The sequence below is a fragment of the Muntiacus reevesi genome, chromosome 5, assembly GCF_963930625.1.
Source record: "Muntiacus reevesi chromosome 5, mMunRee1.1, whole genome shotgun sequence".
In the NCBI taxonomy this organism is placed as follows: domain Eukaryota; kingdom Metazoa; phylum Chordata; class Mammalia; order Artiodactyla; family Cervidae; genus Muntiacus; species Muntiacus reevesi.
The window spans coordinates 1,287,051-1,408,946 of NC_089253.1; the positions used below are offsets into that span (position 1 = coordinate 1,287,051).

Consider the following 121,896-nt stretch of genomic DNA (forward strand, 5'->3'; position numbering starts at 1 on the left):
CTTATGACTGGTACATAGCCATCTACAACCCCCTGCTTTACACCGTTATTATGTCCAAGAGGATTCGCTGCCAACTGCAATTGGAGCATTTCTGGGAGGCACCATGAGTTCAATCGTCCACACCACGAGTATATTTCACCTATCTTTCTGCTCCAGTGAAATGAACCATTTCTTTTGTGACACCTCCCCACTCTTCTCTCTGTCCTGCACTGACACTTACATCCATGACGTTGTACTGATGGTCTTTGCTAGTTTAGTGGAAGCCCTCTGCCTTCCGACAGTTCTCCTCTCTTATATCCTCATCATAGCAGCCATTCTTAAAACAGGATATGCCGAGGAAAGAAGAAAAGGATTCTCCACTTGTGTGTCCCATCTGACCGTGGTCTCTATTTACCATGGTACCCTTCATTTATTTGCGTCCTGGCACTGGCCATTCAATGGCTATTGATAAAGTGACCTCTGTGTTCTATACATTGGTTATACCTATGTTAAATCCCTTAATTTACAGCCTTAGGAACAAAGATGTAAAAAATGCCTTCAGGAAAATGATTAGCAGGAAATTTCTTTCTTAAGAAACCATGAAACTGAGGCTGACAAGTTTTCTACCCTGTTTCTTGACCTTTGTTCTTTAAATTTTTAATGATTCTGAGAGTTGAAACTCTAGTACTTTGACATAAGTTCCTATAACTCACTAGTACAGCCTTCTGAATGTTTCCCATTATTTTCAATTGTGTCTAAATTGAGTATAGGGAGCAGGCCTTAACGATCTTAACCTTCTCTCCAAACTAAGGAAGAGTAGCAATAGGGTTTCTTTTCCGTTTTGCACAAAAGGTATTTTTTTACATCTGTTTTCTCTGTTCCTGGGAGGCCCTAGTGAGGTATCATGAGAAGAGCAACTGCTTTATTCATGTCAATTAAACTGACTTCCCTAAAGGCTCCATTTTTTTTTTTAAAAACAATAGGCTTAACAGACTTGCTCAGCCAGGAGAGAGTGTTACTGTGTCAAATTGGTTTTGTTTGTACCCTTTTTATGTACTTGCATCGCCCTGTAAATATTCCATCATAACACATAGAAGTAAGTAGTAAATAAATAAACAAGAATAAATAAGAAACCTCCCTCCATGTATAAATATTCCATAAAGCATGACACTTACTATCCTGTTCACCATTTTTTCTACTATGCCACTTACAGTGTTTGAGCCAAGAATTCAATTCAAAAATACTTATTGAACAAATGAATGAGTGTAGCCAGAACAATTAATGTAAAATTGAACCTTTGTAAATTGATCAAAACAATTGCTCTTTTCTTTGATTTTATCCTACCATGTTCACTTTAGGTGAAATCTATTTGCATATGCTTTCTTCTACCCTATACAGAAATGAGAGTTAGAGACAGGAATTATTTGTTGTAAAACTCTCCATTTTGCCTTAATTCCTCTTCAATATGCCTTAATTATGTCAGCAAACATCCCCTGATCCTCCAAAGGTCACCAAAGAGGACGCCACACCGCCCCCGCCACCCCCCCACCCCCCAGTTCATAGCATTAAACTAGTTAAAAATGAAAATAGATAAATAAATAAACTGAAAGGCCCCATAATATAGTTTAAATCATAAATCATATATGTTAAATCATATATTAACACAAATATAGTTCCCTTTGTAGGGGAGGAACAAAGTATTAGTCATATTAGCTTGCTATATATAGTGATTATGTTATCTATGAAAGTATGAAATAAATTGGAATAATATTCTAAACAAAATTGTAACAGTGGTTATCACAATTGTGTAGTGCTAAATTATTGTATGCTAGTTAATCCCTGAAATATTTTCCAAAAGCTTAATTAATTGCATATTCTGTTCTGCCTGTATTCAATTAGCAATTAATCTAGTTGTGAAAACATAACACATTTTTTCTTGTTTATTTATTTATTTATTTTCATTTATTTTTATTAGTTGGAGGCTAATTACTCTACAATATTGTGGTGGTTTTTGCCATATAGTGACATGAATCAGCCATGAATTTACATGTGTTCCCCATTCTGATCCCCCTCCCACCTCCCTCCACTGGGAAAACATAATACAATTTAAAGTTCTCAGAAGCATTTATTTTGTCTAGGTTGTAGCCATGAAAGGAACGTGGAGGCATTGTTTATAATTTTAGGAGGAGAGAGCAGTTGCTTATGCAGATTTTTTTTTAGGTTAGGTCCTGTTCACTTATTTTCAATATCCCTTTGGTGCTGATGAGTTTGTAATCAAGACATCACTTGAAGGAAACAACATATTAAAGAACTTAGAATTTTCAGCAGATTATTTGACTGAGAATTCTAATATGAATTGGAATTTTAGACAAAATTATTTTATTGTTTCTTCAATATTTTCTCTCACGGCTTCAAATTATTTATAATTCATAGAATATAGCACATATCAGGAACTCTCAATCACTGTCTAAAGCTCTTCACAACTCAATGAAATTTATTAAGAACATGTGAACGTATTTATATCTGCAAAAACTAGGCTTCTCAGGGGGTGCTGAGGCAGAAATTTCTAGACAGTGTAAGATTTTGAAACCTCAATTCCTTTTTTTATTTCAATTTTTAATTTTTTAATTTCAATTTTTTAATTGAATTTTTTTAGTTTCAATTTTGTTTCTTCTCAAGTAAGCATCTCACTCCTTTTTCCAATTTCCAGGCATTCAGAGGAATGCCTCCTTGGTCTGGTAAGTCATAAAACATTCAGACCCAGGACAATACAATCATGAACTGCTGTTTAGTCTGTTGAGGAGAAAAGCTCCAGGTAGACATTTAGCTCCTAAACATATATATCTAGCCCTTAAATAATGACCTGGGATCTTAAGAAAATGTCAAGGAACAGTGTCACAATGTCGGGAAAAACTGAAAAACTTGGGGATCCAAGAAAGCCATAAAAATGAAAAACTTGATGTTGTGAAGTTTAGACTAATTGGTCAAAAATGATGCATATTAAAGTTACAAGTCAACCAGAAATATACAGATCAATACTAGTAAATACATAAAACTCTTGTAATCCCCACCTTTTGGGGGCTCTTCACCCCCTGTCAGTGTCTATGCTAAGGACTTTGCATCTCTATCTTTTAAAATAAACTTTGCGCATTTGTTTATTTTTGCTTTTATTTCCAATATTCTGGGAGGTGGGTTATAGAGAATCCTACTGTGATTTATGTCAGAGAGTGTTTTGCCTATGTTCTCCTCTAGGAGTTTTATAGTTTCTGGTCTTACATTTAGATCTTTAATCCATTTTGAGTTTATTTTTGTGTATGGTGTTAGAAAGTGTTCTAGTTTCATTCTTTTACAAGTGGTTGACCAGTTTTCCCAGCACCACTTGTTAAAGAGGTTGTCTTTTTTCCATTGTATATTCTTGCCTCCGAAGATAAAGTGTCCATAGGTTCCTGGATTTATCTCTGGGCTTTCTATTCTGTTCCATTGATCTATATTTCTGTCTTTGTGCCAGTACCATACTGTCTTGATGACTGTGGCTTTGTAGTATAGTCTGAAGTCAGGGAGGTTGATTCCTCCAGTTCCATTCTTCTTTATCAAGATTACTTTGGCTATTCGAGGTTTTTTGTATTTCCATACAAACTGTGAAATTATTTGTTCTAGTTCTGTGAAAAATACTGTTGGCAGCTTGATAGGGATTGCATTGAATCTATTAACTGCTTTGGGTAGTATAGACATTTTGACAACATTGATTCTTCCAATCCATGAACTTGGTATATTTCTCCATCTGTTTGTGTCCTCTGTGATTTCTTTCATCAGTGTTTTATAGTTTTCTATGTATAGGTCTTTTGTTTCTTTAGGTAGATATACTCCTAAGTATTTTATTCTTTTTGTTGCAATGGTGAATGGTATTATTTCCTTAAATTCTCTTTCTGTATTCTCATTGTTAGTGTATAGGAATGCAAGGGATTTCTGTGTGTTAATTTTACATCCTGCAACTTTACTATATTCATTGATTAGCTATAGCAATTTTCTGGTAGAGTCTTTAGGGTTTTCTATGTAGAGGATCACGTCATCTGCAAACATCGAGAGTTTCACTTCTTTTCCTATCTGGATTCCTTTTACTTCTTTTTCTGCTCTGATTGCTGTGGCCAACACTTCCAAAACTATGTTGAATAGTAGTGGTGAGAGTGGGCACCCTTGTCTTGTTCCTGATTTCAGGGGAAATGCTTTCAATTTTTCACCATTGAGGGTAATGCTTGCTGTGGGTTTGTCATATATAGCTTTTATTATGTTGAGGTATGTTCCTTCTATTCCTGCTTTCTGGAGAGTTTTAATCATAAATGAAAGTTGAATTTTGTCAAAGGCTTTTTCTGCATCTATTGAGATAATCATATGGTTTTTATCTTTCAATTTCTTAATGTGGTGTATTACATTGATTGATTTGCAGATATTAAAGATTCGTTGCATTCCTGGGATAAAGCTCACTTAGTCATGATGTATGATTTTTTTAACATGTTGTTGGATTCTGTTTGCTAGAATTTTGTTAAGAATTTTTGCATCTATGTTCCTCAGTGATATTGGTCTGTAGTTTTCTCTTTTTGTGGCATCTTTGTCTGGTTTTGGAATTAGGGTGATGGTGGCCTGCACAATAAAGAAAACTATAAGCAAGGTGAAAAGACAGCCCTCAGATTGGGAGAAAATAATAGCAAATGAAGCAACAGACAAAGGATTAATCTCAAAAATATACAAGAAACTCCTGCAGCTCAATTCCAGAAGAATAAATGACCCAATCAAAAAATGGGCCAAAGAACTAAACAGACATTTCTCCAAAGAAGAAATACAGATGGCTAACAAACACATGAAAAGATGCTCAACATCACTCATTATCAGAGAAATGCAACTCAAAACCACAATGAGGTATCATTACACGCCAGTCAGGATGGCTGCTATCCAAAAGTCTACAAGAAATAAATGCTGGAGAGGGTGTGGAGAAAAGGGAACCCTCTTACACTGTTGGTGGGAAGGCAAACTAGTACAGCCATTATGGAGAACAGTGTGGAGATTTCTTTAAAAACTGGAAATAGAACTACCATATGACCCAGCAATACCACTCCTGGGCATACACACCGAGGAAACCAGATCTGAAAGAGACATGTGCACCCCAATGTTCATCACAGCACTGTTTATAATAGCCATGGCATGGAAGCAACCTAGATGCCCATCAGCAGACGAATGGATAAGGAAGCTGTGATACATATACACCATGGAATATTACTCAGCCATTAAAAAGAATTCATTTGAACCAGTTCTAATGAGATGGATGAAATTGGAGCCCATTATACAGAGTGAAATAAGCCAGAGAGATAAAGACCAATACAGTATACTTACACAAATATATGGAATTTAGAAAGATGGTAATGATAACCCTATATGAAAAACAGAAAAAGAGACACAGATGTACAGAACAGACTTTTAGACTCTGTGGGAGAAGGCAAGGGTGGGAGAGATCAGCATTGAAACATGTATATTATCTAGGGTGAAACAGATCACTAGCCCAGGTTGGATGCATGAGACAAGTGCTCGGGCCTGGTGCACTGGAAGACCCAGAGGGATCGGGTGGAGAGGGGGGTAGGAGGGGGGATTGGGATGGGGAATACATGTAAATCCATGGCTGATTCATGTCAATGTATGGCAAAAACCACTACAACATTGTAAAGTAATTAGCCTCCAACTAATAAAAATAAATGGAAAAAATAAAATAAATAAAATAAAATAAACTTTGCCTGTGTGAGTGTTTGCTAGTTTGTGGAGTTCATTCCTCGGCTCCATGAACAGAAACTGGTTTCCTGTCTCAGTGTCAGTGGTAAAGAATCAGCCTGCCAGTGCAGGAGACGCAAGAGGTGTGAGTTCAGTCCCTGGGTTGGGAAGGTTTCCTGGAAAGCGGAATGGCATCCCACCCCAGTATTCTTGCCTGGAAAATTCCATGGACAGAAGAGCCTATGGTCCATGGGGTTGGAAAAATTTGGACATGTCTGATCATTATAAAAATGAAGCCCATTCATATCATGTAAAATTAGCTTCACTGACCATTTTTCAAATGTATATGTAATTTAAAAAATCCTTTTCTTATCTTTTCAAAGTTTTGATTTAATAATGTTTACAGATGATCAGGAAACCCGGGTATTTTTTTGTTTGTTTGTTTGGTTGGTTGGTTGGTTTTTGATTTATGTTCATTTTGAGAAAATGATGAAAATGGAAGAGAATTTAGGGTAATAACAAAATTTGAAGTGAGTAGACCTGAGTTCAAATCTGTATACTACCTTTTACTTGTTAGATCTGTGACCTTAGCCAACTAACTCCTCATCAGGGACTAATCTGGTACTGAAACAAAAGATGGTATAGTTTATCACATGATTCTGCAGGATTCATCTTTCACTTTAGAGGCAGCTCACTGGGCTCAGATGATCCCCTGGAGAAGTAAATGGCAACCCACACCAGTATTCCTGCCTGGAGAATCCCATGGACAAAGGATCCTGGTGGCTATAGTCCATGGGGTCTCAAAGAGTCAGACACAACTGAAGTGACTTAGCATGCACTCATGCCAGTCTTAGAGATTCTGGTTGCACAACTCAGCTGCAGCTCATTGGAGTTCTCTGCCCAGAACCCTAAGGACTAGCTTCTCCTGACCCTGCCTTCCCTCCTGCTAGAGCTGAGCAGATATTTCTTCACAATGACCCATGCTGGCCACACCATTTTCAATCTTGGCCAGATGCCTGAAAAGTACCTTAATGATCTAATTTCCAGATGCCACAAGTCCTACCTCACTACTGATTTCTGCAGACAAAACCCTTCTTGTAAAGTTAGTTTCTCAACTGCCATGAGTGGAATTTGATTTATAACTCAGTACACATTTTTATTGTCAGAAGACAATAATTGTTCCTCCCTAATTCATCCTCTCACACACTGTTCAATGGCCTTATCACTGAGTTTAGACTCTCCACCCACACTCTCTTTACTGGCCATGCCTCAGCAGTCACTCAGACTGTCACTGCACCATCCATCTGCTTTAGTTCCCATCTCTGGCCCTCAGAAGATGTCCTTCCTTAGAAATGTTAACCACTTACCAGTCAAGGAATTTCAGGCAATATATTTTTGAGAAAACATGTTACAAGCCAGACTTTGATGAAGTTGATATTTGCAGACTGCATTATTTTTTTTAACTCATCATAGTTGACAATATCTTTAAATAGGCATGTGCATAATATGTGCCCTTCTGAAGAATGAGCCAAAAACTGCAAGAGAAAGAAAGAGTTGCTGCCTATTATGAGCATATAATCTGAATTAAAAACAGTCAATATTAAAAAGAATTTTTTTTTGACTGTGTCTCATGGCTTTTGGGATCTTAGCTTGCCAGCTAGGGATTGAACCTCAACCTCCCACAAATGACATTATTATAAAATATAGTAAGGTTTAGAATATGAGTTAACATCATAATTGAAGGGGATGGCAGGGAAAAAAGTCATGTAGGACTTAATATTTGAGGGAGGTTTTTTCTTTCTTTCTTTCTTTCTTTCTTTTTTTTTTTTTTTGAGAAAGCCTTTTTACCGTGACTGTAATTTTGACAGTTACGCTTCAGTCTGCATGTGGTTGCTGTTGTTTAGTCACTAAGTCTTCTCTGACTTGTCTGTGGCTTCATAGGCTGTACCCAAGCTCCTCTGTCCATGCAATTTCACAGGTAAGAATACTGGAACAGGTTGCCATTTCCTCCTCCAAGGGATCTTTCTGACCCAGAGATCAAACCTGTGTCTCTTGCATTTGGCAAGCAGTTTCTTTATCACTGAGCCTCAGAGAAGCCTCTACCATCTACACATACTGCCATGGAAATCAAAATAATTAACAAAGAATCTCAGTGAATTTCATTTATAAATTTTCACAAAAGAGTGCTGTAATACATAATCAAAAGCTTATCCAATACTGAGTATAATTGCAATAACAAAATGAGAGACAAAGTGTAAGAATATGAAATATAGAATATTATATGAAGGGTAAATCTACTCCTGAGGAAAAAATATAGAAGTTCAAATTTATTTCATTTAGCCTATTTCCTATTGGTAGATATTTAGATTATTTTCAATAGCATGCCCATGACGCAGGGAAAGATTGTAGGTGGGAGGAGAAGGGAACGTCAGAGGATGGTATGATTGGATGGCATCACCGACTCTGTGGACACAAGTTTGAGTAAGCTCTGGGAGTTGGTGATGGACAGGGAAGCCTGGAATGCTGCAGTCCATGGGGTAGTAGTACACAGCAGAACAAATGATTATACACAACTGACCTGAACTGATTATAAGCTCTGATGCAATGAATACTTTGAAAGTGGTAAACTTTGGCAGGTTCAATTGCTAGAAGTAGAATTATTGGTTTAAATAATACTTGCATATTTAATTTTCAAATTCTAGGTGAATTATATATTTCATTCAAATATTAGCAAATTATCTTCCATAAAGGAGACTAATTTAAATTTCTACCAATAATGAATGAGTGTAAATAAAAGTCAACCTTAAAATGATAAAGAATTAGACACATGTAACAGGGCCTGGCTCTGACATTAGCCTCTGGCCCGATTTTGTGGTTGAGGCTTTATTGCCTGTAGAATTAGGGAACACCCATATTAAACTGACTCTTCCATTAGTTAAAACTAAAGGTCAAGAAACAGGGTAGAAAAGTTGTCAGTCTCAGTTTCACCCTTTCTTAAGAAAGAAATTTCCTGCTAATAATTTTCCTAAAAGCATTTTTCACATCTCTGTTCCTTAGACTGTAAACCAGGGGGTTCAACATAGGTATAATCAATGTAGAGAACACAGAGGTCACTTTATCAATATCCAGTGAATGGCCAGCTCTGGGACGCAAATAAATGAAGATCAGAGTACCATGGTAGATAGAGACCACGGTCGGATGGGAAGCACAAGTGCAGAATCCTTTTCTTCTTCCGCCAGCAGGTCCTGTTTTAAGAATGCCTGCTATAATGAGGATGTAAGAAAGGAGAACTGTTAGAAGGCAGAGACCTTCCACTAAACTTGCGAAGACCACCAATACAACGTCATGGATGTAGGTGTCAGTGCAGGACAGAGAGAAGAGTGGGCAGATGTCACAAAAGAAATGGTTCATTTCACTGGAGCAGAAAGACAGGTGAAAGGTATTAGTGGTGTGAATCACTGAGCTCATGGTGCCCCCTAAAAACGTTCTAATTGCAAGTTGGCAGCAAATCCTCTTGGACATAATAATGGTGTAAAGCAGGGGGTTACAGAAGGCTATGTACCAATCATAAGCCATGACAGTCAAGATAAAAGACTCTGTGTCCACCAAAGAGCAGAAGAAATATAACTGTGCAGCACAGTCATTGTAAGAAATGGTCTTCTCATCAGAAATTAAGCCCACAAGTAACTTGGTGGCAATGACTGAAAAGCAGCAGGCATCTAGGAAAGACAAGATGCGGAGAAAAAAGTACATAGGGGTGTGCAAAAGGGGACTGGCTGTGACTAATAAAATCACCCCAAGGTTGCCCATCAGGGTAACAGAGTAGATAAAAAAAAAAAAAAAAAAAAAAAACACACACACAGCATAAAGAACACTCTGCAGTTCTGGGTGGTCACTGAATCCTAAGAGATAGAAGTGTGTCTTCACAGTGCTGTTCTCCACCTCCATCCTTGCAGGGTTCCTAGAGGTCTGAAGTAGTGACAGGGTACTGACAGGGATGTTGATAATAACCTGAAGAGTAGCCACAAAGGAAAATAATTAAAGTAGTTAGAATAGTAATTCTAAATCCACTTGGATACCCTCATAACACTTAGGCATAAGTAAAGTAAGTTTAGTATAAGCATAGCTTTTCAACTGAAATACTTTTTTAAATTATTATTATTTAATTAAAAATTTTTTTTAATGTTTGGCAGAGACATGTAGCTTGCAGGACCTTAGTTCCCTAGGAGCAATGGAACCCATCTAGTTTATACTGAAAGCACAGAGTCCTAACCACTGGATGGCCAGGGAATTCTGTGATAGTTTAGTTAATTGAATTGATTTTTTATACTTTTATTTCTTAAAGCTATATATATATATATTTTTTTTTTTTTTCTCCATTAAATGAGACACCATCAAACCAGCCGGTGAACTCTGAATTTCTTAATATCATCAACTCTCTCATCTGTCACCAAGGTCAAGTGATTGAGGTTAGTTACACTGCTACATAGCAAACTGAGTAACTAGCCTCTGTTTCCCTTTGTGGTGTTTTTATTTACACAACAAATAGATGCATTTCTGTTTCAGTTGAAGCCTTGTACATGTAGAGTAGTAGAAGTTCTCTATTTCTCACCTTGAGCTGAGAATTTGCCTCTGAGGACTAAAGAAACTAGTTAAAGTTTCTTGAAATCCAATGATGAAATAGAAGGAGGAAAGATTCAGAATTAGTTGTGTAAGTGACTGAATCCTAACTCTGTCACTTAACCATTGTAAAGTCTTGGGCAGGGCAAGTAATCACCAAATTTCAGCTTCATCACCTATAAAATGAAAAGGACAGTGCCTTTCTCATCAAACCATGTGTTATATTTCCTTCTAAACTCATTATCTTCACCATCTTGTTCATTCACTATTCTAAAGTTGGCAATATAGTAATTCTGAGGAATTCCATATATCTTCTTTATGTTACCTGAAATCCAAGCTATGAAATACAAACAACTAGAGAAATCCAAATGCTTGCATATTTATTAAATTCATCTAGGCAATGCAATAATAATATTCAGGAATATTGGATGGCACCTTTGTTTAAAATGATAGAAGATGTTATAAATGCTCACCTACACACCTCTCTATGTTATCTCTGCACTTCCTTGTCATTGCTTTAGTCCACAGCTCTGTAAATTGTAGATAACCCATAGCAATGCAAGTGACACTTGTCTATAGACAGGCATATTTTACCTAGGATAGAGATAATTGATTTCTCTCCCTGCTGATGGTAAAAATCCAGCTTTACATCAATTTGTCAGTTTATTTGTGAATTCCTGATTTACAATATTGTGGTTTTTTGAATTATGTTGTGCACATTTTATAACATGCTATGTATTGAATAAAGTAAGTAAAATCTTTGATGCCTATGCATGCTATATGCATTGTTATTGTTGTTCAGTCACTAAGTAGAGTCTGATTCTTTAGGACTCCAGGGACTGCAGCATGCCAGGCCTTCCTGTACCTCACTGTCTCCTGCCTACAAAAGCTAAAGATATGTGTGCATATGTGTTGTATACACATATATATTTTTCTTTAACAATTTACATTATTCATGGCTCCTACAGACTCAGTATTTAAATAACTTCAGATTTGAATACATTTTCATTGTCATCTCATATTCTCTGTCCCAGAACATAATCTAAGCACATTACCAAAATCTTAACCTCCTGTCCTATCCTCAATTTGTTCCAAGTTCTTAACAAAACTAAATGTCTTTATTAAAACCATGTATACATTTAGAGTTAATAAGCACAACACAACAATCTGTGAAGCTATTTTTTGGGTACAGAAAATGAACTACAGACACAATAATAATTGTAGATTCTGTGTTGCTCAACATCTATTTTTCTGCATCTGTTTTGTTTCTAGGTGGATTAGGCAAATTCTGGGTAAATGTGTATATCTGACATTAGTACATTTACATCTTATAATTTTCAAAGTAAGCTTTCTCATTTAATTTAAGTCTCACAGTTCTTTAAACAGTGCTGATCATCTTGCAGTTTTATTGAGAAGGAACTGATGATTTCAGCCCAATGAACAGTCCAGGATTGCATAGCTTTGCAATCAAAGAACAGGTCCAGAATTTGGACATTCTGTACACTGAAATGTTAAAATGGTGGAGCTTGGAAGATTACTGCAAATAATATAGTTATTTCCCCAAAACTCAACGTGCTCACCTGCCAGGGAAGTCCTTAGTCACTTTTTCTTTCCTTCTTTTAATTCTTTAAACTTTTTATTTTGTATTGAGGTATATCTGATTAACAAACAATATTTGATAGTTTCAAGTGAACAGTGAAGGACTCAGCCATACACATGCACATATCCATTTCCCCTCAAACGCTCCTCCCATTCAGGCAGCCACATAACATTGCACAGAGTTCCCAGTGCTATACAGTAGGTCCTTGCTGATTATCCATTTTAAATACAGCAGTGTGTACATGTTCATCCCCAAATTCCATTCTCCTTCCCCCTACTCTTTTCCACTGGTAACCATAAGTTCATTCTCTAAGCCCGTACATCTCTTTCTGTTTTCATAAGCTCATTTGTATAAATTCTTTTTAGGTTCCGCATATAAAGAATGTCATATGATATTTTTCCTTGTCTGTCTGAATTACTTCTTTCAGTATGACACTCTATAGGTCCATCCATGCTGCTGCAAATGGCATTATTTCATTTTTTAAAATTTTTTTTCATTTATTTTTATTAGTTGGAGGCTAATTTCTTTACAATATTGTAGTGATTTTTGTCTAGGTTGCTTCCATGTCCTGGCTATTATAAACAGCTCATCACAGCACTGTTTATAACAGCCAGGACATGGAAGCAACCTAGATGCCCATCAGCAGACAAATGGATAAGGAAGTTGTGGTACATATACACCATGGAATATTACTCAGCCATTAAAAAGAATTCATTTGAATCAGTTCTAATGAGATGGATGAAACTGGAGCCCATTATACTGAGTGAAGTAAGCCAGAAAGATAAAGACCATTACAGTATACTAACACATATATATGGAATTTAGAAAGATGGTAATGATAACCCTATATGCAAAACAAAACAAAGAGACACAGATGTATTTCATTATTTTTAGTGTCTGAGTAATATCATTATTTTTTAAAACATTTTTCCCTTCTCCCTTAAAGTCAGCCCCCTTATCTGCCTGAATCCTTTTACTTGTGTATTGACAGTTGTTGGTATCGATGCATTACCATAAGATAAGACAAATAACATAATATAAAAATCAGTTCATCTTTAGTTGATAAATAACTCATCCATTCTTTAAAAATAAATAATGTATAATTAGCACAGGGTTTAATTCTGATTCCTTATCAGAGTCCAGTAATGGTGAGCTTTGTTTTAAGGTTTGCTGTTGTTGTTGTTTAGTTGCAAAGTCTTGTCCTACTCTTTTGTGACCCCGTGGACTGTAGCCCACCAGGCTCCTCTGTCCTTGCAGTTTCCCAGGCAAGAATACTGGAGTGGGTTGCCATTTCTTTCTCCAGGGGATCTTCCCGATGCAGAGATCAAACCCATGTCTCCTGCATTGTCAGGCAGATCCTTTAACAGTATCATGTGTCAAATGTTAGGCTTTTGTTTCTGCTGTTGTTTTTGTTAGATATATTTTCAGAATTTAAAACCTGTATTACCCTAAGTATGTTTATCCTCAAAGCATCAGTTTCTGTGTGTAAAACAAGTGAGCTTCCCTAGTGCTTTAGAGAAGAAAATACAGGAGACCTGCAATACAGGAGACCTGGGTTGGGAAGATCCCCTGGAGAAGGAAATAGGAACTCACTCCAGTATTCTTGCCTGGCCAAACCCATCAACTGAGGAGCCTGCCAGGTTATAGTCCATGGGGTCTCAAAGAGTTAGTTAGTTAAAAAAAGAGCTGTTAGTTAAAAAAAAAAAAAGTAAGACAAGCACTTAAAATCCCATCAAGTTATAATAGCCTAGGATTAAGGTAAGTACATTTACCAGACTATTCTTTTTCATTCACCTTCTTACTACACTGTTGTCAGTATCAGTTCATTTTTCATCGGACAAATCAATTTTAGCACTTAAAGATTTAAAAAGAAAAGTTAATCCATTGTCTGATTTTTACAACACATTTGGGCTGGTCTTCTGTGTTCATAGAAGAAATCTGTGCCTTCCTTAGGAAGGCTGCAGTTCCTTAGGGTAATGCAAGATCTTTTATATATTGCTTTGAAGCTTTTGAGATTAGCTTTCTAATCTCAGATCTCAGGATCACACACTCTGATATCCAAATTCCAATGGGAAAACTTACCTGAGCATTTAGAGTTCTACTAAGGAGTCGAGTAAACACAAAGGAAATGATGCAATGTGTTTTTCTATATCTTAAGAACATCTCAAGCAAAAATATATTATGACTTTCAAAATGGTAGATTGTTATACATAAAATTGGAAGATGATACTTGCTATCTGATATGACCTGTTCAAAGCAATTTATCAATTAATATTAGTTCTATGTGACAGGACAGTGGTGAACTGAAATGAAGCCAAATATACCCATACAAGAATTGAGAATTAGAAGGTCTTTAAGTAAACATTGTCAACTAAAAAATAATATAGTCACAACCCAAAAGTAGAGATTTTACTTGATGGGAACGCTAAGGACTCTAAGACCAGGAGGCAGTATCTCAGTAGTCATGAGAAAATCACTCCAAGGAGGCAGGAGGGGAGTCAGGCTATATACAAGTTTGCAACAAAGGATACAGGGAATCCGAACATCAGAGATTATTGTGAGGTAGAGAAAATCAGATACCAAGTTAAAGAGTTTATTTTTCTTCTGCATATAGAAAGATGCAAGCCTCTGGGCTCACTGAATTCATTCCTTTCATATGCACTTCAGGTCAGTTCAGTTCAGTCGCTCAGTCCTGTCCAGACCCGATGGACTGCAGCACACCAGGCTTTCCTGTTCATCACCAACTCCCAGAGCTTGCTATCTGGGACCAAATTCTGTCTCCTGATTGTTTGCATCTTTAATTCTTCATTCACCTTAAGGCGTGTCCGATGTGGCAGATGGCTGCTGCTTGCATTCCCTGAGCTCTCAGCAAACATCTGTGCGGGTGGCAGTGTCTGCTGGCTCTCAATTTTAGGAGCCCTCACTCACATTTGGAGGCCAGAAATCACGGGTGGCTGTGGCGTTTCTTGTTTATGGATATGACAGCAGGCATTTCATTTCACCGCGTGTAGGTGGAAAGTCAATGATGAATGATATTGACACCAATATGTGTTATCTGTGCATCACGTTCAAGTGGAATTTTGGCTATCCCAGGTCAGAATTGACGTGATAATCTTAACTCAATACAGACATTTACTCTATGTATGTGTGCCAGCTGGTGTTCTGGTTACAAAGCAGAGAAAGGGAGGATAAATGCAATGCCATATGAAGAATTTGGCAAACAGGGAATACTGAACGAGACACAAAACAGGAAAAAAAAAAAAGAAATTGAGTGGAGATTGAAACTTTCATGGCATGATCGAAGGATTGAAATGAGGTTTAGAGCAATGCTGCCTCTGTGTGTGGGGGGGGGAGGGGAGGGGGCCTTCCTTGGTGGCTCAGTGATAAAGAGTCTGCTTGCCAATACAGGAGCCACGGGAGAGAGGGTTGGGAAGATCCTCTGGAGGAGGAAACGGCAGCCCACTCCAGGATTCTTGCTTGGAGAATCCAATGGACAGAGGAGCCGTGTAGGTTGCAGTCTGTGGGATCATGAAGAATTGGACACAACTGAGTGAGCACACGCATACAGTAAAATGAAGCACAATAAAATTATAAGGGAATGAGAAATTCACATGAATTCCTACAATTTGCAGGTAAGAGAGTGGCCAGATTATTTACGTAAAGCCACTTAAAGAAATACAGAAGAACCTTTTTGTGTTTGCTTTTCAGACGAGTTGGAGGAGCAGTCAGTGTGCCCCCATTATTCCAGATGGGGTAGAGGGGAGCCTCATATTGTGGACGGTGCCCTGTCTATAAAACCAGCCCTCAGCTCACCCATGGCAGTGGGAACTACACTACAGAGAGGGTTCCGTCCACACAGATCAGTGATGACAAAGGCTTGGCAAATGCGGGCTTCCAGTGGGGAAGGAGGAAACGACAGCCTGAGGGTGATGAGAACCAAATGCTTTGTCTTAAATGGTGTTAGGAATGAAATGGTGTTAGCAGAAAATGATGCTAGGAATGCAAGTGTGTGCTTAATTAATTGTTTTTTTTCCTGCACCGGCAGGTAGAGATTCTATACATCCTTAGTCACCAGTATATAAATATATAAATATATTTATTTATATAAATATAAATAAATATATATTTATATATAAATAAATATAAATATATAAGTGTATGTATATATATATATTTATACATAAATATATATATATATATAGGCTTAACAGGAGACACTGGTTTAATCCCTGGGTCAGAAAGATCCCCTGAAGAAGGAAATGGCAGCCCACTCCAATATCCTTGCCTGGGAAATCTCAGGGACAAAGAAGCATGGCTATGATTCATGGGGGTCACAAAAGAGTCACATGTGACTTAGTGATTAAATACCAACAAACATATGCAAAAAAAAGTGATATGAATCACTTTGCTGTACACCTGTAACTAATATAACTTTGTCAATCAACTATATTTTAATTTAAAAAAATAGATTTCCAAGAACCTGAAATTGTGTTTTATTTTTACAGCTGGATTAATTGTTAATTGGATACCAGGAGAACAGAACTTTAAAATTTTGTTTAGAATATTATTCCAATTTATTTCATAGTTATGTAGAGAGATGACATAAATCATTACACATGGCATGTTAACAGAACTACAGCTTGTATCCCCAGCCCACCCCCCACAAGGGGAATATATTTTTATTAATAGCTCTTATTTTACAACTTAAATTAAATCAACAGGGCATTCAGTTTACTTTTTCTTTTTCTTTTTTTTTAATTTTAGCTACTGTAATGCTATGAACCCACTGGGGAGATGAAATAGTCCACTGGAAAAAAAATGCACAAACTAAAAGTTGAGAGTTATATTTTATTTGGCAGACATTCTGAAGACTTAAGTCTGGGACACAGCATCTCAGATAGTGCTAAGAAACTGTTCTGAAGAGGCAAGGGGGAGCCAGGAGAGAGAAAAGATTTTGCAACAAAAGATCAGATAACCAGAACACCAAAAGATTATTGTTAATAAAAGAAAACCAGATAAACTAAAGAATTAAGCAGTTTTTCGGTGTATGGGAAGATGCACCAGTTTGGGCTCACTGACATTATTCCTTTGATATGCACCTTAGCTATCTTGAGAGTCCCTTGAACTGCAAGGAGATCCAATCAGTCCATCCTAAAGGAAATCAGGCCTGAATATTTATTGGAAGGGCTGATACTGAAGCTGAATTTCCAACACTTTGGCCACCTGATGCAAAGAACTGAGTCACTGGAAAAGAGCCTGATGATGGGAAAGATTAAAGGCAGGAGGAGACGGGGACGACAGAGGATGAGATGGCTGGATGGCACCACCGACTCAATGGACATGAGCTTGAGTAAGCTCTGGGAGTTGGTGATGAACAGGGAGGCCTGGTGTTCTGCAGTCCATGAGGTAGCAAAGAGTTGGACACCTGTGAGTGACTGAACTGAACTTAGCTATCTGGGGCCAGCCTACCTTGAGAAAGCCTGTGCTTTCTCATCCTGAGTCCCCTCAGGGCTCACTGACCAGGCAGCAGTATTATGACAGCTTCATGACTGCAACCTTCTTTGTTTACTGATGCGGCAGGCAAGAGTTTTCATTAACAAAGTCCTCTCCAGTGACTGCTGGAAAATCAGGGGATCTTTGATGATAATAACTGAAGCAGAATGAAGAAAAACTGAGCAGATTTTTACATCAAATAATTCTTGTCCCAGATTCTCATTTTTGCCTAAGACAAAAGAGAACAGTGCAGATGGATTTTACCTAAAATGAACAGACTAGAATGAAATTAAGGAAATGATTATTATTGTTTTTTTTTAAATAAACTTGCAAACGTTCAATATTCTATTAGTTTTCCAGGATAATTCATTCATCTATTCAATAAATATTTTTGAATTGCCTCCTGAGGCTAAGCATTGTAAATGGTAGACAACAGTGAACTAGACAGGAAAGACCAAACTTTTATGGAATATTTAGTCTAGGGAGAGAAATTTCTCATTCAGTCTTACTTACAAATTTGTTGCTTCTAAGTGTTATGATGGAGCTTTGTTAGGGTGAAACAAATACATGAAAAGGATATAAACAAACCTAATTTGACCCACTAACACTCTCATTTGACTCAACAAGTTGATTAAGTCTATTGTTAAAAATAAATAAATAAATAGGAGCCTTTAGGAAGGTAAGTCAAGTTAACATGAATGGCAGTTGCTCACTGCATGACATCTCACTGAGACTTCTCCAAGAAAAGAAAAAAGAGATGTACAAAAACCCTCTCTGCAAAACAGAAAGGTGATCCTATCACTACTCTTCCTTAGTTTGGAGAGTTTAGGGTAATGACTGTCCCCTAAGCAGATTTAGGTGAAAGTGTAAGTAGTGGAAAATATTCAGAAACTATACTAGTAAGACTACAAGCATCTATGTCAAAGTTCTTGCGCTGCTTCTCTTAGAATCTTTAAATACTTTAGGATGAAAGTACTGTATCACCCAGAACATAATTTAGTGCTGATTGCTTTTTTTAGGGCACCTTTTACATCCTTATTCCTTAAGCTGTAGATGAGTGGGTTTGACATGGGGATGACAACTGTGTAAAAGAAGCCGTTTTGTCTGTGTCCATGGAGTAAGTGGAGCCGGGTCTGAAATGCATGAACAGGAGTGTGCCATGAAATGCAGCCACAGTGGTTAAGTGCGAGGCACATGTAGAGAAGGCTTTGTGTCTCGCCTCTGCTGAGTTCATCCTAAGGACAGTGTCTGTGATGTAGCTGTAGGAGAGGACAATGATAATGCTGGTCCCCACAACACAAAATGATGCTACAATGAATTACGTAATGAGATGGTAAGGGACACGGAAGCCTGGCATGCTGCAGTCCATGTGGTCACAAAGAGCTGGACACGACTTAACAACTGCACAGCAACAACATAGTTTATCAAAGTCAGATATTTCTTAAAATAAATTCTATGTGGGAACTTCCCTGGGTGCCGGGATCCAGCCTCAGCAGGATCCAGGGGATACCCTCAGGATGAACGGCGTCAGCGAGGGAGAGAGAAGACACATAAGGCCAGCCTTGATAGGGCCAAGTCTGCGACGGAGATAGAGAGAGAGACCAGACTGGGGGGGGGGGGGGGGGGGCGGGGGTAGTAGAGTCTGGCAGAGTCTGGCAATGCTTTATTTTTTACCGTGGCTTTTATACCCTAAATTAGTACATTTCTAAGGGGAAGATAGTTTAACATTACATCAGCTTGTTCTTCAGGAAACCAGGGTGTTTTCTGCATACTTCTTTGTTTATGAGGGTCTTGTACATTATCTTCTGGCCTTGGGGCCTATTGACATTTTATTACCTAGGTGAATGCAAAGCTGTTTTCCGTAATCTATTCTTTAATGAACACTAAGGTCAGTCCTTTTGCAGAAGTTATCAGTTAAATTTATCTAAAAGGTTTACCACACAAAGACTCTGTAGCTCCAGTGAGGCAGCCCCTATTTAGCATTCCTGGTTAAAATTAACAATTTTAAACTCTTATTTTTCTAAATCTTTAACTATAACCACTTTTAGAATAATATTTTTATGTTCTCTAATAGGGCTTCCTCACCCCCGAAGGGCTCTGTGCCTATTAGGGGCTTTATATGATCAGGTTCTTTATGCTGTTTTATGATTAGGGTATTATAAGCAACCATGCGTATTAGTACCAAGAGCATAAACGCATTTGCCAAACAAACTAAAATACCAGCAAAGGAGTTTAAATTAAAACACTCCTTTCATCCTGGATAATCTCATAAAATACCACCACCCAGGAAACTTATTGGTTGAAGTTCTAAATTGATTCTTATTTGGAAAGAGATCGGGGAAGGCCTTCTGCCTGTGTCACAGAAATTAGGGAGTAGTCTATTGAAGCAAGCATCAGAAAGACAGATACCATCTTTAAGGTGAGCGCCGGGGGCAGCTTTTCAGAATCCCTGAAAACCTGATCGCCTTGCCCATCAGGTTTTGTCCCTCATGACCTTGTCATGGGTGGGATCTCATGTGCCAGCTCCCGGCACCTGGGGGTTCAGTGGTAAAGACTCTGCATTTCTAACACAGAGGATGAGGGCTCCATTTGGTGTAGGGTTAAGATCCTACATACCACATGGCAGGCCAATAAATAAATAAATAGAATTAAAATCCTAAAAATAAATAAATAAATTATATAAATGATGTTTAGGAGCAGAGCGTATTAAAATGACTTAAAACTTGTGATTTTTGCTATTTCACCTATACTCATTTCATTATCTAATTTTCACCACATGTTATTATAGATTTGACATATTATCACAAATACCCTAATAGCCTCATAACATGAAACAGAAATTGAAGCCCAGAGAGAATAATATTCTGCAGTTCTGCAGACATTATTTCTTTACTTCCATAGAAATACCTTAAAAATAGACTCCTGAATACAACACAATGAAACAAATTTGTCTTAAAAATATAATTAAGTAGTCTCTCAGATGCTACAGCTTGTTGATGTTAAAGTGACACTTGAAAACTCACAAAACAATGATATGTGGCTCCTAGATTTCTGAGAGGGCTGATGCAAGTCCCATTTCTAAACCGAGGAGGGACTAGGAAGTGCTGTCACACTGGGAGGGTGTCTGTTTTAGTTACATCACGCGGACACAAACATAATCAATGTTGGGGTGAAGAGAAGGTGATGTGGGGGACCACTTTGTTGCAGTTTCAGGAAGGAATAGGAAGTAAAGAAAGTGGTGTCCCTTGACAGTTTTGAGGAGGTAATCTCTGCATTATCCATCTATTGTAATATTCTATCACATGTGTTAGTCATTGCTGTATACTTTTGAGCACAGGTTGCTATTTGCTCTTTAGACACCTATAGGTGAAAAATATTCTCCCCAAATGTACTATAATCATGTATACTACCTCTACAACTTCAATCTTAATGCAGTTAATTTAATTGTCAGAGATGTATAAAAGCAAAATGTGAGCAAACAAGAAAAGACATGCAAGGCATGTACCAATTTATGCATTCCAGTAATTGAGTAATTTTCTTATTTCTTCTGAGCTCTAACTTGGAATAAATACAAAACAAATGATTTTCAGTTATTTTTGTTCATGTCTTCATATTGTTTACTGTTATATTACTTCCCTTTGGTGTCTATAAAGCTAGAATATCCTTCAGACAAAATTCAATTAAATTAATAATTTTCAGAAAAGAGATTTCTGTTACAATTATTAATGCTTTTTCTCAATGTATTTCTCTTCTTTATGTAATGACCTCAATATGAAAATACCAAATGTACTTTTGTGGCAGATATTTACAAGAAAAATCTCAAAAGCCCTATGTAGTTGCTAAAAGTATTTCAGCATGTATATATAAGACAATGATGTATTTGTGGTCATTAAGAATTCATTTCCATTCTCTATTTCTCGGGTGTGTATTTGGAGGGATTGAAGTCAGTCATTGTCACCATAACCCGATTTCTTTCCAGACATATTTTTCTCGGGTGCTTCTCTTTCTCTAAGAATACCACATTTCCTCAGGCTACTCTCTATTTGGACAGAACCCCTTCTTATCATCACAAAGCTGACTGCCCATCCAGGCGGCCATGATGACTAATTCTTCCTAAATCTGTAACATGGATAGCAGTATGCTACTGACAATTGAATAACCTAAATTGCTTCCCCAAAGGTTTGGGTATCAATAGAGAATACTTTTTGAATCATGAGGGAATGGAGAGATTGAAGGTAGAATTTAAAACACAAGATTTTGGAGACAAACAATTGAGATAAAAAATCTGTATCTAAACAAACTTCCTTGATGCCATGATGTCCTTAAACATAATACTGTATAGGTAACTATCTATTTAAAACCTAAAAATAAAATTTAGATTTAGTAAATATTCATATGGCTTTCTGTAAAGTATGTCAATTAGCACATGCACTATGACTTTTCAGTGTGAATCATCTGGGTTTTCCACATCTTGTGTTAGCCACTCAGACATATCTGACTCTCTGATCCTATGGACTGTAGCCCACCAGGATCCTCTGTCCATGGAATTCTCCAGGCAAGGATGCTGGAGTGGGGTGCCATTCCCTTCTCCAGGGCATCTTCCCGACCCAGGAAATGAACCCAGGTCTGTTGCAGGCAGATTCTTTACCATCTGAGTCACCTGGGAAGACCTTCCGCATCTTAGACAACACTTATTGTTGTCTGTCTTTTCAATCCTGTCCATTGTGTAGAATATCTGATTCCCTGATGACACAAAAAGCTGGAAATCAACTTATATGAATATCCGTTTTAACAAAATGTCTCTTAAAGTCAAAATTCTGCATAGGTCAGTTAATTGGACTTGATTGATGGGATTGAGCTTCCTGTAACCCACTGGACTGAAGATGTAATTTTTTCCATCCACTGGTATATATGTGTGTGTGTGTATATATATCTGTATCTATATATATACGCATATATGTATATGTATGTGTGTATGTATATATATATATAGAGAGAGAGAGAGAGATAGAGAGAGAAAGAGAGCCCCATCCCTCTGCTATATTTTTTGAATCATCCCAAATAGAAATTATCGGTAGAGGCATATTGGCATAGATACAGCACGTGGTAGCTGGAATGTTCAATAGTGATTATTGCGTTCATAACTCTCGTAGAAGGTGACAGTCACTGTAACCTGAGTGTTCATACAGACACAATGTTGTTGAAACTGCTTCTCCAGTTTATAGCTTATTTCTAAAGGGGTTTTCAAGCTAAGTTAAATTTGCTGCCACGTACTTATCAAATCAATGAGAGCTATTACAGTTTTGATTTAATATATTCTGCTAACTAGTTTTTCACCAGTATAAGCTCATGGCTTCTATCATTCTGTATGTGACCTAACTACCATCACTGGTTATGCTTATTTGTGGGGATACCAATTGCAGAGTAGAAAGAAAGAACTGTGAGAAAAGAATTGACCTAAGTTGCAATCTCATTACACACAGTTACTGAAGGAGACCATGCAATGGGAGTCAGAGATGGTAAATGAAGCCTATAATTGTTGGGATGATACCTTGATGAGAGGCTGACAAATGACTCAGAGAGGAAATAGGACTGGAAAAAGTAAAGAAAGTATTAAACTCAAAGTTGAGTTTGAGTAGTCAGGGAGATGGTGAACTAGTAAGAGAGAAGAAAGCCTTCAGTAGTGAAAATGTATGCTGTGTAATAAATTATATCAGAGTTGCATTTATTGCAGTGGAAACTATCTTTAACGGTAGTTTTTTCAGAGGAGGGGATAAGTTAGAAGGTTGGAATCAACATAAACACACTACTATGTATAAAGTAGATAATCAACAAGGTCTTAACTCAATATTCTGTAATAACCTATATGGGATAATAATCTGAAAAAGAATAGATACCTGGATTTTTAATACAAATCACTTTGCTATACAACTGAAACTAAGACAAAATTGTTAATCAACTCTAACCCAATATAAACTAGAAATTAAAAGGTAGAATTTTGCCAATACAGATCAATGTGAAGGTAAGGTGTGGGCAATGCTGACTTTAGGTGGGGAAGAATGGAATGGTAGCCTGAAGGTGATGAGAATCAAGTGTCTTGTCCTAAATATGGAACAGGAAATGTCCTAAGTGCATGAGTTCATCACAAAAGATAGATATTGTTTCCTTTGCAATTAAATGTGCCATTTCAACCATGGCCCTTGGGACAGGACCAGAGAATTACATAAGAAAAATACTCTGGGATTTATCAGCCAAATTACTTCTTGGCAAGGTGCAACCAGGGAATTGCATCATTAGTGTGGTTTCAGGCGTTTGGATTGTTTTGGGAATGGCTTGCCCAACATAGATCACTGTGAAGTAACCTCTGCTCAACTCGGACAATGAATGAATGCAGGGTCTGGAAAAACCAGTTCTAAGGGCAAAGAACTACAAACATAATATGATGATGGGATGTGTAGTGAGATCTGAAACATTGGATGACCTGCCTCTGAAGGGGATAAAGATGGATGCTGAAGATGCCACTCATGACCTGGTGCTGTGAGTGATACCATCTCTTTTCAGGGCTCGTTCCTGGGGGACTTATTAAGCTTTGTATGATTGTGGAACTTTATGTAAAACAGCGAGTGGCAGCCTGCTATACAGCACAGAGAGCTCAACGCGGTGCCCTGCGGTGACCTAGAGGGGTGCGGTGCCAGAGCAGAGGGTGAGAGGGAGGGGATATATGCACACACATGGTGATTAGTTTAATGCACAGCAGAACTATACCCCACTTTAAAAAAAAAAAACCCAGATTGAATACTCACCTCTCTCTCATCTTAATCATTATGTTAAAACAAAAATAAACAGAAACAATGCAAAAACTCCTGGTTTTCTTATCATCTTGTAAAGGCATTAATACAGTGTCATTAGATAGAAAGTTAAAGGAACAATGTAAAGTCTACCTTTTTTTCCTTAAACATACAGTGGGTAGATGGTAAAGAATCCATCTGCAATGAAGACTAGGGTTCAATCCCTGGTTAGAAAGATCTCCTGAAAAAAAAAAAAAGAAAAGAAAGGAAGGAAGAAAGAAAGATCTCCTGAAGAAGGAAATCCAGTATTTTTGCCTGGAGAATTACATGGACAGAAGAATCTCATGGGCTATAGTTCATGGGCTCAGCAAACTCAGACACTACTGGGTGACTAAGCACCTCAGTACCTTATATGTAAATGATGGCCAGAGAATCCAATTTTACATAACACAAATAAGCTTATTGTTAATAGGCATGACTATCTTTAATAGGTTTTTAACAAAGTGCATTGAATGTGGAAGGGGTTTGGATAATAATTAAGAGGTGCTGATATATAAAATATACTGAGAAAAAATCTATTATTTGAGGTTATAAAAGAAAATAGGTGGGTCATGGAGAAAGCAAGGGAATTTCCAAAAAACATCTGCTTCTGCTTCACTGGCTGTGCTGCAGTCTTTGACTGTGTGGATCACAAAAATCTCTGGAAAAATCTTAGAAGTGATGGTGTTTTGCCAAAAGTTTTCAATTCTGTCTCAAATTTAAAGGATTTGTTAACAAAGTAAGCCACTCATTATATGCAAATAAATAATGCAGATATTTATTAGAGAATTATCTAGCTTACTTTCAAGATACTAACATTAATAGAGCAGAGGATACATCACTAAATTGGGTTTTGACCAACATTGAGACTTACACAGCGCTGGGAAGTCCCATGTCATGGACATCTGGAGTCCCACCTGGGAAAAGGTCCCAGGCAGGACCTCCTCCCTGCTCTGTGGCTGAGACTTCAAAGACTGTCCTTCTGGTTTCGATTTATAATCCCAGGACAGGCTCAAATGGATATATTCATCAATCTGGGACCAAATTGCAAGCCTGGTTTCAAGATAATGCTGTTGGCTTTGCCATGAAAAGCTTGGAATGTGGTGAAGCCTGGGGCAAGCCAGGCCCTCTTCAGGGGATTAGCTATCTCAGGATTCCTCCCCCACCTTACCTATGGTGCTGCAAGTCTTACACTCACAGCGGTCACTCCCAGTCACTCCCAGTCAGGGCAATGTCCAGGTAGGTTAGAAGCAAGGTCACAGGCCTGCTCTGCTTTGTCGCTGAAGCCTAAACAAGACTATTTGTTTGCTTTCTTTAACAGATGGGAGTACCAGATCACTTTACCTGTCTCCTGAGAAAACTGCATATGAGTCAAGAAGCAACAGTTAGAACTGGACATAGAACGAATGACTGGTTCAAAATTGGGAAAAGGGTATGACAAGGTTGTGTATTGTCACCCTGTTTATTTAACTTATATGCAGAATACACCATAAGAAATGCTGGGCTGGATGAATCACAAGCTGGAATCAAAATTGCCAACAATTTTTGCCAACAAAATTTTTTGTTGATTGCCAACAATCAACAACCTTAGATGTGCAGATGATACCACTCTGATGGCAGAAAGTGAAGAGGAACTAAAGAGCTTCTTAATGAAGTTGAAAGAGTAGAGTGAAAAAGCTGGCTTACAACTCAACATTCAAAACACTAAGATCATGGCATCTGGTCCCAACGTTTCATGGCAAATTTTGTTGTTAACTCACTAAGTCATGTCTAACTCTTTGCAACCCCATAGACTGCAGCACACCAGGCTTCCCTGTCCTTCATTATCTCCCAGAGTTTTCTCAAACTCATGTCTCTTGAGTCAGCGATGCCATCCAGCCATCTCATTCTCTGTTGTATCCTTTTCCTTCTGCCTTCAGTCATTCCCAAATTCAAGGTCTTTTCCAAACATTTGGCTCTTTGGATCAGGCAACCAACATATTGGAGCTTCAGCTTCAGCATCAGTCTTTCCAATGAATATTCAGGGTTGATTTCTTTTAGGATTGACTGGTTTGATCTCCTTGCTGTCCAAGGAACTCTCAAGAGTCTTCTCCAGCATCACAGTTCGAAAACATCGATTCTTTGGACTCAGCCTTCTTTATGGTACAATTCTTACCTCTGTACATGGCGACTGGAAAAGTCATATTTTGACTACACAGACCATCGGAAAAGTGATGTCGCTGATTTTTAATACTCTAAGCTTGTGATAGCTTTTCTTCCAAGGGGCAACCATCTTTTAATTTCATGGCAGCAGTCACCATTCACAGTGGTTTTGGGACGCAATAAAATAAAGTCTGTCAGTTTCCATTTTTCCCCGTCTATTTGCCATGAAGTGATGGGACCAGATGCCATGATCTAGTTTTTTGAATGTTGAGTTTTCAGATATTTTTTTTTCACTCTCTTCTTTCACTTTCATCAAGAGGCCCTTTAGTTCCTCTTCACTTTCTGCCATTAGGGTGATGTCATCTGCATCTTCAAGGTTGTTGATATCTCTGCCAGCAGTCTTAATTTTAGCTTATGATTCATTCAGCCCAGCATTTCACATGATGTACTCTGCATATAAGTTAAGTAAGTGAGGTGACAATATACAGTCTTGACATACTCCTTTCCCAATTTTGAACCAATCCATTGTTCTGTGCCTGGTTCTAACTGTGAGGTTTGACTTGCATACAAATTTCTCAGGAGGCAGGTGAGGTGGTCTGCTATTTCCATCTCTTTAAGAATTTTCCACAGTTTGTTGTGATCCACACAGTCATAGGCTTTAGTGTAGTCATTTAAGCAGAAGTTGATTTTTTTTTTCTGAAATTCTCTTGCTTTTCCTGTGATGAAACAGATGTTGGGAATTTAATTTCTGGTTCCTCTGCATTTTATAAATCCAACTTGTACATCTGGACACTCTGTTCATGTACTGTTGAAACCTAGGTGAAATTTTTTTAACATCACCTTGCTAGCATGTGAAATAAGTGCAGTTGTGTGGCAATTTGAACATCCTTTGACATTGTCCTTTGGTATTGGAATATAAACTGACTTTCATGACAAATAGAAGGGGATAAAGTGGAAGCAATGACAGATTTTATTTTCCAGGGCTCCAAAATCACTGGGGACAGTGATTGCAGCCATGAAATCAAGAGATGTTTTTTCTTTGGAAGGGAAGTGATGACAAACCTGGACAGAGTATTAAAAAGCAGAGACATCACTTTATTGACAAAGACATGTATAGTCAAAGATATGGATTTTCCAGTTATCATGTATGGATGTGAGAGTTGGACCATAAAGAAGGCTGAATGATGAAGAATTGATGCTTTTGAACTGTGGTGCTGGAGAAGCCTCTTGAGAGTCCCTTGGATAGCAAGGAGATCAAAAGAGTCAAATACTAAAGAAAATCAACTCTGAATATTCATTGGAAGGACTGATGCTGAAGCTGAGGCTCCAAAACTTTGCCAACTTGATGCAAAGAACTGACTTGTCATAAAAAACACTGGTGCTGGGAAAGACTGTAAGCAGGGGGAGAGGTTGAGATGGTTAGACAGTATCTTTCACTAAATGGACATGGATTTGAGCAAACTCTGAGAGATAGTGGAGGACAGAGGAGCCTTGTGTGCTGTAGTTCTTGGGGTCCCAAAGAGTCAGACATGACTTCGCCACTGAACAACATGTCACTCAGTGTTCCAGTACATGTATCAGATACACAGAGAGCCGATATCAATCATTGCAAATATAATAAAATTCTAAACATTACCTTGTGTTTGTTTCTTATCTTCCTGTATACCAATACTTAAGATGATAACTTTCTCTTTCATTTAAAAGATAGCAATTTTTTTTAATATTAACTGAGATAATGGCTCACTGGCAAAGAATCAGCCTAATAATACAAAGGACAGGGGTTTAATCCCTCGGTCAGGAAGATCCCCTAGAGAAGGAAATGGCAACTCATTCCAGTAATCTTGCCTGGGAAATCCCGTGGACAGAGGAGCCTGGCAGTCTATAATAGAGTCAGACATGACTTTGTGACTAAAAACAGCGACAGCAAAAGGCTAATGCTAGGAACACATCAAGAGGTGGAGTTGTCTTTTCCAGTGACCTTTAAAGAAGACCCAGGTTCTTCATCCCCTAAGTTCCAATCATGAGTTTCTGTACATCTGTGAAGAGCACCGTATCTGTTCTCTGCCACATGGCAGGATAAAACATCCACAGGATAATAACCAGTCTCTGAAGTGTAATAGCAATCTAGTACATATGATGCTAAGACTACTTAGTGATATTACTGGGGCAGAATTATAAGGAATAGACTACACATGAAGTTCTGTCAATCCCTGTGATCCCTGTCTCTGTCACTTATTCAGTTGAGGCTGGAGGCACGAAATGGAGAACACGTTCTTTTACAGTGAATAGACGCGTGTGCTGTCTCTCCAGTTGTGTCTGACTCTTAACGACCCCGTGGACGAAAGGCCATCAGGCTTGACTGTCCATGGGATTCTCCAGGCAAGAATACTAGAGTGGGTTGCCATGCCCTCCTCCAGGGGATCTTCCCCACTAAGGGATCAAGCCCAGGTCTCTTATTTCTCCTGCTTTGGCAGGTAGGTTCTTTACCACCTGGAAGGCACAGTAAACATATTAGAATAAAGTGAAATAAAGGGAGGGGTTCTTGCTAGTGAATTTGGTAAGTTTACAAGGACTCCTTTGCTTAATAATGCAAGGGGTCCTCATTCATTTATTCAATAAGTGTTTTCAAGTGGCATTCTGAAGCCCAGCAATATAAATATCAAAGTAGATAACGGATGAACAAGAAAAGAGAGGAACCTGCATATATCGAGGTTTGAATTACAACACATGGTTTTATGTTTATTCTTATTTATTTATGAATTTTTTTGTATATTAAAGTGTTTATTCACTGCCTCTACAATTTTACATGCTATGATGACACAGTCATAGAATCTTACAAGTACATAAAAAGTGTACAAAAAAAAAACCTATTTGACTCACTAATATTCCCTATTGCTGAGCAAATTTACTAAACCTATTGTTTAAAAAATGTACTGGAATCATAGGATGGTAAGTTGAATTGACATAGGTGGGGGATAGCTTGGTGAATATTATCTCACAGGAGGCTTACCCAAGGAAAGAGGTATAAAAAAGACCCTCTCTGAAAAACAGCAAATTGCTCCCCTTTTCTTAGTCTGGAGACAAATTAAGATCACCAATGACTACTTTCAACACTCAACTTAGGCACAAAGGTAAGTAATGGGTCATATCCAAAAGACTGTGATGATGAGACTACAAGAATCTATCAGTACCTGAACTTCAGCTCTCAGAATCTTTACATATGTAGTTTTGGTTGAAAACACTGTATCTCTCAGAACACAATTTAGTACTGATTGCTTTTTTTTTATGGCAACTTTCACGTCCTTATTCCTTAATCTGTAGATGAGAGGGTTTAACATGGGGATGACAACTGTGTAAAAGACAGAGGCTATTTTGTCTGTGTCCATGGAGTAACTGGAGCTGGGTCTGAGATACATGAACAGGAGCATGCCGTGAAATATAGCCACAGCGGTTAAATGGGAGGTACACATAGAGAAAGCTTTGCATCTCCCCTTGGCTGAGTTTATCCTAAGGACGGTTGCTGTGATGTAGCTTTAGAAGAAGAGGACAGTGATAATGCTGGTCCCCACAACATAGCTACTGGATATGAACAGCGTTATCTCATTGATAGATGTATCTGAGGAGGAAAGGGCTAACAAGGCTGAAATGTCACAGAAAAAGTGATTGATGACATTAGAACTGCAAAATGATAATCAAAATGTACAACAGGTGTGGATTGCTGAATCTACCAAACCTTTCATGTGGAAAACAGATATTAGCTGGGTATAGAGTCTTCTGCACATGGAAACTGTATAAAGAATGGATTGCAAATGGCTACATAATGGTCATAAGCCATGACAGCCAACATGAGACATTCCACATCTGCAAAAGTCCCCCAGAAATACATCTGTATAGCACACAAGTCAAATGGAATCCTTTTATGCTCAGATAGGAAATCAGCCAGCATCTTAGGAGAGACAGCAGAGGAGTAGCAAACATCACAGAAGGAAAGATTGCTCAGGAAATGATACATAGGTGTATGCAGTCTTGGGTCCACCTTGATCAGCAGGCTCATCCCTACATTGGTAACCACAGTTACGCTGTAGACCAGCAGGAAGAGCAGGAAGAGCCTCTGCTGCACGTGCCTTCTGTCTGAAAGTCCTAGGAATGTGAAGTCAGTAGCCACACTGTAGTTCTCAGCAGTCATCACTCAGATCTGTTGGGAAATTCCTGGTTGTGAAAGAGGAAATGGAAATGGAGGGTAAATATATCATTTTACCATCTTTATAGTTAAACCCCTAGTACTTTTGTAGATTTCAGTAATCAGGAAAAGAGACAGACCTTCCTAGGACTGCATGAGGCCAACAGACTCTGAGAAATATTCTCCAATTTTATGTAAATGAAAAAAAAAAAAAAGGTTGATAACAATACATTTGCAAAGCACTGTATAGTTTTGTAGCACACTTTCATCCGAACTAAATCAGACTGTTTCCAATCCAACTTGTGTGGTATTTATGATCATGTTTGTGGCTTTCCTGATGACTGAGATGGTAAAGAATTTGCCTGCAATGCAGGAGACCCGGGTTTGATCCCTGGGTCGGGAGGATACCCTGGAGAAGGGAATGGCTACCCACTCCAGTATTCTTGCCTGAAGAATTCCATGAACAGAGGAGCCTGGTGGGCTCTACAGTCCATGGAGTCACAGTCAGGCATGACTGAGTGACTAACACTTTGCTACTTCTGTCTAATACTAACAAAATAATGTGCTTTGAGTGAAGCAAGGGTCTGACAATTGGGTGGCTCACATAACTTGTCTTTTGACAAGATTGCTGGGGTTTTTGGTTTGCTTTGTTTCTCAGTGATGTAGAAATGTTTTTATACCCTGTGTTAGAGAAGAGTGGTAAGTAAGAAGCACAGGTGATATTACTTTCTTATTCCCCCTCTGGAGAGGGAAGAACTATAGCCAGTTTCTGAATATAAACAGTCCTCACTTACCCATCAACCTCTCAAGTCCCTCAAACCTCAGCATAGGAGGGATAGATGATTCATGATTCAGGACCCACTGGGAAAGAGAGGGTGGTGATTTTTGGATAAGAGGGTGGAAGAGTTTCTTCCTTCCTAGAAGAAAGAGAATGAACTAAATGCTGAAATGCATATAGAGTAACATGCCAGCGCGGACCATTCTCCTATTTGGAAGTTGCAGTTATACCAGGGAGATGATGAAGAACATTTGAGATCCAGTTGCAGAGATGCTGGTAGCAAGGGTGACAGAGGCAAGAAAGAAGGCTTGGTTTGCTGCATGAGTCCTTTCTGCCCTAACCTACTCCTTCCACACTTTGTATTCTGCCATAACGGTTTCATAAGACACATAACATAAATACTCTCATGGTCACACTTCTGTAAGCTCAGAGACATTCACATCTGAGCTGTGGCCCCACTCCAATTCCCTAAAAATTTTGATATTGTTTGATTATTTTGTTTGAGCCAGATTTCTCTTCAGTATCTCTGAGTTCTGCCTTTATTTGGCTTAAGAATTACTTGTCTTTGGAAGGGCAATGGAATTATATGTCCCACTGTTATATTTTACCCAAATCAATTATGTGATATATAATGTCATCAGTTAGTCAATTCAGTCACTCAGTTGGGTCTGACTCTTTGTGACCTCATGGACTACAGCACGCCAGGCCTCCCTGTCCATCACCAACTCCCAGAGCTTGCTCAAATTTATGTCCATCGAGTCAGAGATGTCATCCAACCATCTCATCCTCTGTCATTCCCTGCTCCTCCACTTGTCCTCTTCTGTTATAGGAGAATTTGAAAAACAGGAGTTGAATGTAGATGAGGGATAGAGAAGAGCATTGGAACAGTGGTCTAGTGGTCACTGTGCAGGTTTTCAGCCCTAGGACTTAACTCATATATCTGCTTAGAAAGACATAATTAAGCAAAAATACTTTCCTTTAAAACTTGAAGCATTTATAGAAATATAATATGTTATACATAATGCATAATATAACAGATAAATTTTTAAAAGAGTAAGAAACATCTGACCATTTCCGTAATGCATGTTTGCTCCTTTTATATTCCCTATTTATATGTATTTAAAATAAATTGTACAACTAACTAAAGTAAAAATGTGTGTACTATTTCATATGTTCCTTTGTTTATATAAAATACCTTCTTTCAAAAAAGCATTAAAAAATAAGGAAATCTCAAATATAAATCAGAGAAACAGCAAAGTTATCAGTACCTGTCCCAGAACTCCTGACTTGTTCATTGCATGCAGTTCTGTCTGCAGGAGGGTTCAGCGTTGCCTCCTGCCTGACCCAGATTATATAATCATCTCTGAGTCTAGTCGCTGGGTGATGAACCCTTGGTCTCTCAGGAATAAGTAACAGATATGATGTAATTTATCATCTGGTATTTCATACAAGTGAGCTGATTGCACATGGAATATAGACCTTTAGAATAGTTTGCCTTTGGTCCCCCTCTACCTTAACGCCCAATATTATACTTATTCAGAAACAGTGAATGCTTCTGATCTGCAAGCATTCCTAATTCCCAGTTCACCAATCCTTATGTGGCCATTTTGTTTTCATTCAATACATTACAAAACAAATGCATGCCCATTCACCCTCACACACTTACACACACACAAACACACTCTCCATTAAACACATTCATGAAACAAAGATTTTGTAAAAATAGCAAAAACCTTAACATATTTACATTCCATAGGGATAACTAGATGTTTTCTATACTATTTGACTTTTAGTTTTTAAATAAAAATGATGTTAGGACTATGTGTGTCAGGGAAGCCTGACGTGCTTAAATTCATGGGGTCACAAAGAGTTGGACACAGTGATTGAACAACAGCAAAGCTTTTCATATTATGTCATAATTACAGTCTGTTAGAAATAATTTGAATAATTATTCAGTTGACATTGGTCACTTCCATTATATGGCAATTCATCAATATAAAAGCAGATGGAGTCACGATGAAATAAAGCCCACATAGAGTGCAACAGCAACTTAGAAAATACTAACTTACAGAAAAATTTTTAAAAAATTAACACATATAAAGACTGAAGAAACACAAATTTGACAAATGAAGAGTCTGAAAATTTTCCACAAATAAGGAGTATTAACCTGAAGTTTAAGATATAAAATGAACCTTGTGGCATTTAGGAAATCACACATATTGCTAGGCTTGGAAGATAGTATAAATACAAACAGAATCATACAACATTAGTCAAACCAATTTTGATTTTCATAAATTATTGTGTAACATTGGGAGGAAAATATATACGAGCAAAATTTCAATGGAACCGTTTTTTATTTTTACATTTCATCAGAGCATCTTTCACATCTTTGTTCTGTAGGCTGTAAATCAGAAGATTTAACATGGGAATCACAAGGATATAAAACAAAGAGGTCACTTTGTCGTTGTCTAGAGAGTAGGAAGCACTTGGCCTGAAATACATGAAGAGCAGAGCTCCCTGGAAAATTGCCACAGCTGTTAGATGGGAGGTGCAGGTGGAGAAAGCCTTGAACCTCCCCTCAGCACAGTGGATCTTTATCACTGCTAGGATGATGTAACAGTAAGACACAAGAGAGACCTGAGAGGGTAATCAGTTCATTGAAGCCAAAAATGATAAATGTCACCAGCTCATTGACCTGTGTATCTGAGCAAGACAGCAAGAGGAGAGGAGGAACATCACAGAAGAAATGGTTAATTTCATTTGACCCACAAAAACATAAGCAGAAAGTTAATATTGTATTTATCGAAGCATCCATAATTCCCACCATATAAACCCCAGCCATCAGCAGGGAGCACAACTTGCCAGGCACCTTGACTGTATAAAGCAAGGGGTTGCTAATAGCCAAGTACCGATCATAGGCCATGACTGCCAACAGTAGACACTCAGAATCTGCAAAGGTACAGAAGATCAGGAATTGCAGAGCACAGCCATAGAAGGGGGTTGATTTGTTCTTGATGAGGAAGCCTGCCAGCATCCTGGGTCCAATGGCTGTGGAACAGCAGAGGTCACTGAAGGAGAGGTGGCTGAGGAAAAGGTACATGGGTGTGTGCAGCTGGCGGTCTGTTCTAACTAAAACGATCATTCCAAGATTTGCAACAAGAATAATGAGATAAACAACCAGAAACATGGTAAATAGAGTCACTTTGATTACAGGGCTACTACTAATTCCCAAGAGAAGGAATTCTTTCAAGGAAGTGCAATTTTCCCCATCCATTCTTCTTTATTCTTCTTGTAAAAATGCTCCAGAAATGACTGAGACAATAACAGATCAATGTTTTCACTCTTTTTGAGACAAAATATTATCTGTAAATCAGATATAATTCATTCCAGTACATTTTATTCTGAGAAAATAGCCCATACACATTTCTTCACTATTTGATTTTAAAAGGTTAAGTGTGGGATAGGAGTTTTGAGAAAGTCTGACTCTAAATTTGGATGTCATCTGTGATGTATGTGACTAGTTGGAAACTTTACTGCTTTATCTCAGCAATCAGTTCTTTACTGAAAGCTCACTGCATGTCAAACATAATAGGAAAGTAACACTTTAATTAAAGACAAGGTTGGAGTAGTCAACCTTATATTTTAAAGATACATATCCAACTAAGTATACAAGTGATTACACTTCTTGAGTACTTAAGAATCATAAGGTGTTTATTTCTTCATTTGCTTGTTCAATTGCTAAGACGTGTCTGGCTCTTTCAACTCAATGTTGAAGCCTACCAGGCTCCTCTGTCCATGGGATTTACCAGGCAAGGACACTGGAGTGGGTTGCCATTTCCTTCTCCAGGGCGTCTTGTCTTCCCGAATCAGGGATAGAACCCTCCTGAACTGCAGGCGGATTCCTTACCACTAACCCACCTGGGGAGCCTACTTTGCTTATTATTGTGTATTAAATAATGACAGAATGAAATTATCTCTGATTTTGAAAAAAATGAACAATGTGGTACTACTGTCTCTGCCCTACTTTTTAATGTAGATGTTGAGCATTAGATATATTTTAGTAAAATTTTCTCTAGAAATATTTTACTGCTTTGCCACATTATTATTACTTACGTGCAGGAGAAGTCTGGTGCCAAAGGACATGTCTCTTGACCAGATAAAGAAAAATTCTAGAAACAAGCAGCAACAAGAAACTTTAGCTAATGCATTTTCATGCCTTTAGATTTTAACCTGGCTTGTTCATTAAAAATAGATGGAACAAAAGTAACAAACATATATTTGATATAAGCTTCTATTTGTGTGTATGTTTATATGTATGTGCATGCGTGTGCTTGTGTGTGTATGCACTCTGTTGACATATGAGAATTGGAATATGAATGATCAACTGATTTTGCTTTAGACTTGAGTAAATATGGTATGTGGTTTTTATGGATTGAATTCGAACAAATTATTAATAGCATTAGTATTGTAATAAGTCATTATGCACAGCGGCAAAGAATTTGCCTGCAATGCAGGAGACACGGGTTCAATCTGGGGCTCAGGAAGATCCCCTGGAGAAGGAAATAGCAACTCACTCTAGTATTCTTGCTAGGAAAATCCCATGGACAGAGGGGACTGTTGAGCTACAGTCCTTGCCATCACAAAGAGTCAGACATGACTGAGTAATTGAGCACACACAGCATGAACAACATGACACTTTTTACTGTTAAAATATTCAAAAAAAGTCTTAAATCTTGGTTACACCTTTTCACAGTGCTTTAAAAAACCCAACTTTTCCCCTTAATTTTGTTTAAAATATACATATGTAAAATTCTTTGCTAATCAAAATAAATCTGACTTGTCCTACTTTAATAAGAAATACAATGGCGGACAGATATACACCCATGGCTGATTCATGTCAGTGTATGGCAAAACCACCACAATATTGTAAAGTAATTTAAAAAAAAAAGAAATACAATGTTTTTTCCCTTAGATTGCAGATTATTAACCAAAGGAAAGAAGTAAATAAAGTGTTCATTTACAAGTCTCTAAATATTTGCTTCCTTGGTTTTTGAAATTTAAGGCTCTTATTCTTCATTCTTCAAATTTGGCAACTCAGAAACCTACCTGTGATGAGCAAGTTCTCCTGTGCTTGCCTCTGGCAGGTAAACGATATAGACAGATCACACTTTAGTTTTACTTAGTGACAGTTGGGAGTTAAATCTCTAAGGCATTTGCTCTCTCTCTTCTGTTATGCAAGTATGTGATTAATTAGATTTCTAGTTTTGTATTTTCCACCATGAATGTTGTAACAACTTTAGAAAAGGCCGAAATCTAATTATTCACACTTGAAGCAAATTGATCATATCAGGAAGGTTAAATGATTTTTTAGTATGATTTATTGTGACCCTGAGTCTACATCATCTCCCTCCAGTCAAATCAGACATATAATGAAACTCAAATGGACTCTCCACTTATTTTATCTGCTATTATTTCTCTTGCTAAATTTATGAAATTAATAGATCTATTAAATACAGTGATTATTTATTAATTTGTTTACCCTTAATTATTTTTAATGTTTCTTTACTGCCGAAACAATCTCCTTCACCTTCCTACTTTGGAATATAGCAGTTTTTCAACTAATCAATACCTTTTTTCCTCATTAGCTGTCTGTGATTTCATTTCTGAAATCGCATGTTATCCAACAAGGTTTCAATTATTTGTATAATTTCACACATATAAAATCATTTATTTTTATTCTCAAAATGGATTCTACAGGAAGAAAAAAAGTGAATTTCTAGATCCAGTTCTAAACTAATTTGCCTCATCAGTACACCATTGAAATCCTCAATTACTTAGTTTCTCAGATGATCTTACACCAGAGGTTTATCTTCAGTTTATAATTATGATGGTATTAAAGAGTTATCATGTTTCATATTATAGTTTCCACTATGTTTAATGAAGCAAAACCAAAATATTTTTATAAATAAAAATATTGATGAAGTGATGTGCATTTAAGTTCCCTTAGCAATCATTTTATTAATCTCTACATCAAAGGGTGATACAACAACAGCTGTTCAGAGACATATAAGATACTCAAGTGGTAAACTAATAGCTGAAGGTAGGGTAGATTTTTATATATGACGTTTATTCTGCAACTTTGTTGAATTTATTGATGAGTCCTAATAGTTTTCCTTTTTGCTGATGTCTTTAGTATTTTCTACATACTGTATCATGAATCTTCAAGTAATGTGTGTGTGTGTGTGTGTGTGTGTGTGTGTGTGTGTGCTCAGTCGTGTCCGACTCTTTGTGACCCAATGGACTGTAGCCTGCCAGGTTCCTCTGTCCATGGAATTTTCCAGACACGAATACTGGAGTGGGCTGCCATTTCCTTCTCCAGGTCAAGTAATGACAGTTTTATTAAAACTGTCTCCTTTTCAATTTTGATTTCTTTTATTTTTTTCTTGTCTTCTTGCTCTAACTGGGATTTTCAGTACTATAAACCCATTGCTGGGAGAGCTCTGGCCCCTGGGCATCCAGCTGCAGCACCTGGGGCTCCTGGGTCTGATGGCAACTATCTAGCAGATGAGTAAGCCCTTCGCACTAACAGACCAGAGTGAGGACTGGCCAGTGCTGGTTGCCATGAGTGTCCTAGTGCCCAAACGAGTCTCAGAAGTGTCTGCTGCCAGCATCTGTGTTACCAAAGGAGTTCCACTTGGCTCCTGCTTCTACAAGAGGCTCTCCAAGACCAGCAAATGGATTTGATCTGGGCTCCCTTAAAATTAAGGCCTTTACACTCAGAGTGCATGAGATTATGCACGGACCCTTTTAAGAGGTGAGTCTGTTTCCTGCAGCCATCCAGCTCTCTCATAGGCAAACCTTTCCAGCTTTCAAAGCCAGACCTCTGGGCTTGTTTTCCAATGGAGGAGCCCTGGGCTAGGCAGTCCACTGGGAGCTCAGACCCTTCATACCCTTGGGGAGAGACTCTACAATTGTCTTTACCCTTCCATTTGTGAGTTGCCCACCTTGGGGTGTGGGTTTTGACCATACCATATATGTATCCCTCCTACCCAATTTCACAGTAGTCGTTCTTTGTATCCTTAGGTGTGGAAATATTTTCTTCTAGTCGTCAGGTGTTATCATAAATAGTTTCTCTGTAAATAAATAGCAACAGTGCTTGATATTTATATCATCATATAATTTTCTATGACATATATGTCAATCCATATCTCCACTAACACACAATCATTGTGAATCCTCTGGTTATTGAACATAACTGCCAGTGATGTCTTTCATTTTCATTTTCGCTACTATGTATTTTTTTCCTCATGACTAATACACTTGATTACCCGTTTAAAAAAAAGTGCAGAATGAAATAATGGTTTAATGGGTCCAGCTTGATGGCATTAGGACTCCTGAAACACATGCTAACTATCTCATGATTGCCACTTTCATCCAAGGTCTAACTGGCCTAGAGATATCACATATTCTATTGTTATGAATATGCTTAAAAAGAAAAAAGCATGCACACCAATAGAATTGGCTATTGCCTTGATAGGTTCATACCAATGTAGCTACAGAATGTGGTAGCAAGAATAGACAAGAAAGATTATTCAGCCTAAGCCCATCTTTTAGCAGAGTAGACGCTATGTCCCAAAGAGAAACAGTGATTTGTTGGAGGTCACATTGCTAGTGAATTGAAATACAAACTCAGACCCAATTCCGTTATTGTTTCTTCAGTTCATAGAATGCTGAAGAAGATGACTTCAAACTAGGTTAAATTTGCTGCCTCTTAAGATCAAGCCACACACTTATTGATGTAGTGAGTATTAATACACACAGCAGAATCATCATACATACATAGGCACAGATAAACACACTATATTTTCATACTTTAAAAACGTCATCCAAATATTCTTTAGAAAATTACATTATACTTGATCAGACAGAACATTGAGTATTTACTGCTCGATAATTTTCCTAAAATTAAGTACAAACAGAACCAGCAAATCCTATTAAAGCAGTCTTTAAAGAAAAGAGTTTTTAAAAAAGGGGTAAAGAGATTAAGGGATGTCTCTTTATCTTAAACATATATGTGAAAGATAGTCATTGAATCTAACTTTATGCAACACAAAAAGTTTTAATTTTTATAGACATGAATATGTTTAGTATGTTTTTATTAAAGTAAATTGAGTGTGGAAGGAGTTGGACTGTAATTGATTTTCTGATATGTGAAATATTCTATGAACAGCAAATATATTATCTGGAATGTAAAATAAAATATTTTAGAGTAATGTATACTTTTGGGTTAAAACTCAATTCAGTCAGTAATTGAAAGCAAATAACCTGCTGATAATTATGTTTTAATGTGTTGCTTTATTCTTATGATATTTTAAAGTACGTAATATTCAGCACTTTTTATGCCTAATGAGATATATAGAATTAGAAAATAAGTTAAATTGAAAATCTTGTATAACTCATTATCCCATCCTCCTGGAATCAGAGAAGAGTGACTCCATGTTCATTTTTGATGATGTAAAATAAAATGAGTGGTCATGACAACCTGATATAATGTTATGTTTTTCATAAATGGATTAACTGCTAATTTATTACTGTGAGAACAACATAAGTACTTAATTTAGTGCTACTAAGTGAGGATTACTTATCCATCTACTTGGCAATCACCACTATTTAAACTGTTACGAATACAGTTCCTGTTTATTTCACAAATACACAGAGAGAGAATATAAGTACTTACAAATGGAATACTAATACAAATACTACTTTTTTCCCCCCACTGAACACAAATTTGTTAATAACCATTCCTATACAACTGCAACTGTATTAACCAGCCCCCTCCCCCTAATTTTAAGAAGAATAATGCTATGAACACATGAAAAAAGATGGAGTCGTCTTTTCTAGTGAGCTTTAGAGAAGGTCCTGGTACATTGCCCCCAACTCCCATTCATGTAGTTACTATAGAGTTGTTCCCACTGCTGCAATCAGAGCAGAATTATGAAAAATAGAAGATTGAGAAATTCTCTACATCTGATGACCCCTGCCTCTGATACATATTTAACTTATGCCAAAAGATAGAAACATAAGTGAATTTTGTCTAAAATAGATATTCTGGAATAAGCTATTAAAAATAGAATTTTTTAAAATGTCAAAAATTGGCAAAACTCATTTTTGCACCAGTTTTTCAAGGGACACTTGTTTATTTATTCACTAAATGTTTCTGAATGGCATAATGAAACCAAGCATTTTAAGTGGCAAAGTAGAAGCTTTGTGAACAAGACAGGCTAGGGTCTTGTACTTATAAAACTTTGAATTAAGGTAGGAGGTTTTATTTATTTATTTATTTGTTTACTTTTATCACTTAAGTACTACTAAGTGTCATGATGGAACATGTGTAGGGTATTACTATTACACAGGAAAGTCAAAAACAAACCTTTTAACACACTAACTCTCACTTTTGAGGGAGAAAGTTTACTAATCCCATTGTTTAAAATATATATATATATTGGAATATTTGGACCATAAGTTGAATTGATGTGGGAAGAAGGATTGCTCTGCCCATGATATCTCTTTGAAGCATACACATGAACAGAGAAGAGATATAATATATCTTTTTTCAAAAATAGCAAAGTGAATCCATTACTATTCTTCCTTAATTTAGAGAGACAATGAAGATAAATAATTTCTGACTCCTACATTCATTTTAGGCATAAAGATAAGAGGTGGAAAATATCTGGAAGTTGTATTGGTGAGATTACCAAACTCAGCCAATGTACCTGAACATTACCTATCAGAATTTTTAATAAATCATTTTGGGTAAAAACTTAAATTTAGTGCCAATTGCTCTTTTCAGTGCAGTTTTCACATTCTGTTTCTTAAACTGTAGATCAGTGGATTTAACACTGGGAAGAAAACTGAGCAAGACAGGTCATTTTGTCTGTGTCCATAAAGTAATTGGAGCTGGATATGAGATACATGAGCAGGAGTGTGCCATAAAATATAGCCACAGTGGTTAGCTGGGAGGCACATGTGGAGAAGGCTTTGCATCTCCCCTTGGCTGGTTGTTGTGATGTAGCTGTAGGAGAGGAAGACAATGACGATACTGCAACCCGGAACACAGCTACTATAAGGGAACATCACAGTCTCACTGATGGTTGTATCTGAGGAAGAGATACCACCCTAATAAGGGTGGGAAGTTACAGAAAAAGTAATTGATGACATTGGAATTGCAGAATGACAACTGAATTGTGCAATAGGTAAAAACTGCTGGATAGATCAAAGCTTCTAAGTACACAAAAACTACAAGCTGGGTACAGAATCTCCTGGACATGACAACTGTATAAAGAAGTGGATTACAAATCGCTACATAATGATCATTAGCCACGATAGTCAACATGAGACATTCCACATCTGCAAAGGTCCCAAAACAACACATCTGAATGGCACACAAATTAAATGAAATCTTCTTTAGCTCAGATAAGACATCAGCCAGCATACTGGGAGAGACAGTGGGGGAGTAGCGAGCATCACAGAAGGACGTTGCTCAGGAACTAATACACGGGTGTGTGGAGTCTGGGGTCCACCTTGAGCAGCAGGATCATCCCTACGTTGGCAGCCGCAGTTATGCCATAAACCAGCAGGAAGAGAAAGAAGAGCACCTGCTGCACATCCCATCTGCCAGAAAGCCCTAACGTATGAACTCAGGACGCAGTGCAGTTCTCAGCAGTCATCACTCACATCTGGGAATCCCTGGTTATGAAAGAGGAGATGGAAGTGGAGGATAACATCATCTTACTATCTTAATATTTTAGTTGCTGATCCTTTCTGTATTTCAGTAATTAAGAAAAGAGATAATGTTAGGACTATGTGAGGCAAACTGACTCCCTGTAAAAAACTCAACAATAATAATAATGATGTAAAAAAATAATAATAATTATGTCACTTACATTTGCATAGCACTGTACTATTTGTGGTGTTCTTTCATCTAAATTATTGCTACATCAACCTTATTAGTATGTATGTCAGTTTTTGCTACTTTTACTCATATTAAGAAATTGATGTCCTCAGATCTGAGGCAGTAATTCTTTTTTTTTTGTCATTTATTTTTATTAGTTGGAGGCTAATTACTTCACAACATTGCAGTGGGTTTTGTCATACATTGACATGAATCAGCCATGGAGTTACATGTATTCCCCATCCCGATCCCCCCTCCCACCTCCCTCTCCACCCGATTCCTCTGGGTCTTCCCAGTGCACCAGGCCCGAGCTCTTGTCTCATGCATCCCACCTGGGCTGGTGATCTGTTTCACTATAGATAATATACATGCTATTCTCTCGAAACATCCCACCCTCACCTTCTCCCACAGAGTCCAAAAGTCTGTTCTGTACATCTGTATCTCTTTTTCTGTTTTGCATATAGGGTTATCATTACCATCTTTCTAAATTCCATATATATGTGTTAGTATGCTGTAATGTTCTTTATCTTTCTGGCTTACTCCACTCGTATAATGAGGCAGTAATTCTTAAATTAATTGGTCCAGATAACCCACATATTCTGACAAGACTGTTGCTCTTTTCAGTATTGCAGAAATATTGTTTTATCCTGAAATAGAGAAGCATAGTTAATGAGCGGTGTAAATAATGGATGTGCCCCTTTGTTATTTCCTCATCATGAACAATTATGGAATAGGCAGAGCTATTCCATTTTCCTGTATATAACATGCTCCTGTGTCTCCATAAGGCTCCCCTCCCCACATCCAGTATACACTCTTACTGTTGTTTAGTCACTAAGTCATGTCTGACTCTTCTGTGATCCCATGGACTATAAGCCACCAGGCTTCCCCGTCCATGGACTTTTCCAGGAAAGAATACTGGAGTGGGCTGCCATTTCCTTCTCAGGAGATCGTCCCTATCCAGCATTGAACCCTGGTCTCCTGCATTGGCAGGCAGATCCTTCACCACTGAACCGCCAGGGAAGTCCAGTATCCAGTGGCAAGTGTCAGTTAACCAGAGCAGGGAGGGGACTGAAGAAGGTGGACCTGTCCCCATAAGTCATATGCTGGACTGCACAAGTACGAACATCCCAGGGCTGGCCCCGCTCCCCTAAACCCGAGCTGTTGCTATGGGGACATCATGAAGAATGCGTGGGACTTAACATAGAGCTCCTGGTAAGACAGGTCACACTGAGGCAAGAAAGGCAGCATGGTTTCCTACATGAGTCGTTCTGCTGTAATTAACTAGAATCTACGCAGCCTACTCACCAACAGATGAGATATGTAAGATGTTTGGTAAAAATTACTTCTATGTTCTCAGTCCCACACATGCAGAAAGATTCACGTATTAATGATGCCTCCATCCCAATCCTCCAGAAACTGTAATATCGGTTTATTGTTTTCTTTGATCCTTATTCTTCAATATTTCTGAAATCTACCTCTCTCTGGTTTAAAAGAGTTGATGTTTCTTGAATTCCCTGCCCCAGTCTTACATTCTACACAATAAATTATGTTGTATACAATGTCACAAATATTCTCCTCTGTTCTTTTAGAATATTCAAAAAGTGGAGTTGCTTGTGTATGCACTGTTGATATATGAAAATTGGGAAGTGGTCTGACTTTTATTCTTTCTAGATGTAAGTATTATGGTGAGTTTCCCAGGTGGTTCAGAGGTAAAAAATCTTGGGTGGGGAAGATCCCTTGGAGAAGAAAATGGCAACCCACTCCAGTATTTTTGTGAGGAAAATTCATGGACAGAGGAGCCTGATGGGCTACAAACCATGGGGTGGCAAAGAGTTGGACATGAAAAAAAAAAAAAAGAGTTGGACATGACTTAGAGACTAAATAATAATAAGGAATTATGGCATTTTGATATCATAAATGTTGTGTTATGGACTTGAATTTATACATATTGGTAGTTGTAATAAGTTATCTCTACTGCTGCTAAGTCACTTCAGCCGTGTCCGATTCTGTGTGACCCCATAGATGGAAGCCCACCAGGCTCCCCCGTCCCTGGGACTCTCCAGGCAAGAACACTGGAGTGGGTTGCCATTTCCTTCTCCAATGCATGAAAGTGAAACATGAAAGTGAAGTCGCTCAGTCGTGTCTGACTCTTAGCCACCCCATGGACTGCAGCCTACCAGGCTCTGCCATCCATGGGATTTTCCAGGGTCTACTATTATCTAAAAAAGGTAAGAGCAAATTTACCTGTACAATGATATTATTTGCAACAGTGAAAAATGGCTTGCATATCAACATTGAATAAAATTTAAAAAAACTAAAATATTTAATATTCTTCTACAAATTATAAATGAGGTTTGTCAAATTCACACAGGTTTAACATATAAGTATCTTTGTTTAGTTATTACATTATAGTGTTTATATAACTGAGCAAGTAAGTATAAAATGACTCATTGGAAAATTTTCAGTACTTCACTTTTCTACAAAAGTCTCTCTGCCACTTTCCATATTCTTTAACTTTATCCATTTAGAAACCTACCTATAATGAACAAGTCTTTGGTCTTTTCATTCCGGTACGCGTACCATAGGCAGATTGCTTTTTATTTCTTTCTGGTGACTGTTGGGACTTAAGTCTCTAAAGCTTCAACTTTTATATTTTTATGTTATAAGAACATGGTTAATTAAATTTCTAGTTCTGTATTTTCCCCTGTGGATGCACAACAGCTTTAGCAAGGGTCCAGCTTTTAATACTTCCTTCTTTTTACAAAATCGATCACTGTCAGAAATTTATCATAATTTATTTTAATACTATGCTTTATGGATACCAAAAATCTACATTCTCCTCCCATGAAAAGAGATGCCTAATGAAATTAAAATAGAGTTTTCCACTAACAATTTTCATGTCTTTCTCATTGCTGATCCAGTTTCTTCCAATTTTAAAGATTGCCTTTATTTCTCATTTATAGTTATGACAATTATGTTGCTTTATTCATTAGTCAGGGTCTGAGACCTTTTCCTCAAGGACATGTCAGTCACCCTTATTTCAATAATTTTTTTTATTGTGTTGCTTCAGAATAATTTTCCTTTCTTCTAAGTTATGACTAGCCTAATAGTTAATAAACATAAGACAGAGTAACAGGAGAAAATTGAGTTTACTTTTCTACATATGGATGTCCCATGAAAAATGATGAGATTAAAAGTGATCAAAGCACAAATCTTTTATTCATTTTAGGCAAGAAAGCAGTAATTTGTGAGGAACTGACAAGACAAAGGTGTTTAGGCTTAGGACAGTAATTAGTAAGCCTCTGGTCCCACCTGACAAATAGATGGGGGAAAATGGAAACAGTGTCAGAAGTTATTTTCTTGGGCTCCAAAATCAGTGTGGACAGTGACTAAAGCATGAAATTAAAATATGCTTGCTTCTTGGAAGAAAAACTATGACAAACCTAGAAAGTGAAAGAAAAGTGAAGTTGTTCAGTCATTTTGACTGTAGCCAACCAGGCTCCTCTGTCCATGGGATTTTCCAGGCAAGAGTACTGGAGTGGGTTGCCATTTCCTTCTCCAGGGGATCTTCCCAACCCAGGGATCAAATTCAGGTCTCCCACATAGTAGACAGATACTCTAGACAGTGTGTTAAAAAGCAGAGACTTCACTTTGTCGACAAAGGTCTGTACAGTCAAAGCTGTAGTTTTTCCAGGAGCCACGTATGAATGTGACATTTGGACTATAAAGGTTGAGTACCAAATTGATGTTTTAGAAATGTGGTGCTGAAGAAGATTCTTGAGAGTCCCTTGGACAGCAAAGAGATTAAACCAGTCAATCCTAGAGGAAATCAACCTTGAATATTCAGTGGAAGGACTTATGTCAAAGCTGAAGCTCCAATACTTTGGTCACCTGACGTGAACAGCCAACTCACTGTTAAAAAAAAAAAAAAAAAAAAAACCTGATGCAGGAGAAGATTGAGGGCAGGAGAAGGGGGTGACAGAGGATGAGATGGTTGGATGGCATCACCAGCTCTATGGACATGAGTTTGAACAAACTTCGGGAGATGGTGAGGAACAGGGATGCCTGGCGTGCTTCCGTCCATGGGGTCGCAAAGAATTGGACAGGACTGAAAGACTGAACAACAGCAACAAGCAATCGATAAAGAAGTAACAAGGTTTGGTCATGCAGCCTTCTTGGCCCATAAATTCCCTGTTTCTTGTGACATAATTCCCTTCTACCCTCTGGCACAGGGAAGGGAACTTTCACATGGGAGATTTATTTTCTGCTTTCAGGGCTACAAAGGAGAATCAGAGTTTCCTTTTCCCACGGTTCTTTCTTAAGTAGCTTTAATTCAAAGTATTAATATGTCAAAGCAGCATATTTTGGGGTGATATAGTCTGCTCTCCTTCAATGGCATAATATCTATCACACATAGTTCACTCTTTATTGAATATCCTATTCTATTTATATACAGATAAATATTCTATCATGTTTCATTTTATTGTTTTTGCAGTTACTTGTTGTTTTTTATTTATTTTTTTTTTTTTACAAGCTGAAGGTTTGTGGTCACTCTGCATCAACCTAGTCTGTCAGCACAGGTTTTCCAACAGAGTTTATTCACTTCATGTCTCCAAGTCACACGCCGATAATTCTCGCAATTTTTGAACTGTCTCATCATTAATCTATTTGTTCTGTTGTTCTGTGATCAGTGATTTTTGATGTTACTATTACAACTCATTGAAAACTCAGATGATTATTAGCATTTCATCATCTTTTTTTTTTTTTAGTGATCAAGTACTTTTAAATAATGGTATTTGCATTTTTTAGACAAATTGCAACTGAACATTTAACAGACTATGATATTATGTGAATGTAACTTTAACATACACTGGGAAACCAAGCATTTCTTTTGACTCCCTTTACTGTGATATTCACTTTATTGTGGTAGGCTGGAACTCAACCCACAGTATCTCCAAGGTCTGTTTGTAGGTGTACATTCCTATAATCCATAAGAAGATTTCCATAAGTAATTGTTCCATGAATGTGTGTTTTTAAATAATTTCCTGTTGCTATGCTGGTGAATGTTCTTTATCTCTGGTGATATAAGACTGGTAGATGTTCAACAACAATTAAGAATAAACAGCATTTGAAGGTTTTTTCTACTAATACAGTTCATATGAACAAAAATAATATTTTATTAAAAACGTGTGTTGGGATACTTCTGTCAAAAAAGAAACCTAATGTCCATTTGTTTCTAACATAGCCTTTGTGTGTTACTCATAGGAACAGAGAGAGAATGATGGTTACCAGGAGATGGGAGTGGGGGATTGAGAATATGCTGGTTAAATTGTACACAATTGCATTGTAGGAGAAATTAGTTATTCATTTTATATACAGTATTGGGATTAAAGCTACAATACTGTATTATATATTGTAAAGTTACTAGGATGCTAGATCATAGTGATCCCTCAACAAAAATAAACAATAATTATATGACTGATGCAGGTATTAGCTAAAGGTGTAATGGTAATCCTGTTCTAATACATAGATTGCTAAATAAATACTGTACTGCACAATTTCATGAAGCAACAGAAATAACTAAAATATTGTCCCTGAAGTTGTGCAGCACAGCAGGCTTAGGGGATATGCTCTTTATTTTTCACATTCAGCATGATAATTTATAATATATGAATCATTTCAGGATACTGACAAGAATAAATTCTTATGTATTCATTAAATTCTTCTCCTGAATGTAACATAAAATCTTCTTACTGTAGTTTTGCTTATCACAATTAACTTATTTCTTTATCACAGAAAAGGTAAATGCAAAATTTTTGTGTATGGAAAGTAATTTATGAAGATAAATATAAACCAGTGTATGTTTACAAATGCTCCAGGGAATTTTTTCCTCTGAAACCTCACTGAGAACTAGATAGAGACCTAGTTTTATTTTTAGGGTCCTATAAACCTAGAACCCACTGTAGACTAAAATCATTAAAATAAAATATTCTTAATATGTGATAAAGAGTGCCTGAATGATATATTAATTGCTGCCTTATTGGAATTATTAGAGTTATGATGTCTATTTAAATATACTTAATTTACATTACAGGAGATATTGCTGAGACCAAGCACAAGCAAAGTAGTTATAATAATTTGCTACATTCTAAACTAAAGGTTTCTCTTACCTTGGACGTGGGGTATCTCTTTACAGCTGCTCCAGCAAAGCACAGTCGCTGCTCCTTACCTTGCCAAATTCAGAATTAAATTGAAGAAAGTAGGAACAACCACTAGACCATACAGGTATTACCTAAATCAAATCCCTTATGACTATACAGTGGAAGTGAGAAGTAGATTTAAGGGACTAAATCTGATAGACAGAGTGCCTGAAGAACTATGGACGGAAGTTCGTGACATTGTACAGGAGACAGGGATCAAGACCATCCCCATGGAAAAGAAATGCGAAAAGGCAAAATGGTTGTCTGAGGAGGTTACTCATTGCCTAAGAGAAAACAGACACTAATCACCCCTACCTCTGGACAGTATCTATCAGAATGTAACCACAGGCTTATTGATTACTAACTGTTTGAACACATAACACGCGAATGATGGGGTTATTGTGATTGTATTTACCCTTCGTTTGTAAGCCTCAAGGGATTTGGGCTGGTGGGTTTGGACACGTACACATGGGGTATAAAAGATTTTCACAAATGCTGGCCGAGGTCCTTGGCTAACAGGAGACTCTGCCTTGGGCCCGCCGGTGTAATAAACTGCACTCCACTATCTGCATTGTCCTTCTGAGTGAGTTTGTTTCCTGGAAAGTATGGCTATAACAGTGTCAAGCAGCCTGATTCAGGAGAAGTGAAGTTGCTCAGTCGTGTACGACTCTTTACGATCCCTTTGAGTGTAGCTTACCAGGCTTCTCCGTCGGGATGCTCAACTGTTGCCATGGGGCTAGGATGCTAAGACCTGGCCCATCCTGATTCATCTTCAAATGGAACTCCACGTCCTCTGTCTTACTCTTCAAACTAGCACTGCAGGATGATCATTTGGTAAGGGAAGAAATACCAAATCACTATGTTATGCACCAGGAACTAACAGTGCTGCAGATCAATTATACATCAAAAACAAACACACAAAGAAACAAACTCATATAGAAAAAGGGGTCAGATTTGTGGTTCCAGGAGTGGGGAGTGGGGGACAGGGGACAGGATGGAGGCAGTCAAAAGTACAAACTTCTGATTATGAGGGTTAAGGCCATAACCAGCAACCTACACACACACTTAACACTGCTGCCTGTCATACATGAAAGTGGTTGAGAGAGCAAATCTTGAGAGTTCTTATCACAAGGAAAAATTTCTTTTATTTCGCATCTTTATGAGACAATAGATGTTCATTAAACTTACTGTGATAATCATTTCATGATGCATGTAAGTCAAATCATTACACAATACACGTTTAATGTAAACAGTACTCTCCGTCAATCGTATCAATAAAACTGGAAAAAATAATACTGTTGGGAGGTGAACAAGTCTTTTATGTATTTTCCTAAGGGTCTTTCAGTTAATACAGCTTCTGGTCTCTCTCTACTCCACCTTTTCAAACTGCCTCCAGGTCATTTACTCTCATCTTGACACTCCTTCAGCTCAGTGTCTTTCACTGGTTCCCAAACACCCAGAGGACAAATCCAAACTGATACTTCAATCCAACCCATTACTGCCGTGGCATGTACAAGCCCCATTCACTCCTAAATCTGTGCCTTTCATCACACCATTCCCTCCACCCAGGGGCCATCTCTCTAGTTCTTATTAAAGTTAGTGCCCCTCCACGTCCATCTTTTAAAGACCAGCTCACCCACTCCATAAAGCGTTGTCCCCACTGAGCTCCTGGAGCCCTTTAAAACCATCAGAAACATGCAGATAATCACCTTCAACCAGGCTGTAAAAACACGCATGCATTATCCCCTCTCATAATATCTCAACTCTTGGCTGGCAGCGTGAACACAGTCACACACAGAACACCCACAGGGACACATCCTCTCTCTTTCCTCCCGTCCTCTCTCTCAGCTTCATACAGCACCGCATTTGAATAAACAACACCTATCTGGGTGCTTCTGTTGTTCTTTAGTCGCTAAATCATGTCTGACTCTTTTGCTACCCCATGAACTTGCAGCATGCCAGGTTCCTCTGCCCATGGGATTTCCCAGGCAAGAATACTGGAGTGAGTTGCCATTTCCTTCTCCAGGGGATCTCCCTGACCCAGGGATTGAACCCACATCTCCTGCCTTGGCAGGTGGAGTCTTTACCACTGAGCCACCTGGGAAGGCCCAAGATGTTCCCAAGTACTACGATAAATAATATCTCAATTAGTGGTAAGAAAGCAACTCTCACAGCTGAGGAGACAGAGTCTCTGACTGGCAGTGACCCTCCAGCCTGGATCTTGTGCTCTGCCTGCCTCTCTTTGCCACGTGTTGGCTGAATGAAGACACTCTGATTTCTAGGGGGTAGCTTCGTGACATCTGCACTGCCTTTCACACTGTACGGAAATCAAGAAATGTGTGTCCAGTTTACGCCGGAAACACCACCACCATGTCCGTCCAGCTGAGATGCACACAGAGCTGTGGGCGTTCATCTGAATCTGGCCAGAGAGGATGAAAGGTCACAGGCAGGAAACACGCACTCCCAGGACCCTGTGGCGGCAGGTTCAGCATCGGCTAACAAGAGACCCGCATCACACCATCCCCCGCCCACGCTGCAGACCCCTGACTGGAGCCCAGGGCGCAGGTCACGGCTTCTCTCTGAACTGCCAAGGCCTGTTTCTGAGCTGCAGACACCGTCACTGCACAACCAGAGGGCTTCCCAGCCGGAGCGGAGCCAGGACGGGAGCAGGAAGGCGGGCCAGCTCGCGCAGCTTCTCCGTAGGACCATCGCCAGCAAGAGCCAGGCTAGTGCAGGTCGCTCTGTGCCTGGTCCAACCCTCTCAGAGGCGGGACTTCGCTGTCCCTCTTTTTCTTGATAAACTTTCTTTCCATTCTTCTCATTGCTAGCATCTGAAGGGCTGTGAGTCCTGGGCAAGCCCTCAGTATCTTCTGACAAACACACGTCCACCCTCCCTCCCCAGGTGCTACGTGGGAATTCTTCTGCGTTGCTTCCCCATTTAAATGCTACATGGAACTGTCAACTACATATTGGCACTTACCGAGGGCATTGCCAACGACTGAAGAATAAAGGTGTTTGCCATCTGCCTCTACGGAGACTGAACCCCATGCTGCTATAGCTGTGACCTTCATCAACCCCTGAGGGAGTTCAGGGTGGAGTGAGGCGCTCTGTGCTCCAGGAAATCTGGTGGGACAGGTCTTTAGATAGTTGGATGTTTTCAGGAACAGATTTTACGATCTCAATCCTTGCATCTCCTCATATCTAGAGAAGCACTAAATCCCTTCATGGTGGCATCAGATTCTCATGACTAACAAAAAACCTTTTGTAAATTGAGTGCTTCACGGTATTGAATTCCCCCTTCACCAAAACCTTATACACTGACTTTCCCCCACTGCCGCTTTGGAGGAGTCTCTCAGAGCTGAGTTGCTGCCTCCCTGGCTGCAGTCCTTATTTTGCCCCAAATAAAACTTAACTCACAACTCTCAAGTTGTACATCTTTTCTTAGTCGACACAACTATGAGGGTGACGCAAGAACTGGGCTTCCTGGAAAGTCGATGAAACTCACCAAAACCACAGGGTTAACAGAGCACCAAGGGAAAGAGCTGGCTGACTGCCTGGGAGGACTTCAGAGGAACTTGCGAATGGAAGAGACTCTGAACTGGCCACCAGCACAGTGAAGAGACAGGGGCAGCAAAAAGCAAGCAAGGGAGCCCTTCCCATGGTGAGGACTTTGACCCTATTTTAAAGATGAGGAAAGTGAGGCCCTGAGATCTCATGACTAGTGGGTTGTAGAGTTGGCATATCAACACGGTTTCCATTTTTACCTTCCAAACACAAGAAAGAGGAGGCAAAAAACACAGGTTACTGAAGAAACTTGAGTTTCAAAACAGAGGCACGGAGACAGGAGACTATCTTTGAAGAAAACAGTAAGTCCTGGGTTTGCTGTCCTGGGAAGAGAAAAGGAAAACAGACTCTAATGGTATCAATTACACACATTGCTATTGATATAGTGTTTTAAAAGTTTGCAAAGTGTTTTAATTTTGCAAAACAAAAAAACCGGTTCTAATTGAATTTAATGTAAATTATATACACACACACATCAATCACACACACACACACACACACACACAGGGTCCAGGTAGGTCATAATACAATCTATTGAAAGGTTGTTGTTGAACCATGAAAGACGCCAGGATTCTTGGCCTTCGGAGGAGAAGAATTCAATCCGGGGCCAGAGATGAGGCTTGATCGCCTAGAGTGTTTGTGTAATAAAGTTTTTTTTATTTAAGTATAAAAGAGATAGAGAAAGCTTATGACACAGACATCAGAAGAGGGGCAGAAAGAGTGCCCCCTCACTAGTGTTAGCAAGGGAGTTATATACTTTTTAATTAGTTATTACAATGAATCAAAAGAATGTCTGGAGGTTGTAAAGATCATACTAGACCCACTCCCATAGCTTACATTTTAAGATAACAGGATTAGCCAGAGGTTTTCAGGAAGGAGAAACTGTCTTCAAGCAGGATACATTGTTATTATATAATCCTTAGTACAGAGTTTAAACTGAGTTGTTTGTTGTGTAATCATCAGTTCAAGCCTTAAAGATAAAAACATTTTATGTGACTAAGACTAAGGAATCTAGAAGGAAAAAAAGTTTGTCCTTTCCTCCTCCTTGAGAATTCCAGACCCCTGTCTCCTCCTCGAGAACCCCAGACCCCTCCCCTTGGGGACCCCCCGGACTTTTTATCAACCTGCCTAGGAATTGACTCTCTCACTATGAAGCACTGACTGCACTTGAACGTTCTTGCTATATTTTCAGTTCAGTTCAGTTCATTCAGTCATGTCTGACTCCTTGCAATCCCATGAATCTCAGCACGCCAGGCCTCCCTGTCCATCACCAACTCCTGGAGTTTACTCAACCTCATGTCCATCGAGTCAGTGATGCCATCTTAAGGTTGCCCAAAAAAGGAAACAATTCTATTATAAACTCTCAGGTTCAATGAGAATAACCACATAGAAAGGGACCCTGGTTGTGTGGTAGAGAAAGAGATGGGCAGTGGGCAGCGCTGAAAAATGAACATGAAATAGTAACAAGCACTCCTAAGAAAGAAACAGGTCTGAATCTGTTTCAGTACCTTTGACACCAACATAAGACCAAAGGAAGTCTGCCCCAAAGGATCCTTTCTTGCAAAATCTCAACCATGATAAAAGAAAGTAAAATTCCAAGAATCTCATGATTACTACTATCTCTAAAAAAGAACCAAATTTCTCTCCTTTAACCTCTCCAGCCGACTTCACCCCAAACCCACCTCTAGCCTCAAACACAAGCAAAGAAATGAATTCTACAAGTCCCACACGGTCCATTTCTGCCTTCACTTTGCTTTGCAGAAACTGACCCTACAGCACAGGAATTTTAAAATAGTGTAAAAATGTAAGTACTCTCTTGTAATCCAAACTAGAAGAAAAGAAATACTGAATTGGAACGACAGTTTCATTTTCCTGTAAACTGAACTGATTCACCAGTTCTCTTTTCTTTCCACAGCTAATCTTGGCTTTTAAAGAGAACCCAACCAGGACTAACATCTGCTCCTTGGTAAGATTGTTGCTGTTGTTGTTTATCACTAAGGTGTGTCTGACTCTTTCGTGACCCAGTGGACTGTAGCCTGCCAGGCCCCTCTGTCCATGGAATTCTCCAGGCAAGATGACTGGTGTGGGTAGCCATTCGCTTCTCCAAGGAATCTTCCCAACACAGGGATCGAATCCACATCTCCTGCATTGAAGGTGGAATCTTTACCACTGAGCCACCTGGGAATCCCCTTAACATAATCAAATGCTATTTTCTAAATGAGTCTAGATATTTCACTACCCATCCAAGCAATAAACCGCATGGCATTTCTGCACTGACAGTTTTCTGCTTCTGGGTCTACCAGATTAGACAAAGGACCATCAGTGTGCAATGCCCTCCTGACAGAGGGGAATGACAGTCCGACCACACGGCCCAGGATTTGTGACTACAGCGTGGACAGCCAAGCAACCATGCAGTTAAGCTGGTGAGCCTCCAGTGAAAACTGCAGGGCTCCTTTAACTCAATCAAGAATAATGTTGTGAACAATATAGTATTATGCAGTCTGCGAAATACAGGAGCAGAAGTGAGATGGAAGTCAGACAGAGACCACAACCTGAAGGACCCACAAGAACAGACTAGACAAATAAGCAGTGGTTTGAGGGGCCGCTTTCCTGTGGTGGAGAACCAAGTCCCTTAGCACACCCAGAACGTCTAGACCACACAAAAGAAGAACTTGTATCAATCCAATGTAAAACCTGATGACTGTCCAGTGAATAAAATTTCAATGATGTGTGTACCAGTGAAAAAAGATACAAGAACTAATGTTCTAGTAAAGATCTGAAAAAAAGCACTTAATGTATTTAAATATTATTTTTTAATTTTTGTCATCTGAGATTAGCTAGCTCAAATATACAGAAAATGACAGAAAATAATATAAGAGATACCTAGAGGTTTAAAGCAATGCTGACATTTCACTTTGTTTACCTCATTTTTTCTTTTTAAGATTCTTTGTGTTGTGGACCATTTTTAAAGTCTTTATTGAACTTACAATACTGCTTTCGTGTTTTTTGCCTCTGAGGCATGTGGGAATTTTGTTCCCTGACGAGAGATCGAACCCTCCCCTCCTGCATTGGAAGGGGAAAAGTCAACCAGTGGACCACTCTTACTCCAGATTAAAGCTACATATATCCATGTTTTTCTTAGATTCTATTTCCACTGAGTATATATGTATATGTATAACTGATTCACTTTGCCATATAGCAGAAACTAACAGAACATTGTAAATGAACTATATCTGAATAAAAATTAACTGAATAAAAAGATAAAAAGCAATATAACATTTTTTTAAAAGCTACTGCAAAAATAGTAGGTATTTAATGTACATCTCCTGGTGAGTGAGTGATATGTACTTATAGACCTGTTGTGTTTCAGAGAACAGAGAATGTGCACCCAGTTCTTTCTGATGAAAGGGACAGACAATATTTCATAAAAGAGCTGGTCTTTAAGATCCTGAGGCCAAAAGAAAGACATTGGCAATGACACAAGACATTAAGGTTCATGTCATCAAGTGGGAGTGGACATGTGAGGAGAAACTGACTGAAACCGCCTCCCCTGGCCAGGCACCGTAGTTACCATTTATGGGAGTTGTTTTATGGCAGGAGGTCCTGGTAAAGAATTGAAACTAATAAGCCTCCACCGACCAGAAGAGTTCAGGGAAGGTCAAAAGTAGATGCCACCTCCTAGTATCCTTCTCGCTGGCATCCATCTTGGCTTAGCAATGCATGCACCACCAGGAAGACCCTGAATCAGAATGGTTGGACAAAGACAACCCTAAAACAAATCCCATCACCATAAAACCCAAGACTGAGCCACGTGGCAGAGCAGTCCTCCTGGTTCCTGGGTGCCCCTATCCTAGAAAGTCTCCTGCTTTGTCAGCATGTGTGTCTTCTTGGACAATTCATTTCTGAATTTTAGACAAGAGCATACTCTCAGACCCTGAAAAGGGTCCCCCTTCCTGCAACAGATGTGGGGGAGACATGTTGTTTTGACCTGCTCTGACCAATGTGGTAATCATTGATGTGACTTCTGAGTCCCTTCAATGATGCCAGTCTGAAATGAAATGGGCTGGATTTCAAAGACTTAGTCCAAAAAATATGCAATATCTCAGTATTTCTCTTACTGATTACATAAATAATGAGAATTTGAATATATTGGGTTAGCTAAAATAATTTTTAACATTGATTTCTTCTGCTTCATTTTTACTATTTTTAAGCAGCTACTAGAAAGTTGTAAATTTATGTGGCTCTCATCATATTCTGTTGGGCAGCCCTCTAGAACACCCTTGTTCCATCTAATGCTTACTCTTTTTTTTGGTTCCCATTTGCAGCAGCCATAGTTTGGGGCAATTTCTTTTCTCTTTCCTTAAAAAATGCACCCTCCCTTATCTCAAGGGGTGATACTTTATTAAGCACTTTGAAAGACAGGAAAGAGCCTCAAGGCCCTTTGTGCTTAACAATACTTTGCAATAGTTTTGAGATTCAAAATGAACCAATGCATGAATGTTAAAATCTCTGAGTCTCTTTAGCTCTGAAATCACCATCAGAACATTTCCTTTCATTTCACTGAATTTTCCATAGAGGTTCAAGCTCTACCTGACTCTTCACTTCCTGAGGTAGAGTGAATTATGTTTCTGGGGATTTGGAAGTGATTTTTGATAGCATTGTGGTTTCTCTGGTTTTTCTTTTCCTCCTGTCTGAGAAAAGACACAGACGCATTGGAACAGACCTCTTGGGAAATGGATCTTGATTTTCCTTCATTTACAGGATTTGACTTGCTTCTGCTTTCCCTGAGGAGTCTACAGTCTCTAGAGAACCACAAAGGAGCACTTATTTGCTCCTTTTCTTTTTTTATCTCATTTAAAAAATATACTTATTTGTTTGGCTCTGTTGGGTCCTAGTCACGGCACTCAGGATCTTCTGTTGCAGCACGTGGACTCTCCAACTGTGGTACTGTTGTAGCCATGCATTGCAGGAAACACTCACTCAGAAGGACAATGCAGATAGTGCAGTGCAGTTTATTACACTGGCGGGCCCAAGGCAGAGTCTCCTCTTAGCCAAGGACCCCAACCAGTTTTTTTTGAAAACCTTATATCTCCTAAGTGTATGTGCCCAAACCCACCTCCCCAAATTCCCTGAAACTAGTCTGAACAAAGGAAAAGAAATATGTAATTAAAGTTAACCTGTGATTCATATGCCTGAAGCCTAGGTAGTTAACAGTGGACAATTATCAATAGGCCTGTGGGCATATCCCAATAAGCATAATAGAATGCATGATTCTATTCAGTTACACAGATAATTAGGGTATTCTTTTAGGCTACAGAGAGTCTAGGTGTGAGCCCTGGGGCTCTTCCATCAGGGGGGTGTGGTTTTCCAGTTGGTATGTCGTTTCCATAGATACTGGGCACATAGCTCAAAGTCCACAGTCCGGCCCAAGATGGAGTCATGCTTTCAAGATGGAGCCAGTTCTGTCTGTTTCCTCCTTCAATACCACAGGCTCCAGAGCCCTTGGGCTCCAGAAGTTGCCCCACTCCAACCAGGGATCAAACCTTAGTCCCCTGCATTGCAAAGTGAATTCTTAACCACAGGACCACCAGGGAAGTCCCTCATCTCACTTTCAAGAAGCGAACCGGAACACTGATGTTATTTGAAAGGGAAAGAGGTAAGATTAGTTACTGCAATTTGGTTTTATCAGGTGAAACACAGAACTGTTAGCCCGAGTCAGCTGCATCCGGCTTCTTCCCTCATGCCCTGCTCTCAGCTGGGGAGTTGGGGGGTGGTGTAGGGAAGAAGTATAGACTCAGCCTCTTTCCTGGCTGGGAACTACTCATAAATAGAAGGTGTTACAGTCTTACTCTAACAGGGTCTAATAACAGTGCTTAAATGATGTAGGTTAGGCCCCTACGTATGGTCAGGCTACTTAAGATGGCTGCTCTCTTGCTGTCTGAATATACCCGACTAGACCAGTCCCTGCCTCACCCACAGCCAACTTACCTGACTGACCTTCGCTCGTAATCAGAGCTTAACCAGTGCTTGTCCTAATCTTCAGAGCAGGATTATCTCTACTATAAGTTGATCAAAGGGGCAGTCAGGGGTGTTTCTCAGGTAACCCGACGCCAGCTCCCTCTGTAACTGGTAACTTCTCTCTTCCCTCAGTAGCAAAGCCTGCTGCCTTGTCCTGCCGGTCACCTGGCGCACAAGGTTGGGTGTCACCCCAGGGCCCTGCGTCAGACATGTAAGCTCTCCCTGTTGCAGGAAGGCGGCCCCCTTCCAGAGCCCGAGCGTGGGCTGTTGTCCAACACTCAGAAATGAATTGTCTGAGAGACACACGTGCTGACACAGTCAGGAGATTTTATTGGGAAGGAGCAGGGCAGAGGGCAGCAGGGTGAGGGGGCCGGGAGGTCCGCTCTGCCATGGGGCTGGCACCCTCAGGTTTTGTGGTAACGGGGCTAGTTTCCGGGTTGTTATGGCAGCCTGGAATATTACATATCAAGAAGTGGAATTGCTGGATCATATCAGAATGATATGCTTAATATTTTTTTTTAGACCTGCCATACTATTTTCTATCGTGGCTTTACCATCATGCATTCCCACCGACCTGGAGCTGACTTTGAATAAGCGTTAAGAGGGAATGGAGACAGAGGAGCACCTGAGAAAGCAGGGAGGCCTTGAAGGAACGACACCTGTGGCCACATCAAAAAGAGGAGGGGTGGCGGGATGAGCCTGAGGTAGTGGGCAGAAGGTGGCCCCTAAAGTTAGCTCCTTACGCTGAAATCCAAGGAGGGAGGGAGGGATTTAAAAGTGGTGAAGGGGGTGTGTGGGGAAGGTTGGCATAAGAGGTCTGCCTTCCAAGAAATCCACTGACAGGAGGATGGAAGGTGCGTTAGACACGGCAAGTCCATGAGAGCACTTCCGGGAAGCAGACAAGAGCCTGAAGCACAGCGCTAGGGCTGGAGGCGGGGACTCGGGTATGGAGGAGGCAAGGCCACCGGGTCGGAGTCAGAGAGGCTGCGATTCAGAATAACTTCCCCTGGAGGCAGCTACACCACACTGTCGGAGGCAGAGACGCTGCGATTCAGAATAACTGCCCGTGGGCAGACCCTAAGGCAGCCCCCCCATGAGTCCCTGGGTGTTCATGCTCTGTGTAATCTCCCTGTGTGAGGAAGTAGTGTGCCTCACTTCTAGACAAAGCAAAAGCAAAGAGATTTTGCAGATAAAGCAGTTCATTTTGAGTCCATCAAGAGGAAGAGTATCCTGAGTGGCCTGACTTCAAAACCCTTAAAAGAGGAACTGGGCCCTTTCCAGTTGAGAGAGTCCTATTGGTGCGGGAGAAGTTGATTCTGACTCCATGTTGAAACTGTTTCTTTGACTTGCTTTCCATTGCTTTTGTTATTATAATCATACATAGTGGCCTGCTTCAGAGGACCCTGCCCCTGTGCCTGACTGTTAAAGTGCCTTTGCTCAGAACCCTGCCCACCTGCAGACAGCAGAAAGGAAGAAAGTAACACACCGCTGCCTGAGGTTTGCCATTCTAGGAATATTTGCAAGATCAATGGCCTTGTTTCCTTTGTTTCCTTGCCTCCCCCTCATCTCTGACCCATAAAAGAAACTGGCATCCAGGCCCCGACTAGATGATTATTTTGAGATGCTAGTCTGCCATCTTCTCGGTCAGCTGATTTTCCGAATAAAGTCGTATTCCTTGCCTCAACTCCTCCTCTCAGATTCACTGACCTATCCTGTGGCGAGCAGAGTGAGCATGGGTTGGTAACACTATGGGCTTGACGATGTAAGCAGTCATACTAGAGAAACCCACACACCAGGACCTGTGAGTTGTAAGCAGTCATACTAGAGAAACCCACACACCAGGACCTGTGAGTTGTTAAGCAGTCATACTAGAGAAACCCACACACCAGGACCTGTGAGCAGCCTCCAGCCAACGAAAAGGCAGTCATACAATCCCAAGAGTAAGAAATCTGTCAACAACTCGGGGTGAGGGGGCTTGGAAGCAGTCCCTTCCGCAGCAGAGCCTCCAGATTAGAGCACGGGTGCAATCCACAGCTTGATTGCAGCCTTGTCAGACCCTGAGCAGGGGACCCAGCTCAGCCATATTCAGACGCCTAACCCAGAAAACTGCCAGATAATAATATGTGTTGCTTTAAGCTGCAATGGTTGTAGTAAAATGTTATGGAACAACAGACTAACACAACCTCTAAGCTCCCTGGGGGTGCCCCCTTAGGAAACAGTGGGGCGGGGGAGGAGCTGATAACAGTTACAGCTAGCACTTACAGACTCACCATGGGGCAGGCACTGTATTAAGATTTTAAGCAGCTGATTTATTACCCACAACAGTCAATTGTGTTAACTGACCATTATACAACACAGTCCCCTTCTTGAGACAGGGAGGCAGGCAGACCCATGTTTAGCAGCACAAAGCCTCTGTTCCTTCCTCTCTGTTTGCAAAGGCAAACAATTCCCAATCAGAAAGCATGTGATCTCTGCTTTAGAAATTCCAGAATCTGTGGGCCCTTAATCAAGGAATTTTTTTCCTTTAGCTACTGTCAGCTAGCTGGATTTTCGTGTGTGCCATGAAGCCTACTGAAGCCTACTGTATCCAGCAGTGGAACAGGCCTCAAGACATTTCAGGACTCATCTTCTGCCACATCTTCCCTGAAGAGAAGACAAGAAACATTAAGGCACAGTTTTCATTAGAAAAGAAGTTTTATTTAAGGTAGACACAACGGTGCAGAACAAAAACACCACTTCACTTTTACGTATAGACACAGTAACCTTGGTGTTCAGCCTTTCAACTCCACTTAAATATCAGCATGGTCAGAAGGCAGGGCGTGGACAGGTGACTTATGTGAAAATACGAAATAGAATGGTCAAGGCTCTTGGTTTTTAATAATCATTTTCTAACACTGTAATTTGTTCCAATCCTTCAATCTCTGTGGAATAGAAACCAAATCATTCTTACCAAATGACACGGAAAGAAAAACAAACAAACAAACATATTTTTCTTTAAAAGGTTTGAAAAAATGTAGTCATTAAAAAGAACGTAAATTATGCCTAGAGCACCACTTTATGGAATACCGTTAAACTGTCATTACTGTGCTTTTTAAAAAAGCCAACTTGTTAAAGAGGAGCTGATGGCTTCAGTTTTTGTAGAAAACTCTTGGGACATTTCAGAATTCTTTTTTCCTCTTCTGATGAGGCACAGAGAAAGCATTCAAGGCATGAGAAACTTTTACAACTTTCAGGAACAATGACTGATCAAATCACGTGCATTAAGAGACAAGTATTCTTACAGCAAAAAAGAGAATCCCCAAACACACTACATTTCATCTAAAGCAGGCAGGACAAACCAATCACGGATGAGCATGTATTACATTCCGTAAATGACACAATGTCATCTTTGCCAAGCTTTCTCAAAGGTTTTACTTAACTTGTGAAAAACAGGACAAAAATGCCAATGACTGCCCAGGAGGAGCCATTTCATCCTCGTACCCTCAGATGAAATTACTCAGAATTGCACATTTCAGTCAACATCCCGTTTCAAATTATTCTGGGAAATTACAGAGACCTTTGTAACTTCAATTGCCCTAATCACTGGGAGGCAACACTGAAAACTTGTATTGAACATGGAAAGGATCACAATTCACTCCAAAATAAAAAGCTAAGAACTGTCACTACTTACATGCAGAAATCTATCCATTTGCAGAACGGATCCTTTCTCCAGCAAGAGGCTAAATAAGCCTCCCCTCCCCTGACCTGCAGAGGACCATTTGCCTTTTAAAATCAAATTACAGTTGTCCACAAACTAGGATTTATTATAATGGTGTGTTCTTTTGTTCAAGTATTTACAGAATGCCTAGTCCATGCCAGTCACTGTTCTGGAGCTTGTAATATGGCAATGGGTTTAAAACGAAATAAGCAAAAGAAACCAACACGCATGCATTTTAAAAGCTGTGCAACAATCTAGCTCTAAGTGTTGAACAGTTCTCACAGGGTCAGTGCATGCAGTGCCCTGCAGCCATCCCAGCTTAGCTCATCCTTGCAAAGGAGAGGGTGCTCAGAATAGGAAGCCTCCACAAAAGAAACACAAACACCCCACAGGACCTCCCATACAATGTGGGACATTTATCCATTTCTCCCAGGACGCTTACAAAGTAGAACAAAGCATCGTGCATGTCAGGGGTATGCCCACCCTCCCCCGGCCCAGTGAGGCTGGCTGCAGGGGACGATGCCGTGATCTGGAGGCTGAGGACGCAGTCCGCGCAGACCCCTGATCAGGCGGGGCTACTGCCCACCCCCCGCTCTCTTAACGGACTCTTTCAGTCTGACTTGAGGAAACATTGTCAGTTACTCAAGGGTCAGCTTATTCTAAGTGTGTAAACACTAATCAGTAAATGAGCACCTGGCTTACTGTTGGGAGCAGCGACTTTCCACAAGGGCTACGGGAATCTCCCTACCACGTGGTTTGGTCCCCACCCATTAGAGCCAGCTTCTTAACCTGGGGTGTATGGACGAAGAAGACCCCACGAAGACCCCAAGGGTATTTAGCGTTGTGTGTGTCTGAGGAGAGGGTCCGTAGCTTTAGAAAATATATTTATAAGAGGGTTTGTAACCTCCTAAAAGTTTAAGAGCCTCTGTCTTAAGAGACTGTCTGCCCGTTATTTGGTGAAATTAGAGGAGCCGGACACTGCTGTGAGAATGGTTGGTCAGACCGCAGACCCAACACGGGTGCTACAAGCCTGGGTGAGAGGACATGTGGTGGTTTATTAGGAAGACACTGGCCGGAAACAAAGTTAGCTGATACTGGCAATGGTCATTTAGGATCTGTTTGCCCCCTTTTGTAAAGCAATGATTGATTCCTAATCCTTGGGAATCTGCTCAAAGGTAGTCCTCGCCTAAGCCAGCAGTGGATGGAGAAGTTAACTTTCCTAATAACGCTTTTCCTCAAGTCAAAATGTATGGCCAGATGTCCCCATTAGCCTCTTATTGCCGTGACTGTTCATGGACAGTATCATGTACCTCCAGGCTTGTGCTCCCCATGTCCTGCAAGGTAAGGTACAAAGAGCGATTGGAGCTCTTTCTGTTCAGAATCACTGTCTGTGTTACTGTTTTGTTCAAGCTTCAGCTTGGGGGATACGTGGCTAAAGAACTTCCGGGAAAAGCAATAACTAGACTCTCAAAACTATCAGCTAGAAATGATAGGAAAGAGAAAAATAGTATTGTGTTCCCCAAGAACACAGCATTTGCTGGGAGTTCTCTGGAAGGACCTTCATTGTGGTTATTACCCTTCCTCTTGGTTCCTGCCTCTGTCTTCACTGCCTTTTACTAGTCTCTGAATTCCTCAAAGGTGGGCACCAGCCTTATTCACACCCACGCAGCCAGTCACTAGCTGACCTCTGGGACATCACAGACGCTACTGGAACTCAGAGAGCAGGGATGGGGGGTGGACTGATGTTAGGGCTCTAATTAAAGAATTACATGTCACAGGGCTGAGAGAGTTCCTGATTTCCTAAAATAACATATCCACTTCAAACTATAAATTAGGGGCACTCTATAAAGAATCTGAGACTTTGGGGGAAAAAATCAAGTCATAGAAAACTATATTTCAGAAAATTTTCAAATTACACAAAGAAACAGGTGGAGAGAACTACAATACAACATCTGATACAGTGATATAAAAAAGTAGCAAAATCAATGCTTTAGATTACTGACATTTCTAAGTCACACTATAATTCAAGTGTAATAAATATTATGCAGTAAGAATAATTTAAAACACTGATCGAATTCTGGATATTTACTATTAGCTTTCCATCTCAGAAACCATCGCAGAAGCACAAATAAAATCCACTTCTGCGAATATTCTGAAAGGCAGAGAGCAGCTTATGTAATTAGATCAGGTAAACAACTGTCCCTAAGAGCCACAAATATACTTTGAGGCTCCTGAGGATTATTCAGTAGCAATGTACTAATTTTAACTTTCCAAGAATAAAAACAGGAAGGTCCACAGATGTCCTTTTTAAGAATTTTGTATAAAATGTAAACATAGTTGGGATCTATTTACATGACTGGAATTGGGAAAAGGTTTCTGATATTCCCAGTCAGCCTTGAATGTTTACGAAATAATGCTTGGTTGATACACGATATACCTATTTGTAACATTTATTGTATAATTCCGCATTAATGCTAGAATGCTCTTCCCAAATGGCCTCAATTCTGATATCATACAATTCTAAAATTAAATGAATTTTTCAAAGATGTTTTTAAATATAAATAAACTGCAAAACTGTTCTGGCTCTGAGCACATGTTAATGTGCACACAGCAAATGTCATTTACACATTCTGATCCGAATAGGCAAAAAATGTCCCTCACTTTAAGCCTTCTGTGTTCTGTGAATTTGCCTCAGTAACATCCTGTCTCAAATGCTTTTGATAACAGAGGAATGCCCTACAGACAACCTCTTATAAAGTAGCCACTTTAACTTGTTCTGTATGCTTGCTTTCCCCACTGGGTTCATTTAGAAGCATTCCTTCCCGTATGGAAGTCAAGAATTAAATATCTTTTCAACTCTACCTTATTAACAAAGTTCTCAGCCAGAGCAGCACTTGGGTCCACTGCCCTTTGCAGCGCAGGGCGTCACATGGTGGTTAGAGGGTCTCAGTTGGCCACAGGTGGCAGGTGGCAGGGCCCAGAGCCTGGTTATGAGAACAGAAGCCAGCAGCTCTCCCAGTGTAGGGCACCGCCAGGAAGAGACCCCCATGGGTCCAGAGTCAGTCAGGGAATGTTTTCTCCTCCAACAGTCACTGGGACATAGACGAGATGCATATTAAATTGTACCCTGACATTATCATCCCATAAAACAAAACAAAAAGCTCCCCAAGTCCTTGCTCTCTGTAGTTCAGAGGCTCTTTGCACCATCTGCACAGAAAGGCATTTTGTTTGTGGCACTAAAGCGCTACTCCTCTTCCTAGAATTAGCCTTACCACTTTTCGCGTCGACACTTGCCGAGGCTTACTTGTTTCCATGTTGTCTCGTAGGAAGTTCATGAACCACCCTCCACAATGTTTGTTGACCATCGTTTCCACCAGAGACTCAGTAAGACATGCTAAGTACCTCTGCTGAGAACCACTTACTGCCAATCAGGTGGGTGCCTGCCAGAGGTGCTGTAGCCAAAACGAATCCCAGGTCAAAGTCACCGATCTGAAGTTCACAGGACAAAAATCATCAGCAAGAAGTGTCCAGAAGTCTCTGTCGGGCATTCTTCTCTCTATTGTTTATTTTTGTTTCACTGTGTACATTCAAATCTGCCAGAATAGAAAACAAGCATTTATGATGGAAATCCCACGGCAGGTTCCATTGGCACTAACTTTTCCTCTGCTATCAATCTAGCTGTTGGTTTCTGCCTTATCCACTTAATCTTAGCTTCACTGCAGAGCAGCTGAAAGTGGGTCAGGGTGACAAGTAACTCAATAAACTCCCAGTTCCTTTTGTAAGAGACAGAGAACGACCAACAAGATGATCAGAGGGACAGGGAGACAAGCCAGTAAAACAAAACAAAAATGAGCAAGAGTGACATCGGAGAGGAATGCTTGAGCAAGAGGTGGAGAATGAGACAGAAGAGAATGGGAAGGAAGAGCAACAGGTGTTTCCCCTGGAAACCTGAGGCAGCACCAACAGCCCCCTCTCTCCCTGCACTGAGGGCTTTCCGCTAATCACACCGGAGAAATAGGCTAACACCAGTGGGCCGGGCAGACACTGTCAGCCAGTCATCGGAGGCGCAGAGGGCTCCGTGGGCTCCCCGGCTCCCCGAGAGCCAGGCCTACCTTGCAGCTCTGTCGTCTGGTCCCCCAGCTCCTCTGCCGTCATCTCCACAAGCTCGGGACTTTTGCCGTCAACCATGTCCATCTTGATCATGCCGAGGTTGGTCAGGAGCAGCATGGGGTCAATGTCCTGACAACTGCTTTTAATATTCTCCAGGACCTTAAGACATTTGTACGACTTGAGTTCACTGATATTCTCCTCCAAGAAAAGAACATAGAGGCTCAAGTCATTGTACCCTTCCAGCTTCAAATGCAGAACATCAAACGTGGGCAGGATTTCATACACTTTGAGAACATCTGTCTTCTGCTGGAAGGGAACAAACAGGGAGTAGACCACCACCGGAACCAGCAGGACATACACCACGAGGTTGATGAAACTGAGCAGCCGGAAGATACCAACAGCAATGAGCTTGCACTGGAACTTATCGGGGACAGCGCTGTCATTTTTCAGGATGCCAGATTTGATGCTGCAGACGAACTCATCCGAGAGAGAGGACAGGCTCAGGTAATAGCCCAGGTAGATGCTGGCTAACAGTATCGTGCTGAGTGACAGCACCCGGCAGCTCATGTACTTGACGATTAAATGTCTGGAGGCCTTCTTTGTCCTTAAGTACTGTTCCACAATTGGGTACCTGAAGTGGCTTTCCTGTGAACTAAAAAGAAACAAATAAAAATAATTTAAATCCTCAACAAGACCATCAAATAGAAACACATTCAATGGTACCACGTGGAAAATTTCCATCACCTTCCCTTCCATACTTCTCTATCTGTAACTTCACTAGAGTACCCAAGGAATAAAATTAGTTGTTTTTTTTTTTTTAAAAGAAAAAGAAGGAAAAGTAATAATAAAACCCTTCTCCCCCCAACTTAATATTTTAAGGAAGGTCTAATTCATTAAATGTGCTACTTGTAAATTGTTAGAACAACTCCTGGCATCCTAGTGAATGGTAAATATTTGCTACATAAATTTGATTGTTCTTATTTTACTGCTGTTTTTTTAAACTATAATTTTCCATTCAAATGTGTAGAAAAAAGACAATTTTTCCAGTCTAACTAGAACACATCTGCCTCCTGTAGGCCAGCAGTGGGAGGCAGACAGCTGAGAGGGTGTGAGCTTAGCTAAACCTAGTCCTGGTTCCAGGTCTTCCACTGAAAGCTACAGGACAGAGTTTTCAACTGGGGCGGGGCAGGGGATGGGACAACAGCTGTGTGGGGAATAAATAAATGCAGTTATCTGTAACAATGTTTTGAATATTAAATGAGATAACGCGATAACGCACTTTGGAAAACTCAACAGTGCCTGAGTTATATTAAGAACTTTTTAAAATGAGAGCTGTGTGCTCAGTTGTGTCCAACTCTTTGCAGTCCCATGGAACATAATCTGCCAGACACCTCCGCCTGTGGAATTCTCCAGGCAAGAATACTGGAGTGGGGTGCCATTTCCTACTCCAGGGGATCTTTCTAAACCAGGGATTGAACCCACGTCTCTTGGATCTCCTGTACTGACAGGCAGATTCTTTACCACTAAGTAGTGCCACCTGGGAAGCCCAAAATGAGACCTCCTGACCCAGGAGATCAGTCCTGGGTGTTCATTGGAAGGACTGATGCTGAAGCTGAAGCTGCAGTACTCTGGCCACCTCATGTGAAGAGCTGACTCATTGGAAAAGACCCTGATGCTGGGAGGGATTGGGGGCAGGAGGAGAAGGGGATGACAGAGGATGAGATGGCTGGATGGCATCACTGACTCGATGGACATGAGTTTGAGTAAACTCCGGGGGTTGGTGATGCACAGGGAGGCCTGGCGTGCTGCGATTCACGGGGTCGCAAAGAGTCGGACATGACTGAGGGACTGAATTGAACTGAATTGAATGCTATTATTGCTATTATCAATAACAAAAACCAAAGGAAGAATGTCAAAAAAGCAAGGAACTTGTTCCCTAGTTCCCTCACGTTCATTCTTGGTGCCCAGGAGCCTCATAATCCTGTGTTTCTCCATGAAGTGGAAGATCAAAGCAACTTGCCCTGCACTTGAGAATATGAGAGAGTGACACTTCACTCCACAAGGGAAGGACTTGAGGTGAGGACAGCTGCTGGGGCAGACAGGTGGGGTGAGATCTGGGGAGGGTGGGCCTTCCTGACTCCCCCCGGGTGTCACAAGGCAGATGGCAGTCCCCCATGTACTGGTAGTGCGAACCCGAAGCCCAGATGGACAGGAGAAGGGCAGCAAACTCGAACTCCCAAATCCCAATGGGCTGGGAGCTGAGTTACCTTTGCTCGGTGTTCTCATTAACTTTTGGCGCTGGACAGACACCGTCTCTCAAGTCAAGGTCATGCATGCTCTTTGCGGCTTTAATTGCGCGGTTGTAAACTTTGTCGAGTTCTTCCATGATAAACTTCAAATCCGAGCAAACATGAGGAGCAGCTGCGAAACGCCAAAACAGGGAGGGCAGGTACAGCAGGATGGCCACCAGCAGCAGGATGTAGGGGAAAAACTGAAAAACAGAGGAGCAGATCATGCAATCACCAGAACCGCCCCCCTCCCAGTCCCCATTGAAGTAACCGTGCCAAGCAATGTGAGCAGTTTTCTCATTTTGACACTAAAGTGCATCCCCACATCGTTTGTGAAAATCAGGCTCCTTACCCAGTAGCTACATCTTATGGCTAAATTCACCTGTCCAGGTAATACTTGACACTAGTAACTCCCCAACTTTGCTAGACTCTAATTTGAAATAATTGGCAAGTACCTCATGACACATGATATCTCCACTCTAATCAAAGAAAGAAACAAAAAATAAAATGATTCCCTGGTCTTTTAAAATAATTCCTCAGCAAAATAACAATTAAGGAAGATGTTAATGTCACAGTGGCCTCTGGGTTCTTGTTTTCTTTTTTTAATCACTATGATTTTAGGAGGTCACTAAGGCTTTTGGAACTCTGTTTTTCTCCCTCTCTGGAATCTGGGAGAATGACACAGAAATGCAAAACTTTGCTCAAAACAAATTAGAAAAATGTTGATTTCATTGACTCAGTAAACATCCCACGAACCAGTGGAAATAAGCAGGTAAAATCCACAAAGTGCAGAACGGACCTTCCGTAGAGGGACAGACCATGAGGACCACACAGCATCCTCACTTTACAGCCAAGTAATCTCAAGTCTAGAGAAGCCAACAATAATGGACAACAGTCATGGGGGAACATCCCAATCTGAATGGTGTGCAAAACCAACGAGAGAGGATTCAGAAGTCAGAGGGAAGAGCATCCTGTAACCAAGTGCCCTGGGAAAGGGAGGGAAGGCTCAGCCTCAAAGACAGAGGGAGCTGCAGCCAGCACAGATGTGAAGTCAAGCTCAGGCAGTGGCCTTGGCAGCAAGGTTGCTGAGCCTCTGACCTCAGTTTCCCTATCTATGAAATGGTCGTGTGACACAGGTGTTATGAAGATTAAATTAGATACCTACGAAAAATGCTTCACGTGGTGCCTGGCATGTCACAGGCACTAAAACACACCAACCAGAACCAACAGAAGGGCTACAGACTGGCCACGTTAATGCCAATCCTCACAATGACCCCGGCAAACCATTACTGAGGGCCTCATTTTGCAAAGACGAAGAGGATGCCCAGAACAATTGCTGGCCCTGGAGCACAAAGCTGGTGACAGAGGCGGGATACAAAGCTGGACCTTTCTGACCCCAGAATCGTGCCTCTTCCACCATAATACACTGCAGATTGTTTCACTTCTCTGGAAAACTTCTCCCTCCCTTTGAACTGGTCTCTCTCCATAGCTCCTCAGAGCTGTAACAGAAAGAGGCTACGAAGGCCTTGAGTTGACACAAAACCTGACCCCGACATCTCTGGAAGCCGGCAGCAGACCAAGTGAGAGTGTGACTCACTACAGCCTTGTGTGTGTGCTTAGTCGCTCAGTTGCGTCCAGCTCTTTCTGGTCCTATGGAGTGTGGTCCGCCAGGCACCTCTGTCCATGGAATTGTCCAGACAAGAATACTGGAGTGGGTTGGCATGCCCTCCTCCAGGGGATCTTCCCCACCCAGGGATCGAACACACATCTCTTACATCTCCTATATCGGCAGGTGGGTTCTTTACCACTAGCGCCACTGGGGAAACCTGGGAAGTCACTATAGATTATTAACAGATGTACAGAAAAGTTGCAAAGATGGTCCAGAGTGTTCTCAAATGACCCTCATTCAGTTTGCCCCACTGCTGACACTGGACATCTCCATGGTACCCTTGTTAAGAGGAAGAAACCGTTGTTGATATATTACCATTAACTACATTTCAGGCTTGGATTTAGATTTCTCCAGTGTTCCCATTAATGCCTTCTTTTTGTTTCAAGATCTAGGGTATCCACTGCATTTTGCTGTCACGTCTCCCTAGAAACCTTGGTTCTATGACAATTCCTCAGTTTGCCTTGTTTTTCATGAAGAACAGCATTTTTAAATGCTTAAATAACACAAATTCACAAAGGAAACGGCTGATACTGATATACAGCTATCACAACATTAAAAGACAAATTTGTATATGCTTCTTTATTAGCACATTTGATGGGATCTAACAGATGGTCCAACAACACAGTAACTTGGAAGTGATGAAGAGTAAAAAGTACTTAAACACAGCTGAGATTTCTATGGGTGACAGTGACAGGTTGTACCGACACCACTATAGATTTTTGACTACTTACAGACATGGTTTATAAACTTTTAGTTGGAAGTAGACAGAAAATAAGGCTGTCCTATGTTTTCTTATCCTAGTTCATAGACTTCCTGATGTTATCATGGAGCCCACATTAGGAAACCCTGCCCCAGGGGCAAGAGAAATGGTAGAAATGGCTCAGAAACTCCACAAAATCTTGGGGGTTCTGGCATGGGATGGCATCCTCAAAATTACTAACTCAATTTACAAAGAGCTGCTACACAATGATACACACAAGAGGCTGTGATCAGCTGCATTTTGGCCACATGATTTACTGTTGGCTACAGTGAGATGCAGTGTTCCTTTAATCCTAGTCACCCTGAGGGGTGCCCATTAGTATAAAAATGAGTTTGTGTTGCTTCCATAACCAGAAGAAACAGGGATTTCCTTTGACAACCACGGAGGGAACACTTTCTAACTTGGGGCTATGGAATATGTGTTTAAGTCACTTTTGTTTCAAAGCTATTTGAATAATAGTATTTTACCTCCAAGCATTCTTTTGAATTGAAAAGTAACTATTTACAGCCTGTAACAATTTTTCTAACATGCCAAAATCATGCAATAATTAGCACCAATGAATAGTTCACCATTTACTGCAATTAGAAAAATGAATGTTTAAAGGTATTACACATCGAGTGTTTGTTTTCTTCTAAATATCCTTGTACTAAATAAATAAATAAAAATAAAAAATAAAAAAAATAAATATCCTTGTACTTTGATCACCTGTAGCGGAACGTAGAGGAATATCCCATTTCTTAGTTTTTCTTCATAGTTAAACCTCTCTTTTCCTTTTCCATCAGAAAGAAAAAAGTGATTTTCAATGAAACTGCAGCAAGATGGTTTTAAAATTAATTCCACTGAAATAGGAATTTTTAAAAAAGGCCATGAAATTATATTCTTTAAAATCCTTTTGTCCAAATAAGGAGAATGGAAAAACTACCAGGCTTTCAAGTGCATCTGCTGGAGGGGGACGGCTTTGTTCCTAACCTCTATCTACTCCCAGTTAGTTCTGAGGTCTCAGCATCTTTCAAAGTCATGATTGCATGATTCAGAGTTTTTGCAGATGTAACTAATGAAGACGAGGTAATACTAACTTAGCATTGCATGCTCAGTTGTGTCTGACTTTTTGTTTCTCCATGGACTGCAGTTCACCAGGCTCCTCTGTCCATGGGATTTACCAGGCAAGAATACTGGAGTGGGTTGCCATTTCCTCCTTCATGAGATCTTTCCGACCCAGGAATCAAACCCACATCTCCTGCATTTCTCACATTGGCAAGTGGACTCTTTACAACTGAGCCACCTGGGAAGTCTGTCATATTAACTTAAGTTGTTGCTGCTGCTGTTCTGCCGCTCAGTCATGCCTGACTCTTTGTGACCCCATGGGCTGCATCACGCCAGGCTTCCCTGTCCTTCACCATCTCCTGGAGCTTACTCAAACTCATGTCCATTGAGTCTGTGATGCCATGCAACTATCTCATCCTCTCGTCCCCTTTTCCTCCTGCCTTCAATCTTTTCCAGCATCAGGGTCTTTTCCAATGAGCTGACTCTTCAGATCAGGTGGCCAAAGTATTGGAGCTTCAGCTTCAGCATCAGTCCTTCCAATGAACATTTCAGGACTGATTTCCTTTAGCAATGACTGGTTTGATCCGGCAGTCCAAGGGACTCTCAAGAGTCTTCTCTAAGGCCACTGTTCTAAAGCATCAATTTTTTGGCGCTCAGCCTTTTTCATGCTCCAACTCTCAAATCCACACATGACTACTGGAAAAACTATAGCTTTAGTGATGGATCTTTGTAGGCAAAGTAATGTCTCTGCTTTTTAATGTGCTGTCTAGGTTTGTCATAGCTTTTCTTCCAAGGAGCAAGCTAACTACCTTAAGGTGAGCTCTAATCCAGTGACTGGTATTCCTCTAAGCAGGGCCATAAGAAGGCACAGAGACACACAGGGGAGAAGGTATGTGAAGACGGAGGCAGAAACTAGAATGATGCACCTACAAGACAAGGACCACCAAGACCGCCAGCCATGACCAGAAACCAGCAGCAAGACACCAACAGACCCTCCCTCTGAGCCCCAAAGCAGGAATCGACTCTGCTGACATCCTGATTTCCAAATCTAGAAGAGAGGAAATCTTGGTTGTTTCAAGTTACTGAGTATGTGGTCACTTGTCAGAGCAGTCCCAGGAAATCCACACAAAGGGGAAGCATGAACTGAATTATGAAGTTCCCACAGTATGGGGAAGCCACTGGTGGAGGGCATGATGGAAATTTATTTTAGAAAGATTATTACAGCCATGAAGAAAAGATGACACTGGAGAGGAAACAGCAGGCAGGAGGTTACTGCAGCAGAGAGGGGCAGTGATAAGCGCTAACAAGGCAGCAGCAGCAGAGAAGACAGATCTGAGAGCTGTTGGGTTGACCGGAAAGTTCGGGTTTCTCTGTAACATCTTATGGAAAAATCTGAATGAACTTTTTGCCCAACTCAATACACAGAGGGAAAAACATATCTTCTGGGGCCCAACTGTAAGCGATGGATGGAAAAGGGGAAAAAATAGGGCTAATAATCCCGTGTTTCCAGCTTAGGTGAGGGCATGGGTGGTGGCGCCATCAGTTGAAATAAAGAAATAAGGAGGAACAGAGCAGAGAGGAGTGATGTGGGAGACAGAGCTGAGATGAGAAAGTCTGAACATGAGACACCACAGTCAAGAGTAGCCTGGTGGAGACGTGTAGTAGATAACTAAAAATAAAAGAAAATCCGACCATTTCTTTCCAATTTCAGACTCTGCAGCATAGAGATGGTCAAAGAAGCCAAGAGCATGGTCAGGATCCGAGCAGAACGTGCAGGAAAAGACAAGCAAACCATGCAGGATGTGACACCCCAACACTTCAGGATCAGTCAGCAGGAGTCACGTTAATCAAGAACAAATTCTTTAGGGGAGGAACCATATAAGGTTCACAAATTAGGTTTGCTCCCGGATGCCTGTCGCTTGGGCAGTAGTAACGCACTTAAAGGTAACTTCAATTACACGAAGCCCAATGAGTGAAGGGCTCCCCAGAAAGACTGATGCATTACATCAGTGGTTTACAAAGGAGAGAGGAGAAAGGTGGAGTGTCATTCTATTCTGCACTCAAAGGAAGACACCCAAGGCAGCAGGCTTCATGCTGGGTGACATTCTGGAAAGGACCTAACAGGAAGAGAGACTTGGAAAAGAGAAGATGGCAAACAGAGCATTTGTGTGTGAAAGAAGAAAAGACTCCTGTTAATAGAATTAGAAACAAGTCACAAGGAAGCAAGGAAAAACTTTCCCAAAGATCGGCACGAACATGGCACGGAGTGTTCCATGAGGTGATGAGTTCTGTTTCACTGGATCATCTGGGAGGGCTTAGGAGCTCTGGATCCGGGGTGGGAAACTTTTTCCTGCAAAGGGCCAGACAGGAAATGTTTGTGAGCCATATGGCCTCTGTCACAACTCGGTGATTGTCACAGTATAAAAGCCGACACAGGTAATGTGTACAGGAGTGGGCGTGGCTGTGTTCCAATGAAACTATCTGCAGAAACGGGTGACGGGCTGGGTCTGGCTGGAGCACGTACGTCAGTCTGCCAGCCCCTGCCCGGGATCTTTGCTTTGCAACAAGTGATCCACAGACAAGCACCCTCAGTATCACCTGGGAGCTCGTTAGAAATGCAGAATGCAGGCCCCCATCAGGCCTACTGAATCTGAGTCTGTATGGCAGCAACTCTGGATTCCAGATTCTGATCCCTCCCTCATCCAAGATTGCTTCGTTATTTGCTTTTCTGTTTAGTAACCTATCTGGCTGGGCTACAATATATTCTCAACAATGTCCAGTTCTCAACAAGTACCACCACCACCACTACAAAATAAGACAAGCAAAGAAATATGAAAGTCTGAATCTAAATTTCAACAAGATCTCCAGGTGACCTGCGTGCACACAGAGTTTGGGAAACACTGGTCACTGGTTTAGATGACTGGTGTCTACAATGGAACCTAATCTGGCCTAGCAAAAGCAGATTCTCCTGAAAAGTGGACAAAAATCACATTCCGGGCCTTAATCTCACAGATTTCAAACCCACAGGCGTCAACTTAGTAGTCTGACTGGGGCCCAGCTGTTTTTTCACATGGATAACGCTAAGGTTTGAAAACCTCTGGTCTGGTAGCCTCAGAGAACCCCTCCAACTAAGCTTCTTTGCATCTACTTAAAGAAAACATAAATTTTTCACAGAACTAGAACAAATAATTTCACAATTTGTATGGAAATACAAAAAACCTCGAATAGCCAAAGTAATCTTGAGAAAGAAGAATGGAACTGGAGGAATCAACCTGCCTGACCTCAGACTCTACTACAAAGCCACAGTCATCAAGACAGTATGGTACTGGCACAAAGACAGAAATATAGATCAATGGAACAGAATAGAAAGCCCAGAGATAAATCCATGAACCTATGGACACCTTATCTTTGACAAAGGAGGCAAGGATATACAATGGAAAAAAGACAATCTCTTTAACAAGTGGTGCTGGGAAAACTGGTCAGCCACTTGTAAAAGAATGAAACTAGAACACTTTCTAACACCATACACAAAAATAAACTCAAAATGGATTAAAGATCTAAACGTAAGACCAGAAACTATAAAACTCCTAGAGGAGAACATAGGCAAAACACTCTCTGACATAAATCACAGCAAGATCTTCTATGACCCACCTCCCAGAATACTGGAAATAAAAGCAAAAATAAACAAATGGGACCTAATGAAACTTAAAAGCTTTTGCACAACAAAGGAAACTATAAGTAAGGTGAAAAGACAGCCCTCAGATTGGGAGAAAATAATAGCAAATGAGGAAACAGACAAAGGATTAATCTCAAAAATATACAAGCAAACTCCTGAAGCTCAATTCCAGAAAAATAAATGACCCAATCAAAAAATGGGCCAAAGAACTAAACAGACATTTCTCCAAAGAAGACATACAGATGGCTAACAAACACATGAAAAGATGCTCCACATCACTCATCATCAGAGAAATGCAAATCAAAACCACAATGAGGTAACATTACACGCCAGTCAGGATGGCTGCTATCCAAAAGTCTACAAGCAATAAATGCTGGAGAGGGTGTGGAGAAAAGGGAACCCTCTTACACTGTTGGTGGGAATGCAAACTAGTACAGCCGCTATGGAGAACAGTGTGGAGATTTCTTAAAAAACTGGAAATAGAACTACCATATGACCCAGCAATACCACTTCTGGGCATACACACTGAAGAAACCAGATCTGAAAGAGACATGTGCACCCCAATGTTCATCGCAGCACTGTTTATAATAGCCAGGACATGGAAGCAACCTAGATGCCCATCAGCAGATGAATGGATAAGGAAGCTGTGGTACATATACACCATGGAATATTACTCAGCCGTTAAAAAGAATTCATTTGAATCAGTTCTAATGAGATGGATGAAACTGGAGCCCATTATACAGAGTGAGGTGAGCCAGAAAGATAAAGAACATTACAGTATACTAACACATATATACGGAATTTAGAAAGATGGTAACAATGGCCCTATATGCAGGGCAGAAGAAGAGACGCAGAAGTACAGAACAGACTTTTGAACTCTGTGGGAGAAGGGGAGGGTGGGAAGTTTCGAAAGAACAGCATGTATCAAGTGCTCGGGCCTGTTGGGCTGGGAAGATCCAGAGGAACCGGGTGGAGAGGGAGGTGGGATGGGAGACCGGGATGGGGAATTCGTGTAACTCTATGGCTGATTCACATCAATGTATAACAAAACCCACTGAAAAATTAAAAAATTAAAAAAAAAAAAAAAAAAAAAAAAAGAAAACATAGCAAGATCTGACAACTCCGTTAAGTTTCTTCTTCTGTCTGTTTGTTTTTCAGTAAAAAACTGGCTTGTCTGTTTCAGAAAGAAATCGTGCCTAACGGCTGCCTACTTTATGAACTTGAACAAAGAGAAGAGAACACTCAAAAAAAGACCAGTTATCAAACAGTCCTAGAGTGCCAGCTGCTGGTCGTTTGAGTGCACCCACATTTCCACCAGAGACAGCTCAGGTTCGCGTCACCAGGAATAAGGGGTGGGAGAGAGAGGGAGGGGGACAAGGGCCGGAGACGTGAAAAAGCAGGTGCAGAGGAGCTCCAGCAGGAATCACACCACCGTCAGTCACGCCCTCGCCCACGCCAGTGCTCCACTGAGTGACTTCCTCAGGGCGATTCTGGGTCTGCTTTTTCTTTTTTTTTGGCTGCGTCAGGTCTTAGTTGGTCATGTGGGACTTTTCACAGTGGTGCATGGGCTTAGTTGCCCCATGACATGTGGAATTTTAGTTCCCCGACCAGGGATTGAACCTGCGTCCTCTGCACTGCAAGGCAGATTCTCAAACGCTGAACCACCAGGGAAGTCCCTGGGTCTTCTGGTGTTAGCTCTGACATCAGAACTGAGTTGAGAAGTGTTCACATAAACCCTGTGCCTCTAACCCCCTCATCGTGAGCACAAGTCAGAAGGCTCCGGAGGAGAACCAAGCCTGGTTCTGATCAGGACTTGCAGCCACCTCGTTCCTCACCTCCTGTCCACACATGTGATCTGAGCACCGACTATGGACGGTGCATAGTCCTTGGGCACAGGGATGAACAAGACACGTCATGGTCTCTGCCTTCATGGAACTTAAAGAGTCTTGGAAATAAAGAATAAATTGAGAAGAATTAAGGCAAGCACCAGGTGGCACTAGTGGTAAAGAACGCACCTGCCCATGCAGGAGACAGAGTTCCATCCCTGGGTCGGGAAGATCCCCTGGAGGAGGGCATGACAACCCACTCCAGTGTTCTTGCCTGGAGAATCCCAAGGACAGAGGGGCCTGGTGGGATACAGTCCATGGGGTCACAAAGAGTTGGACATGACGAAAGGAACTTAGCACACAAGGCAAATAATGACCGTATCCCAGGGTGATTCCAGGAAAAGGGCAGGCTGCTCTGGGAATACACAACCAAGCAACGCAGACCAGGGTAGGGTACAGATGATAGTCTGCTCAGCTGCTGCCCCATTTCTAGGATCTGAATGTCTGAGGCAGGGCGTGTGGTCTACTGTCTACGCAGCCGGCCCACAGTCTTATTCCTGGAAGCTTCACATTCACCCACCTGGCCCTTGAAGCACTTTGAACTGGCAACAACCTCAGTCTAGGGTTCAGGGGAAGCTTCTAGGTAGAAACGACATTTAAGCTGAGACTAGAAAACCAAATTAGGAGTTCCCCGGATTCGGGGCTGGGAAGGCTTTTCAAAGTAGAATGTGAGTGAAACAACCAAGAACATGAGACCTGCAGGAAGTCGGAGCCCCTGGGTGCAGAGGGGGTGGGCTGGGTGTGGAGGTGAGGCTGGGGCAATGGTTCACAGGGCCAGAAAGGAGAGTGAACTTGTTAGCCAAAATAGTTTTTTGTTTTTGTTTTTTTTAAGAAATAGAGACATTTCATAAGGACACTGGAGGTGTTTGTCTAGGGAAATGAGTGGGTAGTCTTTCCCTTCTCCAGGGCACCTTCCCAACCCAGGTCTCCCACATTGCAGGCAGATTCTTCACCAGCTGAGCCACAAGGGAAGCCCAAGAGTACTGAAGTGGGTAGCCTATCCCTTCTCCAGTGGATCTTCCCGACCTACAAATTGAACCGGGGTCTCCTGCATCAGACTCTTTACCAACTGAGCTATCAGGGAAGCCAGGAAAACGACAGTCATGCCAAAAAGTGCCCCTGTGATCGTGTGGAACGCGGCCGATATAACAGGCAGTCCCGGGGGCCAGACCGAGGAGCAAAGGGCTCAGAGCTGCCTAAGGAAACAGACCTGATGGGGCTCAATGATGGACAGGATGCGGGGAGGGAGACAGAGTCGCAGTGGCCCTCGGACCTGTGGCTGATCTAACAGGGTGGCTGGTGTCATGAACCGAGCTAGAGGTCACAGTGTGGACAGGAAGGGGGCAGAAGGTCAGCTCTGAAGCTGTGCTGGAGGCGCGAGCCAGACCTCCAAGGGTCCAAGCTTGGGGTTCAGCAGGTCATGTGGATCTGGAGCTCAGGAGAGAGGGCCAGGCTGGGGGTGAAGACGTGGGTGTCAACGGTCCACAGTAGCAAAGAGGAACCGGAGCCTGGGATGGTTCCGGGAGGGGTGCCGAGGAGGTGCCCTGGGAGAGAACCCCAGCTTCTCAGGGACGGGCGAAGGGCGACACTGCTGCAAGAGACAAGACAGCACCTGCAGGAGGGTGCGGCCTCAGGACTGGACACCCGAGAAGCCAAGCAGCACACGCCCCGGAGAGAGAAGTAACTGAGCAACAAGGAGGGCGGAGGTGACCTCGGCAAGACCACGCACTGCAGAGGCGGAAACGTCACTGGGAAGAGAGCGCTTGGGAAGGGAAGGGCTGAGGATGCAGACGAGAAAGATGGGGAGGGGTGTCCCTATAACCCGGGAGGGGGATTCAGAACACAGGTGGGTGACACGGGGGTCTGGCTTTGGTCAGAAGGGGCTCCTCCACTCACCAAAAGGAGGGGGTTGGCGCTGCTTGGGTACACTGGGCAGGCACAGTGGCAACGGGCTGAGGGCGCCCTCACGGTCTGAGGGTCTCTTTCCAGTTCTGGGACAGCTCCTGTGCTCCGGTTATTTCTGATTGAGTGCTGAACACCATATGTGAAAAACCGGAGCAAGGGTCTGAGGCTCTGGACGAAGTGACTTCCTCCAGTGAGGACTGCCTTAATTTTGCTTCTGGCTGGCAGTAGACCAAAGACACTGACAATCCCAAATTCCCTTCATTTAACTGGTGCTAAAATGCTTCGAATCAAGGCTCTAGACCCTACGAGGGCTGGCTGAACTCTGCATTACCCCTCACTCCTCAGCAATGGCCTTTCAAGCCTAGGGCGTTGACCAGGGTCCTTCCAGCTTGGCCCATTCAATTTTGTGTCTCCAGTCCTGTGAATCTGGAAAGACCTCTACTCTGAGTTTCAGCCAAACTTCTACCAAAACAAGCCAGACTACCATCACCAGAAAAAGAGTTCCATCTTTCACTAACATCAAAAACTTACGGCTTGGCTACCCACACTGTTCTACAAGACTTTCCCAACCCTGCAGAGACAAAAGGAGCCTAGAGACCTGATTTTCACCTTATAGCCAGCAACTAGTTTTGTGACTCCTGGACGTGACCTCCCAAGATGCCCTTATCCTCACATGTAAAATGCTTCTGGATCAGAATCTTTGATCGTCTTCCTGCTCTAGAAGTTTCTCGGTCTCTAACATCCCTGCCACCTCCTACACTGGACAATCCCAGAATATACATTCTTCTTCTGTGGATCCATCAGTGCCTAGCCCAGCCACTGATCACAACTTTCCATTCTCAGAAGACCATTAAAATAAATGGACTTAAACTACCACAAGAGAGCTTCCCTGGTGGCTCAGTGGTAAAGAATCTGTCTGCCAATGCAGGAGATGTGGATTCGATCCCTGGGTCAGGAAGATAATCCTGGAGAAAGAAATGGCAAACACTCCAGTATTCTTGCCTGGGAAATCCCATGGATAGAAGAGGCTGGTGGGCTACAGTTCACAGGGTCACGAGAGTCAGACATGACATGGCAACTAAACCACCACCAGACTACAACAGCATGCATTTAGATGTGCAAACAGACATTCAGTTTCTAGAACTATGCCCATTCACACAGAAAATCCTTATTATCTGCTGCCCTGGCTACTAAGTCATGCAAAGTTGATGAGGACACAATCAACGCCAAGGCAGAAGTCAGAGAGACAAGCCCAATCCCGAAGAAGAAAGGAGTCTGTGGAGAGCATCATTGTGCCAAATGGCACGTGATACACAGACAAGTCTGAGTCACAGAAAATGATTTACATTGTTCTTTTTTAAAAAAGAAGGATGCTATGTGCTCAAGGCAAGAGAGCCTCAAATGTTGGCCTCTGGCTTTTTAGAAGATAACATACCATGCTTTCCTTGGTGGATGAGAAGTCCCAAGATACATGAACATTCTACTTGTTTTCATGATGGACAAAAAGACCAGTGGTTGAAAATAATGACAAGTTGAAACAAAGTCCCACTTTCACAAGCACAGAGAAGACCCAGTGGAGCCCTTTCATTATGCAGAGAACATTCTCCTGCGCAAACCTGGGGGCTCTGGCCCAAGCCCCACACTGCAAAGCCGCTGTGCGCCCTGCCCCCACGGTCCCCTGGCCACGGAGCTCCTGGCCTGCTCCTCTTCTCTGCAGGACACTGCTATCTCCCGGGGAGCAATCTTCCCTTCCCTGCAGCACGTGGACCCATCGGAAAGCAAAGCGTGTCTGCCAAAAGCTGTGCTGCAACCAACACCCCCAGATGAATTCTTTGCTGGGCTTCTTGATGGTGGAGTAACACACAGGCTGGAAGCTACTGACCCCTAGGCTGGTCCTTACTTTTTCCAAGAGGTCCCGCATGTGGTGGAATAGGAGCTGGTGGAAGCTCTGAGTCCCAGCTCTGCTGTTCTCTAACAAAGCTCCTTGAGGCATAAAAAATGGCCTGAGAGCCTCCTATGGTTCAGACATCCCTGGGCATTAAGGGTAGAAAGGTGACTGAGATACATGAGGTGCCAGCCATTACAGAGCTAAAATCAGAGGGCCTCAGTTTCCCATCTGCTAAAGGAAGGTGCTGGATCTAGTCATCTTGGAGGTTCCTTCCGATTTTAACATGCTATGGCTTTATGATCTGAGTTACAGCCCTGGTTGGCCGCAGGCGGCTGTGGACTGGTGCAGCCGCTCCGGACCTCAGTTCGCACGCTGGCAGAGCAAAGAGGTGAGATCTACAATACCCCCCATTACCTTATGCAGACACAACGGAAGGTTTCCAGAATCGCCTTGCAAGGAGTCCTGCTGCTGGACGGCCGCCCAGCAGTACGAGTCCACAAAGGAGGCCTGACGCCACGAGAAAGAGCTGGGGGAGAAGCAGCTTATCTGGGTGCCTAAGGGGCAAGAACAGAGCGTTTCAAGTCAGCGTCAGTGCCGGTGCGCGGACCCTTCCCGCCGCACGCCCCCTCCCACCAGCCTCAGGCTCGCACGTGTTTGCTAAGTCACCAAGCACCGAGACAGGAGCAAGGCCAGCACCGAAACCAAACATCCAAGTCTGTGGTAAAGCTGACTACTGTGAGCTTTCTGGCCAGCGCTGGACATGACAGCAGCTTGGGCTCAGCTGGGGAAGAACTCTTGAAAGAAGAGACACCATCATAAAAAGGAATAGTGAGGACTTCCCCGGTGGTCCAGTGGATGAGAAGCCTCCTGCCAGGGAAGGGGACAGAGGTTTGATCCCTGCTGCAGTAAGATTCCCCAGGCCGCGGAGCAGCTAAGCCCAGGCGCCGCCACTACTGAAGCGCATGGAGCCTAGAGCCTGTGCTCAGAAGAGGAGCCAGCGCAGCGCAAGGCCCACACGCTGCACCTAGAGAGCACCCAGGCGGCCACCAAGAGAACACTGTTTAAGAAGGAAAAGTGAGCAGGAAAGGAACCAGAGCCAAACATGCATAAAGGAAACAGGCAGAGCTGGTCTAGTTTAGGGTGAGGATGTGGGGCGGGGGGATGGTCCCAGGTGGTGCTAGTGGTGAAGAACCCACCTGCCAAATGCAGGAGATCTAAGAGATGTGGGTTCAATCCCTGGGGCAGAAAGATCCCCTGGACAAGGGCATGAAACCCACTCCAGTATTCCTGCCTGGAGTATCTCATGGACAGAGGAGCCTGGCGGGCTACAGTCCATAGGGTCACACAGAGTCGGACACGACTGAAGCAACTTAGTCCATGGAGGGTGGGGAGTAGGGATGGAGGAGGACTCAGTACAGAAAACTGAACAGGAAAAAGAGAACTTTTTACAACAAAGAAACAGTGAACGCTCAGCCTGAGGAAGAGACAGCTGGCGCAACATTTGGTAATACATCCCTGGACGGAAAATCAAGTTTTCCATCTCTTCTAAGCAAAAAGAAGGCTGAGGCCAGAACTGCAGCCCAAGTGGTGTATGTTCAGAAGGCAGATGCTCCCAAGTGCCAACCCGCAGGCAGGGAGCGGGGCGTGGGGTGCGGACTGGGGAGCTGGACCCCCCCGAGGCTCTCATAACTTGCTGCTCTTCTGTGAGGGGCTCTGGACCTCGTTCTCTCCTCTGCAAACAGAGGCCTGCGTCTCCCCAAGAAGGCTGCCGCTACTTACTGCCTGGTAGACTCCTCCTGACTCACAGGGGCCACTGTGGAAAATGGGCCAATGAAACTTTGGGTGCAGGGCTGACGCCACATCAGGCTGACGCTGGCACTGAGGCTCCGCGGGCCCAGCAGCGCCCCTCCACCCACAGGGCCACGGGCACCAGCCCTGAGGGCACCAGCCCTCCCCGCCGCACGGCTCTGACGATGCTGCACCTAAACCTGCCGCCACCCACAGCCTGGGATTGACCACTGACTTACAGCTCCTGGGACGTCCAAATGGGAGCAACATTAAACTCTGCATCTCAAAAGAGGACCTGGTCCCCGACAGCCACACGCTGAGTGCTACGTCTTCCGGTACAAAGTGGCCAGCAGGCTGTGTTACAGATTCAAGGGCGGGAGGGGGTGCCCAGCTCCTCCCTCCCCACCTTGCAGAGAGCACAGAACCGCAGGGAGACACTGGCTGGACATCCCCGATCCCTTTGTGAGGGACATGAACACCCGCAAAGGGTCACCGTCTGCTGGGGAGTTGCTGTCGTGTCTGACTCTGCGACCCCACGGACTGCAGCCTACAAGGCTCCTCTGTCCAAGGGATGCCCCAGGATACTGGGAGTGGGCAGGGTGCCCGACCCACGGGGAGGTCCTCCTCCAGGGGATCTTTGCAATGCAGGGACTGAACACGGGTCTCCCGCATTGCCGGGAGTCAGCAGGGAAGCCTTTGTGGGGGGGGGGGGGGGGGGGGGCTGGCCTTCACTCTTGTGGCAGGAGAAGGCAGTGAGGGTGTTTAGTCGCTAAATCATGTCTGACTCTTTTGCTACCCCATGAACTTGCAGCGTGCCAGGCTCCTCTGTCCATGGGATTTCCCAGGCAAGAATACTGGAGTGAGTTGCCATTTCCTTCTCCAGGGGATCTCCCTGGCCCAGGGATTGAACCCAAATCTCCTGCCTTGGCAGGTGGAGTCTTTACCACTGAGCCACCTGGGAAGGCCCAAGATGTTCCCAAGTACTACGATAAATAATATCTCAATTAGTGGTAAGAAAGCAACTCTCACAGCTGAGGAGACAGAGTCCCTGACCGGCAGTGACCCTCCAGCCTGGATCCTGTGGTCTGCCTGCCTCTCTTTGCCACGTGTTGGCTGAATGAAGACACTCGGATTTCTAGGGGGTAGTGAGAGGGTAACAGGCAGGAAGGCCAGGGGTCTCCAAAGGGAGGAAATAGGCTGCAAGTGTCAGACATTTTTATCTCTCTTAAGCGGCAGGAGGAAACTAACTAGCAATATTTTTTTTTCCTTCTCTATACAAATTTAAAAGGTTTCTCTTAAAATGCTGTGTTGCCATGACACCTGGTTTCACCTGAAGCTAGCTATTCTCAAACTTTGAGTTAACCAATACATTTTTCTTATGGAAATGTTTGTCTTAAAGCTATGTTAATGTGCTATGCATTTACCCCAGACTCTAAGTTCCTCCAAATGGCTCAAACTACTTGACAAACCAGTATGTTATACTCAGATATTGTTCCCCTAATCTATGTAAATGAAACTATTTGTGTGGTAATCTGCCCTTCTACAAGATTCAAGTCAATCGTTTTATGGCCTGGGATGAATTATCTGGTGGCAAAATTATCACAAAACGCAACTTATGGATGAGGGGCCTGGTGCCATTCTGAATTTTAAGACATTCCTTTCTTTTCATTAACAGACTGCCAGTGACTATATAACATACAGTTAAAGACTAGCAGGGGGCTGATTCATGTCAATGTATGACAAAACCCACTGAAATGTTGTGAAGTAATTAGCCTCCAACTAATAAAATAAAATTAAAAAAAAAAGACAAGCAGGGGGGTACTCTTTCTGCCCCCTTCTGATGCCTATGTCAGAAGCTTCCTCTATCTCCTTTGTACTTTAATAAAACTTTATTACACAAAAGCTCTGGGCAATCCAGCCTCGTCTCCAGCCCCAGATTGAATTCATCTCCTCTGGAGGCCAAGAATCCCGGTGTCTTATCGTTCAGCAATAATCTTTCAGTAGCTTCGTGAGATCTGCACTGCCTTTCACACTGTACGGAAATCAAGAAATGTGTGTCCAGTTTACGCCGGGAACACCACCACCATGTCCATCCGGCTGAGATGCACACAGAGCTGTGGGCGTTCATCTGAGTCTGGCCAGAGAGGATGAAAAGTCACAGGCAGGAAACACGCACTCCCAGGACCCCGTGGTGGCAGGTTCAGCATCTGCTAACAAGAGACCCACGTCACACCATCCCCCGCCCACGCTGCAGACCCCTGACTGGAGCCCAGGACGCAGGTCACGGTTTCTCTCTGAACTGCCAAGGCTGTTTCTGAGCTGCAGACACCGTCACTGCACAACCAGAGGGCTTCCCAGCCGGAGCGGAGCCAGGACGGGAGCAGGAAGGCGGGCCAGCTCGCGCAGCTTCTCCGTAGGACCATCGCCAGCAAGAGCCAGGCTAGTGCAGGTCGCTCTGTGCCTGGTCCAACCCTCTCAGAGGCGGGACTTGGCTGTCCCTCTTTTTCTTGATAAGCTTTCTTTCCATTCTTCTCATTGCTAGCATCTGAAGGGCTGTGAGTCCTGGGCAAGCCCTCAGCATCTTCTGACGAACACACGTCCGCACTCCCTCCCCAGGTGCTATGTGGGAATTCTTCTGTGTTGCTTCCTCATTTAAAGGCTACATGGACCTGAGGGTGACGCAAGAACTGGGCTTCCTGGAAAGTCGATGAAACTCACCAAAACCACAGGGTTAACAAAGCACCAAGGGAAAGAGCTGGCTAGCTGCCTGGTAGGACTTCAGAGGAACTTGCAAACAGAAGAGACTCTGAACTGGTCACCAGCACAGTGAAGAGACTGAGGGGCAGCAAAAAGCAAGCAAGGGAGCCCTTCCCATGGTGAGGACTTTGACCCTATTTTAAAGATGAGGAAAATGAGGCCCTGAGATCTCATGACTAGTGGGTTGTAGAGTTGGCATATCAACAGGGTTTCCATCTTTATCTCCCAAACATGAGAAAGAAAAGGCAAAAAGCATGGTTTATTGAAGAAACTTGAATCAGAGAAGGTTAAAAAAAAAGGCAGGGAGACAGGAGACTTTCTTTGAAGAAAACAGGAAGTTCTGGGTTTGCTGTCCTGGGAAGCAGGAAAACAGCCTCTAATGGTATCAATTACACTCATTACTATTGATATAGTGCTGTAAAAGTTTGCAAAGTGTTTTAATTTTGCAAAACAACAACAACAAAAAACGGTTCTAATTGACTTTAATATAAATTATATACATACACACATCATTCACACACACACACACACACACACACACACACACACGGTCCAGGTAGGTCATAATACAACCTGTGAAGCACTGACTGGACTTGAAAGTTCTTGCTATATTTTAAGGTTGCCCAAAAAAGTTGCTCAAAAGTTTATTCTATTATAAACTCTCAGTTTCAATGAGAATAACCACATAGAAAGGGACCCTGGTTGTGTGTTAGAGAAAGAGATGGGCGGTGGTCAGCACTGAAAAATAAACACGAAATAGTAACAAGCACTCCTAAGAACGAAACAGGTCTGAATCTGTCTCAGCACCTTTGACACCAACATAAGACCAAAGGAAGTCTGCCCCAAAGGATCCTTTCTTGCCAAATACTCAGAGATCCCAACCATGATAACAGAAAGTAAAATTCCAAGAATCTCAGGATTACTTCTCTCTCTAAAAAAGAACCAATTTCCTCCCCTTTAACCTCTCCAGCCAACTTCACCCCAAACCCACCTCTAGCCTCAAACACAAGCAAAGAAATGAATTCTACAAGTCCCACATGGTCCATTTCTGCCTTTTGCTTTGCAGGAACTGACCCTACGGCAAAGGAATTTTAAAATAGTGTGAAAATGTAAGTACTCTCTTGTAATCCAAACTGGAAGAAAAGAAATACTGAATTGGAATGACAGTTTCATTTTCCTGTAAACCGAACTGATTCACCAGTTCTCTTTTCTTTCCACAACTAAGCCTGGCTTTTAAAGAGAACCCAACCAGGACTAACATCTGCTCCTTGGTAAGATTGTTGCTGTTGTTGTTTATCACTAAGGTGTGTCTGACTCTTTCGTGACCCCGTGGACTGTAGCCTGCCAGGCCCCTCTGTCCATGGAATTCTCCAGGCAAGACAACTGGTGTGGGTAGTCATTCGCTTCTCCAAGGAATCTTCCCAACACAGGGATCGAATCCACATCTCCTGCATTGAAGGTGGATTCTTTACCACTGAGCCACCTGGGAATCCCCTTAACGTAATCAAATGCTATTTTCTAAATGAGTCTAGATATTTCACTACCCATCCAAGCAATAAACCGCACGGCATTTCTGCACTGACAGTTTTCTGCTTCTGGGTCTACCAGATTAGACAAAGGACCATCAGTGTGCAATGCCCTCCTGACAGAGGGGAATGACAGTCCGACCACACGGCCCAGGATTTGTGACTACAGCGTGGACAGCCAAGCAACCATGCAGTTAAGCTGGTGAGCCTCCAGTGAAAACTGCAGGGCTCCTTTAACTCAATCAAGAATAATGTTGTGAACAATATAGTATTATGCAGTCTGCGAAATACAGGAGCAGAAGTGAGATGGAAGTCAGACAGAGACCACAACCTGAAGGACCCACAAGAACAGACTAGACAAATAAGCAGTGGTTTGAGGGGCTGCTTTCCTGTGGTGGAAAACCAAGTCCCTTAGCACACCCAGAACGTCTAGACCACACAAAAGAAGAACTTGTATCAATCCAATGTAAAACCTGATGACTGTCCAGTGAATAAAATTTCAATGATGTGTTTACCAGTGAAAAAAGATACAAGAACAAATGTTCCAGTTCAGTTCAGTCACTCAGTGTCCGACTCTTTGTGACCCCATGAACCGCAGCACACCAGGCCTCTCTGTCCATCACCAATCTCAGAGTTTACCCAAACCCATGTCCATTGAGTTGGTGATGCCATCCAACCATCACATCCTCTGTCGTCCCCTTCTCCTCCTGCCCTCAGTCTTTCCCAGCATCAGGGTCTTTTGCAATGAGTCAGCTCTTCACATCAGATGGCCAAAGTATTCGAGTTTCAGCTTCAACATCAGTCCTTCCAATGAACACCCAGGACTAATCTCCTTTAGGATGGACTAGCTGGATCTCTTTGCAGTCCAAGGGACTCAAGAGTCTTCTCCAACACCATAGTTCAAAAGCATCAATTCTTCAGTGCTCAGCTTTCTTTATAGTCCAACTCTCACATCCATACATGACCACTAGAAAAACCATAGCCTTAACTAGACTAGTAAATGTTCTAGTAAAGATGCAATAAAAAGTACTTAATGTATTTAAATATTATTTTTTAATTTTTATCATCTGAGATTAACTAGTTTAAATATACAGAAAATGACAGAAAACAATATAAGAGATACCCAGAGGTTTAAAGCAATACTGACATTTCGCTTTGTTTACGTCATTTCTTGTTTTGTTTCTTTTCTTTTTTTTTTAAGATTCTTTGTGTTGTGGGCCATTTTTAAAGTCTTTATTGAACTTACAATACTGCTTTTGTGTTTTCTGCCTGTGAGGCATGTGGGATTTTGGTTCCTCGACCAGAGATCGAACCCTCCCCTCCTGCACTGGAAGGGGAAAAGTCTTAACTAGTGACCACCAGGGAAGTACCTACTTCCTATCTTTTTTAGAAATTAAACATTTTATTTTGAATTTTTTCAGATACATAGAAGTTACACGAATATTACATGACATTCAGCTATAAAAAAACATGGAGATCCTGCCATTTGTGTCATCACAGAAGGGCCCTGAAGGCATTATGCTAAGTGAAATAAATTAGAGAAAGACAAACACGTCTGATCTTATTTATATATTTACCTAATAAAACGAAACTCACCTGAGACAGAAAACAGATTGGCAGTTGACGGAGGCCAGGCAAGGGGAATGAGGAAAATGGGCAAAGGTGGTCAAAAGGTAAAAACGTCCAGATATACATTCTGGGAAGTAATGTACAAAACAGTGACTACAGGTAATCACACCATATTGTATATTTGAAAGCTAAGCAAAAAAAAAAAAAGAAAGCTAAGCAAGTAGATCTTTAAAATTCTCATCATGAAAAATAAATAACCATGTAAGATGATGATATTAACAAAATTTATTGTCGTGATCATTTTGCAACACATACATATATCAATTCATTATGTTGCATACCTAAAACCTATATGATGTTATATGTCAATTATAGCTCAATAAAACTGGGGGAAAAAAGTAAAATTTGCAAACATATAAAATACAGGATCACCATAAAAAATATTACTGAAATATCACATTGTCAACATTCTGCCACACGCCCTCCCTTTATATATATGTATAATACGTACATTTTTTTCCCCTGAACCTCTTGAGAGTAAGTTGCTGAGATTATGACCCTTTCCTCTGAATAGCGTGTATCTTCAAAGACAAGATATTCTCTTACATGTGCTTCCGTGTGTGCTAATGTGCTTCAGTCATGTTTGACTCTTTACATCCCCATGGACTGTGTAGCCCGCCAGGCTCCTCTGCCCATGGGATTCTCTAGGAAAAGAATACTGCAGTGGGCTGCCATGCCCTCCTCCAGGGGATTTTCCCAACCCAGAGATGGAACCAGCGTCTCTTACATCTCCTGCACCAGCAGGCAGGTTCTTTACCACTAGTACCACCTGGAACATGACCCAGTGCAATTACCAAATGGAAACACAGCAACAGAAAAGTGGAATACAACAATGCTGTGTAACTTCAGGCCTCCTGAACTCTCCTCTACGGCGATCTTCCGCCCACTCAGGATCCAACCCTGCACCACACACCGTGCACTTAGATGTCACTTTACCCTGGCTCCACGGCCCTCCTCTGTGGGTGAAGACCCTGACGCGTGAAGAGCTCAGGCCCCCTGTTCTGGGCGACACGCCTTCATCTGTGTGTGTTAGCAGGGATCCCAGGAGAGGGTTGCGGGCCCTCCACAGGACACTCCTGGAGATGCCCATGACACTCACCCCATGATAGGTGATGTCGCCTATGATAGTCACTTGGTCAAGGTGCCATCTCCCAGGGCTCTGCTGTATAAGGGCCTTTTTCCCTGAGAAATAAGTGATCTATGGGGGACGCTCTTAGACTGTGTAAGTATTCTGTTCCCCAACTAACTTCTACTCAGTGGTGAATCAAATACTTCCACGGTGGCTGCAACATGAAGGTTTTCCAACTTGATCCTTCCCTCTAATTTATTAGTGGCATTTTACTATAAAAAGGAGCTTCCCCTTTCCCTCTCCCTCATTTTTTTAAGCACCAACATAATCAACATAGACTCATGTGGTCTTGTTTTTCAATATTTTATAATCCGCTACTTTTATTTCTTTTGAGGCTTAAATTGTTCCAAACTAGCTCCTGTACCTAACATGCTCCCTGGGGTTTTGAGCACTTCTGTACTCCCTGGCACAAGCTGTTCTGGGCTTATTTTGTGCTCTGCCTGCTCCAGCCCTGCAACTTGCCGTTTCTCCAAGGAGCCCCTCCATTCCTTTCAGTAGGTGATAAAATTTTAAACCAAGATTTGGATGCTTGCTGCGCTCACTGCTTCTGGGATATCATAGCTCCCAAGCCCTTACATCAGACCTAGCTTAGAATTGACTTGTGAGTGTGTGTGAGAGTTTATGCTGAGATTCTGAATTCTGACCCAACATCACTAGGCCTCTGCTTGCTTTCCTCTATTCCATGTTTGTATCCGCTTTCTTTCATTTAGATCCTTAGCCCCCAACGCATCAACATAGTTACTCATTTGCTCAATCCTGATAATTCACAGAAATTCACAGAAAACTTTAGCACTTTTAAAGCAACGTCTGATTTTCACTTTGGATTATATGTCAAAATTGGTCGTTTAGGGTCAAGAACCGAAGTAGAGACCAGACAGGGATCTAATGCAATAGTCCAGGTGAGAGAGTGTGAACAGTCATGGTATACATCTGCCTGAAGTCCCTCCCATCACCTCTAGGTCCTAACTTGGTCCAGGCCAAAGGTTTTGCTTCCATGAAATGATCAATACAAAATGTAGATGAAGGTAAAAAGGGAAATCAATGCAAACATCTCTGCTATAAAATTTGTATATGTATATATATATATATTTTTTAATGTGTTCTGAATCACTGAAATAACAGAGCTTATAAATCACATAAGATTGAGGCAAGTCACTCAAATTCTTTGCAGATTTTGTACCTAGAGCAGTAACCAAACAGCAGCAATCCTGATAAAAACACATTCACTAGTGTGATAAAGGGGTGTGTAAGGAAGGCTGCTGAGTTATGCACCCAAGTACAAAATCAAAGACCAGAGAGAACCACTGAGAGCACTTCTAAAACAGGGCACGTGACCAAATGGAGCCAAGGGGAGCGAGGGGTGAACGGGCACGTGTGCGCCATACTCCCCTGAAGCTTCCTGCATCCCCGTCTTCTTCCTTGGTGGCACAAATCAATCACGTGCTGGAGAAACGGCCTATGAACCAATTATTGTACAACTGGTCCTCACTGACACAGAGGCCAAAATTGTGTGAACATGGAAGTTCACTTAGGTGTGGAGAAGGGATTTTAGCCTAAAGGGAAAAAATTAGGTTCTAAAATATTTCCTGAATATGGCTTTAAGGTCCCATCATAGCCAATAGTCATTAAGTTTTATCCTTTACTTGCTAACAAATTATAAACCTCTCTGAACCTAATTTTTCTCATCTGCAAAATCTCATAGAATTCCTATAAGGATTAAATGAAATGTATGTCACAGTGCAAGCTGACAGTAAGACCTCAATAAATGGTAGCTGTTTTTATTTCTATGTACTAGGCTTCCCTGGTGGCTCAGACAGTAATGTGTCTGCCTGAAGTGCGGGAGACCCGGGTTCGATCCCTGGGTTGGGAAGATCCCCTGGAGAAGGAAATGGCAACCCACTCCAGTACTCTTGCCTGGAAAATTCCATGGACTGAGGAGCCTGGTGGGCTATACACAGTCCATGGGGTCGCAAAGAGTCGGATACAACTGAGCGACTTCACTTCCACTTCCAGGCACCACGGTAAGCACTGGAAATACAAAGATGTATGGGCCATATATATGTCATATCCTATATTATTTTCTTAAGTACCTTTATTTGAATTTCACGGCCCTTACTGGTTTACTTGCTTGTCTTATCGTCTATAAATCTTAGAGCACATGCATTGTGAAAGCAAGCCTTGGATATCTGGAATCTGAGATTTAATGGGGTCATGGCTTGAAACTAGCCTCAACTTTGTTAAGCCCTTTTGTATCACCCCCTCCCTCAAAGATGCCCTTTTAAAAGCGAGATTTTATAGTTTCTGCAACAAAGAAAGCCTACTGTGTCAGAGAAGGCCTTGAGTGTCTAAATTTGGTACGAATCAACGATTAGCAACTCCGGGAAAATGAGAACAGAGACTGCTACCATTATTTAGACAACGGGTCAAGCAGTGGCCAGTTCTTTGCAGACAGAAGAACATTCTGAACAGACCATGGAGGATTTCATGGACAGATGCAGATGCTGAAGCAGCAAATGTTCTTCTCAAGGAACCTCAGAAAAGAGAGGGACTTCCCTGGCAGTCCCATGGTTAAGATGCCACGCTCCCAATCAGGGGCACAGACTCCATCCCTAGTTGGGGAACTGAGATCCCACATGCCACACAGCGCAGCCAAAAAATGAAAAGGAGAGAGACAACTCAGCTTCTCTGAGCTGGGTATTTAAGGCCACAGAGCCTTCATGCCAGCAGCCTTGTGCCAAGGACCTTGTTCTCCCCAAGGGCAGTTCTTTCTGTTTCTCTTTGGTACAACAGAGCACAGCTGTGCTCCGTACGGTACTCAGACCTCGATGGAATTGAGCTCAACCCCAAAAGCATTTATCGGGCATGAGGCCACAGAGGACTCAAAGACAGAGAAAGCATGGACCCTGTCCTTGAAGAGATCACAGTCCAGCGGAGGAGGCCAAGAATATGAACCACTAATGATAACAGACAAAAAGACTGCGTGAAGGCTGAGCCGTGGCAGATAATCATACTCGAAGGGAGGAAACGAGAAAACCCAGGCTGCGAAAAAGCACAAGAAAGGCTCAGAGTCTTTGATTATTTATTTTAAAGTGTCTATTTATTTGGCAGCACTGGGTCTTAGCTGCGTCACGTGGGATCATTAGTTGCGGCATGCAAACTCAGCTGCAGCATGTGGGATCTAGCTCTGCGACCAGACATCAAACCCGGGTCCCCCACGCTGGGAGCAAAGTCTTAGCTACTGGACCCCCAGGGAAGTCCCAGGCTTGGTCTCTGAAGTTCACCGCATGTTACAAAGGGGAGCAGACCACTGTGCCTGGAACAGAGTTCAGCTGGGGATCAGATAAAGGACACATGATAACGGGGTGACATGCTGGGAAGTCTAGACTTGATGCTGTAATAATCACCAGGAGGTCTGGCAGGATGGGTGGTAGGAGGTGAGCTGTGTTTTATTAATAAGATCCTTGGGGCTATAATTCACACACCCATGGTCTTGATGCCCCGCTGAAGCTGCAGTGCTAAATTGAGGATGGGGCTGGCTGTGAAGGGGTGAAGAAGATGGTCTCAGGAATGGGAGATGGTCCCAAGAGTGGGGAACAGGGTCGAGACCCAGAAAAAACTAGCAGCTTCTATGCTGGGTCCAAGCTCGCTCTGCTTTCAGAGTGCTGCTCCGGCAGAGTACACAGTAATGTCTGAGAACTCAGGCTGCAGAATCAACGCTGTGCTCCCCCCCTGCCCTGGGCACCGCTGAGCGTGCTAATCCAGCCCCTACTGACGGCAGGCCCTCATCTGTCAGTCACACAGTGCTGGAGAGCGCTGGGTAGCTAACCGCAACTAAATGGTTACTGTGTCTCAGACATGGTTCTAGGGCCCACGTGTGTTGAGGCATTAAATCCTCACCACCCTGTGAGATAGGTTCGCTAGTATTACCCCATTTATTGATGAGGAAACCAGGACACAGAGAAATCACGTAACTTGCCCAACATCTCACAGTGAATGTGTCTGGACTGGAACCCACGAAGTCTGTCTCCAAACTCATATCTTAACCAATATCCCAAAGTATCCCCAAAGTGAAAATAAAGAACTTTTTTGAAGAATTTTTACTGAGAAAAATATCACACTATAAGGACCTAGCACACAGGTGGTGTCAATACACAGTGGCTTCAAGTAATAAAGGACTGTTATTAAAAATATGTAAAGAATTTCTCAGATAGAGAAGATGTAGTCTATATATATATATGCAATGAACTATTGCTCAGTCATAAAAAAACAATGAAACGATGTCATCTGCAGCAACATGGATGGACCTAGAGATTATCATACTAAATGAAGTAAGTCAGACAAAGGCAAATATCATATAATAACACTTACATGTGAAATATTAAAAAGTGATACAAATGACTTATTTACAAAACAGAAAACAGACTCACAGACATAGAAAACAAATTAATGGTTACCAAAGAAAAAGTCAAGATGGGGTGAGGAGGATAAATTTAGGAGTTTGGGATGAGCAGATTAGGATTGGGAAGATCCCCTGGAGAGTGAGAGTGAAAGTGAAAATCACTCAGTCATGTCTGACTCTTTGCAACCCCATGCACTATACAGTCCATGGAATTCTCTAAGCCAGAATACTGGAATGGGTAGTCATTCCCTTCTCCAGGGGATCTTCCCAACATAGGAATCGATCCCAGGTCTCCCACATCGCAGGGGGATTCTTAACCAGCTAAGCCACAAGGGAAGTCCAAGAAAACTGGAGTGGGTAGCCTATCCCTTCTCCAGTGGATCTTCCCGACCCAGGAATCAAACCAGGGTCTCCTCCATTGCAGGCGAATTCTTTACCAACTGAGCTATGAGGGAAGAAGGGAACGGCTACACACTCCAGTACTCTGGCCTGGAGAATTCCATGGACTGTATAGTCCAGGGGGTCACAAAGAGTCAGACATGACTGAGAGACTTTCACTTTCACAAATAAACTACTATATATAAAATACATAAACAACAAGGTCCTCCTGTATATTCAATATCTTATAATAAACTATAATGGAAAAGAATTTGAAAAATGTATATACGTATGGCTGAATCACTTTACGGTACACCAGAAACACCACACTGTAAATCAAATAATAATTCAGTTAAAATATTTATATTTACCCCCAGGGGCCAGGCTGCAAGACACCATGGAGCCCAGAGCAGAGCCTCTGAACGTGGCCAACTTGGGGCCTTCCCCAACTAGATCCAGCATCCCAGCACAACCGCAGGTGTCCAGCGTGCCCGCAGAGCTTCCAGCAATGGTTCCTGAGAAATGCTGGTGACCCACGTGCCCCACACGAAGCCCCACAGTGAGTCCAAGACACATGCAACAGTCCCCGTCCTCCAAGGGCACAGTCGGTGATCCTGAGCTTAACCATGACAGTCCCTGACTAGTCTCTCCACATCTCCATTCCAGTCTCTGCAAAGTATCTGGGGTGAGATTTTCAAATGCATATTGGACTATGTCATTTATAACAAAAACCCTCCAATCACTCTGTATAAACTCCAAAACCCAAATCCCACGAGGCCCTCCTCAAGCGGAGCCCTGCTCGCCTCTCTAACCTATCACTCGCCCTTTCCTCCCTCTCAGCAGGCCCCAGGGACACTGAGCCTCTCCCATTCTCCAAGAAACCACATCCTTTCTCGCCTCGAAGCCTCACACGTGCTCACTGACAACTCGGCCATGTGTCACTTCCTTAGAAGGCCCTCCCCAGTGTCCCTGGCTGGGCAACGCTTCTCCAACGGCACTTGTTCCAAAGCATGTATCACAGCCAGAAGCCTGCAATTATTAGGAAAATATCTCCTCTGCCAGGCTGCAGGCGTGCGGGACTCATCTGCCTCCTTCACGGACAGGTCCTGAACGCAGAGCAGCGCTCAGTGATTGGAGAATGTGAGTAAGTGGACACCAAGGTGAGAAAGAGTAAGATGGTAAGACGAGGCATGAACTCTAGTGCCGGAACCATGAGGGAACCGGAGGGCGTGTAACAGCTAATTTTATGTCTTCACGTCACAAGGGCTGAAACTGAGTCAGGGCGGCAGGCCTTCTGGTCACTTGCGCGCCGACAGCTGCTCCTTTCTGGTAAGCAAGAAGTGCTGGAAAGGGGTTCCCTCAGTTCTTCTGTGCTCAGTCATGTTTGACTCTTTGCAGCCCCCTGGACTGTAGTCCAGGCTCCTCTGTCCATGGAGCTTTCCAGACAAGAATCCTGGAGTGAGATGCCACTTCCTACTCCAGGGGATCTTCCCAACCTAGGATAGAACCCATGTCTCTTGTGTCTCCTGCACCAGCAGAATTCTTTACCACTAGTGCCAACTGGGAAGCCCCTTAGCTGTTCAAAGTGTATCATTTTTCTATTCTGGAATTCACTTCAGTTCAGTTCAGGTGGTCAGTCTTGTCTGACGCTTTGCAACCCCATGAACTGTAGCATGCCAGGCCTCCCTGTCTATCACCAACTCCCAAAGTCTACCCAAATCCACATCCACTGAGTTGGTGATGCCATCCAAACATCTCATCTTCTGTCATCCCCTTCTCCTCCTGCCCACAATCTTTCCCAGCATGAGGGTCTTTTCCAATGAGTCAGCTCTTCACATCAGGTGGCCAAAGTATTGGAGTTTCAGCTTCAACATCAGTCCTTCCAATGAACACCCAGGACTGATCTCCTTTAGGATGGACTGGTTGGATCTCCTTGCAGGCCAAGGGACTCTCAAGAGTCTTCTCCAACACCATAGTTCAAAAGCATCAATTCTTCGGTGCTCAGCTTTCTTTATAGTCCAACTCTCACATCCATACATGACTACTGGAAAAACCATAGCCTTGACTAGACAGACCTTTGTTGACAAAGTAATGTCTCTGCTTTTTAATATGCTGTCCAGGTTGGTCATAACTTTCCTTCCAAGGAGTAAGTGTCTTTTAATTTCATGGCTGCAGTCACCATCTGCAGTGAATTCACTTTAATATGTGCAAAAAAAGAAAAAAGGAGAACATAATGGCTTAGAGTGTTTACAGACACTCAAAAGGAACAAAGCCTTATTAAGAAGAATATCAAGACCATCAGCTCCTGGCCTCTCCTCTCGCCAAGGAACTCAGGAAGGAAAGGCGGGAAAGTCACAGGTACCATCACCCAGACTCATGTGAGCTGAGCTGCCAGCACCTGTCTGAATAGTGCCCAAATCTGTGTGACTGCTGGAGAGAAGCGTGAGGCCTCTGTGTCTGCTTTGCTGGCTGTTCACAGCACTGGAAAGTACCTTCAGATTGTAGAAGCTTATGTCACTAGTTTTAGAGTCAACCAACATGCACTGAGTACAAAACAATACAAGTGTATGTGCCAGGCTCTTTCCATAAATTACCTCATTTGATAGCCTGGCTATCTGTTTTGCAAAATAAAACCTGGTCAGAGAGGAGGGGTGACACTTGCCAAGAAAGGGTACAGCAAATAAGCACGCCCTCCTCTGAAAAGTTACCCTTCCATACTGCAGTTAGGAAAACTTTGAGAATCCATATTTGATCATCAATGATGGAGTAGATGTTAACAATAAAAAAAAATTTTTGTATGTAGACAAAAAAAGACCCTAAATAGCCAAAGAAGTCGTGAGAAAGAAGAAAGAAGCTGGAGAAAGCAACCTTCCTAACTTCAGACTATACTACAAAGCTACAGTCATCAAAACATTATGGTACTGGTACAAAAACAGAAATATAGACCAATGGAGCAAGACAGAAAGCCTAGAGAGAAATCCATGCACCTATGGGCACTTTATTTTTGACAAAGGAGGTAAAAATATACAATGGAGAAAAGACAGTCTCTTCAGTAAGTAGTGCTAGGAAAACTGGCCAGCTACATGTAATAAAATGAATTCAGGACACTTCCTAATACCATACACAAAAATAAATTCAAAATGTATTACAGACCTAAATGTAAGACCAGAAACTATAAAACTCTTAAGAGGAGAATACAGGCAGAAAACTCTTTGACATAAATCATAGCAAGATCCTCTATGAACCACCTCCTAGAGTAATGGAAATAAAAACAAAAATAAACAAATGGGACCTAACTAAACTTAAAAGTCTTTGTACAATGCTGTTGTTCAATTGCTAAGTCATGTCCACCTCTTTGTGACTCCGTCGACTGCAGCGTGCCAGGCTTCCCTGTCCTTCACTGTCACCCCAAGTTTGCTCAAGTTCATATCCACTGAGTCAGTGACGCTATCTCATCATCTCATCCTCTACCACCCTCTTCTCCTTTTGCCTTCAGTCTTTCCCAGCATCATGATCTTTTTCAATGAGTTGACTCTTCACATCAGGGAGCCAAAGTACTGAAATTTCAGCTTTAGCATCAGTCTTTTCAATGAATATTCTGGGTTGATTTCCTTTAGAATTGACTGGTTTGATCTCCTTGCAGTCAAAGAGACTCTCAAGAGTCTTATAAAGCACCAGAATTCAAAACCATCAATTCTTAGATGTTTAGCCTGTCACATGTGTATATGACAACAGGAAAAGCCATAGCTTTCCCTATATGAACCTTTGTTGACAAAGTGATGACTTTGCTTTTTAATACACTGTTTAGCTTAACACACTGTCATATTAATACAGTTTTTAATACACTGTCATAGCTTTCCTTCCAAGAAGCAAGTATCTTCTAATTTCACGGCTGCAGTCACCATCTACTTACACTGAACTATAAACAAGGTGCAAAGACAACCCTCAGAATGGGAGAAAATAGCAAATGAAACAACTGACAAAGGATTAATTTTTAAAATATACAAACAGCTCATGCAACTCAATACCAAAAAAACAAACATCCCAATCAAAACACGGGCAGAAGACCTAAACAGACATTTCTCCAAAGAAGACATACAGATGGCTAATAAACACATGAGAAGATGCTCAACACTGCTCATTAATAGAGAAATGAAAATCAAAACTACAATGAGGTAACATCTCACGCCCGTCAGAATGGCCATCATCAAAAAGTCTACAAACAATAAATGCTGGAGTGGGTGTGAAGAAAAGGGAATGCTCTTATACTGCTAGTGGGAATGCAAAGTGATACAGTCAGTGTGGAGAACAGTGTGAAGATTCCTCTAAAAAACCAGGAATAAGTTTCCATTTTTATTCAGGAGTGTGTTGATTATTCTCTCCCAATCTTGACTCTCTGTTTTCTACCTCAGAACACCTCTATTTCCTCCTTTCCCCTTCTCTTCCCAATCCAATTCTGTGAATCTTTGTGGGTGTCTGGGCTATGGAGAACACTCTAGGAACAGACGACTGCGTAGATCTGTCTCTCTCCTCTTGAGTCCCCCTTTTTCTCCTCCTGCTCATCTCTATTTCCCTCCTCCCTCTCCTCTTCTTCATGTAACTCTGTGAACCTCTCTGGGAGTCCCTAACGGGGGAGAGTCTTTTTGCCATTAACCTAGAAGTTTTATTATCAGTGCTGTATAGTTGGAGAAGTCCTGAGACTACAGGAAGAATAAAACTGAAATCCAGAGGCAGGAGATTTAAGCCCAAAACCTGAGAACACCAGAAAACTCCTGACTACATGGAACTTTAAGTAATAAGAGACCGTCCAAAAGCCTCCATACCTACACTGAAACCAACCACCACCCAAGAGCCAACAAGTTTTAGAGCAAGACATACCACGCAAATTCCCCAGCAACGCAGGAACATAGCCCTGAAAGTCAACATACAGACTGCCCAAAGTCACACCTAACACATAGACCCATCTCAAAACTCATTACTGGGCACTCCATTGCTCTTCAAAGAGAAGAAATCAAGTTCCACGCTCCAGAACACTGACACAAGCTTCCGTAACCAGGAAACCTTGACAAGTCAACCGTCCAACCCCACCCACCGGGTAAAAACTCCACAATAAAAAGGAACCACAGACCTCCAGAATACAGAAAGCCCATTCTAGACACAGCAATCTAAACAAGATGAAAAGGCAGAGAAATACCCAACAGGTAAAGGAGCATGACAAGTGCCCACCAAGTCAAACAAAAGAGGAGGAGATAGGGAATCTATCTGAAAAAGAATTTAGAATAATGATAATAAAAATGATCCAAAATCTTGAAAACAAAATGGAGTTACAGATAAATAGCCTGGAGACAAAGATTGAAAAGATGCAAGAAATGTTTAACAAAGACCTAGAAGAAATAAAAGAGAGTCAATTAAAAATGAATAATGCAATGAATGAGATCAAAAACACTTGGGAGGGAACCAAGAGTAGAATAACAGAGACAGAAGATAGGATAATTGAGGTAGAAGATAGAATGGTGGAAATAAATGAAGCAGAGAGGAAAAAAGAAAAAAGGATCAAAAGAAATGAGGACAACCTCAGGGACCTCTGGGACAATGTGAAACGCCCCAACATTCGAATCATAGGAGTCCCAGAAGAAGAAGACAAAAAGAAAGGTCATGAGAAAATACTCGAGGAGATAATAGCTGAAAACTTCCCTAAAATGGGGAAGGAAATAGCCACCCAAGTCCAAGAAACCCAGAGAGTCCCAAACAGGATAAACCCAAGGCGAAACACTCCAAGACACATATTAATCAAATTAACAAAGATCAAACACAAAGAACAAATACTAAAAGCAGCAAGGGAGAAACAACAAATAACACACAAAGGAATTCCCATAAGGATAACAGCTGATCTATCAATAGAAACCCTCCAGGCCAGAAGGGAATGGCAGGACATAATGAAAGTAATGAAAGAAAATAATCTACAACCTAGATTACTGTACCCAGCAAGGATCTCATTCAGATATGAAGGAGAAATCAAAAGCTTTACAGACAAGCAAAAGCTGAGAGAATTCAGCACCACCAAACCAGCTCTTCAACAAATGCTAAAGGATCTCCTCTAGACAGGAAATGCAGAAAGGTTGTATAAACATGAACCCAAAACAACAAAGTAAATGGCAACGGGACCACACCTATCAATAATTACCTTCAATGTAAATGGGTTGAATGCCCCAACCAAAAGACAAAGATTGGCTGAATGGACACAAAAACAAGACCCTTAAATATGCTGTCTACAAGAGACCCCCCTCAAAACCAGAGACACATACAGACTAAAAGTGAAGGGCTGGAAAAAAATATTTCACGCAAATGGAGACCAAAAGAAAGCAGGAGTCGCAATACTCATATCAGATAAAATAGACTTTCAAATAAAGGATGTGAAAAGAGACAAAGAAGGACACTACATAATGATCAAAGGATCAATCCAAGAAGAAGATATAACAATTATAAATATATATGCACCCAACATAGGAGCACCGCAATATGTATGGCAAACGCTAATGAGTATGAGAGAGGAAATTAATAGTAACACAATAAAAGTGGGAGACTTTAATACCCCACTCACAACTATGGATAGATCAACTAAACAGAAAATCAACAAGGAAACACAAACCTTAAATGATACAATGGACCAGCTAGACCTAATTGATATCTATAGGACATTTCACCCCAAAACAATCAATTTCACCTTTTTCTCAAGTGCACACGGAACATTCTCCAGAATAGATCACATCCTGGGCCATAAATCTGGTCTTGGAAAATTCAGAAAAATTGAAATCATCCCAGTCATCTTTTCTGACCACAGTGCAGTAAGATTAGATCTCAATTACAGGAAAAAAAATTGTTAAAAGTTCAAACATATGGAGGCTAAATAACACGCTTCTGAATAACCAACAAATCATAGAAGAAATCAAAAAAGAAATCAAAATATGTATAGAAATGAATGAAAATGAAAACATAACAACCCAAAACCTATGGGACACTGTAAAAGCAGTGCTAAGGGGAAGGTTCATAGCATTACAGGCTTACATCAAGAAACAAGAAAAAAGCCAAATAAATAACCTAACTCTACACCTAAAGCAATTAGAGAAGGAAGAAATGAAGAACCCCAGGGTTAGCAGAAGAAAAGAAATCTTAAAAATTAGGGCAGAAATAAATGCAAAAGAAACTAAAGAGACCATAGCAAAAATCAACAAAGCTAAAAGCTGGTTTTTTGAAAAAATAAACAAAATAGACAAACCATTAGCAAGACTCATTAAGAAACAAAGAGAGAAGAACCAAATTAACAAAATAAGAAATGAAAAGGGTGAGATCACAACAGACAACACTGAAATACAAAGGATCATAAGAGACTACTACCAGCAGCTCTATGCCAATAAAATGGACAACTTGGATGAAATGAACAAATTCTTAGAAAAGTATAACTTTCCAAAACTGAACCAGGAAGAAATAGAAGATCTTAACAGACCCATCACAAGCAAGGAAATCGAAACTGTAATCAAAAATCTTCCAGGAAACAAAAGCCCAGGACCAGATGGCTTCACAGCTGAATTCTACCAAAAATTTAGAGAAGAGCTAACACCTATCTTACTCAAACTCTTCCAGAAAATTGCAGAAGAAGGTAAACTTCCAAACTCATTCTATGAGGCCACCATCACCCTAATTCCAAAACCAGACAAAGATGCCACAAAAAAAGAAAACTACAGGCCAATATCACTGATGAACATAGATGCAAAAATCCTTAACAAAATTCTAGCAAACAGAATTCAACAACATATTAAAAAAATCATACACCCTGACCAAGTAGGCTTTATCCCAGGAATGCAAGAATTCTTCAGTATTCACAAGTCAATCAATGTAATACACCACATTAACAAATTAAAAGATAAAAACCATATGATTATCTCAATAGATGCAGAGAAAGCCTTTGACAAAATTCAACACTCATTTATGATTAAAACTCTCCAGAAAGCAGGAATAGAGGGAACATACCTCAACATAATAAAAGCTATATATGACAAACCCACAGCAAGCATCACCCTCAATGGTGAAAAATTGAAAGCATTTCCCCTGAAATCAGGAACAAGACAAGGGTGCCCACTCTCACCACTACTATTCAACATAGTCTTGGAAGTTTTGGCCACAGCAATCAGAGCAGAAAAAGAAGTAAAAGGAATCCAGATAGGAAAAGAAGAAGTGAAACTCTCGTTGTTTGCAGATGACATGATCCTCTACATAGAAAACCCTAAAGACTCTTCCAGAAAATTACTAGAGCTAATCAATGAATATAGTAAAGTTGCAGGATATAAAATTAACACACAGCAATCCCTTGCATTCCTATATACTAACAATGAAAAAACAGAAAGAGAAATTAAGGAAACAATACCATTCTCCATTGCAACAAAAAGAATAAAATACTTAGGAGTATATCTACCTAAAGAAACAAAAGACCTGTACATAGAAAACTATAAAACACTGATGAAAGAAATCAAAGAGGACACAAACAGATGGAGAAATATACCATGTTCATGGATTGGAAGAATCAATATTGTCAAAATGGCTATTCTACCCAAAGCAATCTATAGATTCAATGCAATCCCTATCAAGCTACCAATGGTATTTTTCACAGAACTAGAACAAATAATTTCACAATTTTTATGGAAATACAGAAAACCATGAATAGCCAAAGTAATCTTGATAAAGAAGAATGGAACTGGAGGAATCAACCTGCCTGACTTCAGACTCTACTACAAAGCCACAGTCATCAAGACAGTATGGTACTGGCACAAAGACAGAAATATAGATCAATGGAACAGAATAGAAAGCCCAGAGATAAATCCACGAACCTATGGACACCTTATCTTTGACAAAGGAGGCAAGGATATACAATGGAAAAAAGACAACCTCTTTAACAAGTGGTGCTGGGAAAACTGGTCAACCACCTGTAAAAGAATGAAACTAGAACACTTTCTAACACCATACACAAAAATAAACTCAAAATGGATTAAAGATCTAAATGTAAGACCAGAAACTATAAAACTCCTAGAGGAGAACATAGGCAAAACACTCTCCGACATAAATCTCAGCAGGGTCCTCTATGACCCACCTCCCAGAATATTGGAAATAAAAGCAAAAATAAACAAATGGGACCTAATGAAACTTAAAAGCTTTTGCACTACAAAGGAAACTATAAGTAAGGTGAAAAGACAGCCCTCAGATTGGGAGAAAATAATAGCAAATGAAGAAACAGGCAAAGGATTAATCTCAAAAATATACAAGCAACTCCTGAAGCTCAATTCCAGAAAAATAAATGACCCAATCAAAAAATGGGCCAAAGAACTAAACAGACATTTCTCCAAAGAAGACATACAGATGGCTAACAAGCACATGAAAAGATGCTCAACATCACTCATTATTAGAGAAATGCAAATCAAAACCACAATGAGGTACCATTACACGCCAGTCAGGATGGCTGCTATCCAAAAGTCTACAAGCAGTAAATGCTGGAGAGGGTGTGGAGAAAAGGGAACCCTCTTACACTCTTGGTGGGAATGCAGACTGGTGCAGCCACTATGGAAAACAGTGTGGAGATTTCTTAAAAAACTGGAAATAGAACTGCCATATGACCCAGCAATACCACTTCTGGGCATACACACCACGGAAACCAGATCTGAAAGAGACACGTGCACCCCAATGTTCATCGCAGCACTGTTTATAATAGCCAGGACATGGAAGCAGCCTAGATGCCCATCAGCAGATGAATGGATAAGGAAGCTGTGGTACATATACACCATGGAATATTACTCAGCCGTTAAAAAGAATTCATTTGAATCAGTTCTAATGAGATGGATGAAACTGGAGCCCATTATTCAGAGTGAAGTAAGCCAGAAAGATAAAGAACATTACAGCATACTAACACATATATATGGAATTTAGAAAGATGGTAATGATAACCCTATATGCAAAACAGAAAAAGAGACACAGAAGTACAGAACAGACTTTTGGACTCTGTGGGAGAAGGTGAGGGTGGGATGTTTCAAAAGAACAGCATGTATTTTATCTATGGTGAAAGAGATCACTAGCCCAGGTGAGATGCATGAGACGAGTGCTCGGGCCTGGTGCACTGGGAGGACCCTGAGGAGTCGGGTGGAGAGGGAGGTGGGAGGGGGGATCGGGATGGGGAATACGTGTAACTCTATGGCTGATTCGTGTCAATGTATGACAAAACCCACTGAAATGTTGTGAAGTAATTGGCCTCCAACTAATAAAATAAAATTAAAAAAAAAAAAAAAAAAAAAAAAAAAAAAAACCAGGAATAAACCTACCATGCTGCTGCACAATCGCTTTAGTAGTGTCTGACCCTGTGTGACCCTGTGGGCTGTAGCCCGCCAGGCTCCTCTGTCCATGGGAATCTCCAGGCGAGAACACTGGAGTGGGTTGCCATGACCTCCTCCAGGGGATCTTCCCGACCCGGTGATCAAATCTAGGTCTCCTGCACTGCAGGAGGAGTCTCTGCAATGAGCCACCTGGGAAGCCCATGAAAACCACCATATGACCCAGCAGCCCCACTACTGGGCCACAGCCTGGGGAAACCATGACTGAAAAAGACACGTGTACCCAACGTTCCCTGCAGCACTGTGTACAAGAGCGGGAAACGGAAACAACCCAGATGTCCATCGGTAGATGGAAGGATACAGAAGCTATGGTATATATACATAATGGAATATTACTCAGCTATAAAAAGGAACGCATTTGAATCAGTTCTAACGGACAGGGAGGCCTGGTATGCTACAGTCCATGTGGTCTCAAAGAGTCAGACACAACTGAGCAACTGAATTAAACTGAACTGACTGGGGTGGATGAACCTAGAGCCTATTATACACAGTGAAGTAAGTCAGAAAGAGGAAGACAAATATCATATATTAACGTATATATAAGTACTGATGATCCCACTTGCAGGGCAGTAGACAGAACAGACTTCTGGACACAAAAGAGGGGGTGGGATGACTTGAGAGAGCAGCACTGAAACACACAATTACCACAGGTAAAAGAGACAGCCAGTGGGAATCTGCTATATGATGCAGGGAACCCAAAGCTCCTGCTCTGTGACAACCTAGAGAGGTGGATGGGGAGGGGAGAGGGAGGGAGGGCATCTATATATGCCAATGGCTGATTCACACTGATGTAGGGCAGAAACCACCACAATACTGTAAAGAAATTATCCTTTAATTCAAAATTAAAAGAAGACTTCTTAAAGACATCTTTTATTTCCTAAAAAATTACACTTGCTCATTTTGCTACTTAGTTAAGCAAGAAAAAGGGCTCAGAAGGGAAACACCTTATTTTTTAACTTTCAAGGTTTGAAAAAAAAAAAAAAAAGATAAAAAGAGACTGTGGCAGGAAATATTTTATAAGCTAGTAATAAACTGAGGCCTCATAGTCTTTAGAACCAAGCACTCCAGACCAGAAGGCAATGGAGAATCGCCTGGAGACAGTGAGCAGCCTCTGGACACTGCCAAGAGTGAGAGGACAGCCTGCTTTGTGTGTACTTTTTTAAGAATTTTTTTTTAATTTTAAAAAACATATTTATTCTTGGCTATGCTGGGTCTTGCTTTGTGCAGGCTTTCTCTATATCAGCGGCTGGGCTGTTTCTCTAGCAGCGCTTGGGTCGCGGTGGCCCCTCCCAGGCCCTAGCCCCAGACCCTCAGCCCCAGGCCCTCAGCCCCAGGCTCTCAGCCCCAGGCCCTCAGCCCTAGGCTCTCAGCCCCAGACCCTCAGCCCTGAACCCTCAGCGCCAGACCCTCAGCACCCAGGCCCTCAGCCCCAGACCCTCAGCCCTGGACCCTCAGCCCCAGACCCTCAGTGCCCAGACCCTCAGCACCCAGGCCCTCAGCGCCCAGGCTCTCAGCCCCAGACCCTCAGCCCCAGGCTCTCAGCCCTGGACCCTCAGCCCCAGGCCCTCAGCGCCAGACCCTCAGCCCCAGACCCTCAGCCCTAGACCCTCAGTGCCCAGACCCTCAGCACCCAGGCTCTCAGCCCTGGACCCTCAGCCCCAGGCTCTCAGAGCCAGACCCTCAGCCCCAGGCTCTGAGCCCCGGACCCTCAGTGCCCAGACCCTCAGACCCAGGCTCTCAGCCCCGGACCCTCAGCGCCCAGACCCTCAGCCCCAGGCTCTCAGAGCCAGACCCTCAGCCCCAGGCCCTCAGCACCAGACCCTCAGCCCCTGATCCTCAGCTCCAGGCTCTCAGCCCCGGGCCCTCAGTGCCCAGACCCTCAGCCCCAGGCTCTCAGCCCCGGACCCTCAGCCCCAGGCTCTAAGCCCCGGACCCCCAGCACCCAGACCCTCAGCCCCAGGCTCTCAGCCCCAGACCCTCAGCCCTGGACCCTCAGTACCCAGACTCTCAGCCCTGAACCCTCAGTGCCCAGACCCTCAGCCCCGGACCCTCAGCCCTGGACCCTCAACCCCAGACTCTCAGCCCCAGACCCTCAGCTCTGAACCCTCAGTGCCCAGACCCTCAGCCCCAGACTCTCAGCCCCGGACCCTCAGCACCAGGCCCTCAGCGCCCAGACTCTCAGCTGAAGCGCTCGGGCTGCCTCGCAGTGTGTGAGCTCCGACTGAACCAGGGATGGAGCCCGCGTCCCCCTACATTGGCAGGTGGATTCCCAACCACGGGATCACCAGGAAAATCCCCAATGCTTTTTTTTTAATTGAAGTAGAGTTGATGTGTCGGAGAAGGCAATGGCACCCCACTCCAGTACTCTTGCCTGGAAAATCCCATGGACGGAGGAGCCTGGTAGGCTGCATTCCATGGGGTCGCGAAGAGTCGGACACAACTGAGCGACTTCACTTTCACATATTGGAGAAGGAAATGGCAACCCACTCCAGCGTTCTTGCCTGGAGAATCCCAGGGACGGGGGAGCCTGGTACACTGCTGTCTATGGGGTCACACAGAGTCGGACACGACTGAAGCGACTTAGCAGCATCAGCAGAGTTGATGTGTGAGATGTGATTTCCATCAAGAGAATGAGTAACTGAAAGCTTCCTCGGTAGGAGGAAGGAAGTGGGGAAGGGGCTGTTCCCTACATCCTGACGGGTGTAGAAGGAGCTCTGAAGGGCAACTGGAAGGGCCTTGTGAACATGAAATGTGCACACCTCATGTGGTGCTAGCCGCAAACACTACTCTTTGACCCCAGAGAAGTGGGGTCCAGAACCTCAGACTCTTGAAGTAGGTTCGTGATGTGAACCCTCTTCTCATAATATTACTAAATTGTTACCTACCTTCTTAATCTCATTCTCTCTTATGTTCGATAGTGCTTCCAGAAGCTACTGACGTGGCGCATCACTATGCACTGAATGAGGAACAGGCAGTAGTCTGTAGTCTTTGGAGACTTGCAAAACTGGGAACCAATGCCACTCTTCTTGCTAAGCTTTTGTTTTTAAACTTATTTTTTCATAAAATATATGTTAACATGTAATGGGCTTATATTTTAAATTAATGAATATCTTACAAATCTCTCAGTTTTAATTGCTAATGTGATAAATACTGATGGATATAACCTACAAACAAAAGCTCTTTGGAAATCCTCAATAAAATTTAGTAAGAGTGTAAAATATAAAAGTGTCCTGAGACCAAAAAGCTTGAGAAACACTGCCCTAGAGAAACACATTTTGCATAAGGAAGCACATCCAAGGATGCTCATGAACCACTATTTGCAGCAGAAAAAAAGTGGAATGAACCTACATGTCCCTTAACAGAAAGGTTAAGTGAACTAAGGTATAGTCATACAATGGAAAATTATAGGCAACTAAAAAGAATGAGGCAGACTTATAGACACCAAAATATCTCTGGGACACATTATAGACAAAGGAGCAAATGTTAATACCTGACATAATATTTTCTTACAAATTTAACTCTGATAAAGTGCTAAATAATATCATATTTTTCCATAGGAACATTGAGCAGTGTAAAAGGATACACAGTAAACAGTAATAGTGTTACCTCTAGGAAAGAGACCAAGATTGGGGTATGCTTTTTTTTAAAAAAAAAAAAATGGCAGGGTATTAATTTCCTCTTGCTCTGAACTTTAACACAAACACACAGACACGTGGCAAATTAAAACTATCTGGAAAGTCCCCTCCACCAGCACAGCAGCAGAATGGTGGGATATCCACTCAAGAACATCTCAGGGCAGACGCACTGCCCCCAGCCTATCTCATCAGCTGATACACTGATCCATGGAGAACCTCTTCATCCTTCATACTGAACATTCACCACGTTCTGAGCCTACTTGGAAGCTATACCTTTCTCAAAGCATTTTCTCCTCATTTATCCCATCCTTAACCTTCCAGCTTCTCTCAATCACAAAGACAGTAGTAACAGCAATAATCAAAATATGCAGTGAGGGACTTCCCTGGTGGTCCAATGGTTAAGAATCTGCCTTGCAATGCAAGGGACCAAGGTTCGATCCCTGGTTTGGAAACTAAGATCCCACATGCCGCGGGGCACTAAGTTCCCCACTACAAGATATATGGCAACTAAGACTTGATGCAGCCTAATAAATTAATTAATTACTCAAAAGGCAAAAAACAATGAAGTTAAAGTAAATTTAATGAGTCCCCAAATGTAGAAATTTGTCAGGTAACCTGACAAATTCCCGTAATGATCCCCCCCTTCCTATAATTTTGTAGAAATATATTTTGAGGATTTTATCTACTAAAGATGTAACAAGCTGTGCAGGCAAGTCAGTCACTTTGTCTGTTGCTTGTCAATATCCTGGTTTATTTCTAGATGTAAGGAGATACCTGGGTAAATGAGATACAAAAAAATCATACACTCTGGAAACCAGGAGCAAGGGGACCCTCCTAACTGCTGGAAGATTCAACAACAAATGATCTTTCCAGAGAACAACCAGCCATTTAAGTCTAGAATCCTGAAAATGTTCCTACACTTTGTAATTAGATTTATACACAATTTGTTGAAATACTGAGACCTTTAGTTTAGAGGTTTATGTTCAGGAGTGTTCCTCACATTGCTATTTGTATTAGCAAAAAATCACAAAAGGATTCAATTTCCATACACCTTTTCGATGTTTACTTTGGTAGCTACAAAAGGCAAGTTTGTCAGATTTAAGAAAGAGGTAAAATCACCCGAAATGAAGTTTGATTTTTCAAAAGCAAAATACAAGTTGCCAGCTATGTATATACAATGGGGGGGGGCGGGGGGGACACACAAAGGTTTGACAGCGGTTACCTCAGCATTGTGATAGTACTGGAATTACTGCTCTGTTATCTTTATAATCAGATAAATATGTAAATGGCCTTTGAGAAAAATGAGTGCAAGCTTTAGAGAGGATGATTAAGTGGGAAGAATCCCCCCTGTGCCCCACACGGAGCCAGGCTCACCTTGGTGCCTTCCCGCCCGGAAACCAACGTCCCAGCTGCCCCCAGGCAGCCCCAAGGGACACAGCTGCGCCCAGCTCACTCAGCCAGGGGAAGGTGCTCCCAAACTGCACCCCTTCTCTGGACCAAACTCACTGCCCCAGGCAGGGGTTTGAGAAGAAAGCACTCCAAGGAAGCAACCTGCAGAGGAAGGGGTGGGTGTTCGCATGGTTTCTAAAAGGATGTTGCTAATCCAAACCTAGACTCTGCAAAGATTTCAAGACATATGTTCAGCTTTTGCTAAGGATAGGAGTTTCATCTGTTTCGAAATAATAGAGTTTTTCCCCCCACAACTTCATCTTCTTTTCGCACTTTCATTTCTCTTTGGAAAAGAGAAAAGGATTCGAAAATAATTAAATATAGATCTAAGTCACCGAGTTCTTTAAAGTCAGGGAACAATGGGCATTGAAACAGAACAAATGCTATTGGGGTAAATTCTGTTATATTTTTAAAATCGATCTCATCATGACTAAATGTTTGCTTATTATCCATCAGTTCACATTCTTTGCTCTATTGCTGTTACTCCAGTTCTCTCCAATGACATTATATAGAGTTTTCAAATATTTTTGATGGTGATTTTTTTTTTAGGACAAACTCTTTCAAGATACATAAAATCCTGTCTTACAGACAACTGAATAACTAACACTCAGGATCCCCAAATGCTAAAATCCTACTGACATCCTTGATGATTCCGTTCCTTTACAAACTCCACTGAATGCCTACTATGTATCAAGTTTTTTGCTGGACGCTAGGACAGAGCAGTCAACCCCATAGAGGATAAATGGCCCCTGACCCCAGTGAACTTACAGTCTGCTGGGGAGACAGCATTCAACAAACAATTATGCAAATAATTAACAAATCAGAACTTGGGTAAGTGCTTAGAAGGAAGCACTTCAGAACACATCAGAAAAGCCCATGGAAACTTGCAACCTTACTCCTCAAAGAGGTGATTTCTTTCTTAAAAGGAGGAACACATCAAAATTCCTCTTCCCCTCTCCTGAGTCACATTTAGAGGGAGCTGGAGCTGGAGGGTACACAGGCGCATTGACTTCTACTTGAAATAGTAACTCAGGAGTGCAGAACTATCCTGGAGAATGACTCCAACCTTCTGGGAACTGATACTGGTCTCTTCTCTCTTCCTTTCAATGCTGGGAGGGGGGCAGCAGTTACAGAGATTTATGTGCCAACAAGCCTGATGTGTAATCATGGAAAATTAGGAAGAAACGACACACACATCCCTAGGAAAATGACTGGGTGAACTATGGCAAGAACATTTCACCCTATGGAGTATCTCTGTCTGCCTGTCCACTGAAAAACAGTGAGGTGACACTTCAGTACTGACACGGAAGGCTCTCCATACCATACTGAGTGGGAAAGTGCAAACCATGATGACGTTGACTCAGTTTGGTTTAAAAAAGTGTCTCAACTTTATATTAATGCAGAGAAAGGGGTCTTTTTCAGCTGTACATAGTGTCCACGGGGGTTACCTCTAACACACGGGGAAGGCTTATGAATCCTTTACCCTGAGAAGGTATGTAGGTACTATCTGTACAATAAAAATACATTTTAAAAAAATTAACGAAGAAAAGCATGTATGTATCAGTAGCCTCTCTGGACAGCAGGCATCCTTCTGGAAGGGGACCAGGATATGTTTTGGCTTAAAATGTGAGTTGAGGGTGTGCTGTTTTGGGACCTTTGCCCTGAGACCCTAAGTATTAGCCCATTCTTAGAGACACGCCTGAAAAGAACAGTTAGCTGTGCCACCTGCTGCATGCTGAAGGCAGCCTGAACACATTCCCAAAGGCGTGCCTACACTCAGCCACAGAGGAGCGGACGACAGAGCTGCTGACCCAGCTGGAGGAGACACGAGGGGAGCTGGGCGCTAACAGCTCTGGAAGAGACTGCAGCTGCCTGTCCCCTGGCCCCCTGGGGCTGGCCGAGCACCAGACCATGAATGGCAGCAGCAGAGAGGCCACATCCCTCTGCCCAGAACCACAGCCGCCCACCAGGAGGGCAGTGGGGGAGCAGGCTCCCTGCGCGGATCAGACGCCCTTCCCCAGGGTCTAGCGGTTGCCCCTGCTGCTCATCTGGTCCAGCCAGACCGGGACCTGGCAGGCCGCATCCTGGCAGGACACAGGGACTCCGCTCTCCCAGCGTCTCCCAAGGCGCCAGGCTGGGGCTCCAGAGTCAAAGCAGACCCCAAGGGAGGACACCTCGGCCTCGGGTCACCTACAGCCCTAGGCCAAGGGCACTGCAGACCCAGCAAAAGACCCCAAGAGCACGAATTGCATTCAGGGTCTGGTCTGTTGAAAAGTAGCGTGCTTAGGGAATTAGTTTCTTCAATGCTTGAGATAAAGACTCCTAGAATTTCAGAGCGAGAAGGCCATGTAACCCAATTATGCTTGTATTCTACACAGAGCTGTCACTCTGCTATTTCCTAAACTCTCTGTAGATACAGAAATATACAGAGATAGGCAGAGAGTCAGGGTGACAGATGCAGAGGCATCTGCAAATGTGTGTTAGAAATGAGGGTCATTTTGTGGCACAGAACTCTGACCCCCGCACCTGCCACATGGCGACAGTCGTGTGTTCTCCAAGCCACACAGAACGACACTCAACCTCTTTCCACAGAGCCTTCGACATTTCAGACAGATTCTCCCTTGCCCCAAAAGTGCTGCAAAAGGGAATTCGAGGTACTTGCAATACATCCTATGTTTGTAAGTCAAGTGGGGCAACCGGTGCCTCCACTCTGAACATATCCTGCAGTGCTGTCCTCAGAGCGGGACCTCAGGGAGGGAACCAGGGCTGACCTCACCAGGGCAGCCCCTGTGTTACTAAATGACACGAGGACCCCAGCAACAAGGAAGTCCCCCCGTACCAGGGACCCCTCACCTCCAGCTTGTGAATTCCAGGTTGGGACCTGGCCGCTGCAACCTCGATCCTGACCTAGGCTTCTGACCTGGACACGGAGACCTGGCCTCCCTCCCTGGATGTCCCTCCCCACCTCAGCCCAGCCGTTCTCCAAGGGCAAACCCAGGAGAGCTCTCTCACATGCTCCTGCATTTCTTTCACCACATCTTAAATGAGCACTTGTTGTATACAAGACATGATGCAAGGCAAGGGGAGAGAAAAAGTGAAAGCTGAAAAAACACGGTCAGTGCCAACTGCCTCTTCGCTGTCTCCCATCGCACAGTCTTACCAGTCCAGAGTCACAGTCAAATTTAAACTGTCTTCTGTGGAGAAGGAAATGGCAAACCATCCAGTCTTCTTGCCTGGGAAATTTCATGGACAGAGCAGCCTGGCAGGCTACAGTCCATGGGGTCACAAAACAGACATGACTTAGTGACTAAATGATTCCATCCATGGTCTCCAATGAGGACTGAAAATGGCACCCACTGGGAACAGAAGAAAGGAGGGGTGGCCCTTGGCAGAATGGTCATAGTTAGGGCTGTTAGGCTACTTCTTCATTTCAGAATTCAGAAGGTGCAATGACCATGGTCTAGGCTTTTCTTAAAAATCCTATTGCAACACAAAAAAACAAAACAAAACAAAACAAAAAAACTGTCTTCTGCTGTGCATCAGTTAGTGTGGAATCGGGGTTTTTTGTCCCCCTACCCAGCTTACCCTCTAGGGGACCCAGGCATGCAATGCTTTAGAAGAGCTGAGCGAAGTATCAGGCTTAACCAGACCAGGGGCCTATTTTAATTCTTACATCAATCCAATGTCAGCAGCTCACTTTGCAAAAGCCTTTAAAACTCTCCAGCCACAACTCAGAAATTAAATGATTCCCTCCAGATCAACTCCCTCCAGAATGGCTCTGCTTGTAATTCTGGTGGTGGCAGGGTAGACAGGACCAATGAGCAGCGACAGCTCCAGGTTGCTGCAAAGGCCGCCAGTGTGCCCTCCACCATGCCCGTGGGCACCAGCCCCTCTCTGCCCTGCCACACCGCATCACCTCTGTGATGACCCACAAGTGCTAGATGGACGGCTAGGCAGAGTCCCTTCTGCTCCCACCTCCCAGAGCATGCAGGACCCCACCAGACCAGTTCCACGCACTCTTTCCTGTACCTCTTCCCTCCTCTCTGAAGTCTGTCTTCTGGCTTCGTCTAATGTCGTCCCTGGTCCTGCCTTCCTCCTCTCGAGATACAGGAGTCTGCTGATAGCTTCACCCAAGTTCCTTCCACCTGGTGCTCAGAATTTAACACTGCCCTGTCACTGAATCACACACTGCTGAACCACATTACCTCCAGCAAGTCTGCTCTGTGCCCAGCTGGATGGTAAACTCCTACAGGGCAGGATGAGGACCACACCTCAAACTCCTTCAACCGCCCCACCGCCGCCCGGGCAAAAAACAACAGCATAAGCTCAGCCTCCCACTGGGTAAACCTATCCACAGCAAACGCCTTTCAGACAGCCCATCAGATAGAAGGGGCCAACAGCACTCTTTAGAGTCCCTGGAATACGTGGGCTCGAGGTGAGGTTTGATCACAGAGGGTACCCAGCTCCTGGCATCAGATGGCTGCTCCCCCACAGCAGGGCATGTCTTCCCAATTCCTGGGCCCTCAGTGCCCAGCACTGGGTCCTCAGAAAACATTCACTGAAGGAGCAGATCATCTCCAGGGTCCATGCTACTTTTGGTTTTCCTTTCTCCCAGAAACCTCAATTCACAGGAAGGCAGAGGGAAAGCTTCGACTATCAATGCCTGCCCAGTGACCAGGAAAACTGAAGACTACTTTTCAGAATGAACTTGGCGACTTCCTGCCAAAGTGAACAATGCTGTGGTGCAGATCACAAAATCAAGCTCACTGCAACCTTTTTCTAACCAACTCTGCCCTCAACTTCCCTGTTTCCACCAATATCACTCCCCAATCACTAGGCCTGCAGCCTTTCCAGTACCTCTGATCAGTTTGGCCCTTTGGGGCTTCTGGAAAGCTATACGCCCAAAAGCATGTCTCCTTGCTCCTGGAAACCTCCCATCCTTTCCCTTCTAGTTGTGGGGCCCACACTCACACAAGACCTCTACTGATTCCGAATCTTTATGGCATCCTTCCTAGCTCTAACCGCCTCCCCTTCACAGACCTTACACACCACCCTCAGCCTATTACTTAAGTGCTGTTTCCAGCTAGTCCAGCCTCTACTTAAATCAGAACTTTTCACTTTTTAAACCATCAAGTCTTCTGTTCTGTTCTCACTGACTCAGGCCCATATTCACTCTCATATCCCGGAAACTCTGACCAATCCTTCTGCCTCAGTGAGGATGCTCGCTGTGTCTGTCCTTCCAAGAACTGGGCCTTCTCGGCCATCTCAAAATCTTGGCAGAAGTCTCAACTCTGCTTATCCACATCCCACCCACGGGCAGGGGCTCAGGGCCAGCCCAGCTTCTCACACAAAGCTTTCCCCATCCTTCAGGCCACCAGCAACCTCCACTCCGCAGACCTGTGTCTAGCCTCACACACTGCCTTCCTGTTGACTCAAAACACTCTCCCCCCCCCCCACCACCAACCCCCCTACCCCCCAATCCCCCCCCCAAACCCCGCCCGGCCAAAGTCAGAACAGCTGGTAAGGAAGATCAGCTGCTTCTTACCACGTGATCCTGCCCAGACCACCAGACTTTCAGAATCTCACAGAACTGTTGCTATGACACATGAGAATTTACATTAATGCGATTCATTCATCTCACATTCAAAAACAGACCATCCAGGTAGAGGATTTGGATATCCTTCTAACACTGGCCAAGGGCAGTTATTTCCCATCATTCACAACCCTGCAGCGGCTAAGTCTCAGTATACCTTAATGAAATGTAAGACAAGGGAGAAAGCACTTTGATTGGGGTACTTTTCCTCATATCCTCCATTGAGACACTCGGGAGGTTCTCTGCTACAAATTTTGGGTGACTGCAGAAATATGGGGGTGGAGGGAAGAGGAGACAGGTGTTCCAGGAAAATCTAGTGACAACGGCGCTGGTCTTAGGAGTGAGGCGTGAACACTAAGCCAAAGTCAGCAGTAGGCACTGACTGGGCACACTGCCAGTAAGCCATCAGTGGGCAGCAGGAACAGGAGAACTGGGGAGTGGGATACAAGCAGGGTCCACGGTTGGGGGGCGGGGAGCACGTGGACAAAGAATGCTTCAGACCATCGTATCTGGCTCCCTTCCTTCCCAACGTGCATGCCCATGACAACGGCTAGCACCGCCAAGAGCGCGCGGTAAAATCACTTCCAACCAGAGACCAGGGCACTCTGATAACGCCGGCCTAGCCGGCCCCGATACCGCCAGCCCCGGGCCTCACCAATGGAGATTTCTTGCGCGAAAGCCAGCGAGATGAGCAGCAGAGGCAGCCCCACGGCGATGCACGTGACCATCTTGTCCACGGCCAGCTCCAGCCGCAGCCCCTTAAACTTGGGCTCCGAGGGCTCCTTCAGCAGGAAGTCCGAGAAGACGTACTCGGTGGCAAGGTGCGCAATGGCCATTGCTGCGGCGCGCTGGGCTGGGCCGGGCAGGTTCGCGAGGCAGGCCTGGGGACCGCCGGCGTCGGGAGGGCGGTGCTGCGCCTTAGCCCGTCACCAGCCCCGCCCGCGGGTTTCGCTTTCCCTTTGCCCGCTCCCCGGTGGCTCCCACATTCCGCCGGTCTTGTACCGCGATGCGCCGCAGCCGTCTTCTCCGGGCGCCTGGCCTGGCGGGTCCCGGGGCTGCTCCGCGGGCACGGGAGCCCGGGTCACGCCCGCTCCTCCACCGCCGGCCGGGGCGCAGCCACTCCGGCAGGTCCCTGGGCTCCGCGCCGCCGCCGCGCGCCCGAGGGCGAGAGTCTGCGGCCGAACAAAGCGCGAAGCCCGCGGTGAGGCCCCGGCTGCGGCTGCCGCCGCCCCGCGCGCTCTAGGCCCGCCCCGCACGCTCTCCCGGAACCTCAGAGGAGCGCGAGCGCCGAGGGGGCGCGGCGTTTCCGGAAGCCGCGGGGCGCGGGGCGCGGTGGGCGCGGCAGCGCCGGCAACCCTGGGATCCACCCCCGAAGCGGGTGTCCGTGCGAGCCGCTCCTCGGCGAGTCCTCGCGCCCCTCCCACCCTCATCCCCTCCTCTTCCGGGCGCCGGGGAGTTTGAAGTCCCTTCCGAAAGTGACCTGTCGCCCTGTGGACCGCACGGCCCCTTACGCCTCACCCCCAGCATTTCTACATGGCGAGATCAGGTCAGCAGGCGGTGTAAAGACCTCAGAGAGCAACGGGCGCCTTAAAAGGCGATGGAGCGGATTAGACCGTGCAGACGTGGGAGAGCGGGCGCTGGACTCCAGCAGGAACACTGGGGGCCAGGGAGGCGCGGGCTTGGGGTGGTGAGCCTGCGCCTGACTCGGTCTCACGGGTCTATGCTTCGCCTCTCGCTTTGCCCGCGGGAGCCTCGGTCTGGGATGCTGAGAGACAGTCAAGAGACGCTGTGATCAGCAACACTTGGAGCTGGCAGGACTTTTGAACAGGAGGGCTCCTTGGACCGGGGCTGCCGGCTTGCTCTTTGTACACGGGCAGGTCCGTGCAGGCAAGCCTCTTCTGTGTGCGCTCACCTGCCCTGTGTACATCTCCACCCCGCCCTGCCCTCGGAGCCCTCGCCCCATGGCCTGCGCGACCCTCCGCTTAGGAGACTCATGGGACCAGGACGGCACAATGGCCAGAACCACAACCCTCGTCTCCTCTCAGCCTGAACTCCAGTCTTCCCCATCTTGCTCAAAGCAGCGCCACCCGACCACGCGCCCAAACCAGACAGCTGCACTGCCCTGTGTGACGGCGCTGTCTCTCCCAGCTGCCTGAACCAATTTCCAAATTCTCTAGCTTCTCGCTCCTAAATATTGAACATCTGATCATTTTCCTCCACCTGCGCTGCCATCCTCTCTCCTAACCACGTACAGGTAGGCCCTGCAGGCCTGCAAGCTCTTCTCCCCAGCAACTGCCGAAGGGAATTTGCAAAAGCTCCAGTCTATCCTATCACTCCCCTTCTTAAAGTGTACCTTATTTTTAGGATAAAATTCAAATTGTTTAGCATGGCTACTGCCTGCCTTACCAGTTTCACTACTTTCCCTTCAGTTCTTCAACTTAGCCAGCTCTTGCCTCCTCCAGACCTTCTCCTGCCCCAGATCACATCCACAGGTCACATCACATCAGGTCACATCCTGGCTTGTTCTGCTGGATGTCACTTCCCCTGGAGAGTCTTCCTTGGAAACACTAAACAGGATTAGGCCCCTTTCGTAAATATTCTTGTGATGCCAGATGCGGGCTTTGGGAAAGTTACATGCCCCGTCTGTATCTCAGTGTTTTCATCTGTAAGGTGATTATACTGCTTAGGATTGAGGTAAAGATCGAAAGAGTGAGTATACAGAAGGTGCCTAGGACGTTGTCTGGCGACTGATGGGTGCTGTATACATGTTATCCATTACTGTTCCCCTCTATTTTTCCTTCTTAATGAAAATCACAATTACAGTTCAACAAGTATGTGTTTAACTGTCCACTGATTTAGGGTTTGTCTCCCCCTTTATAGCTATAAGGTGCATTTAGGGATTAAATAACACACCCTCCTCTAAATCCTCCCTTCCCCCTCTCCTTACTCCAGTGTGATTTGTTAGAAGGAAGCCAAAGCAGCTGCAGGCCTCATAGCTATGGTCCCAAAACTCTTGTTTTGTTCATTAGAGACCCTTGACATTTGGATATGAAATCTTTTGTGACCAAAATAGTCAAAGTCAAGAGAGTTAAGCCCACTACACGGCCTGTTCTGTTTATATATTTATTTATTCATCTAAGTAGTGTTTGCTGAGCAACTATTGTGTATCTGCACTGTGAGCTGTGCTGGGGTGCAGCAGTGAGCAAAATAGGTTTGAGGTCCTTGTTTCCATGGGGTCTAGATTTCAAGCAGACAGACAAAAGTCAAACTAACAGGTAAGATGGATATATCCCAGGATTAGGGCAACTAAAGAAAATAATGGAAATTGGAAATAACTTGGGAGGGGTCCACTTTAGAGAGGGCAGTCTGGGGAACTTACATCTGAACTAGGAAAGGGTGAGGGTGCTGGAAAGAGCCTTCCAGGCACAGAAAGCAGTGTGTGCAAAGGTCCTGAGGCAAGAAGGAACTAGCAGGGCACAGGAACTGATAAAAGCTGAAACAGAGAGGAGTCAGAGGTAAAGCTAGAGATGTGGACATAATGGGCAGCCAAATGAGTCTGAGTTTTATAGATGAAGGTAAGGAGTTTGGATACTATTAAATGTGAAACCAAAAGACAGTAAAGGAAATTTATCAGGTTAAGTGATGTGATCGGATTTGGAGGACTGTGTGGACTGTGGTTAGAGGGACAGAAGCGACCTGGAGAGGCTGGGTAGGGACTGCCACCGTGATCTGCTTGAGCAGGGTTTGGAGTCTGTAGCCCAGGAAGAAATACATTTTGAGTTTATTAGCATAAAGATGATTTTCAGATCCAGGAAGATGAGTGAAATAACCTATGGAGGGAGTATAACAAATTACCGCTGACTTGGTGGCACACGATTATCTTTTCTGTCTTTGTCTGCACTGGGTCCTCACGGCAGCTCAGCAGGCTTCTCTAGTTGCATGTTTCAGGCTTAGTTACCCCCCAGCATGTAGGATCTTAGTTCCCCAGTCAGGGATCGAACCTGAGTCCCCTGCATTGGAAGGCAGATTCTTAACCACCGGACCACCAGGAAAGTCTCACATTTATTTTTCAACAGTTCTGGAAATCTGAAGTTCAAAATCAGTTTCGCTGCAAAAAGTCAGGTGCCAGCAGGCCTCCAGAGGCTGAAAATCTGATCCTTTGCCTTTTCCAGCCTTGAGGAAGCATTCCTGCATCTCCAAAGCCTGCAGCATAGCACCTTCCTTCATGTGTCCCATAGCTCCCTTGTCTTTTTTTATAAAAACACCATGCTTGCGGGCATATTCAGTCACTGTTTTGTGTCCAACTCTTCCCAACCCCATAGACTGTAGTCCATCAGGCTCCTCTGGGATTTCCCAGGCAAGAATACTGGAGTGGGTTGCCACATTTCCTCTTTCAGGGGATCTTCCTGATCCCAGGGATCAAACCCATGTCTCTTGCATCAGCAGGCAGATTCTTTACCACTGTGCCACGTGGGAAGCCCCATAAGAACACTGCGGTTACATTTAGGGCCAATCTGGGCAATCCAACATAAACTTCCCATCTCAAGATTTGTTAACAATCATAGCTGCAAAGTCTTTTTGCCGTACACAATAACATTCACAGGTTCAGGGAGTGGGACCTGGAATCTCTGGCGATACTATTCAGCCCACCCCGGAGGGACAAACGAAGAAAAGGGCCCAGTTCAAGTCAGGAGGCATGCTAAGATGTAAGTCAGAGGGAGGAGAAGGAACTCGAAAGAGACTAAAAGGAAATAGCTGCTGAGGAAGAAGGAAGGTTGGCAGGCGATGTTATGGAGCCAGGGAACTAGAGGGTATCCAGAAGGAAGGAGCTGCCACGTGTTACTGAGAGGTTAAGTAAGATAAAGACTGGGAAGAGGCCACAGACCGTGGAATCATTTCCATTATCAGTATTATAGTCATGATGGTTTTGATAACAGCAGACTGGGGTGCAGAGGTGGGCAGGGCCCTCTGGAAGGGAAACCATTGGAACGGGTGGAAGCATGCATCGGGTGAGGAGACAGACAAGTGTGGACAGCACTTTCAGTTCTGCTATCAAGGGAACAGAGGACCTGCGTTGGAGCAGGTTATGGAGTTAAAGACAGTGACTGTTTGTTTGCTGTCTGTTTTTAATGGAAGATATTGCTGATAACTTCTTGCAGGAGGGAAAACTGATGACTGAGGGAATTAAGTTCTTGAGAAAGCAAGAAGGGATGCAGTTTCCAGAGTCCAGGGAGAGACTGGCCCTGCCAGGAGCAGGTGCACATCTTCTGTTGTAACAAGAGGAAAAGATGTGTATAAATGTGACTGATTTTCTCAGGAGAGTGAGGATGAGCATGAAGAAGTGTGGTACCTCAGAGAAAACAATATTTGGTGAGAGTCGTGTCATCTGTGGGCTTCCCAGGTGGCTCAATGGTACAGATTCTGCCTGTCAGTGCAGAAGTGGGTAATCCCTCGGTTGGGAAGATCCCTTGCAGTAGGAAGTAGCAACCCACTCCAGCATTTTTGCTTGAAATTCCATGGACAGAGGAGGCTGGCGGGCTACATTCCATGCGGTTGTAAAGGAATCAGACACAACCGAGCAACTAAACACCAACAACGTTATCTGTATACATATATTGTCACTTTGTTTCATTTCCTCTAACGAGTATAACTAGGATAGTTGCTAAATAGCTAAAAAATAATTCTCCTTTAACACTACCTGCTCCAGGTAAAAAATTTACCTATTACTAGACCTCAGTTACAGTGTTGAAAAAAAGAAAATGTAAATAGCTATGTTTATGATACATGAAACTTTATTAAAAAGAGAAATGGTATAATCAAACTACTTTGTGGTTTCATTTTCATTAAAAAATAAACTAAGAGAAAAGGAAAAGGCAACTAAATAATTTGTTTTCTAGGTCAGTTATAAATAAGGCATTTATCATGATTATTGTTATGAAATTATATAGCCTATACATGTCTGAAAACTGTAAGCACATACTAAAAATCACATTATCAGTGGTTAGCAGTCTGGAATTCAGATCCTTGGGTATCATGTTTGATATGACATTCAAGCAAACTATGAACAGAACTATTAACATTTGCATCCTGTTTTATGTAAGACTATAGCTTCTATCAAATTACCCATTTCCCCTCACCAAGATGAAGATGAGAC

At 42.5% G+C, this 121,896-nt stretch overlaps 1 protein-coding gene across 1 annotated transcript; it reads right to left on the reverse strand.

Annotated features, from left to right (window-relative positions):
* Positions 1-63,677: 63,677 nt before the first annotated feature.
* PANX1 (pannexin 1) lies at positions 63,678-116,727 on the reverse strand. Its single transcript, XM_065936786.1, has 5 exons — positions 116,398-116,727; positions 81,444-81,583; positions 68,181-68,404; positions 65,916-66,565; positions 63,678-65,396 (listed from the first exon to the last, which is right to left on the reverse strand). Exons 1-5 carry the CDS (start codon positions 116,576-116,578, stop codon positions 65,317-65,319), a joined length of 1,275 nt encoding a protein of 424 aa, XP_065792858.1. The 5' UTR covers positions 116,579-116,727; the 3' UTR covers positions 63,678-65,316.
* Between the last annotated feature and the right edge of the window lie 5,169 nt (positions 116,728-121,896).

What these genes read in the sequence shown, in the direction of transcription:
- PANX1 (XM_065936786.1), bottom strand. Translation starts at nt 116,578, where the DNA reads ATGGCCATTGCGCACCTTGCCACCGAGTACGTCTTCTCGGACTTCCTG. An exon ending in CGCGCAAGAAATCTCCATTG is followed by an intron (nt 81,584 to 116,397) that starts GTGAGGCCCGGG and finishes CTTGCCCCTTAG; the next exon opens with GCACCCAGATAAGCTGCTTC. An exon ending in TTCCGTTGTGTCTGCATAAG is followed by an intron (nt 68,405 to 81,443) that starts GTAATGGGGGGT and finishes TCTGTTTTTCAG; the next exon opens with TTTTTCCCCTACATCCTGCT.